At 35.2% G+C, this 144179-nt stretch overlaps 2 protein-coding genes across 5 annotated transcripts; both read left to right on the top strand.

The window, feature by feature from the left end:
* Positions 1 to 15905: 15905 nt before the first annotated feature.
* On the top strand, positions 15906 to 64165 carry LOC137401551 (CAP-Gly domain-containing linker protein 1 homolog). Of its 4 annotated transcripts, XM_068087968.1 has the most exons (21): positions 15906 to 16006; positions 16726 to 16788; positions 18652 to 19557; positions 23217 to 23558; positions 26067 to 26110; positions 27916 to 28033; positions 29877 to 29906; positions 30732 to 30793; positions 33302 to 33398; positions 38005 to 38064; positions 44291 to 44446; positions 49940 to 50140; positions 51833 to 51942; positions 53207 to 53359; positions 55085 to 55183; positions 59295 to 59414; positions 59876 to 59968; positions 61219 to 61373; positions 62159 to 62315; positions 62875 to 62903; positions 63442 to 63575. In XM_068087968.1, exons 1-20 carry the CDS (start codon positions 15934 to 15936, stop codon positions 62887 to 62889), a joined length of 3054 nt encoding a protein of 1017 aa, XP_067944069.1. In that variant the 5' UTR covers positions 15906 to 15933; the 3' UTR covers positions 62890 to 62903; positions 63442 to 63575. The 4 variants fall into 4 exon arrangements, with proteins under 4 accessions (XP_067944069.1, XP_067944066.1, XP_067944068.1 ...); XM_068087965.1 differs by lacking the exon at positions 62875 to 62903 and having other exon boundaries at positions 63442 to 64165; XM_068087967.1 differs by lacking the exons at positions 44291 to 44446; positions 62875 to 62903 and having other exon boundaries at positions 63442 to 64165.
* Positions 64166 to 69757: 5592 nt separating this feature from the next.
* Positions 69758 to 70243, top strand: LOC137402615 (zinc finger BED domain-containing protein 5-like). Its single transcript, XM_068089120.1, has one exon. The coding sequence runs from the start codon at positions 69758 to 69760 to the stop codon at positions 70241 to 70243; it is 486 nt and encodes a 161-aa protein (XP_067945221.1).
* Positions 70244 to 144179: the final 73936 nt, after the last annotated feature.

The raw sequence follows: 144179 nt of genomic DNA on the forward strand, positions 1-144179 counted from the left end.
TAACTAATTTCTAATATGTACATACGGTATATAAAATGATTTTTTTTTCAGGGGTATTTGCATTAGATAAATACTATGGGTTTTTACATCCCTCTATACGGCACTTTTAGCTTAGGAAGCCAATTCCGGAATGAATTAATCTCTCATGGCAAAGGTCAACTGTATAATTCAAGGTCTGTTTGTTTCTAGTTTGGAAAGACTAGTCTGCAAATCCATCCAGGAATCCTATTTTGCATGCAAGGAAACTATAAAAGTCATCCAAGGTTTAAGAGAACTTTGTCGATGAAAGATATTAGCTCTACGCTTAACATAGATTATGTCTAGTAAGACCTTATGGGAATTTTTTAGTCGATAGTTGAATACATTGTCAATAGCAAACAAGAGAGAAATGTTTGTTCCAAACTGTGATACAAAAAAAGTAGCAGCCAGCAACTTTATTGATTTAGATGTGCTCACCTAATCACTTACTAACTTGAACCGTGGTAGCCTACTGGGCATACAATCTTAGTTTCAATAAATTACATATGGTATGCAAAGGCTTGCAATGATCAGATTGGCCAAACCAGGTCTCGCGAAATATCACACCAAAGTCTGGTTTATCCAACGATAGAACTGCCTCTCATATGAACAATAGTTGACTGTGTTAAGACTTTCTTCAGAGTAGATTTTGTTTACTTTATCGCGTTGGGTCAAGGTTTACTTAGTAGAACTTTTGTTGTGATATTCAGTCACCTGATCTGATAAATACACCTCTACTGTAACTGGAGATCAATTATGTTGATTACAACAATATTAAGTCTTTGCGTTTCTGTTACCATAAAACCTTCAGTTGTGTTACGAGTCTTTCTCGTTTGATAGGTGAGAATTGAATCTTTAAGTTTCATGCATGCCATTTAGTTACCAAGTTTCGTTGAAACTTTACTGAACGGGTATTTGATTAAATTGTGTTTCTGGTTTAACTGAAAAAGGTCCATGGGTGCTAAAATGACATGTATTTGCTTCTTCTGCATTATGAATGTTGTTTGATTTTCAGGCGCTTGAAACCTGCGACATTTTCCTATAAATAACATGTTACTAACATCATTCTATGTGCCCTCAAGCTATCAGAGTTGGGGGCGTATCTCTGTAACCATTCCACCTTCAAGCCGATGTATGATGGAGACTACACTTTCATTTGCGTGTTTTCGAAGTAACGATGAAAAGCTTACAATTTATAATTCCGTGTTTGATATGGACTTGGTTGCCAACTTTTCCATAATATCATCAATAATATTTATTCAAAGCGTCCTTATATAGAGTTGGTCCTGTGAAACAAAAACCTGTAGTGATTTTGAACATGTTGACATTTGATCAGTCGTTAGATGTCTAAAAATACATTGATCTGAAGTTCTATCATAACAAAGCTTGAAAAAGTAACTTTGCACGGGTTTTATGCATTATTTATCAGATTTGACTGTTTTACCTTTCAATAGAGAAATAGATATTTAAGATAAGGTAAATCCCTCAAAGATTTCCAACCCAATACACTGGTTGTGTTGCAAGCGTTTAAACTTTTGAGGTTGTTTCAAAATATAGTTTCGAATTATATCGGTACAAATATTTTAGGCATTTAGCTCAGTTTATTTTTGTAATACCTGCCATAAATTGTTAACCCTGCATTTCATTGTATTTACCAAACTGGTCTCTAATAGCCAGATGGACAATAAGTATATTATTTCATGGTTGCAGTATAGTTGATAGACGAGCATATGTGCCTTGTCTTCTGAATTCAACTAGGGTAAACAGTTTACATTTAGATAACAAAACTGTGTGAGCCTCCCAAAGGGTTTGATCATTTGATGCATTCCCTTATAATAACAATTAGCCTGGCTAGAGCCTCTTCTTTCCGTTGAAGAGCATCTGTTTAAAAAATTGCTTCAGTGCTCCAACTAATTTGTTTAATTATTATTGCCGAGTGCAGATGTCAGTATTGTTATCTCTACCCAAACGCTTAAGCTATTTATTATACAACATCCAGCTGTAGCTGTAAGTTCTTGTTGCTGCTTGCAAAAATCACTTTATTGAGAACCATAGCATTCCGATGTAGTGTAACTCCCCAACATTGCGCTGCGCCTGTATTCTTACTCGATTTGGCCTCAGTAGATATTTGTGAACAAACTATTGAGAATCTGCCTATTGTGATATTGTGGCCTAGCTTAAGGGAATCCAGTGTATTTCTTGGCTGCTATTGCTTTCAATTATTTATGAATCAGTTTGTTTGAAGTTTGAGTGAAATCAAAATATTTGCACAAAAGGTTCAGTAAATTTGTTTACATTTCTGTTGCGATGTAACAACAATGTTATTCCATGTTCAGCATACTAGTATTATAGTAAGATTTATTAAAACTCGTTTTTACAGATTCAGCTGCGATTTATGGCAATACTCCATTTGCCTGACCTTTTGACCTCAAGGCCTATTATAGAGGAGTTGTAGGTAGAGTAATAAGTTTATCATCATAATGTAATGCAGCTGTCTGGAGTATAATACACATTACTTTACAATACACAACAGTGCCAGATTGCAGCTAGCAGCCTTGTGAGACGCCTTGTGGATATTTATTTCTGTGGATTACCCGTCGATCATCTGAAATTACAGGTAGATTGATTGCAAATTTATTCACCTATCGTAAATCTCATCAAACATTATCTGACAGTTATCATATCATGGTTAGTATTCCTATCAACTCCGTATATGATTCAAACAGTGCGTAGAAACAGGTGATATTTTAGATCCCTTTTTCAAGTTCAAGAACTTGGTATATAGAAGTTGTTAGAGCTTTGATGCATGTTCTAATAAGCCAACTTGTACTATTACACTTGTCCTTTCTGTTGGGCTTCAGCTGATACTCGTGCTTAATATTTACGCCTGTTGATTTGTGATGATTAGCTAACAGATTGATGATTGATAAATTTAAAAATGAGTTGCAGGGCACCAAAATAGATTAGTTTGTTTTGTAATAGAAACTGGGTCATTTTAGCATAATACGGTTCCATTCTGAATAATGATTATTTTCTGGATAAGACCCTTGAACATGAATACAATTTATATTACTAGCATCAGAATAAATTGATTTCTATGACAAGATCAAATGAGTTTGCTCTTGTCTGATGCTATCAATGTTCTTCGCCAAGTGTCATTTGCAATGCATTTGCTAGTCTGAGCGTTTCTTGGATACTCGGTTTCGTCTCCAGTGTGCTTCAGTCTCAAGTCTTAGGATCGATAGGAGCCTGGCATTTGTCCAATTACTCAAGCAACTGTAGCAACCTCGAAAATTTCCAGCTGCAGCTAACATTTGTTGCAATCTCGTTGCCTATCGATGGCAGTTAGTCTAGATCGTAAGGCGACCAGTGTCTACCGCTCTGCCAAAATTTGCATTCAAAGGAAATTACTTGAGCTGTTTGTTTCCTGTTGGATTAAAGTTATTGATTTTTATGGCTACATGGCATAGTTTATGTTGCCATTACAGGCTCTTGCATTTTTCGCATCTACTCAATTGAGCATTTGATACTTTTTGTTGTTACGTTTCAATTTAGGGACTATTTGTAGTGGACATATGCATAAGTCATTGACTAAGCTTCTATCCAAGTTGGCAGAAGCCTGAATTGTTAAAAGAGTTAGGGGCGCTATCACTCAATACTGAACATTCTCTATCCACTTAACACTTGACAGATGCATGAGAGTGACGAGTCTTTTCATAGCTAAGATAATTGGGGCTTACATTTTGGCTTCTCTGAATACAATAATTTAATGCTTATTGCATAATGCTAAAGCTGTAATTATTTGTGATAAGTAGCTATGTGAAATTGTGGAAGTTATGTTTTGAGGGAAGTAGTGTGGCTAGATAAGGTCCATGTTAATCGCTGCATCGTTAGTGTATGGCTAGGCATAGTTGTTTACTTATCTCCTATCACCATTTCCATGCCCAACTAAGTCATAGGTTTTAAATAAACACATGTTCATGTTCAAAAGGTTTTCAAAAACATTTTGAACAATTCTAATACAAGTCTATAAAAATAAGTTCGATCCAAGTTTTTTTTCTTTTTCCCATCATTTGCATGATTTTGTGATATTTAAGAGTTTTAAAAATTTTTATGCTAATTTTCTACACAAATATTACACTTCATTTGTCAGAGGTGAGCTGATAATCTGTATAGGCATATGACATTGAGTATCAGCTGATTTTTAGCAAGATCAACTGTATTCAAGAAAATCAACAAGTTTAAAAAAAGCTGGTTTACAGAATTTTATGATTTCCTGTTAATTTTGAGCCTAGCTAGCAGTGATGCACATATTCATAGGTTTTCATTATTGCCCCAAAACTCTAAAGTTTGTCTAATTTCACCAAAAAAGAACATGTCTTTCATCGCAATGAACACTATTGTGTAATTGGTAGCCATAAGCCAATAAGCCAAGCCAGCTCTTCAATCAACAATATAAAACTGATTGTGATAGTATGCCACAAAAACAACTTATATGATTCTTCCTTAGCATAATTCTTGATAACTTCCCTTCCAAAAGTTTGTTGGTTGTAGTTGAACGTTTACTAGCGACTTTATTAATGGTTATGTTGAGGGGATAACAGTAGTTATAAATAATATATAGAATATTTAATGAGATTCTCCGAATTCCTCTGTCAATCAAGATCAGCCCATGTGCATATCTCTCCACGTGAATAGTTTGGACTAGCTTCAAATTACTAAGTCATTCAATGCTAGTAATTGCTAACTTTCAATGACTTATTTCATTTAATAGAAGCGATAGAAAGTTTGCTCAGTGAATAACTAGTACATTTCAGCCAACAGTGTAACACCATAAGTCACACCATGTTATTCTAAAATCATTGCAGTAGCCTTAGAAAAGGGTTTTGCTATTTTAGAGAATACATTCCTCATTTAACATTGTTCCATCAATTCTTTTAGGCCTAAAAGCTTACTAACTTTCTTCAGCCATGCCCGTTTTTTCTTGATTAATACTGGCTAGTTATTTATGGTCGGACCCAATACGTTAACACAATACCCCATACCGTAGTAGTAGCTGACCCTGATAGCAAGCACATGCTTGCTGAGTTAGATGCTCTAGGTATCCCTGCTACTATTAAGGTCTTTTTCTTCAACTACTAAGTTACAGGTTGAAAGTTTGCAAAATTCGTATATATGCAGAAAGAATACAGATACATTTCTTATTTGGGTTATGACTAAGAGATTAAACATGCAGTTGTCAGGCTATGCTGCTATGTGTAAATATGGAATGGTTGTTCATTTCAATAGGCACCTCGACGCCTTTTTTAAGTGACTGACAGTTTAGGAAACATATTTGAGCTGTCATGCTGTTCACGTTTTGGCAGTGCCATTCACTTGAAGCTGTGTTAACTTCCCAGCTTTGTAAACTATCATTTTAAATTCACTAAAATATGACTACTTGCATATCATTTGCATAAAGGGTACAACTATTTTCATTCAAAATTTTGATTTCGATCCACAGACTCATTGTGCAGTCCCAGTTTTTTAATATTTCATATCTTAAGTGAACCAGAGTTCAAACAGAAAGTGTCAGATGCTTTCCTTCAGATGCCGAGCAAACATAAAACAGTTGGAATTCAAACATGACTGAAATAGCCTGGTAAAGCCAGAGAGATGGATTGTTTACAGGTTGATGCTCTCTCATTATGATTAGTTAGTATTCATCCTTGGAATGTAACCACCTTAGGGTTTGTTTTTGAGATGCCAATGACTGTTTTTTGTAGTGTATTGACATCATAATCATGCCAAGTAAAGCTAGCGCAAGTAGTAAAACGTATTTCAATACATTTTTACTTTAAACAAAGTTTGAGGTAGAATGGCTCCAATACAAAGCAACTACAAATAGGGCATTATATTACCTAGATTAACCTACTCTATCAATAAGAGTATAAATTAAATATTCAATGTAGTTTACCAGCTTCACAATAAACAGTTTATGTTAGAAGAAAATCGGTGAAAATGCTTAAAAAGGCATTTTCTAGTTTTGCAACCAATTAATATTATTTTCATTATTTGTAATAGCAAAGATCGTTTAGCAGTTTGAACAAATCGATTTTCAAATGTTTTTTTGGAACAGATTGTGATAGATAATCGAGGTCAGGCTTGCCGTTTATTCTTTGAGTGAAGCTGTCAGTTTTTTATCAATTATTGGCATAAAATTAGTTCGATGTCACATCTTTTGTTCTGAGCCTGCCGGTGGTTCCTAGCTCTACATTTATCAACCAGTTAACAGCTCATGAAATATTTCACGTACTAAAAAATCTTCAATAATGAGCAAACTGTTGTGAAAACTCTGCGGGCGCTATTGTCAGTATTGACTAGCCAGGCCGGCGGACAACTAATCATGCTGATGCGAGAGTTATTGATGTCTGAGCTGTGTTATTACAAGCATGGTTAGAGACATTCGCTAAGCCTTCAGCAGATAGAGTACAAGAGTATTGATTCCACTTAGTATCAATAGGGTTATTCTATTTTAATGCTCCGTCGTGCTGACTGGACTAACAATATAAGAGTGGCTGTTTATCCTGTTCCTAATGCTGCCATTTCTCCATCAGTCGCTGTCCTCTGATACTCGACTGCAGTTTGCAGTTCATGATCATCATCATAAAAACTTTTATTGCAAAACTATCCATATTGCATTCAGTTTCTCTGGATTACGTGTTCAAATTCCAACTTGTCAGAAAACGGTGAGTAATTAGCCATACATCTGTACTAGGTTGGCTAAGGTATGCCTTCACAGGCTGATGCTTCCTATTGATGCAGGCGCTGTCATGTAATCACTGATACCTATCTGAAGTGGTATCAGTACAACCTCGATGTGATAGCGTTTTTCTTTCAATGTTTTTCATTTCTAGTAGCCTATATCATTAACTAAATTTGCGCACAATAAACACACTTGAAGTATTTTAAAATGTAATCAGAAATGACAAGCCTACCATAGTTATAATTCTTGTGTCTGATAAAAATTGAGCAGTAATGATTAGAGATTACCTTGAGCATTTTCTTCATAAGTCATTCTATAGCCAAAAAGTGTCAATAGAAAAATATCAGCAAGCTAAATTTGCATGCTTATCTACCAGGGTTGGCTTGGTTTAAACTGAGTGGTTTAAACCGAGTGGTTTAAACCAGCCCGAAAAAACCGGTTTTTATGTTTTTTTGGTTTTTTCATTATTTTTTGTGAAAAACATAATATTTTAAGCTTTTAGTGGTTCATGTGCGGTAGAAATGCAATTATATGTAATTATCAGCTGTGGAAGTTTATTTAGGACACAGTAGTAAATTGATGGCAGAGCTCAAGTTGAACCTACATGAAATCCTAGCACAACAATGAATTAGTAAATTTAATTTTCGAAATGTTTTATCAAGTGATATGATAATCTCTTTACCGATGAAATATAAAAAACATGTAAAATATACTAATCCAATCATCGTCTCTAATAATGAATGAATACTTTCTCAAGTCTGGCCAGTGAGAAATGATTAGGCCTACTTATAATTAGAAATTAAAACAATAAAATCCTTTTGGGCAAAAACTTTAAGTTTGCAAACTAATATTTCATTTATTGGGCACAAGCCAAAGTAGTTGGATTGTTAGAATTCAGTTTATCAAGTTTGTTTTGTTTTGAAAGGCAAAGGTTTTAAGGCAAAACGTAATAGGTGTGCTGTCGTAACGCGAGGTCACGCAGATAGGCTTAAAGCTCCCATAGCAAAATGTCAAGCTGAAAACACAAATTTAGACAGTGATGCTAATATTCAGGTGATAGAAGTTGAGTCATCTGCCACTGCTCCAAACACTCACAATGCATTATGCTCTGCTCTACACTATCACACGACTAATCACTGGGATTAAAGTTCCTACTTATACATAGAGCTGTATGTAAAATATTCACCTCATGTGATAAGATTTCTGCTCTGTATTACATGATCACGTTTGATTTATACTCATTCTGAAATTTCCATGTTTTTTCTCTTTTTTCCCATAACAACTCCCACAGTACCATCTTTAACAGATGATTCCACATATGTATGTTCAATACTCAATCATGCAGCTATAGTAAGTGATGTTAATTAGACCTACAATTGCAAAAACCGGTTTAAACCATAAAAACTGGTTTAAACCAAAAAACCTGTTTTTTTTTCGTTTTTTTCATAAAAAAAACCGTGTTTTTTCCAACCCTGTTATCTACTAAAGCATTGTGTTGTCACTGGCTAAACATCTGTTCCCTTAAAGTTCCAGTAGAGTAGCTAGTCTGCTCTGAGCCATTTCTAACATTCGAACGACCACTAGCAGAGAAAGTTCGCTTTCTACTACGTTTCACATATTCCATGATATTAGTATTATTTTATGATCACTTCTGATTACAACCATTTCTACTAGTTTCTCTACTAATTTCGCTATTTTTTCTCAACGTCCTGTTTGGCCATGTTCAGAGAAACAATCTGATAACTCCATCCTGTTAAGTGAAATCACCATATCTCAGACCAATTTAAGGATCATTTTTCTTATAACTGGGATATTTCTTATAACAAGATATGCCGTACTTGGCCACGAGTTCACATATAACTAAGGTCATTTAATGCTGCATATAGTTAATTGCTTGATGTTGTTTGGACCAGCTGACCAATGACTTGATGACATTAGGCAAAGACTGATTCGTTACGAACAGACTTATAATGGCAGATTAATTGTTCACACAAACAAGATACAATCGATGCCAACGCTTATTAAAAATTGTCAATTGACCTTACGACTGTGTTTGTCTGAAGTAAGACTCGGCTTACACTGGTTGCCATTCGTGTGGACGATGTATGCTAGAGACTGCAATGTTTAGCTTAATCAAACATGCCTATTTGTTTTATAGCTCTTTTATAGTTGAACAGCTACCGATGTTAACCAGGTGATGTTAACCAGGCGTTAAAATGCATGTTAGTCAACCTTACTATTTTCATTGCGTAAGCGTCACATCCTGCGTAGAATTGTTTTTCTGCATATTAATTTTTGTTTGTTAGTTATTTAGCTGGATAGCTACTAAAATGAACCAGCCTATGATTGGTGTCAGCATTAATAATACTGCCGACATATGCAACACATGGTTCCATTAGTATCAGCATAGAGTGTTGTTTCGCGTTTGTTGGCAACACTTTTGCTTATTATGCTAAGGCAGGGCATGTTTTATGTTTTTAAGACTTTATCGCAGACCCGAAACCAGCCATGTGAGAATCTTGTCTATCAAACGTAAAAATGGTTGTAGAGCATTAGAGCTTTAGTCCCTTTTTTATTGGCCAATATTTAGTTAGCAGAAGCATATTAGTTAAATATTTTCTGTTGCGTATAACGCATCGGCATGTTTGCTCCATCCGGATGATCATCTAAGGATTTAAATGATGTACTGTACTGTATGCAGGTGTCCTGAAACAGTCATGTGTTAGCCATTAGATAGCTCTCCCTTCAACTTGCTTGCTGAATCATTCACACAGATATTCAAACTGAGGAGATCACGTCATCCTAGTTACCTAGTATGAGCATATAGTGTATCAGTATTAGACAATGAACTAGGCTTGAATATTCTTTAAGCTTGACTTGAGAGAATACATCAAAGAAATAGATGAATGCTTGGATGACTCACCAGCATGATATCTTCATGATTAATGATAACCAAGTGAGCTACCGCTGTGGTTTGCCATAGTATGTGGCTGGGCTTGAACCTTCACTATTGTGTCTCCGGACTCTCGCACAGTTGTTGTTCCTCGTTTCAAAATATGTGATAATTGCTATCCCTCTGGACAAACATTACCATAGTACGTATGTGGCTGGGCTTGAACCTTTACTATAGCACGAGTATTAAAATTAGGATGAGGTAGTACATCTGTCTTTCAACTCTGTTTTGGATCAATATCATATTCCATTACATAAATGCTTGTAAATCTATCCATAGGCATTGCACGCTTGCTCTTGCATAATGCCTTCACTAGAACTTTAAGATTTTATATTGAAACAGTGCATTTGAAATAATATAGCTTGTATTATCAACTTATAACGGTACATTATAGCGCACTATTCATATAGATATTTATATGTTTGGGTTGTTTCAAATCAAATTACAAAGAGAACCTTGAACCCTACAAGTTGAGTATATTAAAACCAGCCGGTTATTAGGACTAAAACTTCTTGTGGCAACTACAACGCTGTTTCACGCTTGGCACTCATCGCGTGGTGAATTCCGGCCTGACAGGTGCAAAGCTGGAAACAATGTAGCTGCCACAAACAATTTCTATCGTGAAAATCGCCTAGTTGTATATAACTATATATATACAACGATATATTTATTTATATATATATATACATCTGAAGACCTCAACGGAAAAACGATCAATATCACAATGCTCAAACACGAGATATAGCCATTTTAAAGTTTAAAAACTAGGACATTGATCAGTTTTGCAAAGAGGTAGTTTATTTTAAGTAGGGATATCCCTAGACCTGGATCATTTTTGCTAAGTTTGTCACAGAGACTAAACTTCGTGGCCAAAACTATCTAATGGAAAATAAACCTATTATTTTGAGAAAATGTGACATTGATCGCTCTTCCGTTGAGGTCTTCAACTGTATATATATAAATATATATATTTATATGTCTATATAACTATATATAGAAGATAATATATATGTATATATATATATATATATATATATATAACTAGAGTGTGGAATAGGTTAATTTTACTTATCTTTCTTCCAGATTAATGTTTTATTCTGGGGTCACTGGTTTTGGGTGACCCCAGAATAAAATATCAATCTGGAAGAAAGATAAGTAAAATTAACCTATTCCACACTCTAGTTAGTTATAACACTCCGCACTTTTTAGAGCGTAGAGTGCTGTTAGCAGTAGGCCTGACTACTTATCTATTATATATATATATATAACGATATGAATATACAACGATATATATCTTGTATCTTGTTTGTAATTTTGTCATTTTCATACTGTAGGTCATAAACAAGCTAGAAAAAGCCATGTTTTTTCAGGGAGGTATAACTACCTGGGATATTGTTTAGCGTACTGCTGTTCATTAAAGTACATTCTTTTTATTGCCTAGTGGCCACCCAGACCAATCATGTACTAATAATTTTAATCTAAAGGAAAGCTATTCACATGTGTAGCTTGATAAAAAATAATAAGTGACTCAGAAAATTTTTTACTGTGAAAATGTTTTTGAAAATTTTGGATGTCGTTTAAATGAAATGCTTTTTATCTCGACACAAATACTTGCTCAAATTTTAAGTCATATATATATTAAATAAACTATATGTTCGGAGAACTGAAGTTGAGGTTTGGCTGTATGGTAGTCCTGAGGTTCAGATCCAACTAAAACACATGCACCAGACATGTGGTGTCGGTTGTTTAATTTTCTCAACTGTTTTGCAATTGTGAGAGGCTTTGCTACCTGGCCGATCATCAGAATTCCAGCGTGTGTTTTTGTTGAAGACTAGTTTACTACTGACTTTGAGGTCATATTAAACTATCCTCGACATACCGACTATGGTTTACATTTTTATAAACTTAACTAGGTATAAAAGCTTGAAATATCATTTATTATAAAACTTATGTTATAGATGTAAGACAACTTAGTATAGGTATTATCTGTAGGACAATTCTCAACACCCATCACCTTTGTTTCTCTTTATTAAAATCCTTTGTAGGTAGTTTCAGTAAGACCTGCACACTCATATACATTTGCTGCTTTTGTCTGACAAATAGCCGCCATCCTTTCTGTCTGTAAGTTTTATGCTTTTATTGATTTCGCATTTGCGGCTGGTCTATCCTGTCACTTTCGCACATCCTGTCGTATCCAGACTCCTGTAATTTGTAACTCCTAAGTAATATAGGATTAAATTAGCTATCGCCTAGTAGATACTACCATGTCTGTACATTCGTAGTTTCATGCCAGCTGCCAAACTCAATTTGAAGGTCCCTATCTGTATGCAGGTCTGACAAGTTATATGTTAAAATGAACAGTTTTTTTCTGGGAATATCACTTGATACTTTACACAGGACTTGCCACAGCATAGAGCAATATTGTTAGTGAGTGCCAACCAGTCACGGTGTAGGTCTCATTAAAATAAATAACTCTACAGTGCACCCTCAGGATAGGATTACCTTGTTATACAATTTTTTTACCTTACCAAATTTATGCAACATGTTGATTTTTCTACCTCGCCATACGAATCTTATTTCAACATATGAATTCAACAACAATTTTGCCCGAGTTCAGATTTGGCTGTCGGTGTGTTCACTACCTATGTCGAAATAACGGAGACCCCGAAATACTATTTGTCGGAAACATTTTCACGACGTTTGAAAGAGACATTATGACCAATTTCTCTCAGTTCAGTATTCCACATGGGAAATTTTGTGAAAAGTAAGTAAGTGACAGCAAAACCATGGATTCTTAAGTTCGATAGATGACTGCTACGCATTACGATAAACAGTACAAGGGTGCGTTTAGACTGGTTAAGGCCTTCGTAGCTTAGCGAACACTAAATCCCTCACATAATTTACACTACTTGACTTAGGTTTAAACTATGTCTATTAACAAAATTAGTTTTTCATTTGTATAACCTCTAAAATTTTGTTATGTCAGAAATTGATTCTTTTTAGTAAAATTTTAGAGGCATAACTACATACTGTAAAACCTGTATTTGAATGTCGCCTTAATTGGAACGTCACATCTATTTGCTCGCTACTATGGAAGAAGGGGGGGAAGCCACTTCTATTTGAGTGCCACTTGTAATTGACCGCCACCATTTGTCATCCTTGATCTTTACAAAATACGGACCCATAACAGAATGTGATCAGTAGAAAAACAGAACACAAAAGGGTACAAATAATCACTCAATTACATCAATAACAATTAATTCGTTCGTTGTTTTTGTTTGTATCCAAGTTCGTTTTCCAACTCTAAGTTTTTACGGTTTCCCTTAAAACTTTGAATGCATTACCATAGCAATAATTAGTAAGTGTATCAGGCTAATAGTAGTTCCTTTTTTAACGTGTCTTGATCCTTGGAACACGTTCTGGCATTCACGATGGAAACTGCTACTACGTATTTTTATTTTAAAATTCTGAGGCTATTTTGATTACATGCGGTCTCTCTTTATTTATTTAAATGTTCACATGTATTCGAATGGGCATCACGTAAAGGTTTTGCTCTGCAACAAAATTTTTGGATGCTAATATCGACTAGCTTAGCTGTGCAAAAAATCAGTGGAGGTCAGAATATATGGGAAGGTAATAAACAACCAGAAGAATGTGAAATGACTCCAAACAAACTACAATCGGAACGCCACTGGTCAAACAAACAATGTCAATATTTTTGTTTTAAACATGTTAATTTTGGTTTTAAAATGTTATTTTTTGTTTCTGTTGTATAATTATGGTTTTTTATGTCACTTGCTCTTGAATATATATTTTTGTATCATTTGATAGATTATTATTATTACATAACTTAGAAATTTGTAGGTTTATAACATATTATTTGCTAACATCATTGCGGTAAACTAAACTTCGCTTACCATGCATCAATGCTCGCAACTCTTTGTCTATTGCACATGAAAAGCCAGTTTTGGCTGCAAACCCTAGCAAACATATCAATGAGTGCAATGAGCTTTTATGCAGCCTTGTTAAATAAAGTTATAAAATGAAAATATGCCCTCAAATTTACTATGAATAAAAAACTTGAAAGCTCCAGCAAATTGCAGCACAAGCTATATGATCATCGTAGGTTAACTGCAAGCAATTGATATCAATTGGTAGAAATATGTATCAGCTTATATGTACATATTTATGTGGCGTTTTATTTATGTGTTATTCTATGACAAGTTTAAAGTATATTTAATTTAGCAAATTTCTTACATTTAAAAGGGGTAATGTAGAACCCTGAATGAGATTCTACAGGGTTCTAGGACCTCCTTTCCTGAAGGAGGTTCTAAAACAACCTTCGGGAAGGAAGGTGAAAAATATAGGCAACAGCCGATTTGCCTGTGCAATGGTTAAATTTATCTTCTCAATATTCTGACATGGTAATTGAAAAATAAATTGCCATCCTTTATTTGATTGCCACCTTTAATAAAGCGCCACTCTGAGGAAAGGGTTGAAAAGTACAGCCCCACTGCATTCAAATGAAGACTTTACGGTAGCTAAAATATAAATTTGTAAATATTTCAATAGAAAGTTTTAAGGTAGTTTTCTTATCAAACGGCAATGAAAACTACAGGAACTATTTATCTGCTGTGAGATGAAAGGCAGTTTAGACTTAATGCTTCCTTGTCAAGCTGTTTTAATATAATTGCAAAGCCTTTCTTTTCAATGGCTTCATATTTTCTTTGCCGCTTTGGCATATCAGTCTCATTGTATCCCTTCATATCAATGGCTGCTATTAGCCAACAGATCTCATTGTATGACTGCTGAATAAATTTAAAGCCTGTCTTATTTAAATACGCTAAAGAAAAGTTGCAGCAGTTCAAGACATTCCCATTTAAATAGTAAATCAGTCTGTATGGCCTTTTGATACATATTTAGTTCACATCGAAGATTTATTTTGCATATTTTCTCTGGAACTCTGATGGCTTTGCTATTTACAGTGAGCAGAAACTGTTCTAAATCTATATTATGATGTAGTAATTTGTAATTATTTTATATCCTCAAATAGGTGAGAAATTAAATTCACCAGGAACTTCAATCGGTGGAGGCATATCTAGGAGCACTCACGCCGCCAAAAGAGTTTCTGTATCCTCCCCTTCTACTGGAATTAGTAGTGAATCTGCAGCCTGCACACCTACTGTCGAAGCGTACAGGCAAAGGAGTGGTAAGTATATGGAAGGCACAACTATACATATAATTCTCCAAGTTTGTGTCTGTCCGTATTTCAGTGTGTCCAGCTATAGCTATTAAATTGTTGGAATGAAATATCCGCTTCGTGCTGGAATTGATCTTGGAACTTTCCGTTCACCAGGTAAATATCTTACCAATTAAGCTACGCAAGATGCATCGAATTTTGAGGCGGTATGAGCGGTTATGCCATTTGAAATACGCATAGCATTCTGCATAGGAAAATTTTGAATGCGGATCTATGCTATTTGTTGAAATTAGCCTTGAACTTCTGTCCTCAGCCTGCGTGCCAGAACCAGTATGGTTTCAAAAAATTCTACTAATGCGGTATACACATTTTGGTCACATTTCTGTGGATTTTCCATTACCGTTATTGAAGTATATTGAGCTTATTTATTATCAATATATGTCACCGTTAATATTCATGTATATATCACTATTAATCTGTGATCAAAATAGTATTTCACTGTTATTTGCACTGTCATACTTATGCTCAAGGAATAAAGCTGCGCAATTTCAGTTTTCTGTTCTAAAATGAATAAAATAAAATCGATGTTATGGTCATTAGGATTACCTATTTCAGCCCACCTCAAAAAATACATTGGCTTGATTTTACTGATGTAGAACATCAGTGCCACGATCAGTTACGCTTTGTTGAACGATGTATCTTTCGCCTACCCGTTGGCTGCAAAAAATGATGCACTTTGCTCGTGTTTGCAGCCACCCTTTTACAGTCATGCGATTTTCATACGTTACCCAAGCATTACCAGTCTCCAGTAAAATGTACTGTTTGATTGGCAAGAGTTGCTAGAAAGGCTAGCATTAGTTTGGTTCAGTTTTAGAGGCAGAATATTAATTAATAATAAAATAATAGTCACAATAATTGAGATGTTCTTAAACAATGCTGCTCTGCTTAGTATTAAAGTTCATCTGTATTTTAGTTCAGACCATGTCCACTCCCTGCCATGAAATCTTTGTGGATTTTATGCCATTTGATGAAGAGGAGATGGCTAGAGAAGCTGCCAAAGTCCTAGAAGCTTTGCAACAGGTCCAGGATGGTGAGTGATGCTTATGATGGCAGTGATGCCTGTAGTAGTGTGTATGGAATTATTGGTTAATAAACGGCCTAACCCGTAAATTCCATTAGTTGTCAGACTTGGTTCATATATCAAATTATTCTACAATACATATAATATTGTTATAGGAAAACCATGTTATATAGTCTGGTTATGCATGAAAGCTGCATAGCATTTTGTTGACAGACGGAATTGCATGATCATGGTACAAAAATGAAATTACACAAAATTTTAGTAAATTATATCAGAAAGTATCAGTATTTTTTATCCTTTGTGATTGTTTTTGATGTTTGAGGGGATCTGACTGCGAAGATGTTTCAAGATTAAAATCAGCAAAACTTCACTGCTCTTAAAATGCTCAGAAACAAAATACGTGTGAAATGACATCACCGCTCATCATCGTTGAGATAGTTGATATCGACTCTTGTGTTCAAGTTGCATCGTTATGCCTCTCTATTCTTTCAGTCTCTGCAACTATAGACCTCATAATCACACTTTCGCTTTTATCGATTTTAATCTTGAAACATCTTGGCAATCGGACCACCTCAAACATCGAAAACAATCGCAAATGGTAGAAAAGTGTCGATACTTTTTGATGAAATCACCTGAAATTTTGTGTGAGTTTATCTTTGAAAGTAATCTAAATTTCAGATAAATTAATTTATCTCTAGGCAATTCCCAGTCAGTATTTATATTTGCAGAAGGTGAGCTTGCAGATTTCTCAAGCGCTGGCACCAGCAGTATATTGGCGATAAATGACACAAGTAAGTTCACCAGCAGTATATTGGCAATAAATGACACAAGTAAGTCCATGACTTGAATTTTCAACCAAATTAGTTTTTTAAATGTTGTTCAATAATTTTTCTATTTATATTTGCATTTCCTAAGTTTCCGCACAGTGAAGTGGACGACGAGGTTTGAATTTTACCAGCTTTTTTACTTTACAAATCTGTCCTGTTTTAAATCTGTTCGGTTTTAAATCTGTCCGGTTTTTTACCAAGTGTCCAGTTCTGACTGCCTGTGTTTTTGTAAAATCTCATCAAATTGTCTTTTAAAAGTTCCGTGTGTTTTTACATGTATTTAAAACACCTGCAAGACAAGCTCTTGGCTGCGAAGCAGAGGTGGTTTTTTAGAAAATCATAAACACAATCTATGTCAATGCTGCGGACTAGCCAAAGCGTGAATGTGACACAAATTAACCTACCGAGGTTATTGCTTTTACCGTAACTCATAAGGCATTATAACGAGTATTTTATAAGTTTATAAATAGACTGAGTAGTAAAAACTCGCAAAAACAAAATTATCACCAGGAATATTTACTGGGCAGATGACTGCTGTTATAAGTTGTCAGTCCATCATTAAATATGAACTTGGACATAATTTTAGTAGATTTTATTTGAAATTATCGGTATTTTTCTATCATTTGCGAAATTTTTGGTTTGAGGTGATCTGACTGGCAGGATGTCTCTAGATAAGATTCTGCGAAACTCAATTGTTGTTAAAATGCTCAGATCAAACGGAAGTGCGATTATGACATCTTTAGTCGCGAAGAGACTGGCAGAACACAGACGTGTAGCACTGCAACTTGAACACAATAGCTGATATCAACTATAGCGACGATAGCAACTAGTGACATCATTTCGGCACGTCTTTCTTCTGAGTGTTTAACTGCAATCAAGTTTTGTCGATCTTAAACTTGAAACATCCTGGCGGTCAGATGACTTCAAACATCAACAGCAATCGCAGGTTATTGAAAAATATTGCTACCTCGTGAAACTCAGCGCGTAACACTACATACTTTAATACTTGTAGGAAGAAATGTTAGCCAGTTAGTAGGGACACAATTAGGAAGTGCTTTAAAATAAGATTATTGTTTTGTCTTAAAAGGTATCACATTGAACAAAGAAATTCTGCTGTGTGCTAAAAAATTGGAAGAGAGTTGCGACAAACCTTGATGTCCAGTTTTCGGAAAAGCAGTAGTTTATATACAATATTTCATGTAAATACTACAGATATTCGGAAGGTATTCAGTTGCTGGGAACTTACCTGTAAGCTTTTGAGTAGGCATATTAGGAAGTTATGTCTCTAGGAATGTTTTTGTTAACTCTAGCGCCTTCTGTATATAAACCTCTGGCGTGTTGTGGAAACCTTGAGGCAAAGTTTCTGCAGCCAAATCGATTTGCTAATTAAAGTGGATGGAAAATAATGTTTAGCCTAATAAATCAGATTTCTTGTTAAAATCATTCCTTCATGGTCGACGACTTCTTTTTACAATCTAGTTTGAGCAGGGCCGAATAAAAATTATTCTGGTGCCTGAACCCACACCAGCGACCAATTAAATCTCCCATTGCGACAACGCTACCAAACAAACACATTTATTTTGCAGACTCTAATCACAAGAGATTAATATAGTCTGATCATAAATTGTTCGATCTACACGACCTTTAAATAACTCTTTGGTAACTTGTGAATTAACTAACATTTGCCATCAATACTTAGTACTCAGTGCGCTGAGGAGTCTCAGGATTTACATGGTGGTCTAAAGAAGCTTATAAGATATATGGTCTCTTAAGTGTTCTCATTACAAGTTGTTTGTAATATATTCTTAAATGGTATTTGTCTTACAGCTTGTGAAAGAGTTGATCTAGTCCGGCAAAGATCAAATGACAGTTTTATTGTGTCACACGGTCACTGCCATGCTGCCCAGTCTGTCGGATTCACACTGAATGACACGCAAACTTTGGACCCGGCATTACACACCACCCACACCTCCGAGTTCATGCAGAACTCAACACATACACTTGACCCTTCTCTTAACTCAACTCAAACACTTGACCCTTCTCTAAACTCAACTCAAACATTGGAACCTGCTCTAAATTCTACACACACATTGGAACCAGCTCTAAATTTGACCCAAACGTTAAAACCAGCTCTAAATTTGACCCAAACGTTAAAACCAGCTCTAAATTCGACACAAACATTAGAACCAGCTCTAAATTCGACACAAACATTGGAACCTGCTCTAAACTCAACACAAACGTTGGCACCAGCTCTAAACTCGACACAAACATTGGAACCAGCTATCAACTCATCGCAGCCTATTGAATCCGTACTCAACTTAACCCAGACAGTGGAGCCCCAGCTAAAAGACACACAGGTCCTAAAACCAGTTTTTGAAACAGCATTGAATGACTCAAAGACTATCGGACAGGATGGTGTCCTTGATGATTTACTGCCAGAAAATGTGCTAAAGCACGAACATTCAGCCACTGAAGGGAACTCGACACAATGTATAGCCTGTGATCCTGATTCCATGCTGTTGAGCAGTTGTCGTGCAGATTTTTTCCAATCACCTACTAGCCCCAATGAAGGCGTCAGCAGAAGTTTTGAAAATGTTTCAAATGAAACGTATGCGAGTGACGACCTAAATGTTCATGCAACAGGAAGTGAAGTGATGAAAATGTCGGTTGATGAGTCAAGCACCAGTAAAGGAGTGAACAGCATGGTCATCTCCACTGACAGCCTCATTACAGGTAGGTAAAATATCAGCATTACTTTGCTCTCTCAACATGAGTTGGATTAGTTTTATAACCTGATGTGTCAGATGATTATAGTTGTAAGGACTGTTACTGCTAGCGCTTCCGTGGCCAAGCCAAAACTTACCAAAATCTTATATTGTCGTTACATGTAGATAGGAAGCTGGTCATGTAGTTGACATTGACTTACTCGTGTTTTAAATGGTAGATGTTTCTTGTCGACTTGCCTCGGCTGGTTTTCTATGGTATTGACTTGTCTTAATTACATTTATTTTTTTTAATTATCAAACTTCTTTTTTCCCATTCCTGACTAGTTATCAAAGTGTCCCATAGTTCTCAGTAAACGTGCCCTGTAACATGGATGCCTTAATATCCCTTACGCAAAGGGGATTATGTGATTGGGGCACATTTGAGGCATTATAGATTCTAATTGCATTTTTAAGAGATATGCGGCAGTCTTCCCTTGCTTCTGGGCCAAGCTGGGTCAGGGCTGTTGATAGTAAATAAATGCGCGTGTTCTGATCGTTTCCAAAAGCTTGAGATGAGATTCTTGTAGATATTTTAATTATTTTAGGTTACTTTGTAGAATACGTGGTTGGCTGTATATTAAAATTGTATTATTGGCGTTCTTGATTGAGTAGTTACGCCCACTTATAGAAGATAACTCCCATTTATACTCATCAGACTACTGTATTTGCCGAGCTATGAGAAGCACCAAGTTATAAGTTCACATATAAGACACTTCGGATTAAAAGGTGCAATACGCCGAATAAAACTTGTCGGATAAGTCAAAGTTTATTCAACTAATTCACAATAACTCTCAACAATGTTCAGTTATAGGATAACAAAAAGACAAAATCATTGTTCAATTAGAGCACCGACATACAACATAGGATACGCACACTTTTTTAATTAATTCCTCATTTACAGTTGACCTACTTTGATGACATGCTCAGATCTTTCTTTTAGCACAAAAATACTACACCTTTGTACAGTTGTAATGCGCAGTTGCGCGCACGCTCGCAACTAAGTTCACATTATCTTTCATTTTTTATCCACTTCAAACTTTACACCTGTGTCAACTTACACAGCTGGGCATTTTTGACGTCAAGCAGACCCGTATCCTTCTGATCATCAGAGTCTGTCTCGCCGCCGTAACCGGCCTGTGCAGTGATATTTCCAGCCTTCATAAAAGCTAGGGCTACACTTGAGACTGATATCTTAGTCCAGGCATGCTCACTTACAACCGGACTTACCCAATGCCAACCACATAAAATCAGTTTTTTGTGTGAGATAAGCCATTCTAACCTGTGGTAGAAGGCTGGCCCTCCAAGAGTATACCATAAAAAGTTTCTCTTGTTGTATACCAGAAAACAATTCTCAGTGACACATGCCAAGCTGGTTTCATATAGAAAAATCAATGTGGTAACAATAACACATCTTTATGAGTGTGAGTAGGATGTATAGGTACTTACTACACTATGTTCCAATACCTTTGTTTTAATACGCCATTTATTTTTTTGCTTTGGCACATATTGTTATTTTTTTCCCCAGTATAAACTTCTGCAAGTGGGTTGAACGTGTTTCCATATGCTATGATCCATAATAATGATCACACGCTATCAACAGCTTTGGTTTCACCTGTGTGCATATTCCAAAAGATCAGTCCACAAAAATTGTCTTTTGTTTGCTGCTTGCATTTGTGCGAGGCTCTGCTTAAGGGCCATTACCTGGTTTTCGATTTAGTTTGGATTTTTATTGGTAAATGATTGAAGCAAACCTGAGCTCCGTTAGTTTGTAGACATTCAAATAGACATTGATATGCAATAGTCAATGAGCTGCAGGATTTGCCATTTTTTGTAGTGCGATACTCACTATGTTTTCATGATGTGGTAAATTCGCAAGTTTACGTCATCTCCATGATAGAGAAGACAAAAATCCGCAAATCAATCGACTTGTTTCTCGCAAATGTTTATATCTTCCACGCTTGCAAAAGATGGAAACAGGACTGGCAAATGATGCGCAATCAAATTCCTCACAAGCTGTTCCGTTTTAAACAATTTCCACATTTCAGTCGTTCTTAAATTTGAGCAGTTCCAAATGCGCTGCTATGATCTCTGACATAGAAATCGTGATATTTTCACCAGAGCATTTGCATTAATTCACGTATAACGCAACATGCTCATAAGTTCAAATCACATCATCCGTGTCATGGAAACATGCTGACTGAAAGCATCCATTTTGGAAAATCAACATTAGAGTTGAGAATTATACCTACAGTAGATGCTCCTACAACGTAAATAATCCATTCCAGGGATGTTTACATTGTAAAGATTTTAGGTTATACAAACAGTAAAATACGTGTAAATTACCTAATCCGTTCCCAGATTTTTCCAAACTCACCCCTTTGGCCGTCCAAAAAGAAAAAACTAAACTTAAATTTTTAATTTGTTGGCTGTATCATAACTGTAATATTATTAGTTTGCATAGACAACTTATTGCTATAGACAACTTATTGCTATAGACAACTTATTGCTATAGACAACTTATTGCTATAGACAACTTATTGCTATAGACAACTTATTGCTATAGACAACTTATTGCTATAGACAACTTATTGCTATAGACAACTTATTGCTATAGACAACTTATTGCTATAGACAACTTATTTTCTTTCTGTAATCAATTTCACTGGTTTTATGAACTATGGTTGCAAGTGCTACTTTTACAATTTAGCTTGATGGGGAACGCACATATTCGACGTTCATTTACAACGATTTGGTCATTTTTTCTAGACAGCAAAGTCTATTTTGGAAGGTAAAACTAATAACAAATATTTTATTTGTCTACAATGGAACAAAATAAAAATATATTTTACTATAAAAAGAGCTGTGTGTACTTATTTGTTGTCGTTAATCCAGGGGTTAAGGTTGGGATAAAAGATAACTTTTGACGATACTCCCTACTCAAACATTCAGATTGGTAGACCGACGCTGTAACACCTGCAACAATTGATCTCCTTCAAGTATTTATTAATAATTGCACGGCTACCTATTCTCTGTTTTGTTGACACATCTGATTAATTATCACGAAGAACTAAAATGTCATACAAGTTGTATATAATAGATATAACGCTATATGTATGTTATTCTTTCTCACAAGTGCGTTGAGATATATGTAACGATTTAAATCGAATTTGAGAAGTTGCCTCTACTTCACACTTTACATTATATGGAAATTTTTATGTAGTACAAAACAAAACCTTTGCATAAATTTTTTAGGTTATCCTGATTTTATGTTATTGGAGGTATACGTTATGGCTGTGGCTGCTGTATTTGTTCATGTGAGACTAAACAGGCTGAAATTGCTTTGGTCCAGTTCAATTTTGTTTTAGTAAACAGTCATCATTTGTAACACTTCTGTTTACTTGGTTTGTTTACCATAGATGATTGATTACTTTGGTTTTCTTCATTGCTATTACCTGCACCTTGGCTATAAGACACCTCTAACACTCCCAGCGCTCTAGCGCAACAAACTTGTTACAGATAGAAACCACTTCATCTGATTTCGATTTCACGATATTTCTTTGGTTTAGTGCTATTAACTGCTCGCTTGGTCTGGTAGGAGCAGATTACTATAATGTTGTTCTGTTGCAGATGAGATGCCCCTTGACACTACAGATACCAAATTAACCATGCAAGGAAACTCATTATGCAATCAAAGCCCTCAAACCATCACTAGCGATTGTGAGACCTCGGTCACAGATCCTACACCTCACGCTGTGTCGGCCCAAATTCAGTTTGACCAGGCAGTTGGTGTCAGGACAAAAGAATCCAGTGGTTTGTTAAAAGTAAAATCTAAACCTGTGAAATCAAATACATCGACGAAGAGCGCTATTCCAGACAGAAGGAAGACTCTACCCGCCGCAGTGTCTGCTAGGCCCACAAGACTGACCAAGCCACGCGACAGTCTCCTTCCATCCTCGTTTGCTAAGCCAAGTAGGTTACTCACTTGCATAGACCTACCCCCATATGCGCTTAGGTTTGCAGAAACCATAAAATTGTAAAATTTAGCTACCAAATGGCTCAAATTATTTCTAATCTTGTATGCACATATTGTTTGATCAGTGTTATGTTCCAAGTCTTCAATATTTATGGCTACTCAATTTAGAAGTTTTTATCAAACTTCTTGAATATTACAAAAAACGTATTTTAATTTTAGCTGCACAAGCAATGTTATAAAGCCATTTTGGTGCTACCATAATCCATCCTGTTTCCTGGGTCTTGTATTCCTGATTCACCTACAAAATGGGAATTTTTGCTAAATATAATCTTACTTTTTTAAATGTGAGCGATTATTTTGTTAGTTCTTCAGAATGGTTCTGCTCACTAAATCTTTGCAACTGATATACATGTACACGTAAGTTCAAGCCCTTGTACATATGGTGTCTTTCTATAGCATGTTATATATATATATATATATATATATATATATATACACGATACTAAAATCCACAAAAAATTAACGAGAACTAAATGGATAAGCTTGAATATCGCGAGAATCAAAGAGTTAAAGTCATTGCTAAATATTCTTGAGCCAATCACCATGAGAATAGCACATTAATGGAAAGCACTTTTGACGATGCTCTGTAGATTGAGGAAGCTGGGTGGTCACATTTCATTCAATACTTGATAACTGGTCATGAGCTATTGTTGGCAGAGGTTCTACTTAAATCACTGGCATCAACCAACTCATTGCTGGGGGCCTTTTTTATTAATAGACTATTCACTACCCTTCAAGCTGCTCTGTGCATTAAGTGTTAGTTTCATGAATACAAAATAGATTATTTGAAGTTTTCCATATTGACTTTCGGTTTAGGTTTCAATTTCAGTCTCGGTATTTTAAGCCAGAGAGTCCACTTTTGCTTCACTCTGAATCTTTGTGCTTGTGAGTAACCGGGTTCTTGTGAGAAGGAAGTCACCTGTGTGTGAATATGACAAGAGGGCGTAGCCTTCAATTGCCACATTGTATAATTCATGACCAACTTCGTCGTCAAATCTGACAATTGATCATATTTAACAAAGTTATACGTATTCGAATGAACGCCACCAAACAGGAAAGCCACACGAGTTGACGCTGTGAGATAGGAGGGATTACTCTATTTACAATTTAATAAACTGGTATAAGCTGCTAGAAGAATTTCTCATCAGCCACATCAGTGTGTCATCGCGTAAAGAACGGATCAACAGCGACAAATCTAAATTTGGTTTGAGGTGATTCAAGATACATGAAAAATTTGTTGCTGGATGTTGTGAAACTGCCATGTCATAGCTTTAAGAGGGCTTTTTCAATCCCTACACATATGGGATAGGGGTTTGCATGACATAACTTCAAACAAATATCAACCGAGAACAGCTACACGATAAGCATTTATGACCCTATGGTTTGTCATAAACTTACTCTATATGACTCTTTTAGCAATTATTATAGAGGAGGGAAACAGTTCATTAGAGCCTTACAATGAATCCAAAGAAACATTTTTAAAGTCCACCGAATATGTTTATTACAATGCAAGCATTTGGTTATCTTATCTAAAAATGCTAAAATATTTCCCATAATAAAATCCGTATATGAGCAGCTGTCGTAAGCCCCAATTGGAGGTTGGGAAAAAGGATCACATAATTTGGAATTTGAACTCGTATACATGAATATCTTGGACACATCGTTTACTTGTACGTATCCATGCTTCCGCTTATATTCCTGCCATGTCTCTGCTTTCAACTAGGCTTAAGAAATCTGAATGCACTCCAAGTGCATCTACGTAGTTACTACATTACAAAATTTGAAATCAAATAATGTAGATTCTTGAATAATTTTTTTGTGTCGTTTCTTGATGCTTTTGCTTTTTTCCAATTACTTGAATGTTGTTAAGCGTAATTTTGAATCACCATTGGTTTCATTAAAACTTTGAAGACTCGATAAGACAGTAAAATTTGCCAAACATAACTTTTTGGAAAAGGCTGTTCATTTCACATTTTATTTTGCCAGTCGTGTCAAATTTTGTGATTACTTTTTTGTAGAATTGCTATGCACTTCCATTATTTACATATTGTAATTTATTAGTGTTTCTGTATGAATAGGAAAGCAAATAAGAATTGATTTAACATGTGAAAATGAAATAGATGCACTATTTCTAACAGTTCTAGAACATTCCATATTGACAAGCCCTTGGTTCTATTTGATTCAATGATTTTGAAGATTGCATCCATCCTTGAACTATGAATGCAGGCAGCAGAGCATCGATCATTTTTCTCTTAATTATCGTGATTGGTTAAGTTGTTTACTAATACAGTACAAAACTGCTGTTATGCATACGTAAGAACTCGACATCTGTTTAAGATTCAGGCTAATCTCATTGCATCGGAATGTGATAATTAGAGTATGTGTATACTCTTGACCCGCACTCTAAACTCATTGGGCTAGTTGTAATACTTCTTTCATTACAGAAGAAAAAGACAAATCTCCTGAAAAGCCTGATATGTCCGTCAAGGTATGCTGATGGCTAAGTAAACCTTCAATATTCATTAGCAAAAGCTTATTTCTGCTTGATTTACTATAACTCTACCTATAAATTCAGTCGTTCCATAGGCATATGTACACTAGCATCAATTTACAAATTTCAGCATTGTTACATGCGATCATTAGCACTACCTTAGAAAATTCAATAGTTTTACATTAATTGAGGAAGTTCTACTGTCCTTGTGGAAAATTTTTCGTTCTTCTATAAAGCTCTGGTCTTTAAAGAACATAAATGCAAAACCAACGTGTGTCAATTATAGATGTCATTTGTAAATAGTTTATGCACTATTTGGCAGTTTAACCTTTGAACCCTGACAGCCGATATTCCGGCGTTGCTAGGATTTCAGAAATCGTAACGACCAAAATATTTGCATCCCCATAGTTCTGTTTACAAATGTTGTCTTTTAGAAACATCGTAAACCAATCAAATTAATTCTATACCACAAGGCGTTAGACCAGAAATTTTACATCCATTTTAATCGTTTTTAAAAATCTCTTATATTCCCCCTCATTTTAATAAGCATTTTACTAGGACGGTATCGCCAAAAAAATGATACAACTCGTTTGTTGGTAGGTTGATGGAATGCAGAGAAAAAATTATATGCTACTAACCATAATTTTGCAGATTATTTGAAGTAAGAAACAATGATATACATGTCCTCGATAGATATGGTGCTATTGTAAAAATTTCTTGAAGTTTTTTAAAATCATACAAAGTTTTATGTTTTTAACCCGAAGAACTGTGAAACACTTTTTTTTAATATTTGGTATCATTTGCTGTGTGTTGCTAGATTTTTTAGTGTTTTACCAAATACCATTGGATTATGAGCATATTTAGATACATTTGATAAAGTTTCAAAACTTCCTATCGTTGGACAATTTGCTCAGGGATACTGTCACATGTTGAAAAGCACGATAAAGCTCAAAGGGTGAAGTCTACTTTTTTCTATAGCTACGCATACTGACAAAATTGAAGCCAAATCATATTGTAGCCATCTGCTATGGCTAACCATCCTAATTCGGTGAAAGTAACGATTTCCTCTTTTGATTTTTTGCTATCATAGCTGAGGGATCGGCAGCGTATTACTTAAATGTTATTTATCATCAACAGTCTGTGATGCTGATAGAATTTGTGCCTCTATTTGCTCTGTTGTATTCGTGCTCAAGAGAAAAATGTTATGTTGATAATAAAGATTAGGTATTTCAAAGCAAAATAATCTAAAGTTGTGAAATAAAAGAGAAAAAATCTGAGATTACAATAGATTTAATCAACTAATTTTGTTACATATTATCACAGCCGTTCTACAGCGTATGTCAAATAATATCAATAAAATGGTATTCTTGTGAATCTACTCTTTTGGCCATTATTTTCTTCTTTTTTATTGCCATGAACAAACGCATTTGTCTTAGCTCAATTTGTTGCACACCCATGGCCAACACATTAGCTTTTGAAGCAATGCATTTTACCTGTATGTAGCCACCGTTTTAACCTGATACTTTGTGACATATTTGTTGATTCAATATTGAGTGTTACATTAGTTATTACCCTGGGAAGATTGATTAGTTTTTGGTAAGATGCCATCTAATGAGGCCGACACGAAAGTTGTGGAAAAAATCACGTTTGTCATTTTGGTTGTAGATTTACTGCATGTCAGCGAATGCTGCTATTGCCAAGATGAACTTGAGCATAATGCGCATAGAAACGTAAAAAAGCAGCATAGTTTATATTTGATTGGCCTTGATGGATGGATGTTCAGTTACATTGATGCTATTTAGGTGATACAGAAGAGTAAACCGAAGAGCAAGTGGGCTGACATATCCAAACAGATAGAGAAGAATGCAAAGTCACCAAAGCCAGCTCCTAAACCGGTCCAGTCTAAGCTTTCTGCTGCAGGTAAACCTTTTCAAATAGGTTTTGACTTACACAACGATATTGTGACTCCTTTTCTGTATTCCTGACGTTGTCATTTGTTTGTTTTTTTACTTCTCTTTCTGTTAATTGCATTTATTTACAATTGTTGTATTGAGCGCCAATAGGCACCCCAAACACCAGTTCCCTGGCAGTTCACCAAATTAGCCAATATTACATTCTTCCCACCACATGACTGACCGGAGTAGACTAGATAATTAGTAATAAACTATTTACTATAACTATATTAAATGCCATACGTTGCGGGAAGGGGGAGGAGGGTTTGTATGATCTAGACTCCTCGCTATATTCAAACAGAATTTCGGATAGCTGTAGTTTTATCGCTGAGTGAGAACGTTTCCACTCGGCCCTCAAACCGATTAAAATTTTTAATGTTGTGTTCAACAGTCTAACAGTAAAAAGTGTGCCTAGTGTTGCACGGATATACTAGAAATACAATTTACGATTTCCCTCAAGTAGGTTTAAGTGGACATACTTTATTTTGTTAATCCCCAAATTATATCAGTAAAATATCGCGGTCCGCAACAGCTGCTGATAACAAATCCTCATGAAAGTAAATTGTGTAACATTACCATATCTGGTTGCATAAAACTGCCCATCGGAAAGAGGGGCACAGCCGTGAGTGAGTTATAGCAAACACTTTTCTGTTCTTACTATTGGCACTCCGCTTGCGGCTTGATAGTAGAGCGCTCTCAAAAGATTATTCTGTAATTGGCCCTCTTTGGAGCATCGCAATCGGAGGTTGCTTCAAGGGTTACTTGTAACTTAGTAACTATAGTATTGATGCCATGTCTACAGCATAGAGCTAAATTTGTCTTCATCATTGGCAGTTGTTCCCTCCTAGTTCATTGTGCACATAATTCTAGGATGTAAAGTAGTTCATTGTTAATAATTCCTTCCACCGATTTTAGTGTTTGTTTCAGTTGAATATTCTTGACATTTTTCTGTAGTTCTTGGATCTACTTGCGAGGAAACTTTCTTATGACCTTTCGATAAGCTGTGTTTGTTCTGGTGTATATGTTACGGTTTAATGTGTCTGCTCACTTTAAGATGTTCGGTGAACTCGGACGTTTCATAGTATATTCTGACTTCTTGTCTGACTTCGTATCGTTTTCTTAGATAGTTTGTTTTATTTTGGTCTTGTAAAAATTGATATAAGCATGCATACCTATGCATATAACTATTGGTACAAACCATTATTATACTAAAACAAGAAAAAATGATGTCACTTATTTGCAAAAGGGATGATACATACAGTACCATCTGGTGGTATAACAAGTTTATCTGGTAATGTAATTATAGCGAGTACTTTTGTGGAAAATCATGGTATTAATTTTATGATTCTTGGCCATCATGGATTCCAGGAGTTACTTTTCAACACAATCAATACCAAAGTCTAGGCGATATTGTAGAGACTATCAATCTGTTTTACAATTGGATGAAATCATTATTACATATTCTGACATGCTGCGTGTGAGTTGTATTGATTTCTGTGGTTTGAATCATCAATGCTCAGCTGTGCAAAGCAACTTGAATTTGCTTAGCCGAGGCTATTCAAAAGGTATACTCGCTGTTACCTGCCATTTTGGTCAAACTGATAAAATAATTGGTCTGAAGACTAACATGTGGCAGACTGTTTTTGACCATCCATGCACATTCTAATTTTTAATGTTCAATAACAGAATAGCTGATAAATACACTGCACTGGAGTAATATAAGCTTGGCCACATGCTCTATGACAAGTTGTAGGTTAGTCCTGTTTTAGCTATACTTTTTACTTCAACTCGTGTGTTGTGACGTTGTATAGACCCAGATCCGTCGCCATATCCCACAGGTAGTAAGTAGTATATCACCTTTCCTCCCGCTTACTGTCGCATAGTTAATCACATGCAAGTGCCTTGGCTGAGAGTGCTAAATAGTAGTGAAGTTTTTATTTGCTTGCGGAAAAAAGAGTTGATTTATTTTACACACGGACAATGGAATGGGAAATATTTAAGGCTTGTCATGTTGACAAATGCTTGTGAGAGTTTTATTTTTACAGCTTGCCATGCGTATACCTGGTCTTATTTGTCTTATCCCTAAAGTTGTTTGCATTCCTAGATTTTTCATGTTCTTGCAAGCTTTGTAATAATATATGTTGTCATATGTGAAACAACCAACATGCTGCCATTAGCCAACATGCTGCATGTCTACTCCGTCACAAAGACATCTCTGGAGAGGCCTTTTTATGCGTAATATATGTCAAATTTTAAGAGCATTTGTAATCTTTGAGTTTTCATTTTTGGTCAAATAGAACAATCATTACTAAAAAAGTTTGTTAATGACTGGGAGAAGATAACTCAGTTTCTAAAAACATAGGCCAGAATAAACAATGACAATCGGTGGTTTTTATAACATATGAATGATTCTAGTAGGTTTGTCTTAGCATTGTGTGTGTGTATGATTAATACGGAGTGCATTGCCTGTTCACAACTAATCCAATAATAGTTCGCGTTGAGTTTACGCTTTAATGCGCTTGTGTTCACCAAGTGCCTCCCACGCTCTTGTCTACTCGCACTGTCTCTTGTTTCTATGTATTATTGTTCCGTGTTTTATGTGTCTATTATGCGTTTTTGTGATCTATTCGTTTGGTATGTGCGCAATATACCATCTTGTTTTACAGCTTTGAGGAAACCAATAGAAAGAACAACGAGTATCTCCAGTGATGTCTCTCAGGCTAGCCAGGTACAGTTTAGTTCTCAATCTATGTATTAAAGGACAAGTTTGTTTCGAGTTGTCATCTCTCAAGCTTTGAATTCTGACTTATTGCTGCGTAAAAATTGTGATTGTGATTTTAGAAAGGCACTTTGGGCAAGATAATTTTGAAAAAATAATTGTTGGGCAAGTTTTTAAAAGAACAGGAAGTATTTGATAGTTCGTCTAGCAGTTTTTTTGTTATGCTATACCATTCTTCCAAGTCTATTTTATAGTAATTCTTTCCTTCCCCTCCTATGATTTTATAGAGCCTTTGGTAATTCATTGCTGCAAACCAGTTGAAGTATCGGCTTGCCTATGCAATAATCAAATTTGAATTAGACTGGTATGATGAGCCCCATATCTAATTTATTTTGCTATTACTATATAAAAATTAAAGATCCTTTCATCCATTTTATTTCTGTTTATCAAATTAACTTTAAGCATCTGTTATTTTGTTCTTCACTAATATAATGCTTTCGTCTGCGACATAAACTCGAATGTGAAACTGGTTGATTTGAAGATCAGCTCTTATTCAGAAAATTTCAAATGGTCTAACCTGGCGATCCTTCTGATGACTAATCTGTACCTTTAGAGGTGTCGGCGTAATCATAATGTTTGTAAAACATACCCTCACAATTATGTACCTGCATGGCATGGTGACCTTGACTTAAGATTATACTTATTGTTCATCATTACATTATTTCAATTACATTATTAATTATATCAAGCATTTAGCAGCGCATACATGAAATACCTCTTTTAACCATTATATGTTACAAACATTTTTAGCTATCAGATAAATCTACTGAAGATTTGGTGAACAGATTCTGTAACAAATGTGGATTAGCTCTATTAACAGATAATGAACGTAATGACAAACTCGTTTGTGATAATATCACAAACCATTGGTCATTTCTGGCAGCAAAATCAAAAAGAAAAGAATCTTTTATTTATTCAAGGTAACATTTGTATAATTACGGTAAAACCCTTTATGATTGTCACCTTTATATGAACACCACTTCTAATAGAACACCATTATAGGAGAAGGGTTGGCAAATACAGTACCACCTTTAAATGTCATGCCACCTCTGTTTGATCAACACTTTTACATTATTTGATCATTCTGAACTCATAATAAAAAGTCATCAGTAGAAAAGTGTCCGTCCACAAAATGGTAGTAATAATGACTTGTTTACATCAATAACAAATAATTCTTTCGTAGTTGCTGTAGTAGTTACCAGGATTCTGGTGACAGTGTACCTGAGAAAATCAATCATCGCAGTTATCAAAACTACACTCTGATTCGAAGTCACTAAGATATGAAATCCGAACCAATGTTTTCAGATTCATCCATAATACAAGTTTTAAAATCTAACCTGAAGGTTTTAAAGCGTTTTGATGAACGATGAGAATATGCTTCAGGAACGCCCTCTGACTTACATGTAATAGCAGCCATTGTTATGGCGTGTTGAAGTCTGTTTTCTAATTCCAAAGCTTGCATTTTTTTCTTCACAACTTTGAAAACAGCACCACCAAAATAATTAATAACTGTATTCAGCTACAGCAATACATTTCACTCAAAGTAGTTCCTTGTTTAACTCGGTCTGATACATCGAAGTGCGTGAAAAACGGTTTAGCCAAAATGTTGAGGCCGACGGCGTTAATGTCGCTCCACCTGCAGGAGAGCGCAAAAAAAGCGACACTGGCATCGCTTCTTTTGGTATTGGTATTGCTTCGCACGCAAAAAGATGAAATTTATTTTCCCAAAATTCTGATGAAATAGTCTAAAATGACAGCGATACCCTTTATTTGAACGGTACCTCTAATAAAACGTTGTTATAGAAGAAGGGTTGGAAAATAGAGCGCCATTGAGGTATTATTGTGTATGATTCAATATTCTATGAGGCACTTGGTATAGTAACTGAATTGTTTATCAACTAACTAAACGGGCTCAGGAATAAAAACTAATAGAATGCTGGCTGATGGAATGTGGCTTTATTACCTGGTGGTTACGCTGTTTCATCATACTTCATGGCCATGTGTAAACAAATGATGACTGGTTTAATTTTGGATAAAACCATAATAAAAAAGTAGAAGTCTGAAATATGTGCAAAAATGATAATGATCTCAGGACGAAGCTAGAGATTGTGTTCAAAGTTCTGAGTGTCATTGCATAATGCTTGCTCATTTGTATGGCACTGTTCCTTTGGGATGTCTTGACCAATTCTTGCTAAGTTCACGTGTTTTGGAATCTTCTATTACACACAAAAATGACTTGGTAATAAGCTAACATCAAAATATTGATAACTTCAATTCATTAGACATATCTTTGTAAACATCATGCAATTTCCTTATGTCTTCAGAGACATGTATAGTGTTTTTACTGTATTTGTCTTGTCGACTATTTACTTTCCCAGCTTTACTGAACAACTATCAGTAGAAGATCTCAGCATTACTTCGGTTTTTTTTACTAAACTCTAGAAAATTTCATTGCAGGCTTCTAGCCCATCGAAGACTCCAGAGTCGAGTGTACCAAAGAAACCACTAAAAAGGCATACACTGCTGCCTTCTTCAAACGCCGGGCAAAAGCAAGGTAAGACAGTCAGTGTTGGTGAGGAAAAATGAGTAACTGAAAGATTAGACCATGATTAGAAAGGTGCAGACAGAATAGGGTAAAGTGAAGAGGGAGTAGACAGAATAGGGTGAAGGGAGAAGGGAGTAGACAGAATAGGGTGAAGGGAGAAGGGAGTAGACAGAATAGGGTGAAGGGAGAAGGGAGTAGACAGAATAGGGTGAAGTGAAGAGGGAGTAGACAGAATAGGGTGAAGGGGAAGGGAGTAGACAGAATAGGGTGAAGGGAGAAGGGAGTAGACAGAATAGGGTGAAGGGAGAAGGGAGTAGACAGAATAGGGTGAAGTGAAGAGGGAGTAGACAGAATAGGGTGAAGGGAGAAGGGAGTAGACAGAATAGGGTGAAGGGAGAAGGGAGTAGACAGAATAGGGTGAAGGGAGAAGGGAGTAGACAGAATAGGGTGAAGTGAAGAGGGAGTAGACAGAATAGGGTGAAGGGGAAGGGAGTAGACAGAATAGGGTGAAGGGAGAAGGGAGTAGACAGAATAGGGTGAAGGGAGAAGGGAGTAGACAGAATAGGGTGAAGTGAAGAGGGAGTAGACAGAATAGGGTGAAGGGAGAAGGGAGTAGACAGAATAGGGAGAAGGGAGAAGGGAGTAGACAGAATAGGGTGAAGTGAAGAGGGAGTAGACAGAATAGGGTGAAGGGAGAAGGGAGTAGACAGAATAGGGTGAAGGGGAAGGGAGTAGACAGAATAGGGTGAAGGGAGAAGGGAGTAGACAGAATAGGGTGAAGGGGAAGGGAGTAGACAGAATAGGGAGAAGGGAGTAGACAGAATAGGGTGAAGGGGAAGGGAGTAGACAGAATAGGGTGAAGGGAGAAGGGAGTAGACAGAATAGGGTGAAGGGAGAAGGGAGTAGACAGAATAGGGTGAAGGGAGAAGGGAGTAGACAGAATAGGGTGAAGGGAGAAGGGAGTAGACAAAATAGGGTGAAGGGGGAAGTGAGTAGACAGAATAGGGTGACGGGAGAAGGGAGTAGACAGAATAGGGTAAAATGAGAAGGGAGTAGGCAGAATAGGAAGTAGGGAGTAGACAGAATAAGGTGAAGGGAGAAGGGCAAATGGAGATGGATTCGTATAGACAGGTATATAATTAAAGGAAAAACGTAAGAAAGTGGTTAGTAAAAGCAGTCAATAAGCAATAACCCAGTGGAACCAAATCAAATTGCTCTTGGCCACTATGTATCCAATTTTTATACCAAGTTTTTTAGCTGGGTTCGCCCTTGTATTCACCATTATTTATGGATATGTTCCGTTCAACTAATTAGGCTCCAGTTGTATGAAACATTTATTAAAAACTTCTTTTTGTTTCACTAGCCTTCTGTCTAACAAAAGATGGGTTGGTCTTAGTAACGTTACCTACTTGAGCACGCATATTTATAGACTGTACAATGGGAGGAATTGCCTTATGCGATTTTATAAAATTGAAAATATGGTTTTCACAATTCTATGAATAGCAAATGATGAATTATCATTATTTCTATGGTTTTTGTGGAAGGTTCAACAAAACAACTGATCAGAGATGGAAACTCAGTTTTTGATTTTAAACCCATTTTCTTCAAGGTTTTTCTGAAACTAAAGTGACAGTTTTGGTGCAAACACATGTAGCCTACTCTGCTAATGATACATTTGTGAACTAATCAATCATAGATAACCTAGGGCTGAAACTAAATCCTTCATTTACCCAAACATTTGGTTCTTCCTGCTTTTTTCCCTGTTTACAAAATCTGTCTGCAGTGTGTAGCTCTCGTGTCAGTATCTCTCCCTTATTCGCACAGCCACTCAAACATATGTAGTAAAATCTCACCACGCTTGTCATCCTGTCTACAAGCGTTATTTTAACTTGGTACATTGAACGGTACACTCATATACAGAATACAAACATCTGTATTTGATGATGGGTCATATGTCTTCCTAGATCTGTTATTTTACCCTTTATCTGATTTTTATTAATTAGCCATTTTTGGGCACCTTAATCCTTTTGTTGGCCAGTGACCAGTCTATAGTCTTGGAATTCTTTGGTATTTTGCTAATGCAAGACAACTGTTCGAGACAATGAAAGAATCGGCAACAATGTAGCATAGTCCTGTTAAAGTGATGGAGCTGCTTTTGAGAGCCAGTTATTGCGCAGCTTAACATGATTTATATTTATTGTGAACTGTGTCAAGTGATTCTTTATCTACACATGTTCATAGTACGTATAGGCTATCGAAAATCACAGTCGTACTGCTAGTAATTGCATACGGTTTGCCAGAACTAGATACTTCATACATGACGATGCCAAACTAGTCACTTTTTATGTAATAGCCAGTTAAATGCCAAGTTGTCAGCAGCTTGAGAATTCAATGGATTTTTTAAAGCCTAATAGTTATTAAAATTTTTCGTTTGGTGTAAATGTGAAGATATAAAGCGATGAATTCAAATTTGGTAATCCGACATTTGTCCTTCCTTACTAGAATATCAATTACCGAAAATTACCAGCTTGGATTTGTCATTGGTCACAAATGCAAAAAGGTGCTTTCATTAATTGCTGGAGAGGTTTTTTAGTTTTTGTCTTATCCATTGTCACATTCTTTTGTATGATTTGTAATTTATTTTCATCAACAAAATTAGTTGAGCAAAAGAAAAAAGCTGGAAGAGTGATGAAGACCATAATACGTAATAGCATAGCTAGTCGTGGCGTTGGGCTTGTCGTCATCGTGTAATCAATGTCAATTTTTATGGGTAATTAGGTGTTATTCACCGGTTAAAAGATGCAACATAAGTTCTCTCTTGAAACTGGCCACCTTATCTATGCTTTTAATAGATTTAGGGAGTCGGTTCCAAAAACTGCCTGTTGGAAATCCACCCTGTGATAGCCTGCCCGGGAAGAAGATTGTGGGAGATTTAGGCAATAATTTGAGAATCGGGTTTGATATATTGTGCGAGGGATGTAATTACAATAGAATTATTGATGGGCTAAAGGTATAATGCGATATGAATATAGCGAACTGATAGGTAGTATGGATGATGATTTGAAGAAAGGTTCGGTGTCAGTGAGGCGGGTTTTGTGTGAATGGTCCTTATCATGCGCTTTGAAGTGTTATTAAATTTGTAAGATGGGTGGGAGATGCATTGACCCATGCCTCAATGCAATATGAAAGTTTGGATTTAACCATGGAATTGTATAATGAAAGCAGGAGGTTTGCGGAGTAAATATTCAGATGTGCAGTAGAGTGAGCCTGATAAGGGTCTCGGTTTTTGTAGTAAATATTCGATGTGTTTTTCCAAGTGAGATTAGAATCAATGAAAAAGCCTAAGAATTTAATGTGATCTGTCTGACGAATTGGTTTATTAAAAATGAAAAAGGGATGAGTGTTAGCTAGATGAAATTTATTTTGGGGTTTTTTAATAACATGAAATTAGTTTTATCAACATTTAAGATGAGTTTGTTAGAAGTGCACCAGTTTTGAATAGCGAGAAGTTCGTTATTTAAACAATCTATGTGCTCGTTAATGTTAAAGAATTCGAAAAAGAGATCATTGTCGTCTGCATAGAGCAAAGGTGTGAGAAAGTTTGTGACATGTGTTAAATCATTTATGTAAATTTAAAACAAGAGTTGGACCAAGGATGGAACCTTGAGGTACACCACATGTTAAATCTAGTGTCGAAGATAAAGTGTTACCAATAATAGTGTGTAGTGCAAATTCGGTTAGATAGCTTTTGATCCAGTAAATTATGGTGATGTCAAAATTAAGATTGTGGAGTTTGAATACAGTATGTTATAATCTGTTGTGTCAAAGGCTTTACTAAAATCTAGAAAGATGCCAAGAACACATTTACCATCGTTTAAGAGTTGTAAAACATTATTAGTCAATTTAATTATTGCATCCTTGGTGCTGCGCTTTCTCTCAAAACCATATTGCCCATCGTTAAGCAGTAAATTACTCCTAAGGTATTCCATAATTTGTTTATTCACAGCTTTTTTCAATTATTGTACTTAGCGCTGGTAGCAAACTAATTAGTCTGTAATAAGAGCAAATTTTATTTGAGCCTTTAATGTATTATTAGACGTTAAATTTTTTTGATATTGTAATGACATTTGCGTGTATGGCCTAGGGAAATTTCCTTTGAGAGAATGGAGTTTGAATTCACTGCCCCATTAGTAAATAATTATAAATATCAACCTATACTTCTTCAGATTTGTAGTTTTACTGTCATATTAGAATTTTTGTGAACTCTCAGTGCATCTTTGCTTTGGTCTAATGTGGTTAAAGCTGTCTTGCATGTCTATAGACAGTCAACTATACCAATCTTTTACATAGGTTTCATTTGCTTCATACCTGGTGACCTTCTAACTCACTTCCTGTGTGTCAGCTTTCTACGGCGTGTCTTATCCTTGGCACTGGTCAAGTCTGGTTTCTTAGCAACCAAAACTTTTTCGCTTGCATTCACTATTTCAGCTTGTTTCAAATGCGGATCATTCCGCCCAACTATGGGACAGAGACGTGAGTCTGGAGCTTTCTATTCTTCCTGCTTATGTAATGTCGCTTTATACGGTTGTAAATAAACTTATAAATTATTTTGTAGAGTTTAAGAAGCCTCGGGCATCTTTACTACCTCCTCCCACTTCCAAAGGAAAAAATAAAGGTATGTTACTTGAGTCTACTAGTGGATTCAATATCATGAAACATCATATGTATATAATCTAGTTTTTGAATTGTCATCTGTTGCTGAACAGATATAGTTCTCCCCGAGATAGTTGTTTGAAATCGTTTGACAATTTTTGCCTTTGTTTTATGGTTGCCGTTAATTGATGTCTTTTTAAGACTCCTCAGTAGGTAGAAACCAAAACAAATGTTTATTCGCTCTGTCAACACTGGTAACACCATCCTCAGGACACTGTAAACTTTGTAATGAAACGGCTTTTACATTAGTTATGCGTTGGTCTCCAGGGGAAGGGGTGTGCAGAAAGATAGCCATACATTAACTTAGATGGCAAGAGGAGCAATCTCTGTTGCTTTCACACAACCAGAAACCTTAAGTTATCTTCTCCACGATTCTTTTAATATTAGGCATCTCACAGGATACCTATTTGAGAACAATCAGTGAAGGATTATAAGAGCTACATTTCAACCTTGGCTAACATACATACGCACTTATTATGCCGGAAGCAGTCAGTTACAACAGCCTATAATCATGGAATACTCTAGCAATCGCTTCAAGCTATGCTGATCTTTTTTATAAATGATGTCAGAAAAAGCATACACCTCTAGTGATAATAAGCTTTGTCGGGCTAGGTTCTCACAAATCACAGTGTACCCAAGTGGTAATATATATAAATATCAGTGTTTGTTTGTCTATCGTTGGTTGGTTGTCTGTTCAATTACAGCGATATAGTTTTAGCGACGAAAAATTACTTTTGTACAAGATTTGAACTTACGACATTCATATTGTAAATCTACAATTACGCGCGCGTAACCTTAAGGCTTAGCCATTTTTATCACATCCAGCGCTCTTACCATATACAGTGGACCTCGGTTCTCAATACGCTTTGGTTCTCGACCAACTCAGCTTTCGACCAAAAAATTTGAGATTTGTTTTTTTCGGATCTCAAACATAAATTTGGTTCTCAACCAAACCGAAACATATGCATTGGAATTAGACATTCGTAACAGCTCCGGAAACAGCATAAAAACATTTGTTAACAAAGGGAGAACCAAGTTACACTTGATAAATTATTTACAAAAAAGAAGGAACCATCTGAGACAACATTTCATCTACCAAAGAGATTTGCTAGGGAGACAACTCTTCCATTCAAGTTAGCCTAAATTGCTTTGGTGAAGGTTTCTCCTTCAAAGATGTGAAGTAAACGTCCCATTGCTATTTATATTTTCTTTTTCACACGATTTTCTATGTAACTGATCTACTGCACTTTCTGCTGTTTCATTATCAATTTCTGCAATTTTTTGCATTGTATCTTAACTTTTAACATTTTCGATGTTTTGAAAGCAAAACATACGGCATTTTTACTTTTTGGTTTTTTTTAAAACATCATAGATATAGCATCTTTTATTAAAGTTAAACATGATCTATATCTACCCGTTTCTATTCATAGTGTGCAGTATACGGTACAGTTTAGGCCCTATATTGTGAAATGTTAAAAAATTATTTACCGAAGTTGTTTTCTCGACTTGGCACGTTAAAATTTACATACTTTAATTCTAGTGGAAAAAATTGTTTCAGATCTCGAAAAACTTAGTTTTCGAACAATCTTCTAGAATGGATTATGGTCAAGAACCTAGGTTCCACTGTACTGTATATCCTTTTCGCGATTGCACGCGCTAAGCGTGCATTTATTATTATTCAATAATGCAGTGTTTTCTAATAGTGCTTTCAGTAATAGTGATTACTCATTACGATCTCTCACAATGCCAAGTTCACTTGTACCATATAGTAGTCAATGCTCCTATAAATTATCTTTGGAAAGGGCATTGAGAGGATAACTCACAAGCTAGTTGCTGTGCACGGGCATAAACATTTGTGTATTGCATATCCCCAATCAATGAGAGCCATTTTCCTCTGAGGGATATATACCCACCAATATAAAAAAGCACATTTCTTAACAATTCTGAAGGTGTGTCTTTAGACTGGCACTTCAATTGTTTTTGATAAGCCCTCACCACATGCAACTCATTGCTTTAATCTTAATTGTTATTCTAGGAGGTTGAGTTGTTGTTCCACGGCGGTGTGTTTGGCAGCTTTCATATCAGTATTGTTTTGTTTTATTGTTATTACTATGTATTCATACATATTCAACTTCTATCTTTGTCTCACCCTGATTCTTTGACATGTATTGCTTGTTTACTGTTGGAAGGAGTGGTCCTTTTGCCTGCTTGCTTTGTCAGATTTAGTTTCAAACAAGTCGCTGCAAAGGGGTCTGGCTAATTTAAGCAAGCATGATTGAACATTGAAGATTAAGACTTAGTCACAGTCATTTAACCTTTAAATCATTTCGAAAGGCAAGTAATTGTTCTAGCATAATCTGAAATAATCGAAGTACAAAGCTGTGGTCAAGCGTAGAAGGAATAACAGTTTTATAAAGATGCATTTTCCTTATTGAATTTAAGGATTTCAATTCAGACTGAGGTATATGGTCAGCTCACTGGGATTTCAGAACTTTTCGAAAGATTGTTCAAAAAAGACCAAAAAAGTGACACCTATATTCCTACATTAAATTTATCGGTATGCTATATATACACATACATATATATTAATATACAAATATTAGTAATGAAGCTAAGTACAGTAGACATTCTCTGTCAATTTCACTTAAATGAAGAATTTATGTTGTTCTTGCTCCGTATTATGTAAGAAATCCCATACAACGTAAAAAAAGAAGTCAATGCAAGCTCTCAGATTCATTTTTGAATAACAAGAGTCCCCTAATTAGCCTTGAATTTATTGTTTTCTCTCTTGCTGCACTTGGTAGAGAAAGCTCTATGATATATATTGTAGTACCCTCGCAATCCAGCGTGCCATGCACGATCATCACATGCGCCTGTAAAGTAAAAAAGAATAAGTAGGTGGCTAGACAATTATTCTCAAATAGTTGAGGGCTGTCGATTAGTACAAGTGTTTCAGTGGCGATCTACCAATCTAAATGTCACAAATTGGAGCCTCTTTGAAATCAGTTTTTTTATCCTTACCTCAATCCTTGGTTACCGAAAACTGGTGACTAGACAGACACCACTCTTATGATAGTAAATATTTATTTTTGTTTTACTTTATTTTAGACATGTACAATATTTAACTTTTTTTTCAGCATAGAGCTTTTTATCTAGAGGAAGAAAGAAAAAAATCGATTTAAATTAACATTAAAGGTGTGCATTTTTCTTCACCTAACATAGAATTGTCATAATTAGGAACTTTAAACCAAGTAAAAGTGATAAGACAAAAAATAAGTTGTTGATGCAAACCAAATATACTGCAGCTACCGTACAGTCATTAAATCACAAATTTAAGTTAGTTTTTCCTAATCAAAGGGCCAAAGGGATGAGTTTGGGACAATCTTGGAACGGATTAGGCAATTTACACTTGTTTTACCGTTCGGATAACGTAAAATCGCCACAATGTAAACGTTTTCGGAATGGACAATTTACATTGCAGGAGCAGCTACCGTAGTGATAACATATTCTATATATGCCTAATATTGAATCTAATAGTTTATCACCATAGGTTACCCAGAGAAGTCCCTGATACATACCCCATATTTCGGCATGCAAGTGGAAATGCCATGTAGGGCAAGGTCTATAAGTTTGATTTAAAGTTGTGGTTTCGGCATGTAGCTGCCGTTTAAGTCGACTTCTTTTCCCAGATCAAATCGCTTTCAGGTGGCATCAGAGGCAAGTGATGTGTGGCTGAGGAAATGGCGTTTAATAATCAACTAAATCATCATCAGAACACCCATTTTTTCGATGTTGTCAGCAATACAACAATCAACAAAAGTACAAGAGAAGACAGTTGTGGGAAGATCAGAGGACATGCAAAACAACACTACACCATCCTATTGGATGTTTCGTTAATGGAACGAAACAGCCGCCTGTGGTAATACATATTTAAAGGAAAACCAAAGTTGCAAGGAAGGTTTCCGTCAGGAATGGAATTCACATACGTGCACAAGAAGAACTATGGTTGGACAAAAAAGGTGGATGCATCCAATGGATTATCTAAGTGTGAGCTCATAAGCAGACACTACAAGAAGCATTGAATTCTGGAAAGAACATTCTTGACCAGGATCATTGTCATGGCATATTGAATGGTGAAAAATGATACATTGTGTTTGATCCATCCCATGTTAAATAGGATTACTAGTATTTTACTACTTTATAAATATTTTCCTATACGTCATCATGATTTTTAAGCTTGAACTTGGTGTCGAGTTTGCGGCCTACACGCTAGATATTATGGTGTGTACATTATTATTTAATAGGTAATAGTGTTTCTACAACAAAAAAGAAGTTTAGCAGTTATTTTAATAGCCTGTTTTCACAATATTTGCTAAATAGTGTGTTTTATTTTGAATGTAACTTCCTGATCGATGAATTATTTGATGAAACTTTCAGGCTTTCCTAGTAGACAGAAAATAGATTTTAACCTTTTTTAGGTGTTTTCAGTTTTTCTAAGCAAAGAACAGAAGCACATTTGATATTGTCTAATACCAGACACAGTCCCATGAAGATTTTAGTAGATTTACTGTAGTTTTTGTCTTTATTGATATATATGAGGGCATGTGATAATCAATGTTATCACATTGGAAGACAGTGAATGAGCACAAGGTGATTGTTCATCATAAAAAAGCCACAGCTCAAGGTCTTTATAGATACATCTTCTCATATTATAATGTTTTGAGGGCAAGATAACTTTCTGCCTGCCTCCTCTCTGCAAAAATGTTGTTGCTCTATGCATATGTTTTAATGAATTGAATGAAAGGTGACTCCAAGTTCATAGATATGCATAAGACTGAGTGGATGTTTATCATGTATCCTGTCTTGCAATCACTAGAGTTACATGCTATGAAGTTTTGTCGTATTTTTCATCTTCGTAGCATGTAAATGGTTCAAAGAGTTGAATCTTTAACTCGTTGAAGCGATTCAAACCTCCGCTTCAAGGGGGTATTTTTGAAAACATCGTAGCGACAACGAGGTACTGCGTATCGTGTAAACATCGATATTCGTGTTATTGCACAAGTCTTTGCGATTGGATGTTGGATTTTGATCGTTTTCATCAGTGACAATTTTACAGCATCTCTGTTTTTATTGCACGTATTTTAAAAATATCTTCTTAATAAAAAATATTAACTCCGAAATTTAAAGGAAAATTTTTTACACGCTTTGACGTTTGACCTTAGTCGCGTTTTAGGAGTGCCAGCCGCGATATAAATTATGCGCCCCGTTGTAGATAAAAGCGCGAAAGACTATTATATGAAACGCGGAGTTGTACGACAATTTCTTCGTAGCGCGTGAACTCATCAGCTACGGATAATTGCGAGTGGTGCCACCACTCCTGCTTATCATGTAAATTCGTCCTCATTCCTACGATCAAAACCACAACATTGAAGCTCAAAAATTTGTAGCTTGTTACACTAGTGTATAACTATCTCGTGTCGTAGTGTTGAACTTATCTCTTTAAGATACGTGTAGAGAAACTGCATCCGGTTTTCACTTTGATAATACCCATATATTTCATTGCAAATTTTAAGGCGTTTAAAAGTCAGCTGATCTGCTGTCACTAATGCTAGCAAGTTCAAATGAATATTTTTACTAGGACTCTTAGAAAAAGGTATAACCTATAATAGCTGATTGTAATGCGTTGAGTATGATCATTCATGCATGAGACAGCACAGAAGAAAAAGGCTTTGTGACACCTGTATCCACATCTCTCTGCTCTCTCGATGCAATACAAAAAAGACCAGTTTATAGCCTGTTCAATGAAGCGTTATACATTGCTAAATTGCCTTGTTACTTTCTAATACGTACTGGATCAGAGCGTCAATAGCTTGCATCTGCATCTCCAAATAGGACTGTAGGATTATCTTCAGTCAAGGATTATTGATTGCTGTCAATCACCCGCTGACTTGTAGACAAACGAAGTACCGTCGGATGCTCAGATTGCATGGCTCCGCTCGGCATCCATTCAACTGGAAATGTAGTAATTAAACGGAAATTACATCACTGATAGCATTCTGGATATTGTCTGTAGAAGAGATCTATTACTCCTCTTTCATCAGAAAGCATCTTATCAGTTTAGCGTTGAAAGGGGACAATGCCTAGAAGAATAACGACTACCACAGTAACCATATATTTTAAATCTGTAGCTGAAAGCAAGTTGAAAACACCAAAGCTACCAACAACACAGCTATCATTGACAAGCAACGGGGATGGGGCGCATAGCCGAAACAGTGGAGGCCCTCCTCCTGATGTCATATCCAGCAATGTTCTTCCACTGAAGTCTAAACCCCTATCCACTAAAGGTTTGTAAAACATTGCTAGGGCCTTGAGATGAGTCTCACTGTACTACTTTGCATGTAGCTTATTTGGAAGGACTATAACATGGTTGTTTAGCTGTCATCACAGCACAGCTATACTTTGTCACATTTGCTGGATTCGTTAAAAGGTTTTTCATGTTGTAAGCTGAAAATTAGATGAGGTTTGTCATGGCGCGCCATGGAGTGTGTCAACTGAAAGCTCTTTCAAATTTGAATTGAGCTGGGCTGATGGAACGATTTTACAGTTTTGAAATTTAGTGGTATTGCTATTTGTGCTATTTCTTTCATTGACCTGCATTCTGACAAGTAGGTTTTGATAAAATAACTTTATTCTAGTCTAACCAATATTCTTTCTCAGTTAGGTATTGCCATACCCTGTTGGCCGCGCTATTCGTCCAAAAAGTTTGGCATTCATGAAGAACTTTTTAAGCTTTTATAAGTTTTTTTAATATTATTGATTGCTCAAAAACGTATAAAATATTAAGTACAACCAGCCAGTTATCCGTTTGTAGGAAAACTGGCTATAAATAGTACCGCAATAAGGCATGATCTTAAACCAATGTTTTGTACACACAAGTTTCTTTTTTGGCATTAGTAAGCAAAGGTATTTCTTGCAGACTTCATAGTAAATGCTTACTTGGGCTTGATAGCTTTTAAGAATGTAAAAGGGGTGGTTAAAGTGTCAATACAGAGATGTGTTTTGTCACTGATGAGTAGTATCTGTACATTTTAACAGATATTCCCAATTGGTATAAAATCAGAGGGATAAAATGCTAAGACCTCTGACATGCCAAGCTAGTGTAGCCTAATTTTCAGTAGGTCAGCCAAACCTCAGGCTAAAACTATCAGGATTGCTGCTGGCATAATGTTGAACTAATGCTGAAATATGCTGCAGAGATCTAAGGGTGAATTCAGGAGTCTTTGGTCTTTATCACTAATTTGAAAGTGATTGTATGATAGGAGCATATATTTTAGCACATAAGTCCACTATTTATTAGTTTGCTTTGTAGTTTTATCCTCAAATCTGTGCGGTGCTGCTTTTATGGAGTTGGAGGTGGCTACTAAATGATAGCCTACTCGGTGTCATTAGCTAGAATTTTATCCGCATCCTTCCATATGTTCACTTATATTAACATGCTAATTTCGTATCGCAAGGCTGTAGATGAGATTTGTGGCTACCTTGCACTACCAGTGGTCTTTCTACAAATATAAATTATTTATCGAAAAAGATTACGATGTAGTTTATTATTTGATTAAATTTTAATGGAACATCTGGTTGGAGTACAGTGAATGCTTAGTCAAGTTTTATATTCACTTGGGTAATTTTGCTGTCATTGTCTTGGACTGATATTTTTGATAAATTCTAAAAAAGCAGCACTCATCAAAATAGTGTCTATCTTTCATTTACAGCGTTTCTAGTTGTATACAGCCATTATTACAGCACACAAAACACTACAAATGTCTGCAATAATCTCACATCCAGGCTATAGCACTCTGTCCAACATATTTGCAAATAATAATTTGCGAAATTGAAGGCATTTTTGTATGATTGAAAGTTTATTAATTTAGTATGAAGTGTTTTTGTTGTTTTTATACCCTGGGCTGGATAATGGGCTTATGCTTTGAATTATTACAGCTTCCTACAGGGTTAGGTCTTAGGTACAGATGTTAGTTGAAGACCTTTACCATGGTTTTATGCATCCTTAGGCTGTACTACTAATTAGAAAATCCCTACATGACTCCAACCACTCTCAAACTTGAGCCATCCACATAAGATACATTGATCTCTTCTTACACGAAATGTTGGGTATCTCTATTACATGTAAGATTTGGCATTCGGTCATTGATAAACCGGCTGCCTAACCTTGAGATTAGTGAAGCACTATCCGTTCACGCCGGAAATAATCACCATAGGTTCACCCATTCTTAATAGCCTAAAGCAAGAAATTTCTCTTGTCACAATCATGGCACAACATACCAAACTGTTACATACCTGACATTCTATATGTGAATACAACATTCATACACAGCATGCTAAGGATGCTTTTAGAGTTTCTACATGTAAGAGAGTGTTGGTAAGAAGTATGACCTTTTTGTTCATCTTGCACTTCCCTCATGGTTACAGAAAAATTACAAGTCGGCCACAACCTAGTCATAGTGACCTCAATTGCATTGGATCAGTTTTTTGTAGTTATTGTGCCACCTGGTTACTAATGCCATTTCTGGCAATATTGGTCCTATCGTATAGCGAGTGTGTTTTTAGTTAGTGCGTAAGGTTTTGTTTTGGATTCATTTTCAGTTCACCGTTTGATTTAGTAGTTACTGTGTCGATTACATACCATTCGGCTGACATGTAGAGTATAACTCCAAATTTGTAGACACGACATTCAACTTATCAGCTCATACTCGAAACCATTGATAGATAGCTCCTAACTTTTTCACAGACATAGGAATCTAAAAACATTCCAAGTCTAGCAAGATCAATTATGGAAAAGTCTCTTGGATGGCATAAGCTTCTCTAGTATGCATTGATCGTGTAAGGCTATATTGTATGCGCTATTTATACTTTTGTTAGGCCTACATGAGACCCTAAAAACTAGTTTGATCAATTCACGAGTTTTCGTAGATGTGCAGCATGTCACAAACAGTTGAAATAATAATGCAAGCATAACCACAAGCAACACATATGCAGTTTACAATGTAAATGTTTTGAATACTAATTGTAACGACTACAACTTTGAACCATGTGGGGCACGTACCCCATGTGAGACCCGGTTTTTGGGTTTTCACGATTAATCCAGGCAAAACGGTGAAGTTAAAATTATTCGGTGCAATTTGTTTAGCTTCGCTTGTGTAAGCTTCTCATCCGTACCGTGTCAAGTTGTGCAGTTTTTGAATCGGCCAAAGGTTACTACTACTGCTGCTGAATTTCTTTTACGTCACATGTTGTAACTTGCACTTGAAAATGGGGAATAGTTAGCTTTATATGTACGGGAAGAAGAGAGTTAAAGGCAACATGTTTGTTCCCATGAAATAATTGGCGGTTGAATGATCAAACTATTATTTGTATTATGAAGTAAATAATGGTTATCTGTGAATTATATCGTTAATCTGCGAATTATATCTTTTATATTGTTAATATAAAATCATATATCTGTAAAGGATATGTGCATCATTCATCCGGTCCCATCATCAATACAGCTGCAAACTGTAATTTCATCCTTTTCCTTTGTTTGGGATGCATCGCTATGGCTATATTATGACTCATTATGACAATCACTGTTACATGTGTTACATCCTCTCATGAATACAGTACGGCTCATGAATACTTTCTAGTTTCTGCATGTCAAGTGGCAACATGCAGTCCCAAAGGATTAACTAGGTAGTCTATGTTTCAGCATAATGTGGGTTGTTGTGGCTTTATTCTTCGCTTTTTTTGGCATCTGAAAGGCCAATAACGATGTTCAATTTCGAGGTGCAAGTTGTTCAGTGGGTACATACTATCGCTAATTAAATGAATATCAAGTAATCAGCTGTCAGCCAATAGTTGTAGGCTACATCTACGATCAAACAGGACCTGATGCCTTTTTCCTTACTCAGTTATTATTATATGCATTCAATCAATGACTTTTTTATTCTTTTCTCACCATAGTTTTGGCACAGCTGACATGGCTTGGCTCAAAGTTTTTTGGCCAATAAATGTGCACACCACTGTATTTTTTTAAATATATTCACAACAGAGTATATAAGTTAAATACCAACTGTACTGGACTTTCAAAATAACGTACAACATAAGAAAGTTGCTGACATGAAACCTAATTATTGTAACAGGGTGGATAGCGTTCAAATATTTTGATCACCATCGGGTTATGGATGGTTAATTTAGCATATAAATATCTGCAGATAAAAAAAAAGGAAAAAAAACAGGAGGTGGTAACCCCATTGTTTAGAACCTGAGCCTTTGTCATATTGATGTTTTGCCTTTCTCAATAGCCCTGTATGAAGAGTGAACATCTTTGACGTACTTTGTCGATAGTTGGTTTAGCTACATAACAAAAAGTAAGCTCTTTCATGGATTCTCTGATAGTGAAGTGCTTTACAGTTTGGTTGTAACACTCTTCTGCCAAGTACACAACTTTGATTTCACCAGCTACTCATTGGCTCTATGGTTTCATGATACTACTCTTACCTTGATTATCCTCTTCCCATAGAGAATTAAAATAGCTTCTACATACAGCTAGGTGGCAGCCATGTTTGCACCTGTTACTCAATATAGATATTTAACTTTCAGCTTTTAGTTTAGGTGTAGAGCACCCGCTTCATGAAAGTTTTTACTTGCGCCCTCATCATGCTGTGATTTTGACCAACAAGGGAAACTGCATGTAGTAAAATGTCGTCATTATAGAGCTTAGTCATACATTTACACAATTAAGTTCAGTGTTGTGTTGTTTGTCATTCATTGGTGGGTTTTTCCCTGAAACATTTATTAGTCTTTTTAATGTGGACTCTAGGTTTTACAAAGACTCACATGCCACTTTATATGGATTGGGTGTGTTTTGAGTGAAATAAAAATATCTTCAAGTTCACTTCTAGTAAGCAATTCATACTGCATGGGAATGGGAGAGCCTGGAGTTTAAGTATGGGAAAAAGTTGCAAATGTCTGTGCTGTTTATAAGGCAGTTTCCTGACACTCATTTGCTGCCTTTCATTCATAGTCATGACTCAAAGCACCTTCAGATTTGCAGAAGCAAAAGGAAGTCCTTAAATGGTAGTCCTACATTATAATGATTGAAGGATACTGACAAGCCTTCCTGTCTTTCCAGTTGCTCAATTAAAATCCAAGAGTTGTTTGCCCCATATAAAAATTTTTTAATTGTTGGCTCCCCTGCCTTAAGGCTGGTTCACACTGTATCACCGTATCTCAGTGTTAATCAAACAATGCTTCGATGATCACCTGTGATGAAAATGTTCGCATTATCACAAATCTATCTGAATTTCCATCAGCAAATAGTTTGCGAGATGATTTTCTCAATTGTATGTGCAGTGTGGTCACGCGTGAAAACGATGAATTATTAGTCCCGCAGCAAATGTCATGAAAAAATATAGACCAAGCAATCTATGATGGCCAGTCAACATGGCCGAAGAGATGCAGGTTACATAGGCTGTCATGGATGCTTGGCGAACTATCAGGAAAGTCTGACAGCTGGAAGCTTTATCGACGTATTTGTGTTGCTTTATCGATACCGTTGGTTTACAGTGCCATATGCAACATCCATATAGTGTGTTCATGTTGCCGTCTCGACAAACAGTTGCCGAAAAGACAACAGTGAAATACGGCTATATACATGTAGTTTTGACCGGCTATATACATGTATTTTCAACCAGCCTTCAGCAACCAATTCACTAATTGTAACCAGCTATCAAACAACCAGTTAAAGTGTTAGTCTAATCAACTTTCATACTCTATTTCATTTTCAGTTACTGAAGACAAAGCTAAACCAAAGGCTATAAAGCCTCTGGAAGAGGAGTTGCAAGAAGTGCTGAGGCTAGCTGATGAAAAAGACAAGTATGCCAAAGGTCTGAAGCAGGAGCTTTTTACAGCTTGCAGGGCAGTTGAAGGACTCGGAGTTGTGACACAGCACCTTGTAGGATTAATAGACAGCACTCGTGAGGAGCTAGGTCAGTTGACGGAGTTTATAGCACAAGATTTACAATGTTGAACGGCTTTGTTCTCACTAATAGCCCGATTGGTGTATTTCATTCTGTTAACGTTGAGAATGAAGCTTTGAAATCGCGCAACAGCCAGGGCTTACTTTTACGTCCAGTTTAACACTTGATTCCCAGGGGGGGCAAATCTCTAATGTAAACTAGGCCAAAATGAAACTTTTATAGCCAATCACTGTAGTATCATTCTCATCAATATCGACTTAGATCAACAAGTTTGTTTCGAAACGACACATCGACAAAGCGTTGCCAACGCGTTGGCTATGCAAAAGACGCATTTCGTCAGTATGTGTAGCCATGATTTGCGGTCAACAAAACCTTGACTTGTTAGCTGAAACAAATAATTTTGTTTTTTTGAAAAAGCTTTTTTGTATCTTGGGCATTGTCCAGGAGCTATAGTACACTATTACATCATATAGAAGGCTAAAGGGGTGGTCACACGAGAGCCGAAACGAACTAATTGGCGCAAAACGACATCGCTGTCAGTTGTAAACTGTTCGGCCGAAGACATTTCTGGCCGAAACGAACCATTTCGGTCCTGCTCGAAATTTCGTGTCTGAACCCTTGCTCTTATAGGCTGGTTAAAATTCTAGCGAGCATGCGTCTCATTTCTCCTTATGTGCGTGGGAGGAAAGTTAAAAAAGAAATTGGATGATACTTTTATTTCGTTAAATAAACAACATGAAGCAATTTACGACAAGGCTCACCCGGACTGGTAATTGTGTTGCATAAATGTAAGATGTTGCACTTAAGTTTTGCATAAATGTAAGATAATGGTTGTGGTTTTCTTTCGTGTAGAATAGAAGTAATGTGTCATACTCATCCTGATGAAGTATCGTTGACTGATTTATTTATGTAAAACCATAGTACTATGATAAAGACTGTTTTTGTTTGTTATGTACTCAGCATAGAAAAACATTCATATGTCAATAAAAAATATAATTTTGTTGATGGGAAGGGTTGGCAAAATCTTTGTATCAAGTGATTTATTTTGAGCAGCACAACGATGTTTTGATAAATCTGCTGCGTAATTAAAATTAATAGTTGTTTCTCAAAGTTTTTTGTTTACAATAGAAATATTTAGCTCACATACATAAAAACTACCAATGAAACAGGGTCCTGTCTCCATGCGTATGGTTTCTAGGAAGCGTAGTGACTTCGGATGCCATGTGACATGTGTCTTAGCTGAACCGAAGTAAAACAACCTCCAAACTAAACCTAAGTCGGTTCGGCCATCGTGTGACCACGGCTTAAGGGAGTCCTATAAAGATATTATAGCAATTAGTTGAGTTATCGGTAACATTAGGCACTGAGTACCCCGTTGGTGTCAGCAGATTATAACAAGTTGGTTTTTAGCTTTGTACTATTTGTTGGGTTCAGCTGGTTGTACCACAGAAAGCATAGAATTTAACACACTATTTTGTTTCAGCAAATTATCATTAGGTATTTGTCATTTTTCTACTAAGGGTTCACTAGTCACATTTGCCAATGTGATGTTTGGGAACATATTGAGCTCTCAGGATGGTATGACACCTTAGACTAAGATTGGGACAATTTAAAGTATGTAGACAGCGAATGCCACTTCTCAACTCTTTAAAAACTATAATTATTATTAGAATAGTTTACCATTCTGATTCTCGTTTGTAGCTAAGTCTAATGAGAGGTCAAGCCTGATGACTGAGTCCCATGAGCAGGAGCTACTGAGCTACCAGACCGACACAGAGTTGCTCACTAAAAATCACGAGGAGGAAAAACGAGTGAGTCTCAGCTCAAACTAGTATCAATTTGAAGTCATAAGTTATAAATATGTTTTATGTTTGGCTTGAAAGTCATGAACAGTTTTAGATAAACAATTTATGGAATTGATTTTCCTTTACACCGGAACAGCTCATTTCATTTTGTTCTATTTACAGTTGTCTTTGTTGTTTATGTCAGTTGTGAGCCACATCAGCAGCACTTTTAGGATATGGCTTGTAGAGTTTTTACGCCTTTAGATGTGTGAATGTGCGCGTTGACCAATGAAATATTATAAAACAGGTTTGACTACGTTTTGATTTATCTTTATTAGAACAGATATTTAGTAGTAGAATATAATAGAGGAACATGATGAAACCTGTAGTACAAACAGCTATGAAATGAAATATAAGTGATAATAAATTGATATGCAATATAAATTTTTTATGTTCAGCAGGTAATAAATTGTAAGCTCTGTGAAATACAAACAGTAGTACGACTATACGTATGAAATATAATCAAAGTTGAATAATGAAAGAGTAAATATTACTCTTTACTTTGTGAAGGTGCAAACACACGTGGCGATTTTATCGCGTGCAATGTAAGGAGCGGGGAGATATCGCTGGAATGTGCCTAAACATACTTGAACGATTCACCAGCAAATGGTAACGCGGGCACGCTCACAAACTGCCTATTGAATTCTGTATCATTAGTTTATTCGGAATTGTTAATAAATTCAAATCAATATGGCGCCTTTAGGCAACGACGTAAACAATTTCCGCCGTTGTTATTAGGCCTATTCACGGATTGTACACTACAAGACATAAGAAAACAACGATTCTTGTATTTTTAACAGTAATATTTTACAACTTTTATATATAATTTATTTTATAGTAGTTTTTATTTTCAATATAATAAATATTTACCATTCTCAATATGGTTAACCTGCGCAACGATTGATTCCCAAATGTTGGTTTCAACTGGTTTTCTTTGTAATTTTTGTGTGTTGTGTCGTACAGAACTGGGTGTGCTCTTATTAAATCTATTAATAATTCAGTGTTCGTTTTGATGTTTCAATTGTAACAAAGTAGTAAAATATTGTTGATGTACGTTGGTGGACATTGATACGAAAAACTACCAGCCATACAATTGCATTCTGGGGGAAAAAACCACCAACCGAAATGCATCTCACATGGGAGGAATTTGTGATAGATGTCTAGCGCTATCGTTCCGCATGAGCTCGCTGAACGAGTTTCAGACTTTTAAAGTTCTCTCCCTGTTTCACAGGCTGTCTTAGCACAGCTGACAGCAGAGCGGGAGAAGGAGAAAGCTCGACATCTGCTGGAGTGTGAGAGGCTGAGAGAAGATTTGGCTAGCGCTTATGCCCAGGAAATTGACTCACTCCAAGCTGATCATAAACAACAAAAGGACAAGCTTGCGGTAAGTTAAGGACATAGGCTGATCATAAGCCTGTTGGGGTTGTAGTCACGAGTACTTTTCACTTTTTGATAACGATTGTCACGAGACTGCTAGAGGTTTGAAATTTCTTAGTAACTTTCTTGATTTATTCAGTATTGACATGTTAAGTTTCTTTATTAGATTAGCTTATAGATACAGTGTGTAAGATGGGACCCTACCCAAGTGTTCAACTGTTGTTACCTGTGCTTTGCCATTTTTGGATCCATTATTCTAAGTTTAAAATAGGGTGAATGCTCTGTGAGAGAGCTGCGTCGTAGAGGCCTGGCTACACGCTCCAATGAAATACATAGCCAAAACTTAGTGTAGATACAATACACCAATGCTTTCAATACACCAATGCTTCTGAATCATGTGCCAAGTAAGAAAGTAGATCAATAAGTGTTGGTATCGGTCATGTCAAGGTCATGACACCTGTGCTAGATTTCCCATTACCATTATCAAATTATTGTCAGCATATGTGTGTTTATTATCTTTGGGATGTATGAGTTCTGAAGCCTGGATCCGTTACACAAGGCAAAAAAGTCTGGGAATGTCAAGTTTTTTTGCTGTTGATGCCAAATAGTCACATGTGTTTCCTTCAGTTCGATTGGTCTGAGATCTGACATATTTTAAAATTAAAATTAGTCTCCATTTTATTGCTTTAAAAATGAACTTATGCAGAATTTTAGTAGATTTTATCAGAAATTGTATCATGAAAAATCGGTATTTTTTTCTATCATTGTTGATTGTTTTTGATGTTTGAAGTGGTTTGACTGCCAAAATGTTTCAAGATTACAATTGGCAAAACTTGATCGCAGGTAAAACGCTCAGATCAAGTGAAAGTGTGGTTATGACATCTATGGTTGCACAGAGACAGGCAGAATAAAGACACGTAACAGGAACTTGAACCTAACTGCAACTTGAATGTATTAACCAATATCAACGTTAGCAACTAGTGATTTCATTTCAGTACAGTATTTTTTACCGAGTGTTTTATCCGCAATAAAGCTTTGTCGATTTTAAAACAATTTTGTGATCAGATCACCTCAAACCTCAAAAATGCTCACAAATGATAAAAAAAAATGTTGATACTTTCTGATAAAGTCTACATAAACTTGTGTAGATTTATCCTTATTTCACACTTCATTGTAAGGATTGATATGCTACAGATTGTCCCTCTTTTTGCCAAAAAGTAGGTCTACGTTTCACAACTCTGGCACCTGGTATACTTGGTAAAGAGATGCTTTTTAGTCTAATAGCTATTCGCTGTTTTAAACCACTCAAGATTCTTGGTTATAGCATCCTAACATATTTATCAATCCAATGACATTCTAATTTACCTTCGTGAAGTCGATAGCGCCTTAACAGTTCAGCTGAAAGACACGTTTCACCATGGTGTAAACTAAATAACAGAGCTCAGCTCTGTTTTGAAATAGATTTTTTTACTTTTCTTGATCATTCTTCATGTATTTTTAGCTCATTTCAATGCATCATGTATAAAAACAGTTGTGAAAATCATGTGATTTTCATTTGCACTCTATCACTTAAATCAGTTGGTGGCAGCACAACACATGTGAGGCTAGCCGTCCCTTCTGATATCAGGATGCCTAATTATACTGATTTATTTGTGTTAGCAACATTCACTGTTGTAATAGTGTGATGGATGGTTATAAAACAGCTTTCAATAAATGATAGTTTGTATTACAGAGGGAAATTGAGGGTCTCAAATTGGAGTGCTGCAGTTGGAAGAAAAAATATGATGAGGCAACAGAAGCCTTGCATAAGAACGTGGAGCACAAGCTACAGGTATAATGTTTGGTGAAGGTAGTGTTCACCTGTGTGAGTACTATGTTGTAGCTGGCTGGTGTCATACTGAAGGGTTGAGCTCTCCTTGCAATGCTGTCCATGGATGTACTCCCTTAACTCTTTTGCTACCTAATTCATTTCTAGCTCTGCCCGACGTTTTTATATTTACACAAATGTTGACATAACTTCACTAATTTTGTAATAACTTGAGAAATAATGAAGATATCAACTTAATTTAAGAGACAGGTTATTGAAAAGAAGATAATTTATAAGGAAATTGAAAAAAAAAACTCAAATTAAATTCATTTAAAAACTATGAATTTTACTAATTTCACCAGCAAAATTTTGCCTGCGATTTTGATAGTCATATTTTGACTGTCGCCATAATATTCGGTTAATATTACAATTTTTCTCGTGAGATACATGTACTAAAAGAGTCAGAATCATTCGATATTGTTACTGGAGTCCCAATGGCTAAGAATGTTAGAAGCTTCTACAGCATAAACGATTGCGGTATTCTTTTTGTTCGTGCTTTTTCTGCAGTGAACTTTCTGTTTGATAATCAGTGCACCGCTAGTGAGAGGCCTGCTAATTAGTCAATATCATTAGCAACAAGCTTGTTCTCTTGGAGACCAGATCTTATTGGTCTATGTTATGTTATACCAGATCTTATTGGTCTATTTTTTGTTATACCAGATCTTATTGTTCTATGTTATGTCTATCTTATTGATTTTCATGTATCTTTGATGATCATCAGTACTACATTTTCTTTCAAAAAGTTAATAATAGGTAATACAACAGAGTTAACAACATAATACTAGGAAGCTTTCTCTCAAATGGAACTAATTGAGTCTTGAAAATTCAAAGCTTGTGCAATTCCACACCGCTTGATAAGTTGAGGTTGTGTTTGCACGATGAAGCATGTGCCGACACAGCTGGCATATCTTGCAGTAGCCATCCAACCATAGCTAGAGTTTGCCCCATAGAGCGAATACATCTTGACTCTTTCGTCAAATAATTATAACATAGTAAAAATATATAGTACACCTCACTACTTCATAACAGTAATAAATAACTGAAAGTGGGTTAGAGAAGAATAAAGTATACTTGCAACTTGCTTCAGGATTACTTGCAATCCTGAAATTGTTTAAATCTGAAACAACGGTTTTAATGATGATTTTCAATTCAGCAGTTTGCAATGATTGTAACGTCCAGCTATCTTTGCATGTTTGCTGATGGCTCCACTCATTTGTGACTGCTCGATGCCATGCCTTATAGCCAGCTTAAACGTGTCAGCCATATATGGCATGTAACTAAGGTTTAATTAAATGAGAAACTGCTTTAACAATGTAACAATACTTTAACTGATTTAACAATACTCGCAGGGCAAGTACCGTAAAACCATTATTTGAATGTCATGATGCCGTATTTTTATCAACCCTTTCCCTATAGCGGCATTTTATTCGAGGGGACGTTAAGATAGAGGGTGGCGCTGTATTTTTCGACTAGCTGGTCACAATTTTAAGATCAATTTAACTCTTTCACGGATGAGGCCATGCTAATGCTGTGTATATTTTGCACTCTCCTTTAGACAGAGCGACATTAATGGTATCAGCCTCAACATGTTTGCTAAATCGGTTTTTATATACCTCAAAGTATAAAACTGAGTTAAACAAGGAACTGCTTTGAGTAAAATATATTAGCCGGATACAGTTATTAATTATTGCTATGGTGTCGCTTTCATTGTCATGCGGGTTCCTGAACAGTATTCTCATTGCTCATCAAAACACTTTAAAGCCTTCAGATTAGATTGTAAACCACATTATGAAAGAATCGTAAGATAATGGATCGGATTTAGACCTTAGTGACTTCGAATCAGTGTGTAGTTCTGATGATTGTGGTGATTGATCTTCTCAGGTACACCATCACTAAAACCCTGGCAACCATTACAGCAACAATAGAAAAATTGTTTGTTCTTGATGTAATTATTAGTCATTATTAGTAGTTTTTTGGTCATTTTTCTACTGATCACTTGCTAATATGAGTTTGTAAAGATCAAAGACTGTTAAAGTGGTGGTCTAATAGAGGTGTCGTTCAATTAAAAGGTGGCGTTGTATTTTTCAACCTTCTATTAATAGTGGCGTTCTTCTAGAGGTGATGTTCAAACAGAGGTGGCATTCAAATAAAAGTTTTACGGTGTTTTGTCTTTTCAGTCTTCCATTAATAGTTGAATTCAGCTGGTAATAAATATTCTCAGATGTGTGTTTCTCAGGCTTATCGTGAAAACCATAGTGAATACTCTCAGTTTTCAGTATTCCATTAACATGGCATTTGTATCTAAATAATTTGGGTTTGCAGTACTATTCCTGTATCCTATTGATAATATAACTCTATCAGCTGCAGAAAGCTTCTTTGTCAGAATGATTTTTTGCCACAGGGACTTTTCAAAGTATAAGTGAATAACAGCCTATTGAATTTAGCAGTGATAATTTGGAATAACATGAACTGTTGGTGCAAATTACCTATCTAGGATGATCTGCTTTGCCCTATCAGCCGTCAAGTGAAAAAATCTAGTTTTTAAAAATATTAGGTGCTGTCTTCTCATGCTCAAAACCTATTAATTTAAAAGATGGGGAGTTTCTTTTGTGAGCATTCTAGCATTTCGGATGCTTTACGCAACAAAAGGATCAATGAAAAAGTAAATGCAAAAAACACACTTGGATCATGCAGATCCCATTGTGGAAGCAAAGTTTTGCAAGTTCAAATGAGGCATGTAGCAGGCTAAGAAATTATATGTCATATGAAAAAAAAGAAGAAACAGATGGAATCAGTGGATATTATTCATCAACCATCCATTAGTCTGTATTATCCCATTCTCCTCATCTTTTTTAGTGAATATGTTTCTCTTTGTCCGCACTCCATGAAGCTTTGCTCTTGTATTTTCATCTCTAGCCAGCTTCAGCTTTGCCAGTGCTAAATTGGAGTTGTCTAACTTGCCATTGCTAAACACTGATAAATCCTCAAGTAGGTACTGTATGGATGCATATGCTCCACATGTTAGTATGTAAAAAGGATTGCATGGCATACCATAACAACTGTCACAAGTCGACTAGTGAGTACTCGAATTCCTTGCTGAACAGATTGTTTAAGCAATGAAGTTTGACCACCTGCAACAAGCATCAGCTCATCAGGGCGTGTCTTCACCTAAAATATGAGTTAGGTATAAAACGTAACTTTTAACTCCCCAAAGTCTGATTGAAACTCAGGTTAAAATCTACTGCTCAGACGTTTATGTAAAACAATAAATATTGCTTAGTGTCAATTATTTAAAAAAAATACATGACATTCCAGTAGCCAATTTTCCAAATAAGAAAGTTCTAGTTTATTGTCACAGGTGTTAACACCTGACTTGCCATCTTTCTTTAAAGGCTTCTCTTGTGAAAAGGATTGGCTTGTCAGAAAACGCCTTTAATTTTTAATACTCCTGCGCTTCATCAGTAGTAATCTTCCATCACCCTATCTGGCTCGTCCCAGCCTGCGTGTAATAACCCAAATTTAAATTTTGGCTAACCCTTTATATGCTATATTTTTGGTCTATCTTCATATTTTATACCATTAATTTATAACTAGTTATCATTATATAGGTTGTATAACTATAATAGTTATGTATGTATATGCTGTACTATAGTACTTAATATCTCTGCATATTTTATACCATAATAGCTATCCTTGTATATGTTATAAATCTATAATATAATGTTTATCTCTCTTTGTTATTTTATAATATTTATTTCTGTATGTTAGACTATAATAGCTATTTCTATATATTTAATATATATATTATTTATACTATATTGTTTATATTATTTATGTTATCTATATTGTTTATATGATATATACTATTTATATTATACATATTGTAGTAGTTATCTCTGTTTATGTTAGGCTGTATGTAGCATCTTGTAGGTTATGGTCGAGTTATTCAAATCTAAGTTATATTGTAGGAGTAACAATTTGTGTTACTCTGCAAGAAACCCCGTTTATGCATCCATTTTCCTTTTTGGCCCGATGCATAATAATTCCTAGGCCTACTCATCTGTGTGGTTTTTAGGTAGCCTTGCAGCCGTACGCACTGCTTCCTCAGGAAATTGAAAGCCTCAAAGCTGTTGTCGAGCTCAAGTCACGTGAGATCAGAGACCTGCGATCAGATAACAATGTTTACAAACAGAAGGTAACTTGGTTGTCGTGAGAACTGCTGGCACTCGTCGAAGGCCTAGACTCTGTTTTCAGTGTAGTTTGATACAGAATGTTTACATATAGTGGTACTGCAGCGGTAGCCTAGGCAGGGGGGACTGTTATGTATTCTCACCAGATTTTAGAATAGCCATAAACCTTGACCTTTGATTACAGAAAACAACATTTTACAAAAATGTAATTATTGGATTAGCTGTAATTGTGAATAACAGTGATAGTCATTCATGGCAGCTCAAGCTACTAATATTGATGATTGGTTGGAGATACGTATAGCCTCAGTTCACAACATTAACTTGCTAAATCAAGGATTTATTGAACATAGTGGTTTATAGCTCGCATACATTCACCTATACATTCATACTTATTTAGGAGTTGTCTTATGACATTAGCAATGTTTCAATCTTTTAATTGTGGTAATAGCAGTAATTCTATGTTCAGGTAGAGACGATACCGGATCTAGAGAAAAAGCTATACGATACGGAGCAGAGGCTAGAGAATCTTCAGGCTCTACTTGACATAGTATCAACTAAGGTGGGAGCTTTCCATGCTAGTTTTGTAAGAAATACTCTATTTATCACATAAAGATCTCATCTGTTTTGACTGATCAGCTCGTGTTAAACATGATTACACAAACATTGTTGTAGATTTTATCAGAAAGTATCAGTTTTTTATCATTTGTGAATTTTTTTGATGTTTAGGTCATCTGTTTACCAGAATGTTTTAAGATTAAAATCAATAAAATTTGATTGTGAATAAAATACTCTAATCAAGCAAAAGTGTGATTATAACGTCTCTAGATGCGTAATTCCAACAAAATAAAGAAGCGTAATGATGAAATTTATCAAAAAGTGTTGTGCAAGTACATATTTAAGATTATGGATGCCGTTAAATGCTACTGTAGTCGTCCTGCTCCATCTTGAGCCATTAAATGCTACTGTGTAGTCACCCTGTTCCATCTTGAGCCATTAAATGCTACTGTGTAGTCGTCCTGCTCCATCTTCAGCCATTAAATGTGCAACATAAAAAAATGACAACTCTTTAACTTCATACTTCACTCGTGCCTGAAACAAATTTAAGTTTGCCTCCCCTTGACTCACCTACTTAGTAATATTTAGCTCTTAGCTTTAGCCCTATTTGAAAAATCTTCTTTTGATTGCTTTTAGCTAAAAATTGCTGTAAATGGGCTGTTTCTATATTTTAAATCAGTTGAACATTCAAAACATGGCTGTTTAAGTATAATAGTAAATAGTGAATATAATTTAAATAGTGGGTAAAATAAATTTCATCCGTCTTCTTCAAAAGATGATGAAATTTTTGGTCATCATACACTTTGCCAAATTGTTAAAATTTCACCTGTGATTTGCCTTGGCTTGTAATGAAGGGTGACAATACTAATCATTTGTCAAACCAAATCTGCAGCATTATTCTACGTTCCGTATTAGCTGGTTGGGGATTTATACTTATCGGCTTATACATCCTATCCTCTGAAGGCACTATCAGGCCTCTCTTTAGACAAATTGAAAATTAAAACTTTGATTTTTCCGATTTTTTGCGTAATGCTCATTCAGATATTTTCTTTTTATTTGTGCCTAGGAATGGAATTGAATTTTGTAAGATTGTGTTTAAATTGTTTAGCTACATTCCTCAAATATTCTCATCTGTATCAGCGTACATACGAGTTCTCGGTGTCCGGTTGAGATTATAATTGAAAACTAACTGTTATTATATGGTAATTGTATCTAGGAACAATATTTAATGATATTTTATCTGCTCACTTTTAGGAAAAGGAGACTGCTGAAAAATATCATAAAATTACGCGCAAAGCTGTTCAGGAAAAAAAAGAAAATCACAGATTAAGTTTAAATGTAGAAGCCTTAGAACTAAAGCTAGAAGAGGCGGAGTTTACGAACAGTATCCATTATACAGAGCAGTCAAGGTAAGCTCGCGCTGTACCATATATTAGCATGGACTAGCTATAGATTTTTTTTTGAAACTAATAGATGTGTCTTGAAGATTTCTTTATCATTATCTCACTAAAAGGTGTGTTATAAATAAATTTTTAACCTGAGCTTAATTATTTCCCACATGTCAGTCTCTATGAGATCCTGCAAGTTAAACAATTCTCTCAAACTTTCCCACAGCTGCATGTAAAGGCATTTCACTTGCATGTACAGCATCGTAGAGATTTGCTTCTTATGCGTGGTGTGATTTGCGCACTTGACTACTCTTTCATGTCTGACTTAGCCAAACCAGTTTTAGATTACCGTTTGCCATTGATTTTAATGGACAAATAATTTGGGTCATCGGTGTGTCGAATTGTTGTATCAATAATTAAGCCGCTGAGACTTGTAGCATGAGCATTATACGGTGTTGTGTAGATTCATAGCAAATTTATTATTAAATAAACTGACACATTACCAGTGTTCATGTGCTTTGTTTATAATAACGTAAGCGTGTTCAAAGGTTGGTGTGAGTTTCACTGGCAACCTTGACTAACTCTTAATAATAAACTATTGTAGTACAAGTACAGAGTCTGGTTTGTAATAGCATGTGTTCAAAGGGTGGCAAGAAGTTTGCTTGAGTCTTCGCTTGACTTTTGAAAGCTATTTAAGTTTTCCCTCTTACCGCTCACTTTCTTATCACTGTAAACAACCCCTAATATGTTTTTGTTTCATGTGACTTCGGATTTTTAAGCTCTGTACTTATATACTTATACTGCAGCGACCTTGACATATCCACCGCCTCTCTCCCTCCATATGGAATAGAAAATCCTGACACATCTCCATCCCAATTCACAAGGTCATTTTCCCGTTCGAGTATGAAACGCCGAAGTCAACGCAGCAGTGTTAGCAACAATACAGCTTGTGAAATACCAGAGGTTGGTAACTACTTAAATACTAGTAGGATTACGAATCAGTTGTCATAATTATGTTGATGGAAATATATGTGTATTTTCATCTAGATGTTATTTCACCATAAATGACCATGCAACTAACTTCTCTTAGCTCCAACTAAGCAGCTCATGTTTACTCTCGTGGCACTGTCTACTGTTAGTGTTGGAGCTGGTAGTGTTGAGCTGGTAGCGTTGCAGCTAGTAATTTTGGCGCTGGTAGACTTTGAGCTGGTAGATCGTCAAGAATCAGATCCTTGAGTACAAGGCAAATGAGTATATATTTTGTAGCAAATATATAGGGGTACAGTCACCGGCACTTGGGCAATCGGTCACCACACTTCCTCTCAACATATCCTGACTTATTTCCTATACATTCCAAAGCTAGCCAGTCGTCAGGTGTTATTTTTCCATACTACATTTAGGTTCTCCCTGCCAGGTACAGGTTTTGGGAAAGTTACAGTGACTACAAAGGATATTTAGTCTAGTAATTATTACATTCCTTGTGAACAATGTAAATATCGTGTATATTGTATATTTATAATAGAATGCGGCATGTTGAAGCCAAGGGGGAGTGTAAGTAGGAAAGACTCACCAGAGTTAACATATTGCTAACAAATAGTGTGACACTGTTTATTCGCTGCTGCAGTTTTCACTATATTGCTCACGTTTTAACCACTTTCTTATTATTCTACTCAACACTTCAATCAGTTTGATTTATTAATCGGTTATTTCATCCGAAAGAAATTGGCTAACACAATGTTTAATGCGCTAATGCTAGTCCAAGGTTTATGGTGTAGCAACTGCTTTAGCCTAATGTAAGTTTTGGGCACGTTTTAAAGCCAAGCTTTTGCTTTTTTTAATATGGTATAATATGTGAAATTATGTATGTAAAACGTCGCTTTAGCTATACCAATTCTCTGAACGAGTTAAATCCTGTTTAGTAGAATTATTTTCCTAGTTGACACAACGTAAGCCATTCAAGTCTTTACAGAAGTGAAGGAAAATTGAGGAACATTCTTAATTGTTATAAAGCTGGATTCTCTTGAGCGTTTCATATTTATTGGTCTTCATAGTTTAAAAAAGATGCTTACTTTGATATGTTTCGCTGTAGGATGACAGACAAATTTCTCCAGCTAAGCATCTAGTCTTCAGATCCCCCAGTTCTAGCCCAAGTCCTACACGACTTGGTTCTTCAAGAAAACCTCAGAGCACGGCCACTCCTACAACCATCTCATATAACAGAGCTTCAACGCTTCCCCGATCGTATCGTTCAAATAAACACCAACGATGTCTTAGTGATAGTGGCCGATGAGTCGAAAAAAATGCTCAATTTGAAACACATGAAGTCGGGCCATTAGAAATCTTACCTTGACTCCAATGTCAAAAAGTTACAATAAGTCTTGGAGACCATTAAAAGTCTTGCTTATACTCTACTGCAGGAGAATTAATTGCATGTATGCCAAGGAAGATTATCAGCTATACAAACTTTCTTCTGTTGCCGCTAGCAAAGATTGATTCAGTGATATATATCATGAATTTGTTTATAATAATCATTGTCTTGTTAAGCTTATTGCACAGGAAATGTTGTCTAAAGCTAGCTGTGCGTCACGTTTTGTTCACTTAGTCAACTATTGTAGAATTGTAACAACCATATCACCTCATTAACAGCTGCTTTGTATAGTCTTTTTAGAAATTTGACCATTTGTACCAGATTTCATTTTTATTGTAGTTTGGTGTAAGCTTGTCATTTTATACTCACACAAGTCAAACAGAATAATTTATATCATATGTCACCTATTTATTTTAAGAAATACATATTTTAAGCTACAGTTCAATTTTGCACATTTCTTTTGACATGACGTACATGATTCTTGCATCAACAGATATGCGTATTATGCATAGAGCAGGTCGATCGCGAGATACGAGTCGATAATGAGACATAATTCAGTCAAATACAGAGCCATCGTCAAATGTCATAACTATCACTTCTTCCAAAGGAGTCTGTCTTATGATTCACCACACGTTTCCTGTAAATGGGCTGCAGTGAAGCCCAGTTTATCTCTATCAGCCAACCATCCTCATTTTCTAAAGCATTTTATTGGAATAAGTGACTGCCAATATGATTTTACATGCAAATACATGGCATGCTAGCACACTGTTTCAACTTGATGTATACCAATGAGCTTTATCTCTGCTACAAAGTGCTAAACAATTAGTACCACATTTCAACTGTGTAGGAAAGAAAAAGCTATCAGTTTCATTTAATGCAAGTCGTCTGAGTACAATAATGAGCAAACGGGGCACAACTATGCCATGAGACTTCAGCTATTCAAGTGTTACATCGTTTGTATAAACAATATCGTGTCGGTAAATGGGCTGCAGTGAAGCCCAGTTTATATGCATATCTTTATTTTTATCGATTATCTGTACTTCATAATTTAAAATGTTGAAAAGACTCGTGCCACCTGTGAATCAGTTTGAAAAGTAGCTGTCAGGGCCTGTAAGTGTGGGTATAATGTTATCTTCTGCTGCCTATATACAGTGGACTCTCGTCATACTGTTTTTAATTCGTTGTAGTGTGACCATCGTAAGGCAAAGATATTGCATAGAGTGGTATAGAAAGCCGTAGTAAATATCTAATGCAAACATCCTGTGGAAAAAAATCATCGAACTTTTGTATACTGAAGTAAAATCAGGGCAACCCCCGAACCAGGCCTAGCAGGAGCTGAGTCTTGAATGTGGTAGCTTAGCCCCCGTCAGTTTAACTATATTACTGGCACTACCAGCTTAAAAGCCGTCGATACCGACTCGCTATCACACAGCCGATAGCTGACTGGATATTACAATGCAACCCCTAACAAGAGCCAGTAAATCTGACTCCATATATTACAGCCGATAGCAGACTGTATATATACCAGCGCAACTCCAACAAGAGCTGATAATACAGACTCTATATACTATAGCCGAAAGCAGACTATGTAAATACCAGCGCAAATCCAGTAAAAGAGCCGATAATACAGACTCTATATATAGTACAGCCGATAACAGACTGTATATATACCAGCGCAACTCCCACAAGAGCCGATAATACAGACTCTATATACTATAGCCGATAACAGACTATGTATATGCCAGCGCCACTATTAAGCCAAGCTGTCTAAGATATAAAAGAAGATGTGCTGTACTTGAATAATTTTATTATAATGTTGTAGTATGTCACACCAAGCTAGCCAAATCTACACTGCTCTTCAAATGCACAAGCAACTGTTTATAAGCTCGCAGATCCAAAAACAGCATATCATTGGTGGATACAGGCAGATGAACTTTGTAGGTCAAAAAGGCAGCAAATTTTTACAAGAACAATTGCTATTTACAAGTAAATACAAGACATAAAAATTCGGCAACATTTTTGTAATGCCTTAGTTAATAGAGAAAAAGAGTTAGTAGTACAACAAACAATCAACAAATTTTCTTAGTCTACTTTTAGGAGATTTTCTGCTTGGGAGTCGAAGAAAGCGGTTGCCTTATAATCCATGTAGCGGGCGTAGCCAAGCCTGTTCTCATCCTAGCGAGCGCTTTGGGCGCTGGTAACCGTTGGCTTACGTCACAATCTAAATTATTCGATTACATATATAAGCCCAGGTTAATCACTGTTAGGCACCATCCAACATTGGCACTCAATTGCAAGCATTGGGACTTCTCTACCGACAAGCCACGCGCACTCCGCCGGCATGAACACATGCATGTACACAGGTGTGCTTTGTGTGACTGTTATTTTGACCATTGGCAGAAGTTAGCTGCACATAAAGACTCCTTCCATCGGAGGTCTGTCGGCACCCAAACCGAAGGGAGGGATAGCTGGGCTCTGCGCCTCCACAAACGGCGACCCGAGCCTCTCCCAGTGCAAGCCTACAGACCTCACTCTAGGGAGTCCAAGAGACCCAGATGGCGACCGTCATGGGACCAGGCTCCTACACCTCGCCGATCTGTGGAGTCTGTTGTGACTCGCCCCAAAATGCCACCTCCGGAGGCTTCCCCGTGCTTCAGTGACACGAATCCTCTAGGGCTGCTGGACTCCCCAGTGCACATAGAACTATAAACTGCTCCTACACCCCTCTGGCCCTTTTCAGGGCCACCACTATCTGATAACGAGTTGTTCTTTCGCTTTAGTGGCGGAAAGTCTTGTTCGTAATTTTCTTGCCAATTTACTACAATATGTACTGTACATATGAAAAACTAGTAACAAAATAATATGTTAACCTCAGTAACTATAGTTACTTACAGTAACTATAGTGTATGTAGTGGTTATGATCTACAATAAAATGTAACGTGACATTGTGCAGTACGTACCATAGAGAAGTCTTACCTTCGAGGCGAGCATACAACATAAACTTTTAATATAACTCAAAGGAAGTTAGCTTACTAAATACATACTGAAAGCAACGTTTTCATATGTATTTTACAAAACCAAACTTCAACTTTGCCATAGGCTAAAATTTTATAACTTTTCTGTCTACAGTTTCGTTTTTGCTATAACTTATACCGGTAATGAATAACGTCGAGTTATGCATTATAGGTGGGATTTCGGAGAATAGCATATTGGTTATTCCGACCTATTCAGCCTAATGACCGCCAAACTTGAACTTTAAGAGAAATTTTGGTCGATAATGTATCGCAAAAATATTTCATATGGTTTACATTTTTGAAAAATCATTGTGTTCTACATGGTAGGGCTAAAAATCATAACAGGTTCATCGTAAGCCGAGAGCAGACTGTATTTGTGATGTTACATTCAGTTGACAGAACTGTTATAATCTTGAATCATGACTTAAATCAGGATTTCTTCAGCGAACACTCAAAAGCTTCTAAGATGATAAAAAGTATTTAAATAGAACAATGACAAAATGGTTCATCTGACCAACAACATAGAGTTGTTTACTCCTGATAAGCAACTAGTGGTTACCAAATACTGTGATATGATAAATTCGGCTGCAGTTGTTCAAATATTGACGTCAATAGTGATAGGAACAGTTGCACTCTCCACAAAAGTATATAAGTATGGTTGTTAAAACTTGGGCTATTACTCTAAGAGTTATGGAATTGTAAGGTCATACAAGCTTCCATTTGTGAATTTTTTATTTCCTCTAGAATTTACTACTACGTATTTTATGTTACACGCTGTTTCTCATTATTTGCGTGAAAACATCTAAACGGCATTGCATAAAGGTTTTGCTCCGCTAAAAAAATTCTTGGACTTTACTGTGAAATACAGGTAGTTCAGCAGAGCAGAAGAAAGTTGAGGTCAGAAGACAAGATGGGAAATGTTGAACAGCCAGAATAAGATGAAATGGTTCTAAACTAAAGCAACAGTCAAACCCAACTGGCCGGGCAAACGATGCAAATGTTTTTGTTTCAAAAGGTTAATTTTGTTTACGCAGGTATTATAAGTATGATTTGTTTATGTCCCTTGCTTTTGAATATATAATTATTGTAACATATGATAGATTATTATATGTATATTATACTTATATATATTATTTGATAGCATTATGGCGGTTATCTTAACTCGGCTTAAAATGGATCAACGCTCATAACTCTTCTTCTATTACAAGTTAAGAACCAGATTGACTGCAAACAGCAGTGAGCATATCAATGAATACATTGAGCTTCTATGCAAAATTTCTAAATGTAGTTATAAAATGAAAATATGCCTTCACATGGATTGCTCCAACAAATTGCATATATGGGCACAGGCTATAATATTCATATGTATATATAGCAATAGCTATCAAACTTTATTTATAGGTTAAACAACAAGTTGGGAATAAGTTGGCAGATTTTTTGCTTCTAAAATAGTTAATGTAGCTTCGCTCGAAGGAAAGTGTCAAATATAGGCAACATTTTCATTGCTCATGGAAGAGTTAAATTTATTTTTTCAAAATTATGACAAGCCATTTGAAAAATACAATGCCAACCTTTATTTGAACACCATTTCTATATGACCGCCACTATAATAGGGGAAGGTTGAAAAAGCGCCATGGCATTCAAATGGAAGTTTTTCGGTAGTTAATATCGTATAGTTTACAGTTTAGCAGAGATAATTTTTTATTTGGCACACTCTGTTGAAAAAATTTTACTAAGTAGAACATTGGCAATTCGTTCACCAAATTTCTGAATTATCGCATGTATATTTTTACAAGCAATGTTACCGATATGGTTAAAACTGTAAGTGCTACACCCCAAAGTACATGTTCATCACTACAAAACTGGCATACATATTTTCAAAATTTTTTATGCTTTGAATTTTTTTAATGTGGTTAAAAATAAAACACACTATTTCTGATTGTGGTTTATTTTTTCAAAGGCTTTTTGTATCGCGAAAAATCAGCTGTCGGTTAATCTCTCTCGCTACCGTAAGCTGATAAATTGACTTATCAATAGGGTTTCAATTTTCTTTTTATCACAAAGCCTACACATTGGCTAGACCAATGGTTCCCAACCTGGGGAGAATTCCCCCTCAGGGGGGAATTTGGCATTTTAAAGGGGGGAATTTTAGTTTTTATAATTTCGCATTTTGCGAACGCGCTTTTAAGCCTTAACAAAATCCTAGAGGTGTTTTCTGTTCTCATTCCTTTTCTATTACATGTATATTCTGGCTGGGGGTAGTAGACCAAATACCTTTTACTGTACATTCATTGTAATACAGGCTGCATGTAGGTACTGTAAATGTAATAATCTTTGCCAACAATTTAGAAAAATTCCAATAAGCCAACTTGACCTTAGTTAATGACTTTAGTAACTAAGGTCAAACTAAGGCTTAGTTTGGCATTGTGCTGCTCATCGTGCACATGTATTTGACACAAGGATATACTTACTTATCAACTACTGCACCACATGTAAAAGAAAAAAAATGTAAGATTCTTTGTACAACTATGATTACATATATGCTCACATTATTGTTTCCTATTATCACTCATGTTGTCTTACTTGCTTTTCTGCAAATAAGTCACATAATCATGCATCTATAGTAGTAGATCAAATAAAAAATATAAATACAGTCACAGATGATTATTATTGTACAAACAGGTACTAAGTCGTTTATAATATTTTTCAGCCGCTGCTTTATTTTTACAACTCTTAATTAGTGCAAGATGTCAAAGGCGAAGAAACGAACCTACACTGAGAGTTACTTGGTTTATGGGTTTTCGTATCTTATGAAATACAATCTTCGGCTTCCGCAATGTGTGATATGCCTGAAAACTTTCTCAAATGACTCCATGAAACCCTTTCAGCTGAAGCAACACTCGCAAAATATTCACCCCACAATAGCTGAGAAAAACCGGGATTAATTTTAGTCCAAAAAGCGGCACGTAAAGAGAAGTAGACTTGATGCAAGCGGAGATCTCTATGCTCATAGTAATGCACTTATGACAGCTTCATACGCTGTTTCTTACCATATTGCTCAGTGTAAAAAGCCACATACAATAGGAGAGACCCTGATCAAGCAATGTATGCTAGACTGCCCATCATTAGTACTTGAAAAGCCAGCTGGACAAAAATTTCAAGACCTCCCACCATCCAACAACACTGTGAAACGATGCATTGATGATATTGCAGCAAATATTGAAGAGAAAGTAGTTGCTAAGATTAAAGCATCCCCATTTTGGGCCATAAAACTTGATGAGTCAACTGATGTTGCCAGTATTTCCCAGCTATTGGTGTATGGTAGATACGTGCATGACACACCCATTGAAGAGGAGTTTCTGTTTTGTCAGCCCTTGCTTAGAACAACTTCAGCAAGAGATGTGTTGAAAATAGTTGAAAATTTCCTTGAAAAGGCCAAGTTAGGTTGGAAGAAGTCAATAAGTGTATGCACTGATGGAGTACCTGCTACAATGTATGTTAGGATGTAGACCAGGCTTTGTAAAACAAATCAAGCAGAAGAACCCTGATATAGAAAAAGAGTGCATTGCTTCATTCACTGGTAAGCATTGGCATCAAAAACTCTTCCACAAGTGTTGAAATCAAACTTGGATGTGAACATAAAAGTTGTCAATTACATGAAAGCATCAGCACTAAATACTTGATTGTTCTCAGCACTACGTTCTGAAAGTGATGTCATGTTTACAACTTTGTTATTTCATACTGAAGTGAGGTGGTTGTCCAAGGGAAACATGTTAGGTAGGCTCTTTGAGCTACATCCGAGGTTATGAAATTAATTTCGTGAAGGTGAAGGTCAGCATGAATTTTTAGCAGCCATGAAAGCTGATAACTATGTATTTGAGACTGTATACCTGGTTGATACATTTGCCTCACTAAGCAAGTTGAACTTGAAGTTACAAGCAATCATCATTACGAGCATTACGAGCAATCCTCATCATACGAGCAATCATCATTTCCTTGCCTTTCATGACAGCATTGGTGCTTTCAAAGCAAAGCTGGTACTGTGGCATACACAACCTGCACTGGGAACACGGTATCCTTTCCCACACTCAGTGAATTATTGGAAGACAAAACCTGCTCCTGGTAGTCTAGTGGCAACCATTATTAAACACCTGTCTGATCTCATAACAGAATTTGGATGCTACTCCCCTGAGCTACCTTCAGAAAAAAAGAAGATGCTCAACATCACACGAAATTCATTTCAACGCACAGTTGAAAAAATTCCAGACGAGCTACAATAGGAGTTTGTTGAGTTGGTTAACATTTCTGCACTAAAAATGATTTCAGATCAATGTCTATTGACTAGTTTTAGCTCTCAGCAAGAAACATTTCTCCACTTATTGCTGAAAAAGCAATAAAGATTCTGATGCCATTTAGCTGTACCTACCTACACGAAGTAGGATTTTCATCAATGCCGCACCATAAAAATGAGAAAAGAAATTGACTTGACCTTGAGAGCGACTTGAGATGTGCATTATAAAAAAACGAAGCCTGATTTGTGTAAACTTGCAAAGAGGCATCAGCAGGAGCGGTCTCATTAAAATTTATAATCTTACCCCACACCTGTTGAGTAAACGGAATAATAATAAGGTTGACATGATTTATTACTATATATGCTACTCTCAGTTATTTAGCAAATAAATACATGTATATATGCTGCTGACCTACATATATGTATCTGTGTAGCCCGTTCAGTGAATACAATATAGTATAGGTTCACACTCCACATTTTCCAAGGGGGAAAATTTGTATTTGAAAATTTTGCAAAGGGGTAAAAGCAAAAAAAAGGTTGGGAACCACTGGGCTAGACCAATCAAATTTTGTTTCCAATGAAACAACTTTGCTGCCAACCAAATGCAACTACCTAGGACACTTATGTATTCGCGGCACCTAACTTTCGCATTTTTGCGGCAACATCCTCTCGCGAAAGGTTCATGAGCGAAACTAAACTATCATAACGAACGAGCAAAAACGCGAAATTAAATGGCTTTGTTCATTGATATTCACAATAATATCGTCATATTAGAAATGCAGGCAATTTCGTGTGTGGTTGGCTCATTGGACAATTTTTGCTAAACTCATTATAGCTAATACACCGACTGAGCAGCATGGCAAAACCAATTAAGATAATAAGTTTTTTTGGAAAAGCCTAGACAAATGAGGAAGATGATGATATTAGTTTAGTCATTGAATTTGTAACTAATGAGAATGACAGTCTGGTAGGGAAAGTCATAAAATTGAATAATAATTATTGTGGTGATGAATTTTATTACCAACCAAAAGCAATAACAACCAGGAGCCATGGCCACCGGGCACCGCGTGCTATAAATACTTGAATTCTAATATTGGTACCACATCAGTCACTGCGGCAGGGATGTTGACGTCATTGATAGTCCAGGAAACAAATGGCGGCAAGCAATCAAATTGCATTATTGATTTCACCTGCACATTTCTACCTGCGGTTCACAAATACAAACTACCGTACTTTTCAGACTATTAGCCGCTACTTGTTTCTGATGATTTGAGCCATGCAGCTTATATAAGGGTGCGGCTAATCTGTGGCTTTTTCTTTCACCGCTAGGGCGCACTAACAGGAATCTCCAATTAGTGCGCTCTAGCGGTGAAAAAAAATGAAACAATGCCTTACGGTACTGTCCTGTTAGACACTAAATTAAAAAGCGTCGGATAATACGAAACTGTGCCGTTCTGCACTGTTCCGTTTTAAACGGCAAAGTTGCTGCCATGTTAAAAAGCACAGTCCTTAGTTCTGCGGCCTATACAAAGGTGCGGCTTATGTATTGTTTTATTATCGTTTTTTGGAAAATAAAGCAGATGCAGCTTATATAGAGGTGCGGTTTATAGTCCGAAAAGTACGGTAGTCCCAAATTGAAAAACATGTCGTACCAGTGAACTAGACCTGAATAATCTAATGATGTTTGCTCCACTGCATTTATTTTCACATCACTATATTTTCGCACTCATCAGAGCTGCGAAATTAAGTTGCAACGAAATTTTACTCTGTATGCTACTCACGAGACTAAATGCTAGCGAAATATAAGTGTCCTGGGGTTATCCTAGGTAATCAAAAATCTTTTTGCTAAGCAAATCCGCTTCTAATTATTTTTTTCAAATCGGGAAAACCAGATCGCTATCGTCATGGCAATAAAAAATTCGCTGCGTTCTTTTAATGCAAAGGAAGCATTAACAATTTTGCAATAGGGGGATTCATCAAACAACTTTATACTTATCTTCAAGAGAATTATGTTGCAAATAAGATGCATTTTATAGTAAAACAATATATGCATTGATTATCGAGATATTGCATAAATAATAGCGAAATATTGATTTTTGAAAATCCATTCGAATAAATTTGGTCAGAATAGCGTAATTAGCACAGTAGTGAAAGAGTTAAAACCTAACAACGTATCAAAACAATCAGCACACAGTTAAAGTCTTTTCTTTTAGCTGAAATATAAGTCATCTAGCCACAAATAGAACGGCTTTTGAGTTATAGTGGAGCCTCGCCATACGATTTTAATTTGTTCCAGTGTTGCTATCATAAAGCAAAGATTTTGTACAAAGGGTATAACAATCCAGAGTAAATATCTAATGCAAACATCACCTGATAAAAACAATTAATATGTTATATACGTACTGTACGTATTAAAAATTAGTAGCAAAATAATATGGTAACTTTGGTAACTATCGTTACAGTAAATTTAGTGGTTATGATCTGCAATAAAATGTAACATTACAATGTACTACGCACAGTACTTACTGTAGCGAGTTTTTACCTTCAAGGCAGGTGTATATTTTAAATAAATTTAGCTTAATAAACACATACTAAAAGCTATATTTTTTAATGTATTTTTAACAATTTTACTAAATTTCAATTTTTTCAATGTTGAAATGTTATCACCTATTGGGTGCTTCCAGTTTCGTATTCACAGTAACTAACTACGAATAATGCTGAACTAAGTGAGATCGAGCATCATATCTCTTTCATCCCTTGTTGAAGGAAACTAGGCAAATACATTGCTGGCATATTTGTTATGCCAGCGTTATCAGCTGGCTGCCAAATTTGAATGCTGAGAAAAAAAATTGGTTGAAATTGAATGGTGAAAACAATTTCAAATGGAGAGGGCAATAAAACATCAAGTTCTACACAGCAGGGCAGAAAGAATTGTATAACACAGTCATCGTAACACACTGTTTACATGACATTGATACTCTGGTAACATAAAAAAATTATCTCAAAGAATACACTAAAATATCCAAGTTATTCAACTCAGGGTATATATTGCATGACAATTTAATAGCCTCAACTTGCCAAAATTTTTTCCAAATCATAACAACATTTTTACCAACTATGACTAGGGCTTCTATGTACATATAGTAGACACATTATCAATAGTCATATTTTTAGAGTACTTTATTGAGATGAAACAGGTTACTGACACACACTTCATTGAACATAAAAGTTTGTAATCCTAAACCTTTAAAACTATATACAGAGAAAAAACTATGCTGAAATAATTTGAAAGATCCCAAGCCTATTTAGGTCATTTCTCATCTTTGAGCTAAGTCCAATTGTTTCTACTTTTTCCCTTAGTGCACTTAGTTACACTAGGCAATCGTCTGCACTTAGTTACGCTAGGCAGTTGTCTCTACTTAGTTACACTAGGCAATTGTCTGCACTTAGTTACACTAGGCAATCGTCTGCACTTAGTTACGCTAGGCAGTTGTCTCTACTTAGTTACACTAGGCAATTGTCTGCACTTAGTTACACTAGGCAATCGTCTGCACTTAGTTACGCTAGGCAGTTGTCTCTACTTAGTTACACTAGGCAATTGTCTGCACTTAGTTGCACTAGGCAGTTATCTGCACTTAGTTACGCTAGGCAATTGTCTCTACTTAGTTACACTAGGCAATTGTCTGCACTTAGTTACACTAGGCAATCGTCTGCACCTAGTTACACTAGGCAGCTGTATGCACTTAGTTACACTAGGCAGTTGTCTGCACTTAGTTACACTAGGCAAATGTATGCTCTAGAATGCTAGATCATAAAATTGATTTTACTTGTGATTGTAACAATGTTAAATCAGAATGAAACCAATTATTCCTGGTAGTTTTGATACTCAAATTTATTCCCATGGCAGGTTGCTTATGGGGTTCAAATTTGAGTTTGTGTTACCCTATTTTTATACCTTTAAATCAACATTTATAGATTGTATTTAATTCAACATTGGCTGAAATAAAGAAACTGCTACGATTTTTCATTTTGTAATTTATTTCAACAAAGCTAACACTAGATCAGTGTTTACTGATATGCTGCGTAAGCATTCATTTCAGTGTTCTCACACTAACTCCTGACATGTTATCCATAAGACTTGTAGTAACAAGTTTGTGCTCAATGGCTTACACCAGGGGTTTCCAACCTGGGGTACAAGTACACCTGGGGGTACATTTTAGAAATCTAGGGGGTACAATACAAGTTATAAACCTAATAATTTACTGGTTGGGTTGGCTTTAATTATTAATAACTTTGCTGAAACCATTGCTATAGAGCTATTATTGTTATCATTTTAAAGCCAATTAGTTTTGCCATTCAAAGAAACTTAGGCATGAATAGTACAATGCTTATCCCATGACCAAACACGAGCGAAGCGAGTGTTTGGGAGCGTTATGATAAATGTATATGTGCACACAACTCCCGAAAAGTATCCCTCAACGGCCATACCCAAACCCTTGTACTAAAATCCCATCACAAAATTTAACAATTTTTCTGTGGAGTCGTTTAAGTATAATAATGATACAAAACACATATAAACCTATTTAAATATGTTACCAAGACTTTGAAAAGTGTCGACAATATCCTAAAACTTACCCATCTGATCGGATTATACACAACTGAAATGATTAATTTGGCCTAAAAACATCATTAAAACCTGACAAGCCAATTGAATCAAAATTAAGACTGGCCAACAAAACGCCGATAAAGCAGTGCAACAGATAGTAGAACCATAAAGCCGTACGCATTTCATAAAAAAAGCGTGCACATTTCACCAGTCTTTGGCATTGTTCAATTGCCAAAGGTTCCTGTGATAAATGTAGACCGTTTGAGGCGTAGACCGATTTACAGGTACGAAAATGTGGTACACAGTTTATCAGCCTATGTTTTTGTCCAATTACCGAAGGTTTCATTAAATTATCTAGACCATTAGCCAAATTTCTCTACAACTTATGCACAAGCTAGGGCCAAACTACAATGCCCCTTTATGACAAGAACATTTTTTTATTTTGCTCCAGTTTGCACAAAACTTCCAGGCTCGCGTGAATGCTAGTGCTTGCTTTCTGTTACAGATTGCTGTCAAAACCATTCTACATTCAACACAACCAACTTTCAAACTGGGTATATTACACAGCAGCTTGCTATTTTACTTCTAGTATTGCACTTCTCTTATTGCAGGGGAGAGATATAAACATATAATCTTTTCCTTTCATTATTGCTGTTTGTTGTACATAATAACACCCAGTACATTACAGTGCCATTTGACTGCTAATATTGCATTTTTCAACCGGCAGTTCCCTTTCTTTTTTCCATTATCACTTTGGCCGTGGGCTGTATGACAGGCAAATTTTTAATTATTTTATTAAATAGCAATTTCATACCATACTACCTTCCTTTACCTGTTTAAGTGACACATTTTAATAATGCACACCTGCCATATTACTGAAGTTGAACCAATAATACCCTTGATTGAACTGTGTTTTCCAAAGGGGTACATTTTTTGCCATATGGCTCCCAAGGGGTACCTAGGCTAAAAAAGGTTGGGAACCCCTGGCTTACACTGTTATCTGGGTGGCCCTTTATTTTAGCCTAGCAGAGAGTGAATGTCCAAAAATCAGAAATGAGTCATTACACAGTTGATATTTGATTTTTTTTATCAAATCTCACCTGTGTTAGAATAAACAGAAAACCGATGTCAGCGGATGTTTGGCCTAGCAATGTTCACATTTGTTTTTAGAAGCCTTGACTCTTGCCCTAGATTTTAACTTCATGATCACCACTTACAGAGTCAGGGTACACTCACTCAAAGCTATATCCGTCTGAATGATTTTGGGAATCTAGCTCGATGGTCAGACAATCTAGTCAATTATATTTTACTCTGGTTAAACAAATTGATTTCAATCAGTGGTTAAATCTACTTCAACTTATTTGATTTCTTCAAGTTTAATATGAGAATATACTAAATAGTATATATATATATATATACTACAGTTCATCTCAATCTACGGCTCTGCGCTTCAAGAATCTGATAGTGACCAAATCTATTAATTGTTAAAGCTATTTTGTTTTCTTGTGCATATTGAGGGAGTTTGTACGACACCATCTCTATTTGACAATGTGATGTATAAAATATGATTGCTCTGCACAAGATGTATGTATGGTTTTGCATATAGGACTAAATTTGTGCTGATATACATGTAGTTGTCTAAAACATGAGCTAACTCTTACATTAATAAAAATGGGTAACAGTTTTAAGTAGGCAGGCCACTCTACCTGAAATGTGGTAGCCAAAACTGCCTTGTCACGATGTCATTCCTCCAAAAGAGTGCAAAAGAGACATCTGCATTTTCACGGCATTTTAGCTTGGAATATAACATTCCGCTGTAGATGTTTACTTTGTATTTCTCAATTGTATAGTTTTTTAAAACCACTCAAGATGATAAGAAACAGTTATTGACAGTTCCATTCTACTAAATATTCTAGATAAATACAAAATGGCTATAATAATGTAGTATACAGCATGCGTTGTGCTGGCATCACAATAACTTTATCACGCAAATTTAGGCATTACCTTGTAAGCAAATACATTCCCACGACAACATCAAGCATCTACTATCAACCATGTTGGACATGCTCCTAGTAATCAGGGCAAAAGTAGCTAATTTTATTTTCAGTTCATCAGTTCCTTGATGTATTCTATAATCATAGTAGTTGTTGTAATGGAGCTCTATTTGTTCATAATGACATACATTTGGAATTTTCTATGCTTGATGCATATTTAGCCTACTTTATCTACTTACAACTATTTCACCATGCGAGGAAGTTTACTTACGAACTGGTATTTATTTTTGGCTAATAAGTCAACTACAATCCCAACTCGATGTACTCTACATATTATACTACCGCTACCATAGTGTATTTCCTTCAGATACAATAATGTGCAAATACAACAATGGAGATTTGAGTAAGTAGACTGGAGTAATGTCCTCATGACCACCAGTCACTCAATAAAAGCTGTTCCGCTTTATGTTCTATTATTAATGTCATTTTTTACTCTGACTTGCTTGTACTGAGGCTATTAAAAACATTGTGTTCAAGACCATTACTGAAGCTCTGTATATCATGGCATGGACAGTGTGTATTATTTGCAGGTGTTATGCAATACAAAGCATGTACAGTGTACACAGAGGATATAATCATATCCACGTCCAAGCATTTGATTAGTCATCTCTAACGTGACTGGAGTCTCATAACACGCACAAGTGTAAATATCAAATGGAATTATCGCTCGCTATATTATAGGCTTTTTTCTTGATTTTTATAATGAAGTAAGATCAGAATGATTGATGATTCAAAGTTTCTATTGTAAAAGAGAAAGTGCACAGAACAACCAGCTCAACTCAGCATATTCAAAACTAAGGCGTCCTACTTTACATTGTGTGTAACATAATGCATAGTGTCAAGCCTGACCATGTATAAGGGAAAAGCAAAAAGCCATAAATGCCATATATACAATTGTGAAAAGCTTTCATGTGTGTAATATAAAATATTCTACACGTCCACATTATTTTAAAATCCGTTCTGTCATATATCATATAGGTTATTGCCATATCGCTCTGAGGTTTTGCGTGCTCTGGTCAGGTGTGCTAGATCAGGCTCAGCATCACTCTTATTGTCACAATTATTCAGCTCAATAATCATGTTGTACTTTTCATCTTCCAAAACATTTCTTTCTTAATAGATGATGCTAGTAGAGGAATCGTTTTTTCTAGACCCTGCCATGGTGTGGTATATCATTAGGTCACTAAAGTTGCTTTGGAGCAGAGTCGACCATAACTGAAGAGATGGATATTAATGCAGTAACTTCCGTGATAAACCATGTGGTAATGTACTTTGCATTATGCAGCTTGTAAAATGCTTTGCCTCCCAAATTGAACGACTTGAGGTGAATATCTATCTGCTGTCTGAATAAGTCTTAGGCTACATCTGCGAGTGAATGGCTTCTGTATCTGTATACTGATTCATCTGGACTAGTAATACCATTTTTTGTAAAAGTATTTTGCCAGTACAACATGTCCTGCACAGAGCCATCAGTTTGAGCCATCACTCTTTTGATTGTTTGATGTTGCTGCTCTGCTATGCTAGTCACCTGCTGAGGGTAAACAAAGCTGAAGATGTGGTCTATATTCTAATTTGCCACAAAGTTGGGAAAAGTTTCATTTCTAAATCATGGTTCTTTGTCTGTCAAAGAGTCTTTTGGGGATCCTCTTTTGTAAAATATCTGTTCGAAAAAACTTGATAGCAGTTTCTGTAGTCTTGCTTCTCATTTGTCACGATAAGTAAAGCCGACTACATGTAGGTCCGCACGCCACCAGTGTCAGATATTTTACCCTACCATGAAGAGTAATGTCTGATGCTAACTTTGACCATTTCACACCTTTAGACGGCTCACCATTCTCCATTCTCATCAGCGCCGCACTGACTCATCTACACACCTCACATTTACTCACTACTCTAACCACATCGTCTTTTAGCACTGCATTACCACAATTCAATCTAGAAAGATAAATGCTCACTTCACCCTCAGGTGATGAGTATTGTGCAGACCACATAGAGCTTTTAACAAATATGAACTGATCTAGCCAGCCAAAAGAACCACAACTGGAGGCTTGAGCCAGACCTGTCAACCTGGTGCTATGCAAATGTGGGATAAATCAGCCTTTAAAGCCTCCAAAGCGCTAGCAAAAAAGTTTTTAAATGGGGACCTGGCAGGTTAACATTGTATTGTATTTCAGCTCTAAATCTATGCTTAAGTGAATCACAAAAATACAAAAACAAATCACGGGCAACTTTCACGAACCTAATGCTGTACATTTCAGTAATGCAAAAAAAACATTGTATCATATCCATGGTGATGAACATAACGTAAACAGAAAACTCTCAAAAGTTTACTGTAAATGAATTTGGTAATTAGACAGGGATGCCATATCATCTCTACATTTGAGTCTGCACTGATTTGAGATGAGGTAGCTGATGCTCCTTGATGTTTCAAGTTGTAGGTTTTGTTCCATTCCGGTTTAAATTTTGATGTGTACTTGACTTTTTTGGACATGACTGAATGGTGGATCGTATTTCGCGACTTAAAAACAAGAAAATGTCAAGGCTGTAGGAAACGCCCAACCAAAGGGCTCTATACATATAAATCTTTGCTTGGACCTAGGTGGCGCATAAGTATACAAAAACAACTGTTCTGAAATGTTCAAGTGCCTAGTTCAAAGGCCATAAACTTATCGAACGATACTTCTATGCCCGAAGCCATAAAAAAGTGTCTTTGGCGATAGAGCGAGTCTTTCGTTAACATTAGATTACGCACATCGCATTAATGTTGTAGCGACTGATAAATAAATTGCTCGGTATTTTATCTTAGAGCACAAAACAGAAATTCGGGAGTTTACCGGGAGGTTTTGTTTTTGCAGGAAGGTGATCTCAATTTAGGGACGGTGGTCCTTCAAAATCTGAGAGAGTTGACAGCTCTGGCTTGAGCCCCTTCCTAGAAACCCTTGTGGACTCATCAGGTACATTTTGCTCGGACTTGACTAGTCTAACTTCTACAGACAACTCATAATTAGAAATTTCAGATGACATTCTAAGCCCTTGTTTAGTCAACATTTCACCTTAACCACCCAATTTTAGGAGCTTATTGTCATGAATCACAAAGTTTACCTACTCAAATACAGTTGCTGAATCAGTCATGACTCTTATTGTGTTCAAGTTCCACTTGATACGACATATAAAATCTGTGACTACTGCCTCCAGTTCTGATTTTTGTGATTCCCTTTCTTAACCTTTCACTATTAGTATCTCAACCAACAACCATTCTAAACAACTTGACCATTCACCTATACTGTAACGCCATTGGAAGGACTGCTCGCATCGCACCATATAACACCTTCCTTCTCATTAGGAGCAGACCACCCACCACTGACGGGATATCTCTTTCTCTGTAATACCTTCGTTTCAAAAAGCATAGTTTGACACAATAAGGGATGTGGCCATCTCGATCAGAATCCATAGTCTGCATTTTTATGCGAATAGATGCTACTTGCAATCATCCACCCGCTGGTACTGCTTTGTGAGGCAAACACTGACAGAAAACAACTCACACTTCATCAAAGTCAAGCAAATATCACCGATGTTTTTGTCATGACCAAGACTAGTGAATTATGTAGTTTTTTTTCTCACAATCACCAAGCACTTGAGAATTACTGATTTGCTCTGGTTCACTTGCAACAGACACCTTATCGCCTAACACTAACAACAGACACTTTATCACCTAACACTAACAAAAGACACATTATCTTCATCTACATTGATACCATCTACATAGTGGTCCATGCCCTCTGCATCCTTAAAATCTATTCACACCACCTTACTGATATTTTTGACAAGCTCTTTGAAGAAACATCTAGGGTAAAACCCATTCTCTTGTCGCTACATAGAGCTTTCTAATAAGCTCATCATTAATATATCGCTGCAAACCCACCTTCCTTAAATTGAGCACACAACAGTTTGAATCAAGTCTACACCACTCACCAAGCATTTTCTGATTAAACTCCTCACGCTAGTCTATAATAGACCTGAGTTTCCTCTCCTTATTTGGCTAGAAAGCAGCTATCATCAGTGTACCTTTTTTAACCTCCCCATCTCTTGGCTTGTCATACTCAAATAACTAGCTAAACTCAGTTTATGATTCAACATCCTTCTCATAATCTGACTTACACCCACTGCTAATCTCATACTTGCTACAATGATTTGTCAGAGCAGGCTCCCCTTTTTCTACTTCCAAAAACATTTTAATACTTGCCATCAAAACATGCATTAAAATCAGCGTCATCAACATCCAAGTTGGAACTCAAAGGTAAACCAGCAGTCACAACAAATAAAGTTTGCACATTTTGATTAATGCTTCCATATTAAAGAATACTCAACTGACTTACTGAAACACTTTCTAAACCTTTCACTGCATTCTTACCCACTATAGCTAAGAACCCACAAACCAATGATGGTGACACAAAGCATCGCAATTTCACATAGTCACTCCATGTCTGTATAAGCAGTTCAACTTCACATTCACAAACTGTAGTTTCACCATTCATCATTGTTAAAGTACATGGCACAGAGTTATGTTTAGCACCAGAGGTGTCAACATCTTCTGATGTCACTACTGTGTGCTGACAAACTGTATCAACCAAAGATCAACAGGAAATACGATTGAGATAAATTTTGTTGCGAGTAGTTGCACCTCTGTTGTTGTGCTGCGAGCTGAGAATTCAATGCAGATACTGCTACATTGCCATTTTCTGCTTTGCTTAGACACCTACTAGCCAAATGCTCAGGAGAAATACATCCATAACATCGTCTGACACGCTGACTGCTAATACGAACAGACCTATCTATCTGTTTGTTATGGCTACAATCACGAGCAACATTATCATATCTTGAACACACAAAAGCCTTGAAGGGATTTCCCCTGCTTAGCACTTAAACAGACCAGAGTATCATTGCCTTCTCTAAACGTAAGCATTGCACACACTTAACTGACCAACTCACCTAAATCAAGCTTATCAACATTGACAGTAGATATAAGCTGCTTTGCAACATCACCCGGCAGACAGAACTAAAATGCACACCTTATCACAAGTTCCGCAGTTAGTCGTTTGACCCACAAGAACAACCAGCTTTCTGATGTCAATTTAAAAAGCATCAACTGATTAATTTTCTAATGATACCAAACTTTTGAGTAGTTTCTATGGTGTAAAAGAGTCCATGCTAAATGCTCTGCATGAAGTAATAAAAATAATAAAAATAATAATATATATAAACAGAGATAAACAGATAGATAGATAGAGATAAACAGTAATAAAAACTAATGTCTCAAAATGACTTTTTACTTCAGCTTTAATTGCTGACAGACTACTAACTGGCCTAAGAAGCAACTTTGGCAAATCAGTGACTCCTTTAAGCGTTGGAACTAACTCCAATTTTCTTCACTGAAAACAAAAAAAACTGACTGCTATTGTTCAGATCCTTTTGGCTCTTCGCTAATTCAGAAAAATGAGTAACCTTTACAAATGCTAAGTTGTGGAAATAGTTTGACAGATGAAGCAAACTCAAAATGAGTGATAATACACAGTTTGTATTCCCAAAGAACAAAAGCACACAACAACCAGCTCGAATCAACCTATTCAATAGGAACACTGGCTACTTTACATTGTGCTTAACTTAATGCATAGCGTAAAGCCTGACTCTTTATTCTGGAAAAGAAAGAAGCGATAAACGTTGCATATACAATTGTGAAAAGTCTAAATATATATATATATATATATATATATATATATATATATATATATATATATATATATATATATATATACAATATAAATTATTCTACATTGATCCAAAATAAAAATAAACAATTGAAAAAGAGAAATAGATGTTTGTATGTTCTGACGTCTGCCATTCATATTACCAACCTTCACACAACATTTGCATTAGTGCTACAGATAACTCGTTGACATTCACTGCGTTGGTTGGACTAAAAAGTATTACTAATTTGAATTGTCAAAGTCCAATTGTCTCACCCCACACTTTTGCATATTGCATGATCATTTTTTAGAGTCTTTCAAATTTATTCAGGATAAAAACAGCATATTTTATTAGAATTACTTTGGGCTACATCAGCTATGTTTAATTAAAAATGGACTGTCGTTTTATATTTCCAAATGCTTTTCACATATTGATAAAAAAATTACCATTGTTTTCAATAAAAACTGATAGAGATCTAAAATTTACACATATTCAGTCTCTAGCCCTGTTAAATAAGGGCTACAGTGGGAAGTCATAACTTTCTCTCATGTGATCTTGTGTCTCTACCATTCAACAGCATTGAAAGTATTAGCTTTTGCACCGTTTTCAATCTAATTACACTGAAATATAGAAATAAACACCTAATATAATTATATTGTATTTCATCTTAAACTGGTTAACTTGTTTATGCAAAATACATTAAGCAGTAAATATACTTTTATTGCTATAATATAAAATAATGCATTACTTGCTTTCCTTGGGACAGCAATGAAGTTCCCACTATAGCTGTTCAACGTAAATTGAAGCTTTATCAGGTAATATTATCTTCCAAGTTGTTAGCCTATATTTTGGAGTCATAAAGGCAAGTTACCCTTTATAAAGGATAACTTGTCTGTATGACTCCAAAATGTTTTAGGAACAAGTATACATAATTTTCCTGTATAATATCTTGCTGATAAAGCCTCATGATAAAGATTACACAAAATAGGTGATTGCAAAATGAGAGCCTTGATTGGCATTCTTACATGCATATGTACAATTAAATTCATAGATCTACCTTTCACAAGCTTAGAGGCTATTAGAAATATTATCCACAAGCAATAGAATAATATTTAAATAAAACTAACCTGTTGGAGTGTTAGCAATGATTACACAGGCATAAAAATGTAATATGATAAATGACAGTATTACGACACCTCCCTAAAATTATGGGCTTTATTAATAAGATGAGAGGCATTGCTTCTTGCTAACTTCAGAGTGCTTCGAAACAAGTATGCATTACTTGTTGCTTTGGTGCTAGAGCCTCATGCTAAAAAGTATAAGATCTACTGTAAACTCCTGTGAACAATACTTCAAATGTATCATCACACAATAACAACTTGGCATTCTCACATGATTATAATAAAGTTATATTTGTTGGCTTGCCTCTCTCATGCTCACAGGCTAATAAAATATTATTTACAGGCTATAGACTACTATATAAGCAAAGCTAATTCATTCCAGCGGTAACAATGATTACCACGTTAATGGATTAGCTCATTTAGAATAAAGTATTGCACACGCTTCACACAGTGTTTAGTATATAGTCTGCGTGACTGCTAGATTTTAACTGATTATTGACTTACATTCATTATGGGCGCCAACGTCACAAGACTAAAGCCACTAATGAGCAGTTACATTGACAAGTATGAAGAGAAAGAGGAGTTGATAGAGGTCCTAAAGAATGCAAGTGTTGAAGAGCGATATAAAGTTATGCTCTCATGTGAAGGATCAAATCGTTGCACACCAGCATTGAAGGCTGCATCAAAGAAGGATATAGAAACCATGAGGTGTATGTTGGCTGGATTCACTTCATGTCAGTTTTACGACGTGATGAAGTTTGAAGATGGTGAAGGTGATATACCTTTACATCGAGCTGCAGAAAATGCTGACACGGTCATGATTATGTATCTCCTAAGTAACCTCACACCTGAGCAAAGGTTCGAGATCCTGAAAATATCAGGGCGCTTCGGGTACACACCAGCTCACTGGGCAGCAGTTAAAAAGAAACCTGAAGCATTAAAGCTACTGCTGACTTGTGTGACAGCACAGCAACGGAAACAGCTGTTGAAACTTACAAGTAGCAATGGAAAGACAATTGAGGATCTCATTACGCTGCCTGACCTCTTTTATGGGTACTTCAGTGAACAAGGTAAAATTTTTGAAAAAATATAGTGAGCTATGTTGTTGCAAAGACACAGAAAGCCGTCATATCAGCTGCAACCTCTACCATAAACAAACTAGTTATCAAATGGTTTAATTGTAATAATTCAACCAGAGTCAAATCTAAATGCATTTAATTAGTGCTTCAACTTTTTTTGAATTAGTTACTGCAATTAACTAGTGATGAACTGAAATGCATTTAGCCTGATTGTGACAAAGTATAAAATATTTACTGAAATTCTAAAGCACAACTAGTTAATATCTGTCTACCTTAAATATTTCTTTCAGGCTGACCACAACAATAAAGATCTAAATTACATTTTACACTTCTTTTATTTGGTTTAAACGCAATAAGGAACAATAATATGCGCACTGTTTTATGAAATAATGTTGTTCATTTTTTTTGTATTTGCGCAATCTGATAGTCTGTACAAAAGTTTTAAAATAAAAATGTAAAAGATCATAATTAAATCATTTTGTATGAGCAGTTGCTTTCATCAACAGGCTAGTCGCTTCTCCTTCTCAGCCTTGCAGGACCGAACCATTTATTACGATCGAGTAGGGGTGAGGCAGGGCGGATGAGTGTTTTTAGTCAGCCCTGCCTCAGCGTCTTGTCAGCTGGCAATGTATAGCTGGCTATTCATGATTTATATAGTCCAAGACACATACCCAGACAATCGAGAAAAATACTAACGCGATACTAACGTGAATATTGCCAAACTAAATATGGTGCAACTGACTTGATTGCGCTAAAGATGGGAACTTTTTTACCACAGCACTTTTGCTGCTAAAAAGAATTTGTTATTATTAAAAAGGAAACAATTTGTAGCCATGCTGTTCAAACGACAAAAAAACAACAATAGCCCAATTTAGGCAGTGGCATTGTATGTACTATGTTGAGTTGCGCTAGTAGTTTTATTGTATGTCATAATGAATGTTTTGGACTATATAAATTCCAAAAGCTGCTAGAATAATGCTCACTAATAATTTGTTTAGCAAATTAAAAGCGCTTCGTTGAAGATTTCGGTGCGCATGCACAGCTCTGTCAATTCTGTGAATTTCGGCTAAATAATTCTGTGTTTTTCGTTCATTTCACAATTTCGGTCAGAACCAATGATAAAATCGTCACCTGTGGTCGTATCTTTAATGTAGGACAAACAACTGACCCGTTGATTTAGACTATAAGTGGTTCCAGTAGAGTTCAGCCAAGAAATAGTACAAAAATATTTAGATAGAGCGAAACTAAAGACTGTCCTGGTAGAGTATGACCAAAAGGTAGCCGTGCTGAATTCTTCCTATACTGGTCGTGTTTTCTCTAACACACAGGTAGTTGGTTATTGCTTATACAGGGTAATCCATACTTAGAAAAGTATTCTCTGGTTTGGCCAAACCACTTCAATTTACCATACTTCAATATTTATTATTTTACTGTAGAAGACCGGCTCATTGGAGTTAATACAATTGTGTAGTTGCAGCTATAGTTTGCAGTCTTTTACTACATGCATATGAATGAGAGTCACAGACTTATTAAACTGCTTATCATCTTCCAAAACCTCGGGTGATTGCAGCTCTGAGATGCTGACCTTTGGCTCAGTGCATAGGGAAAAAACGAGGTAGATTTCATTTGTGATTTTAAAGTTGGTTTGCCAACTATGCTGTTGTTCGAGCTCCTTTTTAAACTAATTCTAAAGTTGAATAGCATTAACGTGGTCTTCTCAAAGTGAAAGCGGAAAGTGGACTCTTCACATCTGCAACTTAAGAGCTTTTTATACAAATGATTTTAACAAAAAAATAATTAATTGGTTAACAGTGATATAGGTGAAATATATTGGCTATGATTAGCCTATGCACAAAATAATTCACAAATCACACATGAATATTACAATAACTAAACAAGTGGTTGTAGTTTTATTGACCCTATGCTCGCTTAGCTAGGGATGTGTCAAATACAACAACCTATTCCTTATAAATATAATGAATCTAATAGAAGTCTTTGACTTTTTCTACAGATTGTAGAACCAAGCAAGTATCCACCAACACCCCATTTTTAGGGTTACCACTTAGCTCAAGAGTCTGGCTTTGGATATTGCTGTTTACTTTTAGAGAAAGGAACAAAAATTTAATTACAGCAAAAAAGTACTAATGCGGCTTTAGATGTAACAGGTTGAAACGACGCAATATTCTAAAAGTGTAGAAAGGTTTATTGACCTTAAGAACAATCAGCAGAATATATTTTTTTAAGGAAACAAACATTTGCTAGCACATTTTCCATGATGCTCTTATTACGATAACTTTTATTATGAAAAACAGTTGAGACGGTAACCTTGTGAGTAGGAAGGTGCTACCTAAGTGGCTGTCTAATACACAGTTTTTGAATAAGTGTCCAAGTTACATACAACACATGTAAGCTGAGTTAGCTAAATAAACATAAAGTTTGTTTCCAAGCCCAACAGCTCTTATAAAATACAAATTTCAAATTTAGTTTTAATGAAACGTCAATGCAACCAATCTCTACCTAAAAACCTTTACTTAAGGATGTGGTTGCGTCAAAAAGGTCAATTTGAGGAAATTAAGACCGATAAAAGGCGAAAACGCCAGCTACAATTTGATGTCATTTTTGTCTTTCTAGACTACTCCTGTCTAGAGATATATGCGTTTGAATGAGGCCATCTTTTAAAGAGCTCAGATTCGAGCGAGTGCTTCATTCTTGACGTAACAAGTAATACATCTGAAAAGAGTCCACAAGTGATAATCATAAGATTGCTTCATTAGCCAATCATCAGCCAAAAATTTTATATAGGTTGTAATAGATGTTATCACTCGTAAAACACGTTGTCTGTGATCTCAGTCAGGGATTTTACTCTATTATGAGATCGCATCGACATCGATATTTACTAAATTAATTAGCATCATTAGTTTAATGAATTACTCGATCGACACATTTTATTGAAAAACAACCAAAATTGTAAAAATGCTTCCAGTTACTGCGAAGGTGACTCTGAGTTTTCTGAGCATCATGTGGTTAAAGTTTAGGACAGACAGCTTATAGTTAGAGCTGACAGGCATCAGCAGCATTATGCTACAGAGGAAGATAGGAGAATGGAGGTAAATTTATCTTTTACTCTGAGTCTCCTATAGATATACAGTTGTGTTTACATTCAGATTATATTTCCCTGTTTGAGGCTATAATGTAATTTTCTATGCACGCGTTCGAGATGTGAATGCACAGTGAGTTATTGACGGCTTTTTTTTAATCCATAGCATCTAGCAAAACAATGGCTTAGATTAATGAATTTAGTAAAGGTAATAATTTTAGTACTCATGAATGCATTTACGCATTAATAGAGTTATGACTTTTTGCTATCACCAATCATCGTTTGATATATTTTTTATCGTTTCACTTAGCTATATTTCCTTCAAATTTTCTTTGGCAGTTTTAGCTAGTAAATTAGATTTATGATTAGACTTTAGATGTTCACTTCTCACTTGTAGAAAGTGAAGAAAATCGATTGATCAATATACATCTTTAACTTCCAGAACCAAAGCTTCGAATCGCTGGCTTGGCGTACTTATGCTTATGTTAAACATTTATTCGTTTTTAAAATTACACTAGCAATCTATCTAACTCCCAATTTGAACGCTCTCGGTAGATAAGCATTAGCATGAAATATCTATGAATGACATATATTTATTGCAATTGTTTTATTTATTACAGGATGTTTATGTGATCCCACCAGCGAAGCGGCTTTGTCTGTGTGAAAACTGCCATAAATGGGAAAGAGAGAATTGAATGTGTGCTGCATAATCCATGATGTTTTGTTTGAGTTTGCTGCGGTATAAATGAATTTGTCCTAATGCATGAGCTGAAACTATGTGAGTGGCCACGGCTTGGACGGATATTTTTAATAAAATCTTTATGCCGAGATGAAATTTTTTTGTTTGTAAAAATTATATAATAAAATAATATTGTTAAAGATGATGCAAAACATGATTTGCAAAACATTGAATACATCATAGCCCCGTTGACATCTGTGCTGAAATTTGGTCTAATAGATGGATTTATGAAGTGTAATCGAGCTGTATTGACAGATACTTTTGCATAGCTCGACCATTTGTTTAGTACTTGAATCAACTAATAAAATGAGATCAGTGAACTTTTTTCTGCAAATTGATACCATTAATGACTCGATAACGTTGACTATACAATGAACATGACGTTTAGGTTTAGGGATGCAGTTGGTTTCACCACATATTCTTTTCAAAGACACAGCTTGCTTATTTTACTTAGTAACTAGTTTCCGGTGCGGTAGCGACAAAACTGTGTCGATACAAAGACCTTATTCTACTTAGTTTGATTGACATACTTACCGTAAACCGTTAGAATTGGTAGTCAGTACAAAGATGTTTACACAGCATTTAGAGAAAGCTAATATGACCAGTTTTTAATTTCCCTTATTTGAGGGGTTTGAGACATTGGTAATAATGCATCATTAGATGGGTTTAATATTTTATTCTAGCTAACATGAGCAAACACAAGACACAATATATGCCAATAGAGCCGCATAAGACTAGACTTTTATCGCAATAGCCGATGTGAATACGAGAGATGGAAACAGGTCGTATCAAGCGTTACATCATTTTGGGCAAGTCTGGGCATGTTTTTTTGACCTGAGCGTTTTTACTGCTTTCAATTTTTTCCGATTTTAATCTTCAAATATCTTGACAATGAGATCGCCTAACACAACAAACAACATATCAACTGATAGACAAAAAATACTTTCTTTTAAAATCAACTCAAATTTGACGCAACCACATCTTTAAGCTGGGCTTAATTATTAAAACTAGATTTTATTTCAACAAAAGTTTTACTATCTCATTGTATTTTTTATGATTGCTAGTTATTATGTTTGTTGCCTAATAAATCTGTTAAGAAAAATTATTTAAAAAATTTTTAATAGTAACTTTCAGGCTTTCCACAATGGTTTAACTATACAAAATGTTACAAACAGTTTGCACTAAAAGTGAAACGTAAATGAGTCGTTGAAATAGTATAAGATTTTTCTACATTTAGAGTATTAAATAAGTTAAGTATTCCAAAATATTGTTAAGTCTTTTACTGTCGTATATGAGTTTGTGTAAATTTTATTATCGACTGCCGTAGACGCATTTTTGCAAAATTTACTGCGGTTGCGTAGCAACTGAATATTAATGATTCGTGACAACATAACCAATGACCATTTGTAATTTTACGGCATCAACCCTGTCGGTACTAAAACCGACTATATTGAGATAAGAGACTTTTCTCAGCGTACAAGCCCCATAAAATCCCAACAGAATTCAATCTTTGATAAACCTTTTTTGAAATATTTTATTTATTTAGAAAATTGCATTACTATTCAAAATTGTCAACTTGAGCAATTACGATAGGTTTTGCACTATTATCTTGAGGTTATAAATAGTGCCTATTACGCATGTGTAAGGAGTACACACAGCAACGGTTCGATCTTTCTTTATTGAAAGCAAGTCAGTGTGAACACCCACGATTGTTGGAGCTCTGCAAAAAATATTTGTTTGGACGAAGACATCAACTTGTTTGAAAGTAAAAAGAAGATTTCAGATCAGAAGAAATTGGGGAAGACAATGGAAGTAAAAAAGAAGATCAACAAAGTGAATCGGTTTATAAAAATGAGAGTGAAACAGCCGGCGTTGAAACCGGTATAATGACTTATTTCAAAGAGAACCTGATTTTAAACCCAAAGAATTGCATTTTGATGACAGCTTGGCAGGAGTAAAAAGTTTGAATTTCCAAACGGGTAAATATTTCTGATTATTATAAATGGCCATTATAAATGTTACAGTACACAAAATGAATAGATACGGTCTTCAAAAACATGGCGATACCTGGGGGCCTTTTGATGATAAAGATATTTGGTAAGTTTTTGGTTTAGTTTTGCTCATGGGTATTCTCAAAAAGCCTACTCTGTTGTCTTACTGGTCCATCAATCCTTTATTATCTCTGCCGATCTTTAGTATAATTATTTCAAAAAGCAGGTTTTTAATGGTTTTAAACAGCTTGCGTTTTACTGACAGTTCTAAAGACTCTGCTAGAAATGAACTGTTTAAGCTAGGAAATATATTTGCCAAGATATGTGACCGGTTATTCTTTGTTGTGCTCCCTGGTAAATTGATGTCTATAAATGAAATCTTGCTGGGTTGGAAAGGACGGCTTTGCTTTAGGCAGTATATTCCATTTAAAATATCTAGATTTAGAATAAAGTTATTTGCTCTTTTTAATGCTGCCTCTGGCTATGTGCACAAGTTGACTGTATTCAGGGGTGATTAGCGGAAGCAAGCTGGAGTAATGACATAGGAGTCACCCACAACATTTGCAAATTTGCATTTTAGTTTCTTCAAATGTTTCATTGTTTTATATTGCTAGCTGTTGTACATTCACTTGCTGAAATGTTATTATCTAATATTGGTCGCGCATTGGTATTCTCACAGCCCTTTACAGGGCACCTACCTAATCAAATAGTTCAGCTCTCATATTTTTCTGCGCTTTAGTGGTTTACGAATTGCTGTTTCTGCTTGTAATAAATGTTGCTTTTTGTCTTTTGTCTCTTCGTCATGTGTGTGAATACAGGCTCATATCTCAATTCTTCTTGTATACAATCAGTCAATGTTTGCTGTAAACTGCACAAGCTGACTGGAGGAAAAAGTCTCAGCCTGATAAAAATTTTCTCAGGTGTACAATGCATATTCGTTCATGGCTTCATGCCAGTTATAGCCGAGTTTGAGCAGCAATGTCGGACAACGTTCTTGCACTGCTCATCGGCATGGCTTGATGAGCATTTCAAAGATGTGCACCCACAATGCATCGGAGCCCTTAACTCCATTTACAATGCACTTAGATTACCAAATTTATTTGCAAATTGCTTCAAACGTATGAGTCCATGCAATGACTTCTCGTGAAACGTTTTCATGGAGTTTTTGCTTCTAAAAATGTATTTCTTTTCAATATTTTATGATAAAAAGGTTATTACTTCGACAAATCGTAATTTTGACTGAAATATTTACATGCAATTTTTAAAAAATAAATGGCTGCCAGTAAATAAATGTCTAGACTTTCTAATGCATATTAATTTGCAATTGGAATGCCATTTGCAAATTTCCATGCCAATTTGCATGTAAGTTGTAGCAAAGTTTCAGTGACCATGTCAGGCATTCATTTGGCACTGCTCATTGAGGTCACGCATTTAAAATTTTGGAAGGTGCGTCGGGCCAACAATGCATCGGAGCTCATAACTCCACTTTCAATGCACTTGGACGACCAAATTCTTTCAAATTGTTATAAAACTGTAAATCCATACAAGTATCATTCATACAGCCTTGCTAATTACATTGCAAAATATATTTTGGCAAATAGCATTTTGGCGTTTATTGTTATTCGGTCGTATTCAGCAAACTGACCGTCAACATGGAAGTTTCAGCAACATTTTTCTTGCTGCCGTAGACAAACTAGTCAACAAACTAATAATCTAGTTTGTCTAAGAATCTAGTAATCCAGCCTACAATGTCTAAATTGATCATTACAATGACTAAACAACTGTCAGTTGAAGTTCAATTAAAAAAACTAGTTGCCTAGTAATCCAGTAATTTAGTAACAGCAAACCAGTAGACAACAGCCAAAGATTATAACTAGATTAGCTGTTTATTCAGTTGATTAGCTTTTTAACTAAATTTTGCTGTGCGTGCAGCATTCATTAGAACTCTCCTCATTTTCTTTAAAGTCTTTATTAGTATTGACAGAGGTTAATCTAACCACAGCCTTTTGCCGTTTAAAATTCTGATGGTACTTTACATTTAGCAACAAATAAAAAAATTATTTTATCGAATTTAATAAAAACTTCAAATACTTCTAAGACTTTTGCTATTTTTAGTTCCAACAGTGCAATCATCTTATATTTTGGAAGCAGCTAATGTTGTCATTGATATCTTTGACTGCTACTTTGAATATCACGACAGGAAATTAACACTATATAAAATCAGCAAGCCCATATCCATGCAGTGACCTGTACATCTTTATACCATCAGCTTCAGCTAATATAATGTACAGATATTGTATTTTATCACATTATATCTGTTGCAGAACTGATTAGTTTTAAGAAAGCTGCTCAGGATTTGGATATGAGAGTGAAAGCACAAGCTGCAGGTATGATAAGATATTTGGCTACTTTTAAAAATTATGTCTTCATCAGATACAGTAAAAGTAAATAGTGACGTGCTCATATCAATACCAACATGTTTAACAAATATACTGATACTATACTACATGTGTACATTAAAATTCAAGTATACATTCCCAGCGATATGTTGACATTGTATACAAGCATGTATGTAAGTACCTTTGTATAAGAGTTTATGAATACTAACAGTCATATATATACGTGCAGGTACCTATCTATACATAAACCTTCACAAACTTAATATATATGTACAAACTCAAAAACAAATATACAAACCTTCATGAGTCTAGACACATGAATCTAGAATATTTACTAAATTTTACACGCATTTAGCTGTAAGACACATTGCAGATTTCCATTGTTCTCCCCAACATTGACATGCATATATGCATACATACTCTGATCAGGACAACAACTTCAGTAGACTGCATATTTGGAATTGCTTTACAGTATGAAAGACAACTCTCAATAAACCGAATCTGCTCCTGTAGGCGGGTAATGCAGCTAGTCTTTGATAAAAGGTAACAGCTAGCTGGCATATCTAAACTTTTTACATAGTTTAATTCATGAATCCTACTTTACCCTACATCAACCGCAAAGCTCTCTTTAGCAAAACGTGTAGTTTGTAGCGTTTAATGACTTGTTGCAGCCTTCCAAAAAATGACAGAAACACAAAGCGAGATGCAGAGAGAAATGCGGAGGAAATTAAAAGAAATGAATGAGTTTAACATGAGATGTTTTTCTACTGCAGACACAGGAGATCAAGAGCATGAGTTTTAACAATAGCTGTGAAAAAAAGATGAAAATCTATATCGCTTGATCATAAAATGAAATAATTTCTTATTTCCCAGTTTGTTTTGCTTTATCTACACACATATTTATAGTGTAGGACCTTTTTTCATAACAGTTCAAGTAACAGTTATAGTTTCTCACTGCAAACACCAATGTTTACGTTGGTTGATAAAACTCCTACATTAGCCTCATCTTCTGGTAAAAGTTGAACCTACGATGAAAGGTTTATGTTAAAAAATTTATGTGCTGGATATTCATGTATTTAACTAAGATTAGTTCATAACTGTTGTATTTTCTTCCTATTCCTACGATCCACTTCATTTTGGTTTGTTACGGAACAACAAGGTTTTGTGAGTAAATATTTTATTACGGCTGATTGAGTTTTTAGTGTCAACAAAGCAAAGTGACGGCAAACATCAGACTCCTCACATTCACAGCCTAAGAGTTTTTAATACAAATGAGTTTAACATAACAAGAAATGTTTGAGTGAAAGTAGCAAAAGTTGAACCTATGAAGAAAGATTGGCTCATGTACAGAATAACTCACAAATCATCCAATCAAATAGTAAACTAATCAAATAAGCTGCAGCAGTTATATTGATTTTATGCTCACTTAGCAAATAAAGTCTCAAAATCAACTGCCTCTTCATAATAAATACCATACAACTTTTTAGATTTTCAAACAGCTGATGTATTGCATCAAATACTCCTACAAAATCAGAAGCTTCCTTAATTTAAGAAACAAACAAATCCTGTACTATTGTGTGTGCTGTCTTCATTGAAGTGTTCAGTTTCAATTACGGGAGGCATTGAGAGCCCTGTTTTTTGGGAACGTTGCAAGTTCTTGGCCTTGCAATCCAAAGCTGCTCCTAAGCACAACCGGTCTTGGCCAAAGCGTTGTTAAAGGTTTCTGACTGAGAAAAATCGGGAAAAAGGTGATTGTCGCACCTGCCATTGCCTTGGACAAGCTGAGAAGCACCTAATCGGATGTTCAATATTTCCACATCGGTTTCCATGGCAACTTCTAAAAATGCACAGCCTGAGCAGTAGCGTCTGTTGCTGTGTAGCTAATGAGTCTATTGAAACTTTTTTTACTTAGACTACAGCTTGTAGAACTAAGTCAGTACTCTCCCAAAACCACTGATTTGAGGCTAGCAATGTTTTTAATGATTCTGATATTTACTGTTTACTTATTTAAGAACAGGTAGTAAAACCTTAATTATTGCATAAAAACTAGTAGCGAAGTTGTAGATTGAGATTTTGAAACAAATAAATATTCTTATATTATGGTAAAGCTGATAGAACGTAAAAACAATATGCAAATCGAAAGTTTGAAAAAAACATTTGCTAGCATAACTTCCACAGAATTTTTACAATGGTAACTTTTGTATTCATAAAAAAACAGTCGAGGTGGGAACCTTGTTAGCAAGAAAGTGTTAATTCATTGGTTGTCAAATGCGTAGTTTTTCTAGCTAGTAGCAAATTTACATGCAATAAAACCGTATTTAAAAACAGTTTTTTGCAAAGCAACTTTAGCCATTTTGATGTTTTGAGTTTTTTGAATGCATTAGTCTTTAAAAGTCTATTTGAATGCTTTAGCCAAGCATTAGATCACAAATAATTTTTACTTTAAAATGAAACACCAAAATATGTAGTTCATTAAATTAACTTTAAACTCTGTTTTTCATTTAGACTCCCAAACAAGTTGATTAGTTCAAGATATAGTAGAGTCAAGATAATATGAGTCTGGGAATGTAAGATAAAGAATAAAACTGTGTAGATATTGTGATGAATGTAATTTCCAAGTAATTATAGTTGTAAAAACATTGCTACCTTATTACTTATTCTAAAATGTGTATCCATGACTAACTTCCTCTGACTAACAAAAAATACTATCTAGTGCTTGTGAAAATTGTCTGCTACCTTTTTATGAATACATATACATATCCTACCAAAGCAAAAGTCTCAGCTTGTTCCTCTATAGTTATTCACTAGAATTATACTCTATTTTAAGTATGCGTTAGTAATGACAGATATTGATCCAACCAAAGCCAGTCACCGATGAAAACTTGGTACCAAATATATTTCATAACAAGCAACAGAAAACAAAATCATTACATTCTGAATTTGATAACAATTTCTAATATTGTTGGTTAAGACTCTTGCCATATGGTGACACAATGCAGTCATCCATCTTTTATAAGTAGCCACCTTTGGCATTGACATTTTGACTGCTTTTTTAAATACCACGATAAAAAATTTTCCATGTAAAATAATCAGCTGAAATTTTTACACGTTATTAGCATTGTATTGTCATAATAACAACTTTAGCTGTTTATACGACAAGATTTAAATCTACTTTAAATGACTATACTTTATAATCAACCGTTAAGTATCAACCTATAGTAATATATCTATATTCATATCTGTGAGTTTACGCCATATACTTCCATTGGTATAGGAATCTATCAAATTATTATATTTTACAGAATTGAGTACCTCAAAGAAAATTGTTCAGGCATTGGATAGGAAAGTGAAGGAACAAGCTGCAGGTAAGATTAGACAATAGTCTGCTTGGGATGATTTTTAAATCACCAGTCACATTATACGTGCATAGCAACATTTTTATATTCACATCAAAATTTTTAGCTAGTATACTGCTATTGATATTGTTGACATTAATAGATCAACCACATTATTTTGTATTACGAAACTGAGTAATGCAAAAATAGTGTTAAGGCATTAGATATGAAAGTGAAGGCACTGGCTGCAAGTAAAATAACTTTGAAAGCATAGTATATTAATAATGTATCTGTTACATGTTACATCTGAGCATGCTACTATAATGTGCTTATGTGTGAGTAATAGTACATCATCGGATACTAACATGTTCATATTCATATCAACAGATTTAGCTAATATATTGCTACTATTATTGTAATCTATCACATCGCTCTATTACAGAATTGAACAGCTCAAAGAAAAGTGTTCAAGAATTGGATAAGAAAATAAAGGCACAAGCTGCAGGTAAGATAAATTATCAATATACTTTGAAAAATCATAAACTCACCAGTTACAACATAAGCGAATAGCAACATATAGCGACATGTTCATATTCATACCATTATGTTATGCTAATATTCTGCTATAATATTCTGTCATATTACTACTACATATAATCATATCAGCATGTTTTCCAGCACACGTACATGCAAATACATATGCATCTGGGTATTGACATATAGACATTGATGCACTTCATGAACTCAAATAGTATGAAATTTTTTGATTTGCTAAAACTCTGTAAGCTTAGTTTGATTGATCTAAAAATATATCTTGTTTTTCTTACGTATGTTGTAGGTTACAATGTAATATTTTGTAAATATTGCAGAAATAAGCCTGACAAAACAAAAAATACAATATCATGATAAAAGGCATGACCGGGAAGAGATGGCAATAGCTCAACAAGGTGCAGGTAAATGTATCTCCAATAATTTAGGGATTTTGGATACTTGAAAAAGAGTCAGTGGGCATTAAAAGAGTGTGATAAATGATGTTTAGATAAACAAAAACAACTAGTCTTTTACTATTCTATAAATAAAAACATATATTTATTATTATTACTATTTGCGACAATTTTTTTAATTTGAATTTATCTAGAGCTTTTATCATACAAGTGTGACCACCCCATGTGTCAAGAATGCATTTATGGGCTTGATTAATAGTGTCAAATCATTGACTAATTCACCAGAATAAACGATATGTTATCACACTCTAGTTATATAAACTAAAACCTATCTTGTATATCCAAGTTTATTCTTGTTACAGAGCGGCAGGTTTCAAACCAAAGACTACAGGAGTTAAAATTAGGTATGTTGGTATAAAGGAATATCTCATCAACTTTCTTGTAGATTATATAAACTACATGAAATAATATTCGACCCATTCAGTTTGTATTACTCACAAAATTAACCAGATATATTCAACCAATCAAGTTGAATAAGACTCAGCATTTAGTTAGCATATTTAAACTTTTGATATGCATATTATTTGAGTATAATTGTTACTATGCGAGTTGCCATATTTGAGAGCTCTCTCTCCTAAACCTCACCAGAAAACATGCAGTAATATCAAGTTTAAAAAAGTTTTTTTTCACACAGTTTCCATGTTTTAATTTATCATGAACTTGAACCGGTTTTTTTTCTATTTAACTCTCATGAAAGGGTATCAACATGAATTTTAGCTTTTCATATAATAAAAATGCATAAAATTTATTATATATGAGATGTATAAAACAAAGTGTGTCTGGTATATTGGTGTATATTTCTATTACAAAAATTCAGACTTCTACCGAGAGAGTAGAGGAGTTGGAATTAGGTATGTTGGTATAAAGATTTATCTCATCGACTTTTTAGTAGAATATATAAACTACATAAAATATTTTTTGACACAGTCAGTTTATTTTAGTCGCTAAATTAACAGATATATTCAACTAATCAAGTTGAATGAGAGACAACAGTTATTTAGTATATTTAAACCTATGACATGCATATGATATGGGTGAAAAATTTTACTATGATAGTTGCCAGTTTTCAGAGCTCTCTATTAAACCTTGGCAGATAACATACAGTAATATGAAGTTTAAAAAAAGGTTCTTCATTTGCACAGCTTCCATGTTGTAATTTATCATAATATTGAGTTGGTATTTTTTTCTATTCAATACTCATTAAACTGTAACAACATGCAGTTTGGCATTCCATAATATGAACTTGTATAAAAATTATTACATCTGAGTTGTATGAAACAAAGTGTGTTTGGTATATTGAAGTATATTTCTATTACAGAACTTCAGAATTCTAACGAGAGAGTTGAGGAGCTGGAAATAGGTATGTTGGTATAGATGACTAACTTGTCAATTCTTCAGTAAACTATATCAAATTACATTAAATTATTGTCAATAATAGTTTTTGTATTTTCCTTAAACATGGCTTTGAGTGTTTTGTTTTAGAATCATCATAGTTTACCTTGTCATCATTACCTACCCATAATGCTTTGTATTGTTCCCGTGCTTTCACCATGCTAACGGCTTTAGTACAATAAAAGTATAACTGCTTTCAATTCAAGAATTACAATAAGTTGTGGGCCAAGGACACCCTTCTTAAGTTATTATCAGAAAACCTGCCAGCATAGAAGAAAGATGGACTGTATCTAAGCTGGACCCAACAAATTATACAACATGGAAATTAAAGATGAAGTGTCTTCTCATAGCTAAAGACCTTTATGGCTATATAGATGGAAGTATCGCTGTTCTAGCAAACACAGCTGAGGCTTCTGCCAAAGCAGAGTATAAATATAAGTCCGCTAAAGCCCTCAGTAACATTATTCTATCGGTAAGTGATTAAGTGTTATATCTAGTTTCCGAATGCGTAACACCCAAAACAGCCTGGGACAAATTACAATCACAATTTGAACATGACTCGCTGGCCAATCATCTATTTCTCAAAAAACGTTAATTTCGTTCGGTGATGTCAGAGAAAACATCGATGGAAACCCATTTAAAACACTTGAAAAGCATCACTGACAGATTAGCTGCTATCAGAGCTCTAGTCTCCAAAAAAGGGTCAAATCAAAACTTTTCTTGGCAGCTTGCCCGACAGTTACAACACCGTGGTAACAGCGCTAGAAGCTCGAGGTGAAGGCCTCACTCTTGTATTTGTGCAAAACGTGTTATTGAATGAAGAACAAAAGTGTGATGAACAAAATCACCTGATAAGACAGCTGTCTCACGTAACGTCAAACGCTCAGCGGGTTCTGACACTGCCCTCTCTGCTGACAGAGAATACGCCAAACGTGAATGTTATAACTGTAATTTTACTCAGCATCTCATCAGAGACTGTCTGAAACCTAAACCAAGTTATGATCGACGGAGAACGAGTCGTGGAAGTGTCCCGCAATACTCACACAGAGCAAAGTATGTAGCAGAGGTTGATGACAACCATGACAGTGATGAATCTGATTTCCCAGCTGCCTACAGTAGTGATCTTGTACAATAATGGCTGATGGACTCGGAATCAACACGACATATGACACCAAACAAGTCGTCCTTCAAGCCCTACACACTACTAGACAAACCGGAAAAAAAGATGATTGCTTATAGAGACGTCGTGCCGTTGATGCTATAGCTATTGGTAATGCAAACATCACAGCGTGAGTAAATAAGCGTGTGACCAGAAAAGCCGTCTTTTATGATGTTCTTCATGTACCTGAGCTGAAGCAAAATGGATTCTCGGTAAAGATTACAACAGATAAGTGTATGATCATTCGGTTTGGTCATAGCAAAGCCTGGGCAAAAGATAATATTGGTCAAACACACACTATGGACACACATGTTGGTAAACTATACTATATAGATCTTGAATCATCCAATCGTCGCGCGAGTCTGGCATCATGTAACACAATGGCATAAAGGCCTAGCTCATTTAAATCAGTCAACTATCCATCAAATAAACCGAGAATCATTAGTAGCTGGTGCCAATCTATCCAACGTATCAGTAGGTCAATGCAAGCCATGTTTCAAGGGTACAATGGCATGTAAAACGTTCAAATCTACCGGCGATATCAAATCTAAGAGAATATTAGAGCTTATACATATTGATGTTTGCAGCCCCATGTAGAATCAGTCTATTGGTAGCAGTAAATATTTTGCCACATTTACTGATGATTACAGTAGGTTTGTACATGCGTATTTCTTTTGAGATAAATCTGATGTGTTTTCAGTTTTTCAGGACTATGAAGCTTTAGTTACAAATAAAACTGGTCAAACAAGCAGAGCGTTACGTGCTGAAGGGATTGGGGAATATATATCTGAACAGTTTGAACAACAGCTTTGTTCTCATGGTATTCAGCATCAGCTGACAACTCGTTACTCACCCCAATGAAATGACGTAGCAAAACGATTCAACCAAACGATATGTGAAGCCGCTCAAGCAATGATCATTGAACCGGAGCTGCCAAAGTCGTTTAGAGCCGAAGCCATTAGTACAGCCGTATATGTATGCAAACGAGTTTTCGCCGGTGCTCACAAGGAGTGCACAACTCCATACGGAGTGTGGTATGGCTATAAACAAGATTTAAACCATCTTTGTACCTTAGGCTGCATTGCTTACACCCATATCCTAGATGAATTGAAGCAGAAACTGGATGATAAAGCTGAAACGATGATCCATGTCGGATATAGCTTCAGATCCAAAGCATATCGCTTAACCGACCCCATAAGCCAGAAGCTTTTTGTGCACGCAGATTGGGTTTTTGATGAATCCAAGCTGGGTTTTTCACAGAAATATGATGACTGCAGTGCAGAGCACACAAATCCCATCCTCAAGTTGAGGTCGAACCAGCAGCTAACCAAAGTCATGATCACTGACCTGAATTAGCACCGCGTTGAAGTGCTCACAATTCTACCGAGCCTATGAGGTATGGTATACATGATTGCACATGCAAAGGACATGCCGCCAACTATGTAACCAATCTGATTGAACCAAAATCATTCAAGGAAGCCCATTTTAGCCCTCAGTCTGATGAATTGTCAAAATCGGCCCAGAGAGAGTACGAGGCTCAAATGGAAAATAAAATGTGGGCGCTGGTAACGTTGCTACCAAATTGACAATCCATTGGTTGCAGGTGGGTTTTTAAAGGAACGTATGATACTTTTGGTAACATTGCAAAATACAAAGCTAGACTCGTCGCAAAGGGTTTTGCTCAGCAGCACAGAGTAGACTATGATGAGACTTTTGCTTCAGTAATTCAGAGATCATCTCTTCGTTCCCTGCTTTCATATGGAGTAAGCCGTGGCATGAATGTTCACCGCGTGAATGTTGTTACAGCTTTTCTCAACAGTGATCTCTCAGAGGAAACTTATATGAGACAACCTGAAGGATTTATCTTTTCTGGTAAAAAAAACCTTGTGTGTAAGTTCCAACGGTCTCTATACGGACTCAAACAAGCTTCACGGTGCTGGAACCAAGTGTTTGACCAGATTCTTAAACTCATAAGCTTCACCCAGTCAAGCGCAGATCAATGTGTGTATATACGCCAGCGTGATAATATCCAGCTTATTGTAGCAGTGTATGTAGATGACCTAGTTTTAATCTGTGACAATCAGTCAGTTCTAGATGAGATTAAGTTGGCCATAAGCGCTCGATTCCAGATGAAGGACTTGGGAAAGCTTAAGTTCTGTTTGGGCATTCAAGCCAAATTTACTCTGAGTTCTCTGAAACTGCACCAAAGACAATACATTCAACAAATTATGCAGAAATACAATATGGAGGACTGCAAAATCGCCGCTACCCCCATGACTGCAGGTGTCAAGCAAGTGCGAAACGATGGAAGTAAACCTGTAGACCAAACCTTGTATCAATCCATAATCAGTAGTCTTCTCTATGCTGTCACTTCCACCAGTCCAGACATACAATACGCGGTGGAAGTGTTATCTAAATTTAACACTGCTCCAAATGAAACGCACCTTACAGCAGTGAAAAGAGTTCTGCGTTACCTCAAGGCAACGCCAGATCTTGGCATATGTTACAACAAAGCAGATCAGTAGCCAATCGCCTACTCTGATGCTAGTTGGGGAGAAAATAAGGGTCGGCACTCTACTTCAAGAGTGTTGTTTATTCGTTGTGGTGGCCCCATTAGCTGGATCAACAAACAGCAAAATGTTGTTGCCTTATCAACAGCAGAAGCTGAGTACATTGCAGCTCAAGAAGCAACAATAGAAGCCACCTGGCTGCGCCAACTTTACCTGTGCATCGACAGCACACCAATGCAACAAATCGAACTCAACATCCACAATCTGTCTGCTGTAAACATTGCAAACAAAACTGAAACAAGCAAATGCTCAAAACCACATAGACACTAAGCATCCCTATATACACCAGGAAACCATAAACAACCATGTTCAAACTAAACATTGTTGCACCAATCATATGGTGACTGGCATTTTCATGATACCACTTTGTCGTGATAGATTTGAGAAACTCAGAGATATGCTAGGTGTAGCGTGGGTTGTTAGACATTTGGCTGGTTAGGTAGGTTAGTCAGTGGTATCTTATATTGTTATTAATTTGTATTCTCCGATGAAAACTCTAAAACTAAGGGGGAGTATTGTCAATAATATTTTTTTGAATTTTCATTATACATGGCTGTGTATATTTTGCTTTAGAATAGTATTACTTTACCTTGTCATCAGTACCTTCCCATAATGCTTTGTAATGTTCCCTTCCTTTCACCATGCTAACGACATTAATATAATAAAAGTATAGCTGCTTTCAATTCAAGAATTACAATGAAAATAATATTTGATGGAGTCAATTTATATTACTCACTAAATTGAATGGATATATTCTACCAATCAAGTTGAATAAGAGACAGCAGTTGTCTAGTATATTTAAACATATGACATGCATATGATAAAGGTAAAATTTATTATTATGAGGGTTGCCAGTTTCAGAGCTCTCTATTAAACCTTGCCAGAAAACATACAGTAATTTCTAGTTTCAAAAACAGGTTCTTCATTTGCACAGTTTCCATGTTTTAATTTATCATGAACTTGATCAGGTTTTCTTTTCTATTAGATACTCATAAAACTATAACAACATGCAATTTGGCATTCTACGATATGGACTTGTATACCAATTATTATATTTGAGTTGTAAAAACCAGAATGTGTCTGGTATATTGAAGTATATTTATATTTCAGAACTTCAAAATTCCAATGAGAGAGTAGAAGAGTTGGAACTAGGTATGTTTGTATAGAAAAGTATTTCATAACGTCTTCAATAGAATATATCAACTACATAAAATAATATTTGATGCAGTCAGTTTATTTTACTCACTAAATTGATAAAGATATTCAACCAATCAAGTTGAACGAGAGGCAGCAGTCAGCTACATGTAGCATATTTAAACTTTTGACAAGCATATGATATGGGTAACATTTTTATTATGAGAGTTGCAAGATTTCAAAGCAATCTATTAAACTCTGCTAAAAAGTATACTGTAATATGAAGTTGTACAAAAAAGGTGCTCCATTTGCATGCTTTTCTCCATTATGAATTTGATCAGGTTTTCTTCTCTATTCAATATTCATGAAACTGTAACAACATGCAGTTTGGCATTCTATAATATGAACTTGTATAAAAATTATTATATACGAGTTGTATAAAACAATTTGTGTACGGTATATTGAAGTAAACCAAAGTTGGAATTAGCTACATGTATGTTAGTATAAAGGAATATTTCATCAATGTATTAGTCTAAATTACAAAGTTCATAAAATAGTAATTAGTATGGCTTAAAAATACAAAATTGACTGGCTTTAACCAATTTTTATCAACCAATCATCTTTGATAAAAGGTAACAGCTAGCTGGCACATCTAAACTTTTAACATAGTTTAATTCATGCATTTTAATTTACCCTACATCAACTGCAAAGTTCTCATAGCAAAATGTGTAGTTTGTAGCATTTAATGACTTGTTGCAGCGTTCCAAAGAATGACAGAAACACAAAGAGAGATGCAGAGAGAAATGCGGATGACATTAAGAGAAATGGATGAGTTCAACAAGAGATGTTTTACTATTACAGACACAGGAGATCAAGAGCATGATGATTAACTAGTGTTGTGAGAAACAAAGTGAAAATCAATATCGCTCGATTATAAAATGAAAGAATTACTAATTTCCCAGTTTGTTTTCCTTTATCTACACACATATATCTAGTATTGGACCTTTTTTCGTTACAGTTCAAGTAACAATTATAGTTTCTCACTGCACACACTAATGTTTACGTTGGTTGATATGACTCCTACACTAGCCTCATCTTCTGGTAAAAGTTGAACCTATGATGAATATTTTATGTTATAAAATTTATGTGCTGGATATTCATGCATTTAACTAAGATTATTTCATAACAGTTTTATTTTCTTCCTATTCCTACGATCCACTTCATTTTGGTTTGTTACGGAACAACAAGGTTTTGTGAGTAAATATTTTATTATGGCTGATTGAGTTTTTAGTCTCAACAAAGCAAAGTGACAGCAAACAACAGACTCCTCACACTTACAGCCTAAGAGTCTTTAATACACACGAGTTTAACATAACAAGAAATGTTTCAGTAAATGTAACAAAGGTTAAACCTATGAGGTATGGTTGACCCATGTACATAATAACTCACAAATCATCCAATCAAATATCACACCAATTATTTGAGCTGCAGCAGTTATATTGAATTTATGTTCACTTAGCACGCTAAGTCTAAAATACAACTGCCTATTCATAATAAGGCGTAATAACATTTTCTAGATTTTCTAAGCAGCTGATGTATTGCATTCAAAATGATGTACTCCTTCAAAATCATAAGTTTCCTTGATTAAAGGAACATGAGCAACTGGTTTACTATTAAAGGAACAGTAAAGCAGATGTTGGGCAACTCTACCACAATTTTGATAGCAGCTTGCAATGACTCACAGGCGGGAGCAGCAGGCTCGGTTGCTCAGTGGCCACTGACTCTTTTAGAATTATTTTATTTGGTCTACTGCATGTAGAACCAGCCAATATCTTTTCCAACAGCCCTTTTTATGGCCATCTATTTGTTCAATAGTTTAGTATAAGTTATTTTCACTCATTTCAAGAGCAAGTAGCAAAAATTGATGATTGCCAAAAAACTAATAAAGAGAATTTAAATGTCACACATAGCCACAGAGCAGTGTTCGAAAATTTTCAAAAAGCTAATAAAACGTAAGTACAATGCGCAAACCAAAATTTTTGTTAAGATATAATTTGTTAGCATGGCTTCAAAATGTTTTCATAACGATATTTTTGTTCTTATAAAAAACAGTTGAGATTATTTCTTTTAATGATGTCATAAGTCATCTACTGTCTAATGTGCAGTTTTATTGCAAGCATCCAAGTTACTTACAATAAAATGATTTATTTGAATAAACAAAAAGTTTAGTTGTATACCTTACAATTAATATCTATTTCGAATTCCTAATTTAATTTGAATAAACTTTTATTGCGGTCAATCTTTCTGTAAACAGATTTTTTTCTTAAACTGTGTCTAATTATAAAAACAATAATTTGTTTGAACCTGTGTGTTATTTTATTGTTATATTTTTATCATCGATAAGATTTTTAATCAATGAAACTCTGGTTGAAAGCAACCATCTTTAAAAATTTGGCTGAGCAATTTTCACACTTTTAAAGTTATTTAGCTGTTCATGACATCACAAACAATTTGTACTAAAAGTAAAACCCTAGTTACTCATCAGACTAACATGATACTTTTCTACATTCGAATATTCTAAGATATGTTAAGCCAAGTTAAAATGAGTCTGTAAAATTAGATATATTAGATGAACAGTATAGCAATAACAATGAAGATAAAAGTAGATGAAGATTGACAGAAGATTTAAAAATAGACAGAAGAGTAAGTTCAGTGCGGAAGCAATATTTCTGCTATCATTTTAGTGAATCTATCTTCTTATAACATCAATGCAAAAGTTTCTCAGGGTTTCTTCATTTTTTTCTTTTTAGTACTTGAAAGTGTGTTTTGTATCTACAGATGTAATCATGTTGTTTCATACTTATTTTCATACATGGTATGATCTTTGTTATATGAAATCCTTTGACTTTATCTAGTAATTGTATACCATATGATAGTACACATTTCTGTCTGTAGTTTCAGGTTAGTTGATTAGTTAATTACTGATTAGTTGATTGTGTAATAAATAAGCAGCTGCATGCAATGTTTATTAATTTCATTGTATACTTTTTGCTGGAATACCACATCGAACCTCAACATTGTAGTAAATGACAATCATAAAAAAACTTGCTAATGCAGGTCTGTTGCAGCAATGAATAAAGACAAAAATTTTTTTGATGAGACAATGAGGTACATACTCTATTACTCAAGGATCAATACTCTACTAGAAATCTATGACTTAAACTGCCGCCCGTAGAACTAAGTCATTATTCTTCCCAACAGCTGTTGTCAGAGTCAAAACTTTGTTCAAGTTTCATGCTTTGGTTATGGCTGTTTATCTCAATAGCAAATAGCAACAAACTTTATGACTGCAAAAGAACTAATCGAGAAGCTTTATATGTAACAGATTGGGATAAAGCAATATTCTAAGTGAAAAGATGGAATGTGTAAATATATACTTTTTCACAGCATCTGTGAGCTTGATTAAATCTTATTTTTTTTGTTTGAGAAACCTTTCATTAGTCTATGTCAGATTCATTTGGTCAACCTGGTAACATGATGTAAAAGATTTAGGAAATGTACAATGTACATAAGTTACAATGTAATAATTATTATGAGTATGAAAACTGTCTATGAAAGTCTATAATTAAGTCAGCCAAGAGTTGAGGCAGCACAGCTTATTTACATTATATGAATAAAGAGATGCCCTTTTCCTACATACAATATTGCCTGCTTTAGAGAATAGCCGCTCACAGGGGACAGTAGTGCTGCTAGTCAGTAGTATTAGTTGTTGTCTGCAACAGCTGGTGATGATTTCTGCGTGGTAGGATGAGAATTAGTTAAAACATATCTTAATGATGATGTGCTGTGGTGGTAAGCAAATTCTTTCTGGCATATACTGCACTTCGTTTTTTTGTTTATGCTTCCAACAACTTACAGGAATGCGCTATTTAGGGTGGAAAATATTTTTCTGCTTTTATGTTCCATTAATGTGTCAATCTTATATAACTAATAATCTGAAGCTGAAATATGATTGTGATTTTTTTTGAAAAATGAAAATACATGTATAATTTACTTGAGAAAGTTTTTAAAAATTAACAAAAATAAATTGTAAGATACGTGTTAAATAATACTGAAATCAATTTTGTTGCTATTACCTAGAAACATGTTCAAACAACTAACAACATGACTGCTTACAGCTAGATCGGTACGCACTTTTGCATTTTGTTGTATAAACAAGTTTAATGTTAGTGACTCAATGTGTTTTCATTGTTGAGTGCAAAACAATTGTGGTTTGATTTATTGGTAAAAAAGTGTTGCTTGTCATAATATTTATTTGTTAGTAAATTAAATGGTAGTAGCCTGCTACGTTAGTATTACTAACATATGGCACTGAACAGTACCAAAAGCAAGGAACCACATCAAGATCATCACCTCGGTTGCAGTTCAATTGAAGATTAATTTGCCCAACTCCGTTAATCGTTTATTTGTATTGGTCGCGTTAATCGTTTAATCATCGGCGATCATCGTACAGCTCTAGTTACAACAATTGGCATTGAATAAAAAACAGTAATTGACTCATTGAATCTTTATTTCCTGTTGTGATGAGACTAGGGCTCTTAGGTTAACTAAACTATTTTTGGTGTAAAATCTGACAAAAGTTGGGTCAAGTGCTTTATCGTCCAGCACCAAATAATAACTGGCCAGTATATGGATGCTTAAACAATCTGCTCATCTATACAAATATCAAAGTTTGCGTGTGTTTGATTCTGTTTGTCTAGCTATAGCTATTAAAATCTTGGAATCAAGAATCTGTATCACAAAGTATTTGATCATCCGGCTTCCAAAAGAACCTCCCGCTCCTCAAATGATATACTACAATATACACCATTGAGCTACGCAAAATCGATAAATTCATTGGCAGATATCTGTCACTATGTTGGTGAAAACACGGATACCACTTTGCGTTACGCAGCAATGTAATTTTATGCTAGCTCTTTTGGCTCTTATTAGTAAGTTTAGCGTTGCCAGCTCACTCAATATAGCCATTGGCATTGTGCCAAACTAATGGCAAGGTACAGGCAACTAAATTACCTGTCAATGTTCGTAAGCTGATTTTAATACCCATGCAACACTGAGCATTCTGCAAGTCTTTTGCTAACTGTCAATTGTTAATAAAATAGGCCTACTGCAGTATGTTGTATAATCAATAAGGGAGAAGCAAATTTTAAGTAGATGTGCTTCTGTTACTAGAATTATGTGCACAGGAGTAGTTTACAAAACTCAGTAATATACAGTCAGCTTTACTCTAGATGATATTTAAGAAAAGCATTTGAACATGAATTCCTGATAATTTACATCTGGCTTATTTATGGGATTCGGTTGCTTTATCTTGTCACGAAGTCATCAAAATTGGTAGATGAACTTGAAATTACTGACTTTCGTAAAGACAAGCATTTACTTTATTATTAGCTAGAAACTAAGCACTACTCTTGTAAATTGAAAGATCTAAAACAATAAGTTTGTAACAACAGTTTCTATCACTCAATGAAGTAGTTTAAAGCCACTTGAGTCTAACAAGCTTTAATGAATGTTTATTATCATGAAGCTTTAACAAAGCGCAGCTCTATATTATATATAATAAACTTGTATAAAGATTAGTATGGCTGAGTTTTGTAATCTACACGTAAAGTGTATCTTGCATAATAAAAAATATATTTCAATTGCATAACTTCAGAATTAAAACCAGAGAGTACAGGAACTAGAATTAGGTATGTTGGTATAGAGAAGTATCTTATCAGCGTATCAGTTTAAATCATAAAATGTATAAATTCTTATTTAGCATGATTTAGAAAACTCTAATCGACTGTCTACAATCAACCAATCATGTTTGATAAGAAACAGCAGCTGGCTGACATATTTAAAATTTTAACGTGAGGCAGCTCATTAACTGCCAACTGTTGACTAGCAAAATAGGTATTCTGTATTGCTTTTTATTTATTGCTTATACCTTTACGGTAATGGCAACAGTAGTTGGAACGCCTGGTTCAAAGTTCTAATTTTGACTTAATGTCATATTTTCATTTTATAACATTAGTTTCTCATCCCAATGTAGTAAACTAATATTTCAATAGAATCCTCAGACTCTTAAGAAGCTGTCAGCTGGTTATTTCCAGCAAAGATAGCGCAACAAAATATTAAAACTCTTCATTAAAACCCCAATGGCCTTTTCAGGGACAACATATTATACAAAGAGTAGTTCAAAATTCTTTTAATATGATATCTACCCGACACTGTGCAATAATTGACTGTAATCAAAATATTTCCAGATATTGTAGATAAAGATGTTGCCCAGTAACAAAATTCTGTAAATTATGATATTAATATAACTGGTTTCATCATACTATTGACACTATGAGAAGTTAGAAAATATATAGTTTTAGTGATCTAGCTGCTCTAACAGCCAGATAGTTTCAATTTAAACATGAAATTTTAGTTATTTCAATAAGCGTCTAATATGATTTGGTTATCACTGTCACTGTATATATTGGTTGTACTTTTGGCATCTTTTCAAAAAATGACCGAAGAGCAGAAAGAAATGCAAAGAAACATGTAGAGATCTTTAAGGAAAATTGATGACTCCCACAGATTTTTCTCTGCTACAGACACAGGAGATCAATAGCATGATGATTAACAATAATTGTGAAAAAGAAAACCAAAATTGATATTACCTAATTATAATATAAAACAGTCACTTATTTACCAATTTTTTTCCTCCATCTTATAATCTTAGTTTAAGGCTCTTTTTCACTACAATTCAAGAAGCAACAATTACAGTTATTCACTGCCAAAGACAATGTTCACGTTGGTCAGCATGGCACTTCTAGATATGTCTTAGTTTCTGGTCCAAGTTGGACCAATTATAGAATCTTTATAAGTTATGTGCTTGCCGTTGGTATATTTAACAAAGATAACTATATAGCAGGTGTTTTATGTTCAAGTTTTCAAGCTTCCTTTTTCTATTCTTAGTGCTAAAATTACAGTTTTTTTGTGAGAGTTGATCACTTGATTAGGCACGGAGTAAATTTTAATATTATCAAAAAATGTTTGAATAAAACAGCTTTGAACGATTTATTTTTAAGTGATGATCTTAGATACTCAACTCTTATCTAAAGGTTATAACTGCTGATTTTGGTGCATAAAATCATAAAATTCAGACATTTGTTAATAATTGGAATACAAAAACTAGAATGTTTCTTCTTTTTATACGTACATTTATTAACATATGGTAATTAGATACTGAAGTTTTCACAAAAGTCACCCTCATTACACTAGACCAACATCTAAAGAAATCTTTGCCTCACAAACTTGAGTGCAGCGGCATGTGCATGCATGCAGGCACACACGCACATGAGCAATTGCATGTATGAGCATGCTTATATTATAATAATTAAAACATTTGCTTTGCTTATTGTCAACTTTTTTGGTTTTAAATTAATTAAATAATATTATGCTTTAGTGAATTTTTATGTAAATTATTTCCCTGGTTGTAGATAGAAGCTATGCACTTAAGCTGTTTTAATTGATAATATCTTAGCTTTATAGTTGTAAGGGGAAATAATGAGAACTGTTCAACAACATTGTAATGTGAACTAGGCTTTATAGGTAACATTTGCCATTGCTATCCATTGCTTTGGTAGCAAAGCTTGGAATGTACTGACAGGAGTGTCCTACCATGCTCAAGAAGCTGTGCCGCCCTCTGAGACTCCTCGAGATTAGCCAATCTTTGTTTTTTTCAAGATCAGTAGCCAGCCCACAGCGCAAACTGCATGGCCCAGATAGCACACCTTTGGCTGAAACAGCTTGCACTGAGTTGGTTTGTTTGAGTCCATCTCCTTTCACTCACAGGTGCAATATTTTGCTTTTGTTGAGTAGGAGCTTTGAGAAACTATTGTTCTACTTCGTTGCTTCATTGCTTGCTAAAGTATAACTAACCGACTATCTTAATAACAATCATTCAGGTGGCATGCAAAAACTACACCCATATGAAATAGATTATAATTCAATGCTCTGCATAAAATGAGTAACTTGGCAGCATACAACGACAGGAACACTTACAGTCGGTGCAATTGTGTATTAAAGTCTGGATCAACAACTATTATCCCATCCAGATATAACAGCAGTGTCTTGCATTGCAGACAGTGCAATAGGCTCCATTAACCTCTGGAAAGTTGCTGGTTTAGAGGTGATTCCGAATGGCAAGCCCCTTATTTCCACAGGCCAGAGCAGGTGGCAAACGCTGACTTTACCTGTGTCTCAGCATCCAACGGTTCCTGCCAGTAGCTAATGACCAGGTCCAGTGTACTGCAGAATCTGCTTCTGGAGAAGGTGGCAAAGCTGTTGTAGATCAAATGATAAAGGTATGCATCTTGTTTGGTGACTACATTCACCCGGCGGTAGTTTGCACAGAATTGCCATTTCTTGTCTATCTTACAGACCAACATCACCAATGAGCTCCAAGCCCCTCTAGTGAGCTCGATTAGTTTTTGCTGAGGAGATGCTTGTTGTTCAGCCTCAAATTCTCTGGTCGGAGCTGATGTGGAGGTTGAGATATAGTTTAGTTGAATTAAGTGCTTTGCTTTAAAGGCTTGTGTAATGTATTTTTCACCTGTGCTGAATGTACTCGAGTAGTGCGTTAGCAACCTTCTTAGCTGCTTGATTTGCCTGGGCTCCGTGCAGTACTTCTTGGCTGTCATGAACAGGTACTCTAGGTGGGTTGGCACACATGTCTTCAGCATTTTCGCACTTCAAGTAGCGAGACCCTAGATGGAGAGGAGTGGAACTTCATCTACCTGGTGTCCTCTATGCCTGTGTATGTGCCAACCGTGATGGTGGCTTGGAGATATAAAGATTGGCTCATGAGGTTCAAGCACCAAGTGCCTACGTTTCTCTTCAGCTTAGGCTGGCTCAAATTTGCAACCAGTAGTGGACCCCTGTGCAACTTTCTATTAGCCCCAACAAACACTAGTTCTAATGGTGATTCAACATGGAAAGACCAAACTTTTCCTGGCTGGTCCCGCCATGTCTGTCACCACTTGCCCCTTGCTAAGTAACAGCCAATTGTGTCTATCTGTAAAGTTCTATGGCTGATCGTCGATTGAACCCGTAGACAGCTGAAACTCCATAGCGAATTTATGGGTCAACAAACAGGGCTTCCCTAAGATGACGTTTTCACAGATGTGGCTCACCACAAAGATCTCAGCTTTGATGTTCTTGAGCTGTATAGGTCAACATATGACTCAGTAGAGTGGCAGTCAGGTTTCGTTGGCCCTGAGACCATGACTGTCACTCTCTTCAAGAAATCTCTTTGCTCTTTGAAGAAGCTTGTCAATTTCTTTTACTCAGCGAGTTCATAGTGCACCTGATATCAATAAGAAACAACATGAATTGCCACTCTATCTTGTCACTGAGGAAGTACACGGTAGAGTGAGATCAATCTAAAGCCTGTGCCCTGATTGGTTCAGTATCACCATTGCTTTGAAAGGCAAAGTCTCTGGAGCCAGACACGCCTGAAACTTCAAGGGCAGGCTTTTGGTGTCTTCTCAGTTTGAAAGGAAGGTGTAAGATAAGTCGTTATAGCCGCTTTTAAGGCAGGCTTTTGACTATGCACTACCTAAGCTCTTTTGGACTCGGTTTTGAGCATGTCCTTGGGGGAAAACACTTTTGGAGCAAGCTTTTGGTGTGTCGGCTCAGCATGAAAGGAGGCACTGTACAAGCCGGCCCTGCTGATTTCTTCGTACTACCCATTGAAAAAACCCACTATGCACTACTACCCACTACTCACTTGTTACCACCGTGTTGAAGCAAGTCATGCAGACTTGCTTCCTAGAGAGCAAGTCTGAAGCAAGCGTGCTTCCAACTAGACAAAGCCAGATGATCTGTTTCCAAAAGATTTGCTCCAAAGGACTCGGAGTGGAACCGAAGTGGACTTGCTTCTGAGTCCAAACGTAGACCGATCAACATGGGTGTGGGTACTCTTGATAAGTAGCGTTAAAATCTGGAGTTGGTCAGTGTTCTGCAGAACAGCTCTGTAGCCATGTTTGCGTATTAGGGTGCAGGTACGTCAATCGAACTAGCCGTTCTACTTGACTTGTGTGCTTTTGCAGGGTAGTTGTGTTTGCTCCCTTCAGGGTAGTCAGTTTAGACCGAGCCTGCCTAGAGAAGAGTCCAACCCCAGCTCTCAAGCTCAAAGACAACTTTTACTCAGTCGGCTTCTACTCGGTCGGCTTGTCCCCAGTTGACTGCTTCCTCACGAAGAGCCTCTCTGGAGTAAGCTAGCCCCCTCAGTTCATCCCTTGACCTCAGATATATCCTGGAACTGGGTAATAAAGTAGTCCACATATCTTGAACTGAAATACTGAAGTGACTTGAACTGGCGAGCATGGGCTGGGCCTCCATCTTCATCCTTTCCAGTACTAAGGCTAAACGGTCTGCATCTCTATCTACACTTTGAGCGCATCTTGTGACCATCCTGATGCCAGCTCTTACGAGAGTAGCTCTCAGACCCTTGGAAGCGGGCTGTCTGTAGGACGGCTAAGGCTTTCCGTGATCAGAAAGTCGTCTTAGTTCGGGACACTCGTTCCCTCTGAAGTTATCTCTTACCGTCACTAGGATAGTTTTAGTTAAATCACCCAAAGTTCTGTTGAACCTTACAGGTGTCGGGATCCAACATCCTACTGCTACCGCCAGCAAATACATAAGGGTACAGCCACCTGCACCTGAAAATTTGGCCACCACACTCCAGCTAAACGTATCCTGACTTTTTTCCTATAAATTCCAAAGCTTTTTTCCTATACCTTCCAAAAGTCATCGCGAGTTACTTTTCAATATCAATTTTAGTTTCTTCCTGGCAGGTACCAGTTTTGGGAAAGTTAAAGTGACTACAAAGGATATTTAGTGTAGTAATTATTACATTCATTGTGGATATGTAAATATTGTATATATTGTATATTTATAATAGAATGCAGAATGTTGAAGCCAAGGGGGAGTGTAAGTAAGAAAGACTCACCAAAGTTAACATGTTGCTAGCAAATAGCGTGGCACTGTTTATTCGCTGCAGCAGTTCTCACTAAAATGCTCACATTTTAACCGCTTTCTTATTATTCTACTCAGCACTTCTATCATCTTGATTTATTAATCCGTTATTTCATCAGAAAGAATTTTGCTAACATAATATTTAATGTGCTAATGGTAGCCCAAGGTATATGGTGTATCAACCGCTTTAGCCTGATGTAAGTTTTGGGCACGTTTTAAAGTCAACGCTTTTGCTTCTTTTAATATGTGTAATTACGTATGTGAACATCATTTTAGCTCTACCGATTCTCTAAACAAATCAAATACTGTTTAGCATAATTATTTCTCCTAATCAACACATTGTGTAAGCCTTTTGAGTTTTTACAAAAGTAAAGGAAAACTGGAGAGCTTCTTAAATGTTATAAAACTGATACTCTTGATCATTTCATCCTTATTGGTTTTCATACTGTAGTTTAAAAAAGACAGTTACTTTGATATGCCTCGCTATAGGATGACAGACAAGTTTATCCAGCTAAGCATATAGTATTCAGATCCACAGATGTATTTAATGGTTATGATCTGCAACAAAATGTAACATCACAATGTTTTATGCGCAGTAAATACCATAGGGAGTTATTGCTTTCAAGGCAGACATATAGCATAAACGTTGAATTTAATTTAGATAAATTTAGCGGACTAAACACACTTAAAGCTAAGTTTTAGGATGTATTTTCAACAACTTTACTGAACTTCAACTTTCTCTTTGCTAAAATTTTATCACCTACCTGCTTCCGGTTTTGTTTTTACAATAACTAATAATGAATAACGCTGTACTGAGTGAGACTGAGCATCATATCTCTTCTATTTGTTGTTAGAAGGCTTTTGGTGAATAGCATACTGCCAAATCAGCTGACTGGTAAATTGGAATTCTGAGAAAAAATTTGGTTGACATCGCATGGCGAAAATTTTTTTTGTATAGGAATGGCAATGAAACATTGTGTTCTGCATCGCAGGGCAAACAATTGCATACCACAGCCATTGTAACACAAGGGCGCACTGTTTACGTGACATTAATACTCTGGTAAAATAAAAAAAGAAATCACCGCAAAGAATACATTAAAATATCCAAGTTAATCGATTCGATCTTACATATTGTTTGAAAATTTAACAGCTTCATCTTGCCTAAATTTTACCCGATCATAGCAATATTTTTACCAAATATGGTTAGGGTTGCTATGTACATACATGTAGAGTTGACACATTATCAATAGTCATATTTTTAGAGTACTTTATTGAGATGAAACAGGTTACTGGCACAAATTTCATTGAACATAAAAGTTTGTAATCCTAAACCTTTAAAACTATATACAGAAAACAAACTATGCTGAACTAATTTGAAACATCCTAAGCCTACTCAGGTCATTCCTCATTTTAGGAGCGAAGTCTAAATGTTTGCACTTTTTACCTTAGTGCACTTAGTTAAACAAAGCAATTGTATGCACTAGGTCATAAAAATTATTACTTGTGATGGTAGCAATGTTAAATCATAATGAAACCCGTTATCATTAGTATTTTTAATACTCAATTTTTAAATTTATTTCTAGTATGGCAAGTTGCTTTTGGCATTCCTAATTTGAGTTTGCTATTTCGTGCTACCCTGTATTTAAACCTTTGAAGGTTGAAATTCAACAACATTCCCATTACAGTGTTTTGTATCAAAATATTTACAATGGTTTACCCTGCTGTGTTTTAGCGCAAAATACCTGAAAATGTGATTATAAGTTTTTTAAATGAACAGTTAATCGCAACCATTACAAAAACTTCGTAGAATAGAAACCCTTTTCAAAACGGCCCAAATGGGACATAGGTGAACACAATGGCTTCTGTTTACACTTTCATGCACCCTCATTTGTCAAAGTTTTGTCACAAATATACTTCACACATTCAATAAAACAATGTCTATTGTCCTTACACGTCTATTTCATCATTGTTGTAATGCTGTCACTTTGAGCAATTATATTTCGAAACCTTTGATTAAAATTTATTTAATTTTTTAGCCTTAGCTTGAAGGAGTGCATATTATTCTCTGATAAACACAAGGAGCCTGTTGATCACCTATGATAGTCAAAAAATGCTGAAGAATTTGTTCGCCCCATTTTGCTGGAAGTATTGGTCACATGATCGGATTACGACTAGATGATTAGACCAGGCTGAAACGAAACTGTAAAGTAGCAAAAATCTATATTTGATAACATTTGATAATGTTTGTCATAAACTAGTGCTATGAGACGTTTTTTATTGAGCTTTTAATTGACCTTCAATTTCATGTGATAACAGCTGGGTAACCGCAATAAAAGGATTTTGACCTATGGCGCTTTTGTGATGGCCGCAATTACCTGTTCGTTTTTTAGCTTTCATAAGCTTGTATTTACATTTCTACATATTTTGCAATGTGGGCACTGCAGAGTAAGACATGATGAACCTTTTAATACCGAATAACTGTAATGTGATCTTTGTTGCAAATCAAACTCTAAGTCAACATTTACAGATTATATTTGATTAAAAATTAGCTGGAATAAAGTGCAAACTACCACTTTTCATTTTGTAACTTATTTCAACAATGCTGACATTTGATCAACGCTCGCTGATAAGCTGCATAGGCATCAATTTCATTGTTTTTACACTAACTCCTGACATCTTTTCTATGACACTTGTAATAACAAGTTTGCGGTCAATGACTTACATTGTTATCTGGGTTGCTCTTTATTTTAGCCTAGCAGAGAGTGAATTTCCAAAAACCAGAATTGAGTCATTACACACTCAATACCTGAACTCTTTATCAAATCTTAACTGTGTTAAAATGAACAGAAATCCAATGTCAGTAGATGTTTGGCCTATCAATGTTCACATTTGTTTTTAGAAGCATTGTCACTTGTCCTTGATTTTAACTTCATGATTACCACTTACAGAGTCAGGCTACACTCAGTCCGTTCTATATCCAATGCAATAGTTTTAGTAATCTAGCTCAATGGTCAGAATATTTAGTCATATATATTTTACTCTCATCAAATGAATTGATTTCAATCAGTTGATAAATCTTCAATATGCACAATATGTTTGTACATTTTTACAGGTGGGACTAACTTTGTGCCGATATAAATTGCTAAAACAGGAGCTAACACTTACAACGATAGGGGTAGATAGCAGCTTTAAGTAGGCAGGTCACTCTACCTAAAATGTAGTAGCCAAAACTGCCATTTCACGATGTCAATCTTCCAAAAAGTGCAGGAAAGACATTGGTATTTTCAGAGCATTTTTTGCTTGAGAAATAACATTCCTCTGTAGATGTGTGCTTTGAAATTGATTCTCGATTGTACAGTTTTGTAAACCCATTCAGGATGATACTACACAGTTACTGACAGTTTCATTTTACTAGACATTCTAAACAAATACAAAATGACCATAATAATGTAGTATACGAAATGCTTTGTGTTGGCATCACAGTAGATTTATCACGCAACTATATGCAATACCTTGTAAGCAAACACATTTTCAAGACAACAGCAAGCAGTTACTATCAACCCCGTTAGACATGCTTCTAGTAATCATGGCCACAGAACCAAATTTTATCTTCATTGCATCAACTCCTTTGATGTAGTCTATAGTTTTAGTAGTTGTACTGAAGCGCTATTTATTCAGAATGACATACATTTGGAATTTGTTGTAGTTGATGTATATTTAGCCTACTTTATCTACTTTCAACAATTTCATCATGCGAAACAGTTTACTTGAAAACTGGTATTCAATTTTGGGTATCAAGTCTACTACAATCCCAGCTCGATGCACTCCACGTATTATACTACTGCTACCACAGTGTATTTCTTTCCAATATTTCTAATAATATGCAAATAGAACAATGACCTCAATTACGAAGCAAATTGGAGCAAATTGGAGCAATGGCCTTATACATGTACAGCCAGTCACTCAACAAAAGCTTTTCCGTTATCTGTTCTATAAATAATGTTGTTTTTACTTTGGCTTGCTTGTACTGAGACTATGGAAAACGTTGTGTTCAAGACCATTAATGAAGCTCTGTATATCATGGCATGGGCAGTGTGTATTATTTGCAGGTGTTGTGCAATAGAAAGCACGTTCAATATGCATATATAATACAGTCATATCCACGATCAAGCATTTGATTAGTCATCTCTAACATGACTGGAGTCTCATAACACACAAGCGTGAAAATCAAATGGACTAATCGCTTGCTACATGTATATAGGCTTTTTTTGCTGATCAAGAATTTAATAATAACAAAATAAACAGGATAAACAAAATCAGAAATAATGATAATTCATAGTTTTTATTGCAAAAGAACAAGAGCCCACCACAACCAGCTCAGCTAAACCTATTCAATAGGAACTCTGGCTACTTTACATTGTGCTGGAAGATGTGGTTGCGTCAAAAAAGTTGATTTAATGAAGTTAAGACCGATGAAAGGCTAAAACATCAGCTACAATTTGATGTCATTTTTTGCTTTGTAGACCAATCCTGTCCAGAGATATGTGACCCCGGCCGTCAGAATGTACAATCGTGTGGTTATCGCATTGTTCACAATAGCGCGCTAAGCGTGCTTTACGCTATTATATGACTCACCGTCACTATTTTAATAAACAGTGGCTAATAGTGCATTCAACCCTGCTCTTTCACGTGGTCTTGTTTATTTTTGTGTCTGACCAATCATAAAGCCAGAATTGCCATTTAACTATACCCATATCGGTGGTTGCTATGGAATTTTTCATAACCCAAGATCATAAATATAGGCTCTAACTGCGGGTGCGCGCATGCATGTGGCTATTTCCTGTTTTAATGCTTCAGGCTAGAACAAAATAAAACCATCGCAAAAATTACGGCTAGTTGATGCTAGATGAGTGGGGGATGAGTGTTTCTACTTAGAATCTGAGTCAGCTGCCTCAGATCATAGTGAAAGCAATGATGATGATTGTGATAATAAGGCAACCTTAGAAATACAGCTGCTTACGCAATATGTGGCTGCTAACGATAATGCGAATGAATTAAATCAAATTACAGAGAATAACGACCAGCCTATCAGTGCTGATAACATTCCCATTCTAGCTGTTGACATCAAACTAATAAGTGGGTTGGGTGCAAATGTATGGAATTATGAGTTAGTTTTATGTAATCTGAACAATTAAGCCTCATTAGAACTGTGTAACAAGGATTACCGAAAGAAACATTGGATATGGTTGTGTTGGGACAAATTGCCACTAGCATAACAAACAAACCCCTACAATGCACTACAATAAATCTCTGCAGCGTACTCGTGCTTACACTGCGTGAGTGTTAAACTACATAAAAAGAGCTTTAGGTTGAATGGTCACTTGATGAGTTGGGTTGATATTTCCGCATCCTGATGCCCTCTGTTGTCACTTTTCATTGACCTTACCACGACCTTCTGTATAGGTGGACAATTCTGAATTCACTTCTTTTCTAAGTTATTGGACTGTCATTATATGCAGTCATAGCAATATAGCTTGATGAAAAGTGCCCAGTTTGAAGCATACCCTTTTGCTGAATATCTCCAGGACTGTAAGCTTTTAGCCACATATATTGTTAACCTTACCATGACCTTTGGGAGGTCAACCGTCAATCGAATTGGAATAAAAATGCAACGATCATCTTTTTTAGGGTGTTATGATGGAGAATGCCAGGTTTCATCAATATAGGTTGAGATTAAGTGGTTGGTTGCTATGGCATTTTGATTTGTAAACAAACACCATGATTTACAGTTCATGAATCACCAACTTTATTCTGCTTAAACTCAAATCAACAGTTTTAGTTCATCATGAGACCTTCTCTACTAAATCTTGCATAACCTGGGCATAAATAACCCGATTTAAAAAGATTAAAATGCATTAAAATCCTCAGAATTTGCTGATTTTAAATCTTTAAATGACTCAAAAATGTGGGTTTAGCACGATTGTACATTCTGACTGCATGGGTCACATATATGCGTTTGAATGAGGCTATCGTTTAAAAAGCTCACATTCCAGTGGGTGCTTTGTTCACGACGTAACTAGTGATTTATCTGAAAAGAGTCCACAAGCGATAAATATAACGTCGTTTCATTAGCCAATCATCAGCACAAAAGTTTTATATAGGTCGTAATAAATGTTACCACTCGTAAAACCCGTTGTCTGTGATCTCAAATTTAGAGATTTAACTCTATTATTAAATCGCATGAACATCGATATTTACTAAATTAATTAACATTGTTGCTTTAATGAATTACCCGATTGACATGTTTTATTGGCGAAAAACAGAATTGTAAAAATTGCTGTGAAGTTACTGCAAAGGTGACTCCGAGTTTTCTGGGCATCATGTGGTTTAAGTGCTACGGAGGAAGGTAGGAGAATGGATGTAAATTTATCTTTTACTTTGAGTCTCCTATAGATATACTGTTGAGTTTACATTCAGATTATATTTCCCAGTTTGAGACTAAAATTTAATATTCTGCGCGTGCGAGATACGTTTGTACAGTGAGTTCTTGATGGCCTCTTTTTAATCCATAGCATCTAGCAATACAATGGCTTAGATTGATGAATATACTAAAAGTAATATTTTAGTACTCATTAATACGTGGACTAATTAATAAAATTATAACTTTTTGCTATCACCAATCATCGTACTATATTTTTTTATTGTTTCACCTAGCTAAATTTGCTTCACATTTTCTGTGGCAGTTTACCTAGTAAATTAGATTTATGATTTGACTTTAGATGTTCACTTTTCATTTGTTTAAAGCGAAGACAATCGATTGATTAATGCAAATCTTTAAGTTCCAGAACCAAAGCTTCGAATCATTGGCTTGGCGTACTTATGCCTTTGTTAAACATTTATTCATTTTTAAAATTACACTCGAAATCTATTTACATTGTAATTCCCAATTTGAAAGCTTTCAGTAGATACGCATTAGAATGAAATATCTCTGAATGACATATATTTATTGCATTTGTTTTATTGATTACAGGATGTTTATGTCATCCCACCCGCCGAAGCAGCTTTGTCAGTGTGGCAACTGCCATAAATGGAAAAGAGAGACTTGAATGTATGCTGCAAAAACCACGATGTATTGTTTGAGTTTGCTGTAGTAGACGAATTTGTCTTATTGTATCAGCTAAAACTATGTGAGTGACCACGACTTGATGAATATTTTTATTAAAAGCTTTATGCCAAGATGAAAATTTTTTTGTTTGTAAAAATTATATAATAAAATAATATTGTTGAAGATAATGCAAAACATGATTTGCAGAATATTGTACTGAATTGGATACGGTATACGGATGTCCGCAGAACTAGATAATGTGAGTTCAAATCCAGTTTGCAGCAGATTTCTCATCCTTAAAATTCTATCCCTACGTATATTCTTTTCAAAGACGCATTTTGCTTATTTTACTTACGGTCGTAAAAACTAGTTTTTGGTGTGGGCAATGAGATACAACCCCACCCCAGGATAAGCAACAGGCGTAATGTTGGCGGAGCTTTAGGGAGGCTGTATATTGTTAGTGTGGGTAGCGCCGGAACTGTGCCGATACAAATACCTTATTCTACATAGTTTGCTTGTCAGAATAACTATTGACCAGTTGAATTGGTAGTCGGTACTAAGATGTTTACACAGCATTTAGAAGAAGCTAATATGACAAGTTTTTAATTTTCCTTATTTGAGGCATTTGAGACATTGGTAACAATGTATCTGTAGCTGGATTTAAAATTTTATTCTAGCCAACATGAGCAAATACAAAATAAATTATATGCCAATAGAGCCGCGTAGGACTAGACATATATATCGCAAATACCCGATGTGAATACGACATATATTCACAGATATATCACACGTGACATCATTTTGGGCAAGTCTGGGCATGTTTTTTTTTTGCCGGAGCGTTTTTACCCGGATCAGATTTTTTCAATTTTAATCTTCAAATATCTTGGCAATGAGATCGCCTAACACAAAAAACAGCATATCAACTGACAGAGAAAAAAAATGCTTTCTTTAAAGATCATCTCAAGTTTGAGGCAACCACATCTGTAACATAATGCATAGCGTAAAACCTGACTCTTTATTCTTGAAAAGAAAAAAACAATATATGTCACATATACAATTATGAAAAGCCTACATATACAAAATATAAATTATTCCAAAGTGATCAAAAATAAAAATAAACATGTAAAAAAGAAGAAGTAAATTTTTGTATGTTCTGATGTTTGCATTAGTGCTACAGATAATTTGTTGACATTCACTGTGTTGGTTGGACTAAAAGGTAATGACATTTTGAATTGTCAAATCCCAACTGTCACACAGCAAACTTTTGGGTATTGCATGATCACTTTTTTTAAGTCTTGCAAATTTATGTCTGGATAAAAACAGCATATTTTGGTAGCACCCCTGTGGGCTGTACCAGCTTTGCTTAATTTAAAAATGGACTGCTGTTTCATGCTGCCAAATGCTTTTCTTATACTAAAAAAGTTAAAATTGTTCTTAATAAAAATCTATAGAGATATGAAGTTTACACATATTTGTCTTTAACCCCGTTAAATAAAGGCTACTGTGGGATGTCATAACTTTCTCTCATGTGATCTTGTGTATCATTTAGCAAGATTGAGAGTATTTGATCTTGGATAATTTTTGATGTAATTAAACTGGGAGATAGAGAGAAGCACAATAAAATAATTGTCTATTTTCTAACACTGAATAACTTGTTTATCATTATGCACAGGACATCAAGTAGTAAATACTGCATCACTCCAGTATAAAACAATGCGTGACTCGCTTCACTTGACAAACCTGTGAAGTTTTCGCCAGTTCAATTAAATTAAAACTTTATCACGCAATATTATTTTCCGAGTTGTTAGGTTAAAAGGCAATCTGTTGTTATCTCTCCGAAATGCTTTAGGAACAAATGTAAATAGTTTTGCTTTATACTATTTTGCTGATAGAGCCTCATGAGAAAATGTGACATCAAATAGGTGATTGTAAATTGAGAATATTGAGTCGCATTTTTACGGGCAAATCAATCTAGCCAATTTATTTTTAACACTCAAACTGATCTGTTTGATTGATAACAATAATTAAAAACATGAAATTGTAATTTTATCAAGGTCAGTATTGTAAAGGAATTTACAATAGCACGATCCAGATTATTTCATACAGAAATAAATTGCGTGTGATTTCTTTCAATGTTTTGGTAGTGAAGGAAATTCACTAGCCGAGGAGCGCACGGCCATTTGCTCTGTCTACTAGGTGAGCGTTGCTCCCTTATATACAATAAAATCGCCCGTACTGTCTAACGGAACTGAGTAGGAACATCGGCTAACAATGTGAATAATCAAGCTCGCTATCACAACATGTTGATATGACAACAGAAACGACGACAATTGATAGCATAACGAGTAACAAGGCTATAATAAAAAAGGACAATACATATAATAAAATATTTATAAGAAGTGTAAAGCATTGGCCCGGCATCCACCACAGTGTTACAGTCCTGCTACTTAAGATTATGGGCTTCGTTGCTAGTGTGAGAAGCATAGGTTCTTGCTAGCTCCAAAGTGCCTCAAAACAAGTATGTATTACCTGCTGTTTTCTTGCTTAAGCCTTATGCTAAAAGTATAACATTCACAGTAAATGCCTGGGAACACAATTAGTATAAAATTAGATTTCTTGACTTGCCCATAACATGCTCACAGGCTAATAGAAATACATGTATTATTCCACGACCAAACAGAACAAAGCGATTGGTTGGGAGGTTTATGATAAATTCACATGTGCACACAACTCCCAAAAATTATTCATCAACAATGAGACGAACCCTTGTATCAAAGTTTCATCAACAAATTTAACCATTGTTTTGTAAAGTCGTTAAAGTATAATAACAATACAAAACACATACAAACCTATTTAAATATGTTACCAAATTTTTGTAAACCGTCGTTATTATCTTAAAACGTACCCATCTGATCGGAATATACACAAATAGACAGATTTATTTGGACGAAAGTCGTTATTAAAACTTGCCAAGCCTCACTTTTATAAAAGATAAAACCAAAATGTGAAACGCCGAGCAACAAAGAATAGAACAATTAAATCGTGCGCATTTCACGAAAAAATAACGTGCACTTTTCACCAGTCTGTAGCATTGTCGGATTGCCAAAGTTTTCGGTGATTAACGTAGGAGTACTGAAATCGTTTCATTTTTGCAGATTTCAAATTAACTGACATTTCAAACACATTTGAGTACTTTCGTGTTCTAACTGATGTCCAACACAGAGTAAGTAAAGAAAATGAAGATGATGTTTTTTTTAACGATTTTTATGAGATTACGATATTTAATGATAAGTTTGGATATTCTTCTTGATACTTCTTGATATTGTTAGCTATGATGTTTTTAAATGTAAACAAAATTGTTCATTGGTTTTCTATTATTACTGTATTACTATTACTAAGTTTGGATATTCTTTTTGATACTTCTTGATATTGTTAGCTATGATGTTTTTAAATGTAAACAAAATTGTTCATTGGTTTTCTATTATTACTGTATTACTATATTAATAATATTGGTTATTCTAATAATATCTGTGCATTTTACTTCTAATATTGCATTTCTCCTCTTGCAGGGGAAGAGATATAAACAAATAATCTTTTCCTTTCATGATTGCTGTTTGTCATGACCAAACACTTTTTTAAATTGATTTTCTAAAAATCTATAAAAATATCACTTCTTGATATTGTTAGCTATGCCGTTCTGAAATGTAAACAAAATTGTGCATTGGCTTTATATTATTACTATATTAATAATATTGGTTATTCTAATAATATCAGTGCATTTTACTTCTAATATTGGCCAAAATTGCATTTCTCCTATTGCAGGGGGAGATATATAAACATATAATCTTTTCTTTCATTATTGCTGTTTGTTGTATAAAATAACACCCACACCCAGTAGATTACAGCTACAATTGCAGTTATCCTATTGCACTGCAGTGTTATTTGACTGCTAATATTGCATTTCTCACCCAACAGTACCCTTTCTTTTTTCCAATATCACTTTGGTCGTGGGCTGTATGACAGTGGAATTTGTAGTTCTATATTATTCAAGCATAAATAATCTATTTGAGTGGTAACAATCATTAAACAAACAATGATATGATAAGACTATCTTGATCAATACGTATATATAAACAATTGAACTAAAAGACCAAGTAAAAGATAAGTCACTCATATACAACCAGTCTCTATTACACCTATAAGCATAGCACACACTTCACACAGTGTTTAGTACATAGTTTACCTGAATGGTTGATATTAGCTGATTATTGACATACTTTCATTATGGGTGCCAACGTTACAAAACTAAAGCCATTAATAAGCAGTTACATTGACAAGTATGAAGAGAAAGAGGAGTTGATAGAGGTACTAAAGAATGCAAACAGTGAAGAGCGATATAGAGCAATGCTCTCATGTGAAGGATCAAATCGTTGCACACCAGCATTGAAAGCTGCATTGGAAAAGGATATAGAAACCATGAGATGGATGTTGGCTGGATTCACTTCATGGCAGTTTTACGACGTGATGAAGTTTAAAGATGGGGAAGGTGATGTACCTTTACATCGAGCTGCACAAAATGCCGACACAGTCATGATTATGTATCTCCTTAGTAACCTCACACCTGAGCAAAGGTTCGAGATCCTAAAAATATCAGGTCGCTTCGGGTACACACCAGCACACTGGGCAGCAGTTGAAAAGAAGCCTGAAGCATTAAAGCTACTGCTGACCTGTGTGACGGCAGAGCAACGGAAACAGCTGCTGACACTTACAAGTAGTGATGGAAAGACAATCAAAGATCTCATTACGCTACCTGACCTTACTTTTGAATACTTCAGTTTCCAAGGTAAGACTCTTTAAAAATACACTGAGCTATGTTGTTGCAAAACCAGAGAAACCCCGTCCTTGCTGTAACTTCTACCACAAATAAACTAGATATCTGATTCTTGAATTGTAATATTTGAAACAAATCGAAATGCATTTGGTTATTGCATTAACTTTTAATTGATTTAGTTACTGCAATCATTGAGTGATAAACAGAAGTTCATTTAGTCTTTGATTGTGACAAAGTGCTAAATAGTTACTGAAATTCTAAGGCACAACTAGTTAATATCCGTCTAACTTGAAATTTTCTTTCAGGCCTGAATACACACAATAAAGATCTAAATTAAATTTTACACTTCATTTATTTGGTTTAAACGTGATAAAGGACACAATATGCTCACTGTTGTAAAATAGTGTTGTGTGTTTTCTGTATTTGCACAGTCATTTGATAAACTGCACAACAGGTTAGAATAAAAATATAATAGATCATAGTTTAATGGCTATTTCAAAGAAAATGAACTACAATTGTAGCAGCTACGCAGTTTTCTATTTATATACACGTATGGATATACATGTATAAAAAAATTAAAGTGAATACTCGCTTTTTTTGCATTCTGAACAAGCAATTATGAATCTCAGGTATATTTAAAGGTGACGAGTTTCTGGGATCACACTTTCAAAACTTGGTTTGTTAAATTACATGAGTATTTTAAGGTACCTACTTTTAATTGTACTGACTAATTTATTTAATGAGCAAGCTTATGGTCTCTTCTTTCAGTCTTAAGGAGTAAATGACGCTGATTACAAACAGTAACTTCAACCAGCATGTATCATTTATGTGTTCACAGCTTCAGTTTAAGTTCCAGTATGTGGCAGGTTATTTGTCACCAACTTCCTCTGTTTATAAAGAGACCCAAAGTTCAGCAAACCATATAAATTGCACTGACTTTTGTAAATATATGATTGCATACCAATTATCATAAGCTAGGATAATGACACTGTTGAGTAAATGTGGCATATGACATTCCATCATATACGCTATAGGATGTCATTGATAGTTTCATGTATGCAAATATCTTACTGAGTGTTGATCTCCTAATAACTATCATTACATGTCAGTTGGCTTGCTTTTTTTGACTAGTCACCATGTGAGTATTTTGTAGATGTGAAAAGTTGACATCTTGATAATGTGCCGTGTCATTGTCTACAAATGGCCTGCTGTTTACACCAGAAAGTGATGTTTGAACTTTGTGAGCTTAATATAGAGCATTTTTTGTAATCCTGCCTTATCATAACCTATTTTTTCAGAACGAGGAGTTGCAAGATGGAGAGTTGAAGAATTAGAGTCGGTTGTTGCTGAGCAGAAAAAAGAAATAAGAAAACAAGCTTCTGGTAAGACTGTTTATCAGTTACACAACACCAATGGACTTAAGTGTAGCTTATATTTTGTTGTATGTCTAATAGCAACCATATTTTGTTACACAACCAAAAATAAAATATCGTCTTTCTCAATCTAACAAAATCAAAACAGTGAGTCAAATAAAAGTATAACTAATTATGTTAAAGGTGCATATGCTACCCTTTGAAAGTTCTGACACCATTGACTTTAGCTAAAAAGAGGCTTGCTGGAATCTACCAGAAACCGACCCGGTAAAAGTAGATGCACACTATAGCTAAAACCAATCATTAACTGTTTTGACGTCTGTACCAACGCTAAGTTTTAAGCAACATAAGCGATTGGCTGTAAGTGACAGCTAACCAACAACCAATAAGAAATGACAAAAATGCATTTGTGATATTATAGGTGCTTTGGTAATCTTTCAATTATCTGATTGCATAAAATCTATTACAAGTATAATTCTTTGCCATTCTTGCAAAGATGAAGTGACATCGATCTTTACAACCGTTGAAGTTAAATCTGATGCAGTCCACAAAAAGCTAATCAAGATGCTAGCAGGTGTGATCATCAGTGTCAAAGTTTAACATGCTGAAAGTCTATAGCATTGTCGCTAGGAATGATTACGTTGGCCACTCATCGCCAAATGATATCATAGCAGTCCATTATTGCATGAACTGATAAGCTGATGGGCGTGAGCTCAACTCATCATTGTGTGATAGTGTGCACAGACCATGCTGTAAAACATAAAACTGGCCTATTTACTTTGACCAAAAGTGGTTTCAGTAGAGTTGGACCAATGATATACAGCCCCCCAAGAATAGCCAAGGGCTCTCATATGGGCGGGGTTCAATGATCGAGCTCTGTTGGGATTGGGCTGGCTTGGGTTTCGAAGCTAACATAATTCTCGCGGGCAGTCGCGTTGCCGGGTTAGGTTTTGGAAATCACGACTCACTGTTATCGTTTCATTAGCTCATTCAGTGAGTAGACCCCGCGGTTCACAATAGCAAACTTTGAATTTCTGCAATGTAGGGGTAATACCTAACCAAAATAATGAATTCATGCAAAATAAAACACTTCAAACTACCTACTTTTACTAATTTTGAAATTGGTAAAAGTCTTAGTATATGCTTAAAGTTGAATATAATTTACCTAAAATTACCTGAACAACGTCCTTTTTTCTCTAGTTTTTGATCAATATTTCGCCACCCCTAATATAAAATAACAAACTTTTTTTATCTTTGTCACATTGTTTTACCTGGCCAATAAAATGAGACAGCAGGCAAAACTGTGCAGTATAGTTTTCATACTCAAAATATAAATATAAAACCGAATTTGGGCCATTTTACTATTGCGACTACTAATATCACGAATGCTTGTGAATGGCCACTGACTGATCATAATGGAGACAATATTGGGATACTATATTTATTTGACAACCAAATAAGTTCAACAGATAAGTAAAATAACCCCTAAAGTTCATAATATCTGTAAATTCACAAGGGGCTTCATTAAGCATATTTGTTTGTTTGGGTGCCGTGTTCAGGTTCATCACAACAGAGCGCAATCATCAAACCCTGCCCATATGAGAGCCGTCGGCTATCCTTGGGGAACTGCATATTATTGGTTGGCCCGAGAAATATTTCTATATAGCGAGACTAAGGACTGTCCTGGTAGAATATGACCAGAAGGTAGCATTTTTTTTATTTCTAAACAGGGTAGTTTATAGATGATAAAGTATCCTCTGGTTTGGCCAGACTACTTCATTTTACCAAACTTCAATATTTGCTATTTTGCTGTAGAAGACCGGCTCATTGGAGTAAATACAATTGTTTAGTTGCAGCTATGGTTTGCAGTCTTTTACTACATGCATGTGACCAAGAGTCACAGACTTATTAAACTGCTTATCATTTTCCAAAACCTCGAGTAATTGCAGCTCTGAGATGCTGACCTTTGGTTCAGTTTATAGGGAGAAAACGAAGTACATTTAACTCGTTTTCTGCTAGTTGGTTAACCAAATATGCTGTAATTCAAGCTTCAAGTTACACTGATTCTAAATTTGAATTTCATTTTAGCTAAGTGGCAGCAAAAAGTAGACCTTTCACTTTTGCAGCTTGAGAGTCTTTTATACGAATGATCTTAACAAAAAACAGATAATGGGTTCAGAGTAATGCAGTTAATAATAATTGGTATAGTCTCTTGGCAATGATTTTCCTATGTACAGAATAATTCTCAAACCATGCATACATACATGTATTTCACTGATTAGACAAGTAGCGGTAGTTTTATTGACCTCACGCTTCCTTAGTGAAGGATGTATCAAATACAACAGCCATATTTATATAAATACAATTAATCCATTATAAACCATTGGCTTTTGCTACAGGTTGTAGAGCCAACCAAATATTCCCTCAACAGCTCTTTTCAGAGCTACTAATTTGTTAAAAAGTCTGGCTTTGACTATTGTTGTTTACTTCGGGAGCAAAATGCAAAAAAATTAATTACAGCAAAAAAGTACTAGTGAGGCTGTAGATGTAACATGTTGAAACAACAATATCCTGAAAATGTGGAAGTTTGATTGAACCTGAAAACAATGTGTAAAATAAATTTTCTAAGGAAATATACATTTGCTAGCACATTTTCCATGATGTTCTTACTACAATGATTTTTGTTTGTGTCAAAAACAGCTGAGGCAGTAATCTTATCTGTAGGAGTTTGCTACTTAGTTGACTGTCTAATACATAGCTAACGCATAAGTGTCAAAGTTACATACAATACATGTGAACAGAGCTATTTAAATAAACATTGAGTTTGTTAACAAATCTTACACCTCACATAAAATCCAAAGTTCTAATTTAATTTTGATGAAACTTTATTGCAGCCAATATCTATGAAAAAAAACTCTTTCTTAACCTTGGGTTAATCATCGAAACACTATGTTATTTCAACAAAAGTTTATACAATATTTTTACTGCTCAATAAAACTGGTAGAAACAAATTGTTATTAAAACTTTAACAGTAACTTATATGCTTTCCGCCTTGGTGTAACAATACAAGACATTATAAACATTTTGTACTTTAAAGTGAAACGCAAATGATTCGTTGAATTAACAAAATATTTTTCTCCATTAAGAGTATAAGATAAGTATTCCGAAATATTGTTAAACCTTTCACTGCCATAAACAAGTCTATGCAAATTTTATTATCAACTGTTGTAGATGCATTTTCACAAAACTTGCTGTGATTGAGCAGCAACTGAATATGAACATAACCAATGATCATTAGTAATTCTACGCCACAAAGAGCGTTTTAGAAATAGTTTTTTGAAAAGTTAGTTTATATTTGCAAAGCAAACTATAATTTTTAAAATGAAAATTCCAAATCAAACAAAAACTGTTTTTATGATCCGAATTTTTAGTTGTATAATGGTTGCTGCAAGCACCTCCCGTTTTAGGCACATTAAAACTGTTGTTGATGACAATACAGTCGATTTTGATTCAAAATTAGTTGAATACTCAGATAATGAAAGTGACAGAACCGACTCTGATTCTGGGGAAAGTAGTAGCTTTGTAAGATTAAGGAATATTATAGAGGCACACCACCACCAGTGTTATATTATTACTACACCACACCACCACACACAATGTATGAAAGTGATAAAAACAATAAAAGTGAAGGTACAAGCTGTAGGAACGATATGACAGTAGTCTATTTTATATACTTAGGAACTCAGCAGTTTCAATTTAAGTAGATAGTGGTTACGAGTTAATACTTATATCAACAGGTTCAATTAACTTATTGCTGTCAATAGTGTAAACTATTACTTTATTTTCATTACAGAACTGATGGGTGCAAAAAAAAGTGTTCAGGATTTGAATTTAAAGATGAAGGCTCAAGAGGCAGGTAAATCCAGAAAAATAATCTACTGTATATAATTATGGTTTTCCAGTTTCAACACAAGTAGACAATGACCAGTTAATATTCATACCGCTAGGTTTAGCTAACATTCTGCAATTGATATGGCAATATATCACATTGTATCATGTTACAGAACTGAGCGGTTCAAATTAAATTTTTTTGTAAATATATACTATACTATATATAACTATACTTTTGTAAATATCTGAGAACTAAGGCTGGCAAATCAGAAACTGCAACAGCATGTGTCAAAACATGATTGGGAAGAGACGAGCATAACTCAACAAAGTGCAGGTAAGGGTATCCCCTACAAATTGAAGATTTTGGCAACTTGAAAGTGAATAGCTAAGATTTAAAAATATGTAATGAAATCTTTTTAGGTCAGTAATGCAACTAACATAGTTTATAGAGGAAAAATGATTGTGAGAACTCATCCAAAGCTCTTATCAAGCAAAGAATTCCAGTTGCTTACATTTGGACAATTATATTTTACTTATCTAGGTTAGCTGCTTGTTAAACTCTGGAACTATAATTTTAATTTTTACAAGCGTTGGCATTTATTGTGTCAACAATAAATGGGTTATAAAATATTTAGTTTATATTATAAATAGATTAAGGTTCTACAGTTTATAAAAAACTAAACTGTCTTTAGTTTATAATTTGACAAGAGTATTGTAGACATTGATGATCAAACTCCAAATATTAGCATGTCAGTATATGGGTGTTTGACAACTCATCTTGAAATAATCTTGAATTTAAATTGTATATATATATATATATATATATATATATATATATATATATATATATATATATATATATATATATATATATATATATATATATATATATATATATATACAATGTATATAATATATATATGTATGTATAGGTTTCTCAAAGTTTGTGTCTGTGTATGTCCAGCTATAGCTATTAAAATCTTGGAATGAAGAATCCATATCGCAGAAGATTTAATCTTGAAGCTTTATGTATTCCTTGGGCGATATATTTTGCTACGTGTGTGGGTGCAAATACGCTACCACTCTCCGTTACATCGCAACATCATGGAGAGTGGTAGCGTAATTTTATGTGTTCTTAACTATGCGAGCAAGTAGTTAGTTCTTATTAGTAATAGGACTCAAATTAGCCATTGGTTTTGTGCCAGGCTAATGGCAAGTGGCAGGCAACTACATTACCTCTCATTTATTATAAGCTGATTTTTAAAGCCTGCGCAAGTCCAGCGTTTCTCTAATCTGTTACTAAAATTATGTGCTCTGGAGAGTTTACAAAAATTAGTATTATAGAGTCAAGTTTGATAATCTTTAAGTTAAGTAGTCAAAAAGAATCACTGATAACTTACATTTAGGTTATTTGTGGGATATTTGCTGCATCTTGTCACAAAGTTATCAAACTTGGTAAATGAACTTAAAATCATGGACTTTAATAATAACAAGTATTTACTTTCTGACTAGCTAGAAAAGAAATAGTACCATTGCAATTTGCAGTAATTCAAACCTGTGGTTTAGAGCAATATTTTTACAAAAGTAACAATTTGATACACCTGCCTCACCAAAAGACCAAAACTGCCATATTTGAAAACATATGCATGGTTTTAATTAAAACTGTATATAGAAGTTTTCAAAAATTAAGCAGCTATGAGTCACAACAAACTAGAACACAACAGCCAAAGCTTAAATATATATTAACTGTTGATTCAGTTGATTAGCTGGTCAACTATGCTTTGCTCTTGTCTGCCACATTCACTAGAACTTTAAATTCTTTAGAATTTTGCTCGATGAAATTAAAAGTAGACATAATGTTTTCAACAGTAACATAAATTAATTTTCTGATCAGCTATAAACAAAAATAAAAAAGTAGAAAAGAACAAAAAGTAGAATAGAAGGTCTACCCTCGTATCTTGAAAAAAACTACAGCTTGTAGTTAAGGAAAAAATATTTTCTACAAAACATTCCTTTGAACATTTCCAACTCGGCAAAATTTTAATGCCTCTTTTACGCTCATAAAACTATATGGACTTGCATTTCTGTGTTCCGCTTTACCAACTTGTTAAAGGAATAATCAGTATGCTCTCACTCTATAGTTTCATAAACTAGAGTGCATCAAAGAATATTTATGTTGCAGAACTGCAGGATTCTAACCAGAGACTAAAGGAGTTAGAATCAGGTATGTTGGCATAGATCAATGACTCGTAAACTATTTAGTTTGAGTTATAAAGCTTAAAAGATAGTAATGAACACAGCATTGATTAGTTCCTAAAATTAATGTATATATTCACCTAATCAATTTGGAAAAGAAGCAGTGGTTAGTTGAGACAATTGAACTGTTGACCTGTATGCCAAATTTGTAAGATATTCTAATATGAAAATAGCCAAAACTTTAACTTTCAAATTGAATTTAGTAGAAAATTTAATTAAGCACACAAATTCACCAAAAAAGTTTCTTATCTTCATAGCTTTCACATTTTATACTATCATCAAGCCAGTGAGAATTAAATTACTTTTTATCACTCATGAAACTGTAACAATATGTGATTCTGTATTCCATATCATTAGCGTTTATAAGTAGAGTGGACATTTGCCATAGGACATTAATTCATTTGAGTGTAGACAACGTAAAGCAAAAATGTTGTATGTAGAGATATAGAAACCTATAGCAATTATTGAATGCAAACAACACCTGATAATAAACCATTTATTTTTTGTACGTTATGTACATGTCAAAGGATAAAGAGAAAATAGTATATTAACAAAAGCTTTAGCTTTAGCTGATGTAGTTTTAGCTATGGTTATTTTCATAGCTTTAACTTTGCTATGAAAGTATAACTATAACTACCTACAGTAATTTTAAACCGTAGCTGCCAAGTACAACTTTTATCGTATTTTCTAAGTAAACCAGACATGCTGATTCCGATTTTGTACTCAAAATACAGATTGATCCAATAACTTTCAAGGTATTGAAAGCCGTTATACAGCATTTTAATATTGGTCTCAAAAACAACATAATTGGCATAACACGCTCCTCCCATAAATATGGGATGCAACTTAGCTTTTTCGGGAACGGAAGTTAGGGATGTTTAGTCCAATTTAGAATAATAGAGATGGGTGTCTTAAAATCTGTTATTAACTAAGTCCAGCCTGTAAAATAATCTCAGTCTATTATGAAAGGTAGATAAGCTATTTAAAATTGCTCGTATCTTGTTACATGATGTTTAAATAGGCTTAACGCCAAGAAAAATGAGCTCAAAAAATGGCGATTTTATCACAAGCTAGCGTTGTTATCGCGCTTTTTTGAACTCATTTTTAAATATGCAATGTTAAATAGCTTATTCACCTTTCATAAAAGACTGAGATTATTTTTTAAGACTGAATTTAGTTAATAATGAATTTTAAAACACCCATCTCTATTATTTTAGATCGGTCTAAACATTCCAAAATTCCGTTCCTAAAAAGCTAGGTTGCGTCACGTATTTATTGGCGGAGCTTGTTGTGCCGATCATGTTGTTTTCGAGACCGATATTAAAAAGCTGTAAAAACCGTTCATTACTCTGAAAGTTAGTGGATCAATCTTTGTTTTGAGTACAAAATTGGAATCAGCATGTCTGATTTACCTAGTAAGTACAATAAAAGTTGTACATGACAGTTATGGTTTAATATATTTAGTGGTTATGACTTGCTTATGGTTATGATTCTTACCTCATCCTGTAAAGTCGTTATCAACCTTGGAATCTATGGCTAACAGATTAAAGCTATATACATAGTTATATAGTTATACACATATAATGAATTAACGTTTATAGTAAAGAATATATTAATCACTACGATGCGAAAAAAGATTTTGCTGTCGCTTACGTTTTGCTACTTTTCATCTCACTCACACAACATCAAACATTAATGAAACACAAAAAATGCAGAAAAATGCTAAAAAATAATTCTTTGCAAAAATTTTAGCAAACAGCATTTTAGAATTTTTGTTACTCCGTTGAATTCAGCACATCGACCGTCAACTTAGAATTGTGAGAAATATCTTTTTTGATGTCGTATGGAAAAAACACAAAAAATAATGTTTTCCATCAGAAGGCAGAATGTTTGTAGTAATAAAATAGTATTTGTAGTATAGGTTTTATAAACTAAAATGTGTTTTATATACTAATTTACTCATATTTATATTACAGCAATTCAGAATTCTAACCAGAGAGTACAGGAGTTGGAAATAGGTATGTTGGTATAGAAGAATATCTCATGAACTTAAGATGAAAAAAAATTATACAAAACATTTTTGGGCACAATTTAAGAATATTAAATTGAAGGGCGATAACCATATTCAACTACAAATCATTTTTGAGAAGAGAAAACAACCAGCTGAATGTTGGATCTTTTAAATTCATGAATTCTACATGTAATTTACCCAGCATCATCTACGTATTGCTCATTAGCAAAAATGGGTAATTTTAGTAAAGTAGACATGTTTTCGGTACAAAATGAAAATTAACTGGTTAGTATGTAGGTGTTGAAACACTTTGGTAACCAGTGGCTAATTTTTAAAACATGTGCCATTGATTAAACCATGCTCTAACCAAATACTGCACTATGTTGAATGATTGTTAAGAGGTAAGTGAATTGAAATAGATTTGTTGCTGGTACTAGAATTATGTCTACTCAAATGATTTGTAAAGATTAGTATAATAGAGTTCAATTAAAGTAAAGCTATTGAGCGTAAGTCCCTGATAACTTAATTGTATCAGATATTTCAGCTACATTTCCAAAGTTTGATACCAAATTGTAACTTTGAAAATCCATCATTGACCTGTATGAAGGTCACGTGTGTCATGACACGAATTCTAGTAAAATTCAATTAAAAAAAACGTCGCTAGTCAAAATTACATGATATGACATATGGGGACTCAATTATAAAATTGTAAAATAATAGTAATCCTACTCAATATGAGATTAGACACAAAGATTTATTCTTCATCATTCGAATTGTTATCAATTAATTCTATTGTGGAATAAAACAGGTTTTAATTTCAAATTTAATACTTTTTCTAGCGGATTTGCCTGCAAAAAGGCAATTGGGTAATTTATTCGCACAATTCATTTGATAATCCATTTCACTATCTTCCACCTATCATTTTTCTTCTACATGAATGATGATTAATCACAGGAATCTGTTTGTGGTATTTCAATTTTCTGTTAGAAAAGTACATAGCATCAATAGTGGAAGTTTCAATTTTTTTTGCTGAGGCAAGCTAACGCAATGGTAAGGTATTGTTTTTTGTGTGTTTTGCGGTTTTCACTAGTTAAACTTTCATCTTTCACTTTTTGTCATTTGTTGTATGTATTGTTAATTACGAAAAAAACATGGATGTCTTTACTGCTGAGGTTTTTAGAAATACTAACTTGCCTGTCTAAACTCTACCCGTCATATTTGATAAGAAACATTTGTCAGGTAAAATTTGAAACTTTCAACATATGGTAATTCATAAATAATAATTCACTCAACATCAGCTGCTAGTTTTTCTTTAGCAAAAATAAATAACCTGTACTGTCTGCTGCATACTAGTTTTATTTAATGCAGATTTTCAAAAAATTGTGGATATGCAGAGAGAGATGCAGAGACAGACAGAGAGATCACTAAGAAAAATGGATTATTTCAACAGGAGATGTTTCTCTACTACAGACACGGAAGATCAAGAGTGTGAAGATCAACTAGTAGTATGAACACGAAATTAAATTTAGTATTATTGGATTACAAAATAAAACAATCAGTTATTTACTACTTTGCTCTAGTGCTCTCAATACACACCTTCTTAATTTAACATAATTTTTTTGCTACAATTTAGGTAAATAAAAATTACAGCTTCTCTCTGTGCAAGATAAAACTTATGTTGCTTCATTATAAAACAGCTACATGGGCCTCATCTTCTGGTACAAGTTAGACCTATAATCTAACCTTAATTATTCCCGTGTTTATCTTTAGCTGAACTAATTTTTAGCAGTTGTGTTACTTTCCAATTCTAACCACTCACTTTATTTGCCTTAATGTTTGCCTTACACTTTGTAACAAGAGTATGTGTCATGCGATTTTGATATTTTGATACATTAAGAAATGTATCTATTACATAGTTCAGATAGGTACATTCTTCAGAAACTTGTCAATGATAAAATTTTAATAAACCTATGTTGAATTTGGCAGTAGCTATTTAGACTGAAAGCAACTATCTCAGAAAATGTGCCAGTGTCTTGCACAACAACATCAGCAAGTATCATTGGTCAGCTAAATAATAAGTTGACAACAAGTTAAAAATAACAAATATAAATGCTTTTAAAGTGTAACTCTAGAAGCATAAACTTCTTACAGCCACAGTTGATATTATACAGTATACTTGAGAGATTGCCCACACGACATTAGAAGGTTTTTGCAAGATTATCCCTGAACCAATAGTTTGGCAGTATCACACCAAGTCATTGCAGTTTGTAAAAACCACATTGACCAAGACATTTTGATAAGTCTTACTTCAGACAAAAGGAACGATGATAAGTTGAAAAACCAGTATATATATGACAGGTTTAGTTCTGCTGAGGCTTGACAAAAATTGAGGGTGCTTCACTATTTTGTTTGTCTCCCATATTAGCATTGGTAAAATTTGGTCAAGCTTAAGAATAAAAACACTTGGCAGTTAGTTAACTAAGGTTTATGTAAACACTAAGTTTTACATCATTGATGTGGCATAATGTGTTTAACTCACAATAATGATTTCATATGGTTTTAACCATCACACTACAGGTCCTGTTATCAAAAGCTGTTAAATAGGATCAGGGTGGGAAAGAGTGGCTGAGTAAGCTAGCAACAAATACTTTGTACAAGTAATCAAAAATATCTCAACTGTCATAAGCCATTCTCAAATCTTAAATAACCCATGTAAGTGATACTAGGTTTTTTTTACTATAGAAGCTACAAGTGTAAACCTTCTAGTTGTAAGCTACAAACCTGTTTGTTTGTAACAATAACTTAGGAAGGTTATTAAAAGCGTTAACAGAAATACCTGCTAACTTGACTAGGAAAGGTGCATTCACTTTCTGTTAACCCAGTTTGACAAGTCTGGTGTGGTTCATATGAATAAAGTATGTCTTAGATCATCAGACCAAGATCAGGGGCATAAAAGAGCCACTTCATGTTTTCCATTAGACCATTTACTGTAAAATTTTGAATGATTCTATTTATAAATGTAAAAGAATAGAAACAATAATGATGTATTCATTTTACTCTGATAATGTTGAAAAGAGTTAACAATAGGTTTGTTAACTGGGTACCGTACTATGTTAGTAGAGATTATATCACGTTGAGTGGATTTTCAATATGACAATACTGCATTTGCAATAACATCAGAATTTGCACATGTCTATAATGCATGTATACATAATAAACATGTATGTTTTATAGATACATTGGTAATAAATGTAATTATGTAGTAAAATATCTACAAATTTGATCGACTAAGCCGTATAAAGAGTTTGTGTATATATGTACGAGGTCTGATCCAAAAGTTCCCGGAATGGAGTTGTATACTTGTGCATATTTCCACGATAAAAAAACCCATTGCAGAGTTGGCTGGAAAACACCTCTGGAGTGTTTTCACAAAATTTCAGGTTGCTATGAAAATGCGTTCTTATGTGAGCTAATGATATGTCAAGGTCTGTCCGGTGCTTCCGTCTTTTTTTTAAACAAATTTATCGTCATGCCTAATCAATCGGAACAGCGTATTTGCATTAAATTTTGTGCGAAATTAGGGAAAACAAGTACTCAACAGTTAAAATGTTAACTATTGCTTTTGAAAATGCTGGTCTATAAAAAACACAAATTTTTGAGTGGTACAAACGTTTTTGTGAAGGTAAAGACAGCACTGAAATTGACGCGAGGTCTGGCAGACAAGCGTTGGCAAGAATTCCTGCTCGTAAATCGACAGTGTGAGGTCACTAGTCATGCCAGATCGACGTTTAACGATTAGAGATATTTTGAGAGACTGGACTTATCTTTGGAACTGTTCAAAAAGTTTTAACTGACAATTTAAACAATTTTTTAACAAATTAAACGAGTCGCAGCAAAGTTCGTGCCAAGCTTGCTGACTGATGACCAAAACGAGCTCAGGATGCACGCTTGCAACAATTTTAAGGAAGCTTTCAAGAAGGATCAAAACTTTATTTCAAAGGTCGTAATATCCTTGTTTTTCCTAATTTCACACAAAATTTAATGCAAATGCGCTGTTCTGGTTTATTAGACATGATGATAATTTTTTTTTTAAATACCGAAGCCCCGGACAGACCTTGACATATCGTTAGCTCACATGAGAACACATTGTCATAGCAACCTGAAATTTTGTGACAACACTCCAGAGGTGTTTCCCAGCCAACCCTGCAATGGGTTTTTCTATCGTGTGAATATGCACAAGTATACAACTCAATTCCGGGAACTTTTGGATCAGACCTCGTATACATATACACTATATATAAATATATATCTTACATAACACATATATTATTATTGACCTACATTATATATATAATTTGCTTTAACATATTGTTGGGTATTGTTAACTTTATTGAATAGTTTTTATTTGCTACTGTTAATATCTAGATTAACGTCCAGAGAGTCTACTATTTTTACTGGCTTCGATAGTAGTCTTTAAATTGTAGTTAGCAAATATTTTACATATGTTCTTATTTTTTAATAATCTCATTTTTATGGTTGTTTCATTTAAGATAGTCAAACCATCATCACTATATAGGTTGATGGAAGTGCCATATAATTTGCTGAGCTGTGATAGAATCATGCACCCTACTAGCTCACAGTTCTCCACACCATCGAAGCTGCCTATTGTGACGTCGAACAGGTTGGAGGATCATTTTTAGTCCAAGAATTGTCATGGTGAAAGAGGAGGATCTTTTTAGGGTGTTTTAGTATTAGTGTTTTATCCTCACTGATGTTGGTATGTCTGAAACAAGATTTAAGGCTTTGTCAAGCATTTTTTTCTGTGATAGATGAGTAGAACTTTGTCACATCAAAGCATAAGATAAGATCACGTGTCAAAACAATAACTACATAGAGTACATCATTAACATAAACGAATTCTAACCTGCGGCGTTCTCATGATGGCTGCGAATATCTGCTCCCTTTCGATCATTTAAGAGCTTGTATTCACGTTCCCACATTTTTTGCATCTACAACACAGCAGAGTCAGTCATGGTGAACTTTTTGATACTAAATAACTGTAATGCAAATTTTGATGCAAGTCAACCTTTAAGCTCACCACTTTTCATGCTTGGTTAGCTGATGTCCGACGTACTCAGACAAGGCAGTCCATTAAGCTGGCTAACCTTGGTGGTAGCTCGACTACCTCAACGAAACTTGTGAATAGTTTCCTTTTTCAAAAACCCACTTCCAACCTATTTATTGTTTATAAAAGAGATTAGTTTAGAGCCATCAATCTATATATACAACAATCAGTGTTGGTTTTTTTGTCTTTTAGCTGTTTTGTCGTTCCACCTTTTTGTACACTTTTGGTTCAGTTATAGCGTTTTAAATCTAGTGACTAAAAATCAGTTCGGTAATATGATTGTACTTGGAAAACCAAAACAATTAGAGCGCGTACAAATTGTACTACATTCATGGTTCAACCAAGCACTCCTTGCAACCATCTTGCTCGCTAAGGTGTAGCGCTTATATTAATTGCAGCTACCGATCATATTCTGATGACTGCGCACCTGTGTATCTGAATTTATCTAGTTAAAATGCTGAGGTGGGCAATCTTTTTTCACAACGTTTTAGCAAGACAACAGACTAGTTCATTAACAATCTGCGGTTTTCTGTGAGCTGCAGTCCAGTTTTAAAAAAGGCTGTTTTTAAAATGTTTGCTTATCTTAGCTAGCTTACACACTAAACAGCGTGCTTGCCATAATCATTAAACATCAACAAATTTTTGCCTATTTTCATTATTTACAGTTTTACGTTATTTGTTTATTTATTCAAATAAAAACTAATTTCTTTTCTAACTATCTTTTATCAATTCCTTTTAGAAGTTTGTCAAAAGTTTGTATGCATATTATTGCATGTTATATACACCTTAACATGCACAATTTCCTTTCATTACCAGCGCTCATTACAAAAGGTCACTATGGTATATGTTTTGTTTATATTTTTACATATTTTTGCGTTGAATTTGACAAATGTGCAATTCAAATTCTCTCTTTGCTTTGCCAGCCAAAAAACATTGTTTACCTTAACGCGCTTCAGTGATGTATTTAAATACGATACCTCATGCTTACGTTTGTATCAGCATTTCTGTCTTCGAAATTTTTATTAATAGCTTCTAGGGCAGTGGTAATATTTTTCATACTCATTCCTATTTTATATGTACTCACTGTTAATAACAATTCAGTATATTCATAATTTTTATTTGATTCTCTCACTTTGAATTAATTATATCTGTATGAACTATTTTTATCACAATCATTGTAGTAAAACAGACATTATCTAACAATTTCTTATTGATTATGTCACACTTAAACACCTTCACCACTGTCTTCTTTTTTCTGTATTTTTCTCAACTACAGCAAAACAGATTATTTTTGATATGGAGCTTCAGATAATTTATATTCTCATTTTCATATTATAAACTTTGTGGACAACAATCAAATTCTTTGGATATCACAAACGGTATAATACTCTGATGGTTGAAATGCCTTCTGGGGAGCCTGCCACCCTTGTGAAATTTCTCAGCCTCCTGGAGGTGTAAAAATTACCAAAGTAGGTATCAGCTAAAGCAAACACACCAAATATAAAAATATTCAAATATATAAACAAACTAGTTGAATGCCCGTTAGAGGTATTTGCACAAAAAAAATTTACTTTCAATACACATATGATATAAATAACATCATTATGATATACCGAACAATTACCATTTAAACATATTTTAACAAAGGAGGACCCATGAATGAACTCCTGACAAACAATGGACTATGTCTCGGAAATGAAACTGTTCACAGATTCATGGCAATGTGGAATATAGACCACATCTTTAGCTGTGCTTACCATCAGCAAGGTAATAAATTAGTACTGCGACAACATCCAACAGTCAAAAGAATCGTGGCTTGAACTGGATGCTCCTTGCAGGAAATGTTGCACTGGCACAATTCTTTCAGAAAGAATGGTGGCACTCCCAAAGATAAAAAGGTCTACATGTTACTAAGTCATTTTGTACTATAGATAGCTAGAAACCCATTCACACAGCCGAGAGATACTCACCTCAAGCCTTTAAATGTTAGAGAAAAAGTACCTGTAAAGCTACCTCATGCTAAGTGCACTATCACATATACTATTGGGGAAGCTACTGCATTAA

This window comes from Watersipora subatra, chromosome 8 (assembly GCF_963576615.1).
Source record: "Watersipora subatra chromosome 8, tzWatSuba1.1, whole genome shotgun sequence".
In the NCBI taxonomy this organism is placed as follows: Eukaryota; Metazoa; Bryozoa; class Gymnolaemata; order Cheilostomatida; family Watersiporidae; genus Watersipora; species Watersipora subatra.

Coding starts and splice junctions, on each gene's coding strand:
- LOC137401551 (XM_068087965.1), top strand. CDS start 15,934: ATGCCATTTGATGAAGAGGAGATGGCTAGAGAAGCTGCCAAAGTCCTA. Junction 16,007..16,725: donor TTTGCAACAGGTCCAGGATG/GTGAGTGATGCT, acceptor TTATATTTGCAG/AAGGTGAGCTTGCAGATTTC. Junction 26,111..27,915: donor AGCCTGATATGTCCGTCAAG/GTATGCTGATGG, acceptor GATGCTATTTAG/GTGATACAGAAGAGTAAACC.
- LOC137402615 (XM_068089120.1), top strand. CDS start 69,758: ATGACAGCTTCATACGCTGTTTCTTACCATATTGCTCAGTGTAAAAAG.